At 41.5% G+C, this 144,179-nt stretch overlaps 2 protein-coding genes across 4 annotated transcripts; one reads left to right on the forward strand and one right to left on the reverse strand.

Annotated features, from left to right (window-relative positions):
• Nucleotides 1-7,359: 7,359 nt before the first annotated feature.
• col11a1a (collagen, type XI, alpha 1a) lies at nucleotides 7,360-84,576 on the reverse strand. The gene is made up of 67 exons (XM_070852861.1): nucleotides 84,462-84,576; nucleotides 79,108-79,272; nucleotides 78,561-78,774; nucleotides 75,333-75,495; nucleotides 67,818-67,943; nucleotides 65,844-65,936; nucleotides 64,439-64,528; nucleotides 62,303-62,587; nucleotides 60,675-60,740; nucleotides 60,429-60,470; nucleotides 60,249-60,311; nucleotides 58,633-58,707; nucleotides 58,384-58,467; nucleotides 57,325-57,381; nucleotides 55,994-56,047; nucleotides 55,822-55,875; nucleotides 54,646-54,699; nucleotides 54,459-54,512; nucleotides 53,468-53,521; nucleotides 52,978-53,022; nucleotides 52,703-52,756; nucleotides 52,567-52,611; nucleotides 51,849-51,902; nucleotides 50,880-50,924; nucleotides 50,124-50,177; nucleotides 48,790-48,834; nucleotides 47,992-48,045; nucleotides 47,792-47,836; nucleotides 46,180-46,233; nucleotides 45,943-46,050; nucleotides 45,769-45,822; nucleotides 44,548-44,601; nucleotides 43,411-43,455; nucleotides 43,185-43,238; nucleotides 42,901-42,945; nucleotides 40,382-40,435; nucleotides 39,688-39,741; nucleotides 36,395-36,448; nucleotides 36,008-36,115; nucleotides 33,106-33,195; nucleotides 31,843-31,896; nucleotides 29,429-29,536; nucleotides 29,177-29,284; nucleotides 28,610-28,663; nucleotides 28,455-28,508; nucleotides 28,041-28,148; nucleotides 24,693-24,746; nucleotides 24,561-24,614; nucleotides 24,367-24,420; nucleotides 23,779-23,832; nucleotides 21,613-21,720; nucleotides 21,164-21,217; nucleotides 20,986-21,039; nucleotides 19,948-20,001; nucleotides 17,251-17,304; nucleotides 15,102-15,209; nucleotides 14,731-14,784; nucleotides 14,284-14,337; nucleotides 13,339-13,446; nucleotides 12,037-12,090; nucleotides 11,905-11,940; nucleotides 11,758-11,811; nucleotides 11,416-11,662; nucleotides 10,670-10,782; nucleotides 10,201-10,269; nucleotides 7,906-8,139; nucleotides 7,360-7,506 (listed from the first exon to the last, which is right to left on the reverse strand). The coding sequence occupies exons 1-67, from the start codon at nucleotides 84,574-84,576 to the stop codon at nucleotides 7,360-7,362; spliced, it is 5,427 nt and encodes a 1,808-aa protein (XP_070708962.1).
• Nucleotides 84,577-103,665: 19,089 nt separating this feature from the next.
• rnpc3 (RNA-binding region (RNP1, RRM) containing 3) lies at nucleotides 103,666-118,411 on the forward strand. Of its 3 annotated transcripts, none has more exons than XM_070852934.1 (16): nucleotides 103,666-103,795; nucleotides 104,327-104,483; nucleotides 104,579-104,626; nucleotides 104,731-104,840; nucleotides 105,215-105,304; nucleotides 107,284-107,395; nucleotides 108,093-108,161; nucleotides 108,727-108,869; nucleotides 109,124-109,249; nucleotides 109,649-109,791; nucleotides 111,725-111,913; nucleotides 113,729-113,823; nucleotides 114,073-114,131; nucleotides 115,589-115,721; nucleotides 117,801-117,878; nucleotides 118,043-118,411. In XM_070852934.1, the coding sequence occupies exons 2-15, from the start codon at nucleotides 104,331-104,333 to the stop codon at nucleotides 117,867-117,869; spliced, it is 1,539 nt and encodes a 512-aa protein (XP_070709035.1). In that variant the 5' UTR covers nucleotides 103,666-103,795; nucleotides 104,327-104,330; the 3' UTR covers nucleotides 117,870-117,878; nucleotides 118,043-118,411. The 3 variants fall into 3 exon arrangements, with proteins under 3 accessions (XP_070709035.1, XP_070709036.1, XP_070709037.1); XM_070852935.1 differs by having other exon boundaries at nucleotides 118,349-118,411; XM_070852936.1 differs by having other exon boundaries at nucleotides 111,728-111,913.
• Nucleotides 118,412-144,179: the final 25,768 nt, after the last annotated feature.

Below are 144,179 nucleotides of genomic sequence, written 5' to 3' on the forward strand. Positions count from 1 at the left end.
ATTATACAGCCAACGAACTAAACCCAGCATTTTGACAGAATTAATTATTCACCGAATCAATTATGCAGCCACTCACACAGAGACAGGCAAGGTCTGCTTCAAAGTCCATAACAACCTTCACTCACGATGTTTTGCTTATTCAGTAATACACCCACGCAAAGCAGGTGCCAGTTTAACCAATGCAGTATTGTTAAATTATTAAAGGAATTACTTCAAGGTGTTGTTTTGGTGTGGTGCAGCTATTCTCCATAGTCAGATTTGTCTCACTTAATTCTTGTTCCAACATTGTTAATTAAATATGAACACAAAGACCTATCCTCTCTTCCCGTTGCCTCCACATCCTCTTCCTCTACTTTCATTTTCCTGAGATCTACTCTCACCCTTTCAAGTAAAGAAAAGCCTTTTGAACAGTCTAGCCTACCTGTTAAATGTTTTAGCAGCTGCTGCCAAGATCTATTCTGCGGTGTCTTCCCTCGCCCTGCGAGATTTGCCTCCCTTGTCCTTGGCTGGTAAACACAATCTTCACGCTTGTCCCTTACCTGCTATTTAAGAGCGCGCTGGCTCACTAGCTCCTGGGATATGCACTAGAATTTATTGGTAGAGAGGTCAGAGAGCCTGTTGTCCTGTTCGGGATTCATCGCCATGCACGCTACAACACCTTGTGCAGAGGGTGGGAGGGAGGAGAAGAGGGCAGATCTGAACTTATTCAAATGAGAGCTTGTCTTTGAAGCGTTGCATGGGGCGAGCTTTGTTAGGGGTCCCAGTGGATCTGCTGTTGACAGTCTCTCAGGTTTTCTAACGAGGGGAGCCTTGGCATGTGCCTTAGGGCTGGTTCACAATCACTTGGTGTGCCTCTCTGATCACTCGCTCCGCTTCTTTATCTCCTCTTTTATATATATATGGCCTTGAAGTCCACTTGAGGGTTTTGAAAGACAAACACAGAGCAAGACTGTATTCACTAGGCACTGGTTCAGGGCTACCACAGGAGTGTCATTTTGTCTACTGAATCATTAATAGCAGTCTGAGGTTCTTCTCCAAAAAGGCTCTGAGAGTGAGTGATGCCTGGAGTCCACTCTGCCACAGTGGATTCAAACAACTCTTGCGTGCTTCTTTCCTGACAGTCGCTATATATCACATGATTACCACTGCAGACACTGGGATTGAAGTGTAATGATAAGCAGGCCTTTCTGCAACATTTAGGCAAATATTTCTTTTAGATGAGAACGTCGACACCACTCTCATGTCTTAATGTATAATTTGAAGCGACAGTAAGGAGTCAGTTAGCTTAGTTTAGCATAAAGACCTGACACGGGTATAAAACAACTAGTCTGCCTCCGCAGGTCCACACAGTCCAGCTTTTAGCACATATAAAGCTCACAAATCAACACGTCACATCTTGTTTGCTTAAAGCTGTGGTTTTACTGGAGGTAAATGTTAGCAGACACTCCAAAATGCAGAAGGCAGACAACTTCCACATTTCATAGTTTAATGTTTTTAGAGATGCTAGATGGAGACTGTCAGACTAGTTTTTCTTGATATCCACTGATATAAAGTTAAATTGAATTCATCTTCCTCACTTCCTCGTGGATAACGCTTCATTTGTGTTTAGCTGAACCTTCGTGATGTTTCAAGTTAAAGATGTTTTTTTCCATTCGCAAGCAAAATCTTGCCTTATTACGTATCAGGTGGCTGACTTACTGAGAGGGAAATTGTTACAGGAAACTTATACATCCACTTAAATCCTAGAAAATCCAAAATACCTTTGTGCCTGTCAGACTTTTATCCACCGTTTTGCTGCAGATGCCCCCAGGAGTGCAATGAGAATGTTAAGGTGACAATAACAGTGTTTGACATCTACCTATCTATTTTAGAATTCATATGGGATCATTTGTAAAGTTGTTGTTTTTTTTTTAGAAGGATGTATAAATAAACTACGGGATGTAGTTCTGCCAGAAGATCTGCTTTTCAGTCTCCTGATTAGAGCCTCTGGGCTGAACTGAAAGCCTTGACAGAGCCTGAGCAACCCCACAGCAGACGTGGCACTGACATATACTCATGTAATTGTCAGTTGTTATGAAAGTAATTTCAGCTCTCTGGCTCCCTACTGTAGCTGATCAGCCCCTTCATCTCTTCTGTTGAGAATATAGTAACATCAGGCCACCGGGGTTACCAATTAGCCAAATCAAAAAAAAAGCTTAGAGCGTGTTCGATCCAATAGTTTACTAAGAATGGGTGTGATGGAGAGAGAACGGTTGGAGTGAAGAAGTAAGATCATTCCCTTGGGTGTCCCAGACAGTCAGTGTATTGAGCAGATTTCCCAGGTTCATGTCTGATGCCTGTGTGGAGCTGAGAGCCAGGATCGTGCTTTAAAGTGATTGCCACTCAATCCGTATTTGTGCTGACGGAGCGTTCCGCCTGCATGTTTAATGCCCGGCTTTGGGTTGGTGAGTCATAGAGGGATAGTAAAAATGAGCTGTACATGTGGCGATAACCCATCTGTCATTTAGCGATGCTCCCTACTGTATATCTTCTGCAGTGAAGAGGAATCAATCTTGGAAGTATATACAGTATATGGATAATTTGAAATTTGCTACGTGGAAAAGACACGTTGTGCATCAGTGCGTTTTGGAAGGGGATTGTATCATTTTTATATTTTAATTATTTTGGAGATGGGATCGAGGAATGTTTATATATAAGGGGTCCATTGGAGGGGCTAGAGTTGGATCAATACAATAAAAGTCATTGTTTTGTGTCAAAAATCCGACATATTCAAGGCGTTCTCAGACAAGCCCTCGTCAGCAGCACGCCAGTTTACCATTGGTCCTGATTGCCACTTGTGAACACAGTTTGCTTTACTGCTGGAAAGCGTCCACTCAGCCGCTTTACCTCATTTGAACTAGAGGAGCCACTGCTGCAGCTGGTCGATCTGAGCCCACTATTGAGACTGTAGTACCCCTGACAACGTCTTCAGTATGAATTCAATTAAAGCCCTTTTGACTAAATTGCATTTATTTCTGGAACGTCATGAAGAACATTAGTCTTGTTCTAATTGAAAACAAAATTATGATAATTGTGTAATACAAAACATTTAATTAATTTTCCAATATACTTTCCTGGTGTGACTCAGTAAGCCATCAACCCCCGACATTAAGCACTTCAGGCTGTGTGTATTCGCTGCTGACATTTTCAATCTCTGTTTATCACTAATTACAACTAGCCTAAATTACCTCATGAAAAGGTGACATTAGAATACTGAAATGGTAATAATATCACGGAAAGATACAGTCTGACTCACTCTGTAGTTGGTAGGAAGGTGATTTTTCATCAGATAGTGATCTCATCACTGCCAACATAATACACCACAGTGGCTATAAATATTCGACCTGAAAAACCTTAAAAAGCCAAGAAAAACTTGCTGCAGAATGTGAATTATTAACCTGTTTTTACCATCAAAAGCACCCACACAAGCTCAACAAAGAGATGTGAAATTGTTGTCTCTCTCTGTCTGTCTAACCCAAAAAGCGAGCTGCATGGAGTGAAAGGGCCCAAACCTCATAAAACACTGACACAAACCTAAACATCTGTATTAAATAATACAGGTATTCTACATAGGAGAGCATCTTCTTTGTTTTTCTCAATAGTATTTTTTTTATCCAGCTAATGCCGTGGCTATAGTTTCGGCAGTGTTGATCGGCCCATCATCTTGGTTGAACACATTGAACACAGCTGAAAATTTGTACATTTTGCCAAAACACCTAATTTGCAATGGGGGTTGAATGGTTTTAGGTGCAACCGTATTAGACAGGCTGCCATGAAATATCCCGCAGGATGAATTATGATCACTTTGCACACCTCTATCAGGTCAGAATTATTATTTCAATGTTTTTGCTTTGAGCACATACCTGCAAAACTAATGACATTTCCATCAACAGCAGCTGTACTGTGTGTGTGTGTGTCGCTCTAAGCAAATCTTTGCATACCAAACTGTTACACATTATACTTGATCAGCATGTTAGCATTGCCATTGTGAGCATGTTAGCATGTTGATGTTGCCATTTAGCTCAATGCACTGCTTATAAATAGTCTTAATGAGCTGGCATTTGACTCTACGTCATGTTTCTATGTTTTCTACATAGGAAACTTTATTTCACTGTATTTACTGTACAGACTGCCTTTGTCACATTAAACATGTGAACCTGTGTACGTCTAAGTCACTTAAACATAGTCAAACTGGTCATTGATCACCATCCTCATCTGTGCATCTGGAAAATCACCTTTAATCTCTCTGTAAAACGTCATAGAGATGTGAGGTGACTTCGATTGTTCCTCGGTGGCTCCAAATAGAGGATTACTGCTCTCTTGTCTCAGCCACAATTAAAGCCCACTGCAACCGTCGGTTCCCTGTGTGATCTCTCGGCTGCTCAGTAATCTCTCCACATCCTCAGATCCAGAGGAACTGAGGTGCAATTTGGACAGCCACAAAAAGTTTTTCTTTCATCTATGTGGGGGTAACTGGGAGTGTGTCTTAGGTTCAAATAGTCTAAGGGAATGATGTCCTTAACTATGAACATGCTGTTTGTTTGAATAATTCTGAATAATATCATGAATTACTTTTCTTCTTTATTTATTCCAGAATGGTTAAAAAATAAGTCACTACCTGTGAGCCAGGGGGTTTTATTGTGAAGGTCCAACCACACAGTGTTTACAACAGCAACAAAGTGGATATACTTTGAGTCACTATTGCGTTTTGTCAAACAGTGACCAAGAACAGCAAAAGTGACACTTATTTATGATAATGTAAAAGATTATTACTATGATCTTCCACAACAACTCAAAGACGTTTGATTGCTTCATTTAAATGAACTGAGTGGCTTGAATATGTAAAAAGACCCATTAAGGATGCAAGTAATCTCCTGAGACAAACACAGTATTTGTTAAAGGACTCAAAAGCAAGTTGAAAGTAACATGAGAGAGGAGCTGAATTCTCCTCTGACGCCATGGGGAGCATTTCTTGATTGTTTTCCTTGTCTGTGCGGGTCCACACGAGTATTCTCTTTGGTCGCTTCTCTACAAAAGACCCCCACTCCAAAGAAAGAAAGATAAAAAGAGAATACAAAGTCCATTTCTTTTTGCTGCTCAGCACAGACTTGTCACTTGTTATTATGTGGATTTCTTTTGCACTCCTAGAGTAGAAAATAAAAGGTTTAGTGGTGGTCAATCCTTTGAAGTGACACAGGCCATCGCTAATGTTTGTTTCAAGGAGGCTCAGGAGGACTGAATACTAATTAGGCCTTTTGTTTTCCCTATTTTTCATGGCAAGAAGGGGTGAGGGATTGCAGCGAGAGTCATAATTAGAAATATTTTGACACTTTCAGGATAAATTCAACTGAATATTTAAGATAAAGGGGCAGAGATGAAAACTTGGAATAGTAGTTTGACATTTTGGGTATTCTCTTTCCTGCTGAGAGCGAGATGAGAGGATTGATTGATGTCTTCAATACACAGTTCTACATTTTCCTCACTTTGAAGTCACTCGTGTCTTCTTTATGGAAACAATCAAAACACTTTCAGGTAATTCCAAGATTATAAAGCAGAAAGCCACAAAGCTCTATAGCCTAAACTGAAATCGAAAGGTTTTTGTCGTAGAAAATGATTCACATTTGCCATAACACGAGGCTGTGTAACACATATACTAATATTACTGTGCAAAAATCTCTCTGTACTGTATTTGCCTCTTTTGTGTATTGATGTTTCACTATATCTGAATATCTGCAGGAGTTAATTGGCTGTATGTGCTTCTTGAATAGGCGAACACTTACACAGTGAATGTAGCTTAGGTCCAAAGGTAATCCTTCTCAGAAGCTTATAGAAATAAGCAGCCAACACAGAAGCATTTAAATAAGCAGGTACCTTTTCCATTCTTCCTGGGAGAAACAAAGGGAGACATTTAAATCACGTTTTCATTCATGTACTCAGAATGAAAGGAAAATATTGTAAGATGGTACTTTATTGGTTTCAAGAGAGATGGAATTGCACCAGCCCAGAGTCTTAGTCTAATTAACATATCCTTGATTTAAAGCATTTGAAATGTACAGTAGGTAGATCTACTCCAGAGTCATCTTACACAAACCATAGAGACATTCAGTTCACTGTTGTTTAGAATCCAGTTTTTAATATTTAAATGAACTATAAAAAGCACATTAAAACATATTCTCATTTTAGTTACAAAAATGGGTCACCTAAAGGGCTTCTCATTGCATTCACAGAAGGATTTGAACAGTGGATGTCTAACAGTTAATGTATTTCTCTCTTTAAAAAATCCCCACCCAAAATATATAAACTTAATTGCTTAACCAAGGTATATACAGGGCATAACATCCTTGCATCTTACAGGTTATCAAGAAAGTTTGAGGTATACAACCAAAATAAAAAGCCTGTCAGAAAACAAAACAGAAAAAAAAAAAAACAACAAATAGAATTAAATAAAGGAAAAATGAATGCCATGATTGCTTCCTACTAGCACAGGATCACAACATTAGTGGGAGATGTTGCCGTGTACGTGCTGGTGTGATACTTTCAGGTGTTTCACCTACGGTCACAAGGGCAGAACAGCAAATAACCTCAAGCTTTGGACTGTCAATATATACAAAGGGCATACAGTCTAATTTAGCAATAGAGAATTGTTTGAATGCTCATTTTATTTGCTTCATGACAGGTACACACTAAGTGTTCAACAAAAAAAAAAATACCAGAATTATAAATTTATTTGATTGAATGATGTCTTTAACTTACACTGTATATCTTTAAACCAACATTGAAATTAAAGAGCCGGAAGCAGAATCTGATACACATGCAAGTTTTGAAAGTGGATTCAGAAATAACAGTATTGTACAAAATAATAATTACAGTTTTTTTTTTTTTTATAATTATCAAAATACACCTTCTTTCTTAGCACCTCTTTATACTTTTTGTGTTTTTTGAACAAGCACCATTGTAGTCGTTTTTATACAGCACCTGGAGAATCCAGAGAGGAGGTCTGTGTCCCCTCATGTCGCCTGACCCCCTCTCTTGGTTTCCTCCGATTCACCCTCCTCTGCCACGCGTTCAAATGTCCTTCACCTTTGCTCCATAACGTGGTTAAGTCATGTGGTTCGAGCCCTACAAGGGCAACAAGTATTTTCCTGGGTTACACGTACATACATGGAAAGACATGTTTGCTACACCATCTTTTATTCAAAACTTGCATGTGGCATAGAAAAGGGTGGGGGGCTAGAAATGGGGTTTGGTGGTACCCAAAACGTCTCAACTTGACTTTCTTTGCTGGCCCCATCGAGTCCTTTATTTTCTTTTTGTTTGTATTTAGCCAAGGAAGCAGACGGGCCCGACTTCAAACCCAAACTTCTGGTTAGGGTCCCCAAAGTCAGTCAACATGACATCGATGATTGGAACCTGATCGATTTTCGGAGTATTAATCTCCATCACAGTCTTTCCATAGCCCTTCCTCGTCTGCAACAAGAAAGACGGGAACACAGAGACACAGGACAGCCGGTTAGACAAGCAAATCCCAGAGAAATACACGCTCCTTCTACTGTGTGTTCATGCTGATCATTATTCCATCCATTTCCCTCAGACCTCAGCTACTAGAAAAACTGACTGTCTGAGAAGAGTTGAGAGCTTTCCACTCTTCCTTGTTTCACTCCTAACGTGATTTAAGGAGTAACAGTTCTCTTCAGGAAGCTCCAAATGGATGAGAAACTGATTACAACCATTCAAAGCTTGACAGTTCTTCAACGTCTACTTGAAACCCAACAGGAGTAAATGTGTCAGAAATCAAATTTCATTTTTGCTGGAAAATCACCCCTTGATGAGTGTTTTTGACAAACAGCATCTATGGACAGGGCTTACCGCACATCCGTCTGAGAGGGCCTTGATGTAAGGGTTATTGTCATACGACATCTCCTCATCGTTGGCGCCCAGGAAGCGCAGCGCCTTGTCGTAGCTGTCGCTGGAGGCGTCGTGCCACGCCACAGACTGGTGGCAGCTGTAGGTGAAGTTTTGCCTGGCCGAGGCTGTCAGTAGTCTGAGGAAGGTCATCTGCACCATGTTTATTGAGTTTCCCTCTGCGTCAACATAGGAAAGCTGTTGGTAGGCAAACAGAGAGAGAGAGAGAGAGAGAGAGAGAGAGGTCAAAGGTCAGAGTGTGTATTTTCACATTACAGTACAAAAAACAGGAAATATAAGAAAGAAGATATGACAGAAATATGTAAAAAAAAAAAAACTAGTCATAGAGTATGAAAAAGCAATTAGATGCAATCATCAACATTGCAACTGTGAAATAACCACAGCTTGTTTAACACGTTTTGATAAATAGATAAAGATGATAGACGACACGTGTTGGATCTCCAACAGACAGATCGATAATCAGCTTTGTGTTTACGTGAACATTTGGCCGCATTACTGACACATAAAGCCAAATGGAGACACTTGGCAGAGTACACATGAATAACTGAAGAAGTGTGAACTACATTCTGAAAAGTTTTGGGTGCCAAGGTGAACTAAAATACGATTTTGTAAATAATTCTGCAGTTTATTAATGCTGAAGGCATTTAAAAGATTAAAATTGTACTTCTATGAGAACAGGCAGCTGGTCGGAGACATTTCCTTTGTTCTGTGTACAGTTTAATGAGGTATAAGACTATGACCATATTGGCCAATATAATGCTGAAGTCATTTAGAAACAGAGCACTTAGAATATTACAACCGGCTAAAGTAAAATACCTGTGACAATTAAACGGCTTTTCCAGTTGTTATACAGTTATCACTGCTCTCTTTGGCCAATCTAATCCACAACAGCTTTTTACAGAGCTAGTGGCTCCAGCTGCGTGGCAACATTAACACCAGTTGCTTTGTCGCTATTACTTTTGTTTTAGCATTACTAAATGGAACCACAGTGCATTCATCCAAATCAACCTCTGAGGACTTCAAATATGGGCACCAGGCGACATGTTACATCATCTAAAAGCCTTCTGTTCAACAACATGATAACAGCTGAGCCAGTCAGGCCAGACTGTCTTCTGCTTAGATGGGTTCAAACATCCCAGACCCAGAAGAGCGCCGTTTCACAGCTAGCCAGAGGAGACACTGCTGCACAGTGACTTCTACATTTCAATCAGTTCAATCAATTAGTCTTATGGTGCTTTCATTAATAGCTGACGTTATATAATTATTGATTCTGGACTCTTCATCGTTCGAAATATGGAATCACCTTGCTGCAAAACCAAAGATATTCATTAAAGCTTCTGCTGTGAAGAAGACACAACATGTAGAGTACTTTGTCTTTGTGTAAGACAGTGTAATGGTTTTTGTTTGCTTGTCAACAAATCTAACCATATATTCTGAGAGTCAGTTTAATAAATGTCAAATTTAGGAGGCTTTTGGCTCTCTTACAAAGCTTCTCTCTGGTGGAACAATAGCTCTTCAGAACACACATCACCCTGACGTGAACATTACCTTGGAGTGAACCTTGTCTGATAGTGTGCATTAAAAGAGCCCTCAGTACATTACCAGGAGAGGTACTGTACTTCTGATCCCTCTAACCTGTATTCTGTCACAGTCAGTCTTTTAAAGTCTGCGTCTGTGGAAATACATCAGCATGACACCGGTTTGATGAGGCAGGACAAACTTGTTCCTTTCATTTCAGACTACAAGAAATAGTAGCTGATGTTTACTGAGATGAACTGTTCAAGGGTAGAGCGATGCTGGAATGCTAAATTCTGAGGCATTCTGCTTGAATCCTCTTTAATGTTTTATTGATGCTCTCTTCTTTATATGGAGTGGCCTAAGAATTGTAATGTTCTGACAATAGCAGAAAATGAGGCACTACTTCAAAAGGATGAGATCATTTTAACTAAAAGCAATTGTTCATGATGAAAGTATAATCTTTGCCCTTTGACTTCTCTCGGCTCTCTCTTTCTCTCTCGTGAAATATGGTCACACTCAAACCATTAGGTAGTGTGGGACTTCTTTATGGGAAGCAACTTTGGGTCACTGACTCACAATTTCATGGGTGGTGCTGCTATTTGAGTCTATTAGCAGCTGCTTGCCTTTTTGCAGAATGTCTGCAAAGGTACATATTTTAAGAGAGTGCAGGAACAATAGGGGAGATGGAGCAATCCATTTAGTGAAGCACTGCAGACTTACTATTTTACCACGCTTAAATTCACTGAACCATGACCCAGGGACTTCTTTGGGCCAGGAAGATATTCTGACCTGTGGAAAACAAAACCAGACAGAGCATATTAATAGCAGTTAGGAGTCATGCAGTGAACATGAAGCAAGCTTGTTATAAAAAGCACAGCAGCATCAAAGTTTATCATCTGGTAGCAGAAGACAAGCCTGTTATTTTAATATCTTTGAAATATTGTTTTCACAAACTTCATGGGGTCAAATCATTGTATAGTATTTCCCTTTTGGTAGTTTTTGTGTTGTCTGCACAAAAGCGAATATCAAATCTGCACGAGCTTAGCCCCGAAGCAAATCAGATGTCTTCCTTTGACAGCTTCAGCCAAGTGCTGCTCTGTTTGTGGATGTGTTGGTTTGCCGCGATGAGAAATGACGATTAGAAACAGGCAGTTATGAATCTCGTGGATGTAAATCCAAAATCACTTACTCCATTAGACTTCTTATCTGGATAGATGCAGGTTTCGCCCCCGGCAGTGAAGTTACAGTAGACTTTGAAGGAATCCCCGGAGCAGCCTTGGTTTGGATCAATCCAGTATTCGCCTAAAGAGAACCAAGCACACTCAAACATCCTGTTCTACTCATGTCCAAGAAAATGGCTTAAAGCTTCTTTTTTTTCAAAATTGAGTGCAGTAGATTCCTTGATCCAAAGTGAAACTCATTTTCATGGTTTCTAATCTGCTAGATAAAATGGTATCATTATGCTTTGAGTGAGGTGTAATTTCTGACAACATGTGCTTTTCCACAACTGAAGTAAAATGAGTAAAGATGAATCTAAACCATTCCTCGCTGCTGTTAATGACTATTTTTTATTACTCTTTTGCTCCCCTTTGCATGCTGATAGCCCCCAACGGTGCTGGGAAGACTGAGGCACAGGCATTATGCAAACTTATGTAACTGAACTGCAAACAGTAAACACATACTTACCAACATAGACAGACCAAAAGAAAAGTTTTAACACTGATGAGCCCAGTTTTCTCCAGGCTGTGTTCTTAAACAAACAAATGTTGACCAACAACATTTGAGAAAAATGGGAGAATCTCTTGTGTCTCAATTACAGGGGTTATGAAGCTCTTCTCCACGGCTGCCTGACTTTGTAATTTACACTGATGAGAGGAATCTCATGTAGCACTTCTTTACTTTGACGATGAGCACTACTGGTTTGATTTAGCTTACCATCAGGGAACTCTGGGTGGCAGAGCTGCAGGTCTTTGCATGTTCTGGCAGGGTTGTTTTGTGTGCCCATGGGGTATTTCATGCGTTCAATGTCCTGTTTGAGGTTGTTGAGCGAGCCGAAGATGTCCTCCATGCCCTCGCCGTAGTCCATGATGGTAGAGGCTGCATCTGACTGCATGTCACTGGAGCGCTTAGTCTTCTTGGGTGACTGGATGGGCAGCGGCTGGATGACTTCACCTGGTGGGCCCTGTAGGGTGTGGTGTCAAAAACTGTTTTAGATTTTGTACAAGAAGACTGACCTTTGTACAATGCTACAGTGCTGTGTGCTGTTTTAATACTCACAGGAGGACCAGGAGGACCAATTGAGCCAGTATCTCCTTTTGCACCTGCAGGTCCCTGGAAAAAAACAGGAATAGAAAGAAGTTATCCAAGCGAAATCTAATACTCGCATGGTGACAATATCCCTTTAAAAACACTGAGTGTACTCACAGATGAACCCTTGGCTCCCTTGGGACCTTGAGGACCCTGCATGAGACAGGACGTGAGCACAGCAATTTGGCAAAGTCATTCTATCTTCAGTGTTGAATCGAAATGAATGACAGTAATCAGTAAAAGACTTACAGGCAGACCAGGTGGACCTGGGGGACCGAGAGGACCGGCACCTCCAGTGATACCCTGTAATAAGACGAGATGAAAGCAGAAGTCAGATATATATTAAAGAAACATTGGAGATAAAAGTATTATTGTGAGGCTTGAATAATGAGTGAAATGAAAAAGCTAGAATATAATGGCACAGGGCCAGGCACATGGAATGAATACTTAGTATATGAGCCGAAACAGATACATGACGGTAGGAAGCTTTCACGTGGAATCGTGGAGATTTTTATTAACTGAGATAAAGTTTCATTTCACCAAGAGAAGACCAGAAAACACTGCACTTGTGGGATGCCATCTCTATCAGCCCAGCGAGTCACAATCTTAGAGCTCAATTTTGTCAGGAAATAATGCCAAACAATATGAGGCTTATTTTCAGGACCTAAAATGGAACCGGTAAAATAAGAGCAAACTTTTTTGAAGCCCTTGTGCTCTGACAGAATGGGTCATTACGATTTCATTAGGCTTAATCTCCCGATACTTAATCCAACCCATCACCTTAAATCACTAAACCAGGGCAGGCCGAGGGCCACAGCAGGACAGAATAGCATATTCAGCCATTCTGCAATGTTTATTTAAAAATGGATGAAGGCTGTCATCAGTCCTTTATTGCAGCCGAGCTTCAACCTTCTTTCAGTACTACTTCCTGTTCAAATGGAGGGTGGATGAAGAAAAATATTTTAGCTTTGATGCTGCGGTTCAGAGGGAAGCTATTTGTGTTTTTCTCAATCCAGAATAAGTATATTTTTATTACCAGTAGGCATCAGATACGCAGAAACTGTGGAAGTGGAAACAAGTCTGTAGTGCACAGTTCACAGGGTTCTGGATGCTCAATGCAAAACAGGGAACAATGAAAAACATAAAGCTAATAAATAAAGCTGCTAATATAATGGAAAACTACAAATCATAAATGAATTTCTATCCACTCAGACCACTGCTCTCCACAAACAATGAACGGGAGACCAAAAGGAGAGTTCAAAAAGTTTAAAGAAGATGGCTCAAAGCTATGTTCATACAAGATGAGTAGTCCAACATGTCAAAAGCTAGAACCAACAGAAACTGTGGATAGGGTAAATGAAGAGATCTGCATTGCAGTGCTGGGCTCAGCTACACTGCAACGCCTTTTTCAGTGGGTTTTAGTCAACAGCAACAGTGACTGTGCCAAGACCCGTGGCCACAGTGGAGGGGCAAAGGGGCTGAAAAATGGCAAGAGGAGGAGGACAAATGGCGCAGAGGTCCAGCATGGGAATGGAGTCATCAATTACTTACACCGTCGCCCTTGCCACCGGGAGAACCTTGGGGTCCGGGCAAACCTCGGTCTCCCTTCTCTCCTTGCTCACCAGGTGGTCCAATCAGCCCAATCAAACCCGGGTGACCCTGCGGGACGGAAACAAACGTGCTTACACAAAGAAAAATCAAAGATAAATGGCCCTTTGTGTACTCAAACTTCGAAGCCACTGCATACATGTTTGACAAGGACAAAACTTTAACGGCTTTATTCCTGTGAGGCTCTGCGGAGTGAAGTTTCATTTAAATACAAATCCTCAGGAATTATAATTAAACTGTCTCTCCTGCAACAGATAAAAACCAAAAAAAAAAAACCCAATTCACAACTCGAAGATGACTTTGAAATAGGCGAGCTCTAACTAGGCTCATTGATTTGACAGCATTCAAAGCACACGCCACACGCAACACACACCACACAACACACATCACGGTGCCTCTATTGTGTGCTTTTAAACTGCTCTCTCTCAAGCCATCATGTCAGTGTGTGGGAGGCAAATTAGATAGAGTAATGTGTGCTGTCTGAATATCCTTTGCAGTTATATTTCACCAGCAAATTTGACAGTGGCAGCGAAGAGGGAGATTCGACAGATTAGAGTGATACATCACATTCCGCTGCAGATGCTTCAGTCCTGTATGAGTTTTTGTCTTGCAGCAGCTACGGCAAAAACTAATTTTGTTTCCCGAGTGTTAACATAAGCTTACACTGGTATTAACACTGTTTTGTGATTCTACGAGATGTTTTGGTTTTGATCAATAGCAAAGCGGTGGATCTCTGTGGAAGCGGAGAGCAGCCTTGACTGAAGTCTGAACCAGCATCCCTGTCCTAAGGCTCTCTTCACTATTTTTAGATGCCTCCTTCAGCCTGTTTGGAACACGGGAAATGAAATCAGCTTTCAGTCAGACACCGGGAAAAGGGGCCACACTCACCTTTTCACCTTTAGAACCGGGGTCACCTTTGAGGCCAGGAAGACCGGGAGGACCCTGAATAACAACACAAGTTAAAAATCAATTTCACAGAGAAAATATGGCTAAGAGACATTGTGAAGAAAACTTGTGCTACAGACAAAATGGAAAACATAATGAGGCAATAGGACGGAGCAACATGAAAGAGAACAAAAGAAGCAGCAGGAAAATCAAGCCACATAGAATCCACAGAAACAAATGAGATGTTTAAGAGCAGCCTCATCTGCGTATCTGCACAGGTTTTCATTAAATTAGCTGTAACCTTAACTTATTTGCCATAACCCTAAGCAAGGGGAAGCTTCTTGCCTGGCTGTCAAAAGTGAAAAATACATCTCCCAATAACTCCGTCTGTAGCAGGGTGAATAAACAGTGAGAGAGAGGAAGACAGAGGGAGATAGTTTGCATACTAACCATGGGACCAGGTGGACCATCTTGTCCTGGGGCACCGGGCAGCCCTTGTTCCCCCTGTGAAAAGCCATTCAATTGTAGTGAGCATTATAGTGTGCTGTATTTTCTCTGGCCTGCCATTGATTTTCTGTGCTCAGCACAATGATTAATAGCCCAAACAGGGAAAAAAGTGTGCTGGAATAAACAAGCGAAACTTAAGTATAAGCCAAATGGATGTATTGATTATTCCATGAAGTCTATCATCGTGTCTTAGCAGTACTGTTTTATGTGTGCTTACTGTGGGTGTGTTAAAGCATGCATGTCTGCTTGAGAGTGGAGTTTAATGTAAATGTAATGTATCACAGGGAAAGATCGTCAGTGTAGCTTAGACTTACAACGGGGCCAGGGATTCCACGCAGACCCTCTGGGCCGGGCTTTCCTGGAGGTCCCTGGGGTCCAACTGGTCCTGTTTTACCTGCTGGACCCTCAGAACCTGCTTCACCCTGTATGAGGATACGCATATGTCATGACAGCATAAAAACTATAGCCCATTTTAGGATTATAAGATTACTGTAAGTGGATGGGGAAAATTGAGTAAGTCATTACCACCATCAAATAAAGAACAAAACATAAGTTAGATTAAAATAAAATTAACAAATCTACTTAAGATGCCTGTTTTTTTTTTAAAGAAATTCTATATGAGCAACAACATCTACAATCTGCAGCAACATATGATATCTTGTTAAGTTTTCTTTGGAGTCACTGAGTATTTTCATCAGAATTCACCTGCGGGCTGCTTTTAGCTTTAAATTATGCTGAAACAGTATGCAGCGTGTAGATAAATGGGGACGAGTAAACAACAGCCCGAGTTATCAAATGAGCCAAAGTGTTCCTGTTCGGAACAGGAGCAACAATAGACGGTGCTACATCCTGCTGCGTTTTCATTTTCAAGTTCACGACAAAATTAGCGCGGCGTCCGGATCAAAGTGTGCCACAGCTGGCTAACTGTAATCTGAAATACATCAATATGCACCGAGACTAGACAGAGCTGCGAGGTGTTTACAGGTTACAGGCTTACTGCAACATGGTTAGAACTACTTTACAGAGTCCTGCTGTAGATTCAGCTCTTTTTACAGGCAGACATTCGAGGTCAAGTTCCACTTTTAAGACTATGATGAAACTTACACTACTCACAAAAAGTTAGGGATATTCGACTTTCAGGTGAAATATATGGAAAATGTAAAAAGTGAATGCTACAGTGATATTATATCATGAAAGTAGGGCATTTAAGTAGAAGCATGCAATGGTAATTTTATTCATCTTAAACAATTTATTGAAAGAAAATCTAACAACAGTGGTAGGTAAACCACAACAAAAAATGTTCAGTGTCTCAATAAATTGGGATGTGGCCAAAGGACGTCCACTCCTCTCCTTTCTGTGACTCTTCCAGTCTCTGTATCACTGTTCCAACCTCCTGATGACACTCTGTGACCCTCTAAGCTCAGTGGACACCTCCGTCTGAGGACTTCCTGTTTGAAGCCTCCAGTGTTGAGGTGCTGCTGATCAACTGTTAGGTGTCGTCTTGGTCTCATGATGTCAGAATGTGAACAGCTTGATGAGGAGGACTGTTTAAATACCAATTCTAACTGAAGCAGGAAATGTATTGGTGGATTCATGGATCAAACCTGTTGTGAATGTTGCTGTGAAGCTTCTTGTTAGAGAACAGCAACTGGTGCAAAAAGTACTGAGACACTGAACAGCTGGACATGTGCATTCAAAGGTTTAGAGAAGGTCACATTAAGTTCACCTGGAAAGGTTAGAATGCATTTTAGGTTCATCCTGAAATTTCATCTGAAAGCCGAATATCCCTAACTTTTTGTGAGTAGTGTATGATGTGTGTCTTTAATGGTGATCATCTTTGAATGCTAATATTTAAAAAAAAACGCAGTAGTATATAGACAGTTCATAGTACTAATGATATGAAACACAGTACAGTAGTACAGTGTAACAGAAAGAAGTTATACATCCACTCTGATGTAATCTGTGGATTAGCTGAGAAGAGATGTATCTTTTTGTAGTAAATCTGATTTATATTCAGCGTGCGGCAGCTGATGGTAATTGATTCTGCCTATTCACAAAGGAGCAGATCATATATACACATTTAGATACTGATGAAAGCAGGAGATTGGTGTAAAACAAGTGCCACCTCAGAGGACTTCATTTGGGCCATGATTCACACTAAAAACAGAGAAAAGCATGATAACTCTGAATACCTGTGGGCTAAACATAAACAGGGTTTACTCTGTTTGTCGGCTGTGAAAATAAGCCACAGTACAATGCAAGAAATAAGTGAATCTTAGTTTTACTCACACAGGCTGCTTCAATAAATTTGCATCTAATCTACAGTGGAAATTAAATAATTTGTATGTTTTCTGCTTTTAATTTAAGAGAGGGAACAATGTGGATACAGTGGGGGGGGACAACAACAGCAGAAGGACTTGCTGAGGTGGCTCTATTGTGCGAAGGATGAATTGATTTTGTTACCTTAGCGCCCTTCTCTCCTTGCCTGCCCTCTGCACCAGCAGCCCCCGGAGGCCCCTGAGGAGGATGACAGGACATTGCTTTAGCATTTCAACACGCACTGTTCAACACAACAGCACAAGAGCACGTTCGCCGGTGACTTTTCACATTGTTTCAGAGGCTGACCAACACATCCGTCATCGACAATAACTCAGTTACGTCTCAGTTTGTAGGTTGATTCATTTATTTTTTTTTTAAGTACGTACAACACACATCGCCTCATGTACAGTATGTCGTATTAAATGCTAACGTCTTTAACGAGGAGGGATCATCACCGCGAGAGATTCTGTCAGGTCGTCTCCCCAGCCGCACGGATTAGATTTCATATTGAACAATTGTCTGGGCTAATAAATACTTGGTGGGTTCTGTCTTCCAACAGGGACGATAATCCAATGCCCTTGAACGTGCACTACTTCAGTTATGTCAAGATCTATTTGAGTGACTTGGCCACTTCTTTGCCTTCCCACAAAAACATACGTGTACAAACTACACACAGAGAACACACACAGCTTCTCTTTCAACTGCACCTCCAGTCATCCCTCTTCAAAATGCTCTCAATCCCAAATTCCACTCTCATCTGGCCGACTGAAGCCTGAGTGCTATTGACTGAGAGCCTATTAATGTGAGCTTGCCTCCTGTCTTAGAACTTTCATCTTCTCCTGATGTCTACCTCTTACTGGTGGTAAAGAGGCAGGCTCTTGATCAGCAGAAAGAGCCATTTCAGTCGTAGTACGATATACAGCGGCTAGATTCAAAATGTAAGTGTGGTCTTCTAGTCAAGGTTGCCTTGACGTCTCTTAAACATCAGCGGTATGAGACACTAAACTAAACTGACTTAGTCAGAATAAGAGGTCATGCTTAGAGAGAGATTTAAGAATTGATACAAATTTCCGTAGGCAAAATGCTGAGGAGACACAAAAAGGCCAACAGATCCTAAACAAGTCGTGTTGTGCAATTATGTATTCAAAGGAGCAACCAGCCAGAGAGTAGTAGGGATCATCTCAGGTCCCCCCGCTTTTTTTTTCTAAGTCATTAAAGACCTGTGCGTGATAAAATAGCTCTTTTCCTTACCATAATCCCTGGGCCATTTGGGTGCAGCATATGCTGATACCATGCTAAATACTCAGAATGTAAATTTCATTGGGCACATTAGAAAAGCAATCAAACCTGGTTTAAAAATGCATGACATGTTTTTTTTCCCACCGTTTTTCACATTTCCCTGGGAGTCTTTCTTTGAAATGCAGTCAGTCACTTGAGATTGTGACTTTTCTTTCAAATTCAGAAGAATGGCTCCTCATTTTAATGTGGACTTTGAGCTTCACATCATATTGGAAATATGTTAATGTCCCATCTAGGATGTGTGCATTCAAGAAGCAGCTTTACTGGCTTTGATATTTTAGACTCAGATATCTCAACCTCATACTGTAGGGTGCACGAGGGGGATCTCCTTATTGGACAGAGTGAAAATCATAGAAACATTAACTTTTAATGTGGAAAAATCTTTTTTTTTTTTTTTTTAATTAACTCTGGTTTGTAACCTTGAGAAGTTTCCTTGAAGTAGAGACCCAGTTTGTATGTGACCGACTAAAGGTCGACTTTTATGGTGGGCACTCCGGAAGCCAACCCTTCTTCTCTCATAACCTCTTAACAACATTACCACGTCCATGTTATGCCTTTGTTTTGCTCAAGTTGTCAGTCAAGCAGTCGGGGATCGATAATGTGTCAGACTTGCTATATCTCTCTCACTTTCTTCCCACTGCCACAAGGACAAAAATGAATTTGGAAACAAGTCTCCTTTTTGCCAGCTATATTTTGGAAGGCTTTTCAATTTCTTGTTAAGAAAAAAAAAAAAAAAAGATTTATGATATTCACATTTTGCCACTCATTTCTCAATATGCTTTGAAGCAGATTTCTCAGCAGAGAGCACAACGCCTTGACCCCTTAAATCTCCTACTTTGTTTTCCCCACTCTGTCTTTAATGAAAATGAATCTCTCCTGCTTTACTGCCAAGATTGAGTTGTTGAGGAGGAGTTGTTGTGAAGTGAGGTGGAATACAGATCTGTTGGCTGTGGAGCCAGAGTGAAATGCCGGCAGACAGGGGTGTACTGGGAAAGAAATTCAGATTGATAGATACTTTATTCATCCCTTGGAGGGGAAGTTCAGCCCAGGACTTATGCACTGGGATAAGGGTGACGGTCAGGGAGTGGGTTTCCTGGGTGAAGTCCGCTATATCTCACCCCGCATGGTGGCACACCGAGAGGGCCGGTAAAGAGACAAGCAGAGCCAGCAAAAACTTTAGGGATTTTTTTTTGACGGTTCACCGGCCCACAGATGTGGCAGCCCACTAGGATTTGTCCCGATATGCCAGATGGCTACTACATCACTGCCAGCAGATACACACTCCCTTCATCTATTTCGAAATAGAAATAAAAAAAGACATTTCACACGGGCCCGTTGAGCCATAGTTTTAAACAAAGCCAAAGACAAAGCTTCCGTCAGCAAGATATTTCATATCAAAACAACTCACTCTTGCAATGATGAAATGCCAACAACAGGGACCATCGCACTGGTCTATCTTAGGTTATTGCCGGAAGCTCACCAGTGATGCGCACGCAAATAAAAACAGTGTAATCATTTTAGCTTTAACGGCCACAGACTTACTCTTTTGCCAGGTGGTCCAGGTGGGCCAGCTTCTCCTGATGGACCTGGAGGTCCCTGAAAACAAGCAAGGAAACAGAAGATGTGGGATACTATCAAATGGCAATAAAAACTGTACTAACAAAAGAGTCAGTGCTGATATTTTGATGAGAGCACAGCATGCTTCACTAAGTCTCTCGTTATGTCTGCCAAAAGGACAATAACACAAAGAGTATATTGACATTTAGGGAATATTCAAACCCAGGACAGTCCACAAGAGTTAAGCCAAACACAAAGTTGGATGAGGTGCTGATAGAGAATACCAAGCTCCCCGAGATACTTTCATCCAATTATCTCTGAGTTAATTGCAAGCAATCAAACCATTTTTAAACATTTGCATTAATAAACATTTCAGACTACTGAAGAGTGAAGGCAGAGTTATTCTGCTGTTCAATATGTTGAGTGCACAATTACATGTAAATGAACAGGGACATGTATATGTTCTCCTCTCAAACAATACAAAGTTCACAATATTCTAACAACTTCTGAACACTATTTTCCACTGTAGCATTTCAGCTTGCAGTCAGAGTTCATAAAGAAGAATTCAAGCATGCAACATTCGCGGAGTAAATAAAACACTGTCTGTGTTTTTCGTTGGCAGTGATAAAGGCTCATTTACATTCATTAATATTAATAAGAGTTGTCATTTGTTGCATTTTTACAGAGGGCCAGCACATCAGTGTTTGGCTTTTATATACACTTAATGAATCTGCAAAGCAGATAGGTCCAGCTACCCCTCACCCAAAAGTATGGAATAAATATCATGAATTAAAATGCTGGCATGTAAATTATTTACTAACTATATATTATATTATTATTATAACTAACAGTTTTTACTGAAGGCAAACATGTAGTGGACTTCTATCATATAAATAAACAGAAACAACACATATTCATACTCATTTGTACACAGTGACAAACTAGCTATTTGTTAAGACAATTGGATTATATCATATGCATGCTATGATAATAAGTAACTACTATGAAATGACAACAACTTACCGGCTGACCAGATTCACCATCCTCTCCCTTCTCTCCCGCTTCTCCGTCAGTGCCCTATAACAGACAGATGTGCTGGTTAGATAATGTTTGCCACTGAAAATATCTATCCTATACTACAACTACCATACTGCTTAATTCATTTGCTTATGGAAATATTGCTTAATGATTTCACACTTACGGCAACACCTGGCTCTCCAGGAGGGCCAGGGTCTCCAGGGAATCCAACAGGACCCTTTAAGGGAGAGAAATGAGATGCATCAGTGTAGCAAAAGACACATGAGGCGCTGCTGCCGAGACATAATTTCCCTGGATACAGGTATTAAGGACATGCTTAGTAATTTAGACAGTGATTTCATCCCGATGTACCTGGTTACAGCTATTGAAAGCAATTTGATGGAGTTAATGATGATGTTGCAAATCCATGAAAAAAGGCCTCACTGCATTCCATTAACATGGAGGCATAAAATATAATCTCCCTCAATAAAAAGGCTTTTTAGCTCTTGAATATGATCTAGGATAAAACTGCCTCCCCAAGGCTGGTGGGAGACATTTCCTTTAAAGCAGTACATTTGAGCCTGTTAGTATGATTGCAGGAGACACTCTTTGCAGAGTATTTGGTGAACTTACAGGGTTGCCCTTTGGACCATCATCTCCAGGGGGTCCTTTGGCACCAGCAGGTCCAGCAGCTCCAGGGGGGCCAGCCTCTCCTTTCTCTCCTCTCTCACCTTTAGGTCCCTATAGTGGTATGGGTGGAGGGTGTTCACGACATCAGTACCACAGGGGCAGTATTTTTTTTTAAGGGGTCTACATTGAACTGAATGGGGAGGAAGCTGTGATGTTACTGTTCCTCTGTGTCCTGTGACAAAGCAACCTCTTCCAGATCAAATTAAGATCATGTTTTGGAGAAAAATCATATTCCCTGATAGGAATAAAAACTGGATTTAGGAGGTGATTTTCACATCTTTCATGTGTTCCTTTAATACCCTTTAGTCCCATCATCTGTCACTGAAAGAGACGCTGAAACCTCCAGCGTCTGTAGTTCTGTTTGTGCTGATATAAGGGTGCACTCTTCCTGTTTTGTATGATAAAGCACTTTTGCTTTGCGGCGTGAAGGAATTCAGCAGAGTCTGAATTGTGATTTGGTGGCAAATGTGCTGATGATTTGAATAAGAGATTGTCCTGTTTGCAGCAGTGCATTTGGGCAGTCAGCTCTTTCTGTTCCATTCAGTGGAACGCTTTACAAGATGACAAAAAAAGACCTGTAGTTTCATCTTCTGTGCAGTTTTAAAACCATGCCAAACCTTTGGCTATGAGCAGCATATGAATTGCACTGTTAATGCATTTTATTTGATGTTAGTAAGCTCTTTTTACAGTTTGGTAATATCTTCATCTTCATAGTGTTTTTATCATTTATTGTTATTTACCATGTTTGTGGTTAAATGCTGTGCATGTTTCATGTGTTCCATCTGTTTAATTTGTCATTATTATGTCTAATAATCCAAATGGATGATGGATGAGGATGAGTTTTTAACTATATAAAGAATAGGATAAAAATATGTGATTAATGTAATCATAATGTGATTGTGTTAAATATTGTGCATTGTGCCTTACAAAATAAAGTAAAATAGAAATGGAATTAAAAATTACAATCAACTCGTTACAGTTTATTCCTGTTACTAATAACTTATGTATAATGATGTCTATTTACTAAAGTATTATGAGTTATTATTGTTCCAACGCCATCAGTAATGAATTTAATAATTCGACGACGAAGGCATTGGTTTGGGCTGTGCTTATGATGGGGACTCACTCTGGAAATGTCAATGACACTACTAGTTTGATGAAGAATCCTTTCAAGCTGCTGTTATACCTCAGAACTGATAAATGAGGCAGCAGAGCTAATAGAGCCATCAATGATGGGTGTTTGGCAAAAGTTTAGAAAATAAATAAAGTGAATCAAATTGTCATAAATCTCTTAGCTAATGATAATAACAAAGGCAAGCAGATGATATGGTAAAGCACCATGCAATCTGACATTCAGTGTGACAAGCACTATAATATAACTAGAACAATCAAAATTAATGGTATTGAAGAGAACTTCAAGGCTTCTTAAGTCCTGCACTGTAACTTTCAAAACAGGCTAAATCACAGCTGTACTCAGCAAAACGGGTGTCTGGTGTTTGGACGCCAACAAACGGTGGCTACAATCATTGTTCTTTAGGACAGAGGCACCAGGCGTATCCTCTTGGTAATAACGCTGTAAGATTCTGGGCAGAGACTTGGCAAGCCATGTGGACGTGTGGAGCAGAGCAGAAGATCCATGCTGAGATGAACTACCAGCCTAAATGTGAGGAGCAATTACTTTCAGTCTGATGAACACAGTGTCACGCTGAAGAAAAATGCTTCTTGTTAAATTGGATTTTGCTCTATATTTGCCTGAAGCTATCAATTAAGCAACTGTTTAAGGGATAACCTACAAATATGTGTTTCTCATAATGCTGATACTGTTCCCTACCTTGCTGTAGAGAAAATACGTTTGAGTAGAATTAGAAGTGTGTACATCAAAGTTTATAATGTTTTCAAGTTGAGCCCTACAAATATTCACGCTAATCCTGGATGGTATGTTTAAGACTGTGAATCTAATATATGAAATGTGTGTTGATACGCAAGACATACTGTACATAGAAAACACACACATGGTGGCACATACACACATAGACACGTATAAATGTAAGACATTCCTCTAACACATTTTGTAGCTTGACAAATAAACCAAAAACATAGCTCACTCACCCCAGTTCCAGGCTCTCCAGGTGATCCAGGGTTTCCAGCCTCACCTTGTTCACCCTGTGGTTAGACAAATGTCAGTGTCTGCACAGATAAACCTTCATCCTCACACATGGAGGGCACTCAAATTCAGATGCACATTTCAAAACAAGTCACGCTCTAACACCATAGTTCTTACAAAACCAACCCTTAATGATGTTATTCATGTTTGACTCTAGTAAGTCTATAATTGTAGTTGATATAAGGGTGCCAAAAGTTACTGTATTCCAAGTGCCCTCTTAAAGTGTTGGTAGCCCTTCATGTTTCATATTCCAGAGTCATTTTAACAGCCGTGGTACAGCATTAAGCATTTATAGAGCAGCCCTCTGCCAAATGGCATTAAAATGGACGAATCTTGTTGGACGCGTTGTAAAATAGACATTAATAGTGTCAAAGCCCTAACTCAGACAAAAAAAAGCCTGAGTATATGAAATGAATAGACTGCAGGGGGTAACAAAGAGGGGCAGATGGGTGGGTCAGCAATATTTCAATCCAAGTGGCCAACATCACACTAGGCAGGCAGAACACCCTGAGGTGCCGTGTTCAGACTCTTACCTTCTCACCCACGGATCCCATGGGGCCCACTCCACCTGGAGGGCCTTGTGGACCCTGCAGCAGGAAAGAAAGAGAGAGATGAGTCATCAAGCTTGAAGCCATTGAAGATGTAGTTAACTTTGCGTCACCATCTAACATGGATCCTTTATAATACATGCAGGTTATTTTGTGTTACGTCGATTAGATATACGTACATCAGCTCCACTAGGACCTTGAGGACCTCTGGGACCGGGGGGACCAGGGGGGCCCTGCAGAAAAGAAATACAGTTGTATTGTAGTGTATTACACTAGTATAAGAGTATAAAAGAATCAGATGTGCCTCTTACCATGGGGCCAACATCACCATTCTCTCCCTTTTCACCAGGAGGTCCAGGAAGCCCCTGCGGAAGAAAAAAAATGAATAAGCAATTATATTATGAAAAAAGAAAATAGCCATGGCTCAAACACAAGGTGAAGTTGCACGAATAAAGAATGGTGTTCTTAATGATTTAAGTTGTTTGGGCTGTATTCACAGCAGCTGTTACTGCTGGAGATTTCATTTGATTCAATCTAGTTTCATTCAATTTAATTTGACTGCTGGAATATATTGTAGTGATGCACTAAGATGTTAAATATATCAGTGGGTCAGAGCATGCATGAATTAATCACTTGAATCTATGTTCTAATTGCAGTCCAGCCCTATTATCTATTCAAATAAATATTCAATGAATAGACTGAGCAAGGTGAAGAGCAAGTCTACTATGAGACGAAAGCAGAGACCTTAAAAACACTTAATCTTGTGCAGACAAACTGAATATATCAGAATTAGATTATATTATATATTTTATCAACAGAATTAAAAGGAGCACATTTCAATCTTTAAAACAAATATTTCAACAGCTCTTTCAATGAAGTATGAGACATGGTAGGGAAAAATGGATTAAAGAATTCAAATATTCCATGTATTAACGCACCTAATTTAGCCAAATTGTCTGAAATAGTTGTCGGTTGTGGAGCACTCAGTGAAGGTTGTGAGCATAACAGGGCCTTATGTTTCCTAATAAATACTCAGAAGAAGGTAAGGTGATTTTATTCTAGAGTTCTGTTCCTAGCTCTGCAAACGAGTAAAGCAAAACTCCTCTTCTGGTTGCTTTCTCTTTTTCTAGTCAGTGACTTGTTCTTCTTCGCTCAAAAGGTGCAGACGTAGATCCAGCTCACTCACGCATGTTAAATGAGCTGCGTGGTCAGGACCTCATATGTGCGTTTGATCCCTGACATTTCTACCGGTAATTGCTGTGATTAAATTGCCGTACCCCGTTCTGCCTCCTGCGCGTGTCTGTTCGTGATTCGGAGGCAGTTTGTCATCAGTGTAAGGTTGCAAGGCGGGAGATCAAAGAATTACTTTCTCTACATGTGCTTAGACCAACCTCAAATACTCCCAGCGCCGGGAAAAAAGACAGTTTGCTGACTGTTGTAAGTTGGTGTATGTGTGTTCACATCCCTGTTTGCAAGTATTTTCCGTGGGTGATATAAAAAAAAAAAAAAAAGCGTGTATAGTTGCATGCTGATTCCGGCTGTGCTGAGAAATCTCATCTGTGTAAAGGTCTCCTTTAGTCTGAAATCATTAGCGGTGCTTCTAATTATGCAGCGTGGTAAATGTGCTCGATGAGGAACTGACTACTGAAGCAGGTCAGTCCATGCAATTAATGGAATTGTGATGTGAAGTGAATTACTCCCAATTAAAAGTCCATTGAATTCAATCCTGCAGAGATAGGATAGTACCTTGGAACAATGAGCAATAGTCTATGTAATTTCATCAAGACAATGACCCTGATCTCTGCAGTAAACTCTTTACATGTTTAACTTAACCCTGTGAAGCCTGAACCATCAAATAATTGCCAGAAAATTCAAATTTTTTTAATTTGAAATTTGAGTGTTTATTGAACCTTCTGACAAAATATATATATATATATATATATCAATTTGCATATATATATATTGGATGTCTCAATTAAAGGCCCTCTGGTGCATGGATTACTGATCCCTGGTGGATTATCCGTGCACTGCATGTGTCTGATTGTATACATCAGGTTTTTCGGGGAAAAAAAATGTCACACCGATGATGTAGAGGTCTCAAAAAGTCTTGTATCAAATATGATACACTTGGCGTTACAGGGTTAAGAAGCTGATAACTAATAAAACAGGCCACTACTAACGGAAGGTCCTACCTCGTTAGCTCATTATCACAGAGAGACAAAACATCACCAAGCATGTGCTTGTGCATTTTTTGCATCTAAATGACCCTAATACTTCCAGCCTGGCTTAAACTATATGCTTGGATGGGTAGAGTTTACTTTACCAAACACCCATGAATAACATAAAACGCGTTATATCAAAAAGCAAACTGCAGCGCTGATGGTAATGTGTTTTTCTTAAGCGTTATACACACTGACAAGTCGTGTTCGTCTCTGAGGTGATGGAGGAAGGATGGTGTAATCATTGCAGGTCAGAGCCTGGTCACCACACATTACACCCTGCAGACCCACTTAAAGCACAGGCCTCTGCAAAAGTAAGTGTGAGCTTGTGTGTCTGCCTTTGCATTGCATCATAGTGTGATGTGAATGGTTGTGTAAATGAAAGTGCTCACTTTTAGTCCATAGCAACAAACTACATGAGACTTAAAAGATAGCATACATACAGACGACTGGTTATACACTGTACCTACTCAGTAGGTCTAAAGATAAATACATCAAATGAATTACCAATTATCTTATATTCAGTTCGTTGTAGTCCTCTGTATTAAACTCTTATTATTTCATCTTCCCACCCACTGTGCATGCTACATGAGCCCTTCTTTTCCCAGCGACATGTGACTACTGGAGAGTAGACAGTTCAAAGCCGTTCATTAAATGGTCCTAAAAGCTTCGGACAAGCAAGATTAAACAATGTTACTTACACATATGATACATGTCACGCACAAACCAAATGCACAGCATGTCAACAGGACCACACGGAATATGAACAACAATATAAAGCATAATAGTAAAATGATCATGATGTGATGTCCTGGCGTAAGGATTCTGCTATTTGCTATTTCAGGTATTTTCTCACCCGCCGAGCCAATCTCTGCCGCCATATGTGGTTCAACAGGAAATGCCTTAACATTATCTTTATGAAGCCGAGACGGTGGCTCATTGAAGACTTTGTACCACAATGGAGAGTTTCTCCTAATCCAATGTGACAGCCACAAGACCTCAGTAGAGGAAATTATATCAACTGACCAAATGACACATTAGAAGCAAGTCAGAGTCACCGGGATGGGATGGACAGTTGGTCTGTAATGTGAGTGTGATGTGAGTAGACCACCTGTCATTCATTTTGGGGCACATACATGGTGCTGCCTCACTGTACATACTTCTTGACACAATATGCCTTTAATGCTTATCTGAAAATATTCTAATAGTTTGCTACAGTAAATTAACTATTTACCCAGTGTCCATTGACAAGGGTCACAATACTGCCCATACTATTGAGGAAAATAAGTAACCATGTAGTGCTACTGCAAAAGAAATGCAGGAATGCATGTATACAAGGTGACCTTTAAATGTTAATAATCATGGCTCGTTGTATAGGATTACGTTGTATGTATTTGTAGCATGTGTTTGCACATGTGCACGTGTGCAAATGTTACTAACCTGCAGACCAATGGGACCAGGGGGTCCTGGGAAACCTCTGGCACCCTCATCTCCCTTCTGTCCAAACATACCCTGCTGACCTCGGGGACCAGGCTCTCCATCAGCTCCCTGAGAAAAAACATACATGCTCATACCTCTATACAATGTGTCAATGTGTGTATTGCTTGCTGATATAACTCAGATGAAGGCAGAAAGCCAGGTCAGGACAAATTGAAAATTAAGCAGATTAAGAGAAGATTACAACTCTAAGTAATCTGTATTGTCTACTATTCAGGACATAGGTGTGTCTAGCTGCATGTCGGGTACCCATCATCCTCTCTGTCTTTGTGTTTGGTTTGTGATGTAAAAGAAATAACACATTCACATGTCCATTAGGTACGTTTCATCCGTGCTTTTCAAGACAGTTGTACTTACAGCAGGACCTGGAGCACCAATAGGACCTTGGAGACCAGCTGGGCCAGGAGGACCCTGAACACAAACAGGAAGAAGTTGTTACGAACACATCCCATAAACGCACACATGTATTATAGATATAGAGGAATATATGGGCTTTGATTCCCATAACGCACCTGTTCTCCCTTGTCCGCTTTGCTTCCTTTCTGACCGGGCTCTCCGACCTCTCCCTGAGAAAGAGAAATACACACACAAGCAGTCAATCGTCTCAGCTTAGCTTCCTCTCTAAATGTTAACGGTGTAAGAATCAGTGAAAACCTACAGCCTGACACAAACACCGATTCTCTGCAGCTACAACCTTGACATTAACCTTATGTACGGATGAACATGTGCAGATACATTTTTGAATTCATTCCAACCTCTCCAGTGACATATGCTTGGCAGCTCAGTAGAATGGCTGATAGTAACCTTAACCATAATGAATCCAGGAGATGGAACAAGCAACAGTATTTCACTTGTACATCTCATCTAATTGAGTTTGCTGGCACACTTAGCTGAGAAGATGGATAAGCAACAGTGAGGAAACATATTTTTGATGCAGATGGCTCGAGTGTGAACATGGGAACGAAGACTGATTGGCAATCTGGGTTAGTCCCAAAACGTATGCCAGTTTAGGAGTGGAGGAGGAGCTGTAACCGGGCCAACAGGATGGGGATGGGTGGTGGTGCGTGTTGCTGACTGACCTTGTCACCATCTTCTCCGGGTGGACCTTGAGGTCCAGCAGGCCCGGGCAGACCAACAGGACCCTGGACACCGTCACGACCAGCAGGACCTTGAGGCCCTTTCTCACCCTAGTGGAGCAAAGACATTTGTTTTTCATTCTGTTTTGAAAACTAGAAACGGGAGAACTGAAGGTCGAAGTGAGGAAAAGAAACAAAGAGAGCGAACAGAGTTTTTGAGTCAGCCACTATGGGAAAGAAAAAAACAACACTTACGGGAGCTCCCTTCTCTCCAGCAGGACCTGGGGGACCCTGAGGGCCAGGTCTACCAGACAGGCCAATTGGACCAGCTGCACCAGCAGGACCTCTCTCCCCGGGAGAACCCTGTGAGTGTGAGAGAGGTGAATGAAAGTGAGTGAAAAATAAAAAAAGAGAAGAACATATATTTCATATGTTTTGTCATCCTACCGTGAATATAATGTAAGCATGCCCAACAAAAATCATTTCCGTTAAGACATCTACAAAGGAAGACCCAGCGCAGTTCAACACACACATACACACCTAAATACGCAAACCTATTTCAAGAAGAGAACCGAAAAAACCAGCAGAAGCAGCCCACAGTAAAAGCTGGCCTTTAAGTTCTAATAAAGCAGTGCTGCTCCTTGAAAGCAGCCAGCATTATCTGCTGTCAGGGAGCTAATGTCTTGGTGACTCTCTAAGCTCAGAGCGTCTGCTGCTGCTGAAAATTCATTTCTGAATGAAAGACGCTGCTGCTATGTATCAGTACTCAGATACAGGAACTCAAAGTTCACCTAAATCCATAAAACATGATGGTGACTGACACTCTGCTGCACTGAATTAACTGACTGTGTACCTGCATGCACATAAACTTCACCTACCCAGGAATACATGGCTTTACCACGTTTTTTGTCACCTCTTATATGACAGAGATTGTTCTGTGACCAAACCTATATGAAACATGCAGGTAAATTTTAGTTTATTTAATGAATTATCCTAATAGATTAATTTTCCTCAGGCAAAAGCTGTGTTGTCTATTGTCTGTGATCTAAAAGGACATGATGAATGTATCCCAGGATGAATGTTGGAAACTTTTCGATCTTATTAGGAATGAAAATCCTGGAGGGAAATAAAAACACGTAAGATGTGTTACCATGGTGACAAAGCATTACCACTGCCTGAAAGCGGAGTTTATTCCATCAAGCCATTCAGGTCCTGAACCAGTCAATGTAAAGAACACTTTAGCACATAATGTATAATCCATAATTCATAATTCGTCTATCTGTCATGCTGGTGACATCACTACCCCTTATAATGCAAAGATTATCATGCAGTGGTTATATTACTTTATTTCTCTGGAAATCATTAGTGGCTATTTTGTCTCATTAGCTTTCATTAACTGCTGCATTTAACACTTAAAAATATCCACTGTTTCACCTTTTAATCTTTAATTCATACTGATTTCATGCATTCTTATTGTACTTTATCTCTTTGTATTCATTTTCTATGCTTCTTTTTGGATCTGTTCTACTTTATTCATCTGTTTGTTAGATTTGCTCTGGGGCTAGGGACAAAAGAATTTCACTATATGTTGTTGATATAGATACATAACTGGGTGTAAATTAGCGGCAGCCCATCACATTGTGCTAGCCTTACCACGGAGCTTTACAAAGAAGCTGTAAGAAGAACACAGCAGAGCAGAAAGTGCCGGGATGCGACCTTTGGGACAGACGAGGGATGTGCAGGGAGCAACGCCCAGGATGACTAAACACTGTGACTCACCATATGGATGCTCTCCTGGCTGTGTGGTTTGGTTGTGTGTGTGTGTGTGTGTGTGTGTGTGTGTTTGTTTGGGTCTGTCTCTGTGTGCCAAGAGGCAATGGAGCAAACAGTCTTGATACCCAGCTACCCTAGCGCATGATCACTCCTGTGACAAATCGCTGTGTGCAGTGATACGAGATGAAATTTGATGATGTTTTCATTGGAAAATTAATGAGTATAACACGTATGACGTGACCATAATGGCTTAATGAGTTTATATATATATTACACATGTACTTGATTTTCTAGAGGTCTACCTCTAATGTAACTGTGACTGTCCAATTCATGCAGTTCTTAATTATCTTCATCACTTCCAATTCCTGCTTTGATGAAGCCTAGGATCTCCTCTTTCTCTTGCTATAGTCATGGTGTCCTCCAGCAAAGCACTTAATCTATCTGATCGAGTGGATTTGCACAATGTTCATCCCTAGAATATGTGAGTATGTATGAATTCATGAATGTCTAGCAGTGCTTAGCTGAAAAAAGAGCCAAACCTTACCTGGGGCAATAAAAGTTAAAACAAATAAATAAATGTTAACTTTCGCTCATTGGTTTGAGAGGGTTGCCTAAAACATCCTGCTTCCCTGGTGGGGATGTCAAAAGAAAAGCAAGTATAAAGATGGCCTTGCAGTTAGCCATTTCTAACGCTTTTCCTGTTCGAATGATGTAAACTGCCCTCTGGTGTATGACATATGTAGGCCTCACTAAAACACGAAATATACTGTGCAAGCCTCAGCACTAATCAATAACACAAGTCAAATATAAAATGTCCTAAAAATCCAATACAGAGAGGAAAGAAAGTGAAGTGAACTTCCAAAAGCCACTTTAATCTCAGGTAACAGTATACTTACAACAGGACCAGGCGGACCTTGGGGTCCCTCTCCTCCCTTCAGACCTGCTGGGCCCTGAAGAAAAGAAGAAAAAAAATACATGAAGACTTCCTTGACATAGCTGTTAAATCCTGCAAAGCTTTAAATCAACCTAACTTCAACACCTCCACCATCAGATGCCAATCCAGACAGGACTGTCTGCTCTTGTTTACTGAATTGTGACTTCACCACGAGAAAGGTGCTCTGACTGCATTTAACCTCAATGCACTGCTGCAAGAACTATCATTGCTATTGACATTTTCATCCCGGTACACCGGCAGCGTGAATTGAATGCGGAGCATTCATAATAGTTAACGCAGTAATTTATAGCACATATAAAAAAGATCAACATTCAATTCATAACTGTTCTCTTGCAGACACTGTAGCTAGAGAGCAGCAGGATTATTTTGCAGGTATATGGATAGTGTGCATGGCTCTGTGTGTGCATGTGCGTATATGCAATATTCGTTCTGCATATGCGGGCTTGAGAGTTTTGTTTTGTGAATGCAAGGCGGTGTGTAATATGTTGTATGCAGGTGTGCTTTCTTGTATATGTGTCAATGCCAAAACGTGTGTATGTGTGCAGCTCCCTAGTGGGCTGCAAAAGAGCACACGGCAGTATGGGTAATGAGTCTCTGCTGGCTCTGGCTGTGTGCTGGAGTAAATTACAATGGCAGAAAACAATCAGCGGTGCTGCTGGCCTGCAGAGTCTGACTGACCTTGAAGATGCAGGCAGCAAAACATTTCCTTTCCCCACAGTATATCCATTGCCAGTCACTATAGCCTAATTGCCAACATTTCCCATTTAATAATTTATTGAGTAAATAATGCATACAAAGACAAATAACTTTGCTGCCCCCCAAAAATGCTGCAATGGACCGATGAAAAACAATTCAAGTCCTTGGTTAAACTGGGGGAAGATCTTACAAATGGATCTCTAACCAACAATTCCCCACTTCTATAAGAGAAGCCCATGATGCATTGCGGCAGTTAAAACAGTAGTGTCAGTGCTGGCAGAGTGATGCCGAGGCACGCCTGTTCATTTGTAAGATGTCGCTTTGGATTTCCTCTGCCCTGGATTGATTGCTGGGAGTGAATTCCAGGGTTGGTGTCTCTAATGAAGTGAACGGCTCTTGATAGAGCTATGGTTCATTCGTTACGTGGCAATGTTCTGTCACTTTCCACTAGCAAGCACATGCAAAGGGAAGCTATGATGAATTGGCGCAGGTGGTGTGAAGCCCTTACCGTGGCACCGGGTAGACCTCTTTCTCCAGGGAAGCCTCGGAGGCCTGGGGGACCGTCTTTCCCAGGGGATCCCTGTGGTCCAGGGTCTCCCTACAGACACAATCGCACATTTGTGTTAGAATTAGTGTGGTTCATAATATGTTGCATCAGTACAGCATTATCAGTTCAGTCTGACCAGATATGTTCCGGCTCTTACATTTCCAAACCCGATGAACAGCCATCGTGCTGCATGGTCTATTGCTCACCAAAAATGTATTGATTATGGTTATCAATCAACCTTTATTTATATCGCGCCAGTTCATAACAGCGTTATCTCAAGACGCTTTCCATAAAGAGCAGGTCTAGACCAAACTCTTTAATTAAGAGAGAGACCCAACAATTCAGGAATTCAAAATTAAGGATTCAAGAATCCCCACATGAGCAGCATCAGATATTATATTATACTGATATACTGTACAAGGAATCTGACAGTCTTTCTAGAACAACTGTTGTGTTTTTCCAGTTTGAAAATTAGAAGGAAAGATTAATAACAGCCCAGCAAGTGATGCATTCATCCAATTAGGTGTAAGAACGGTGTCCAGGTGACAGACAACTATCTAATCTGCTGGTCACTCACATCTGCACGTGTTGTTTCAAATATGTCACTGCTAAACTTACATACAATTACTTTACATAGAAAAATAACGTAAATAATTTCAACTGATACTTATAGTTGAATTGAGTTATCCATATACGCAACTTCTGATGTAACTTTAATACTTGAATTGATGTTGGCATGGCGTTCGCATCGGTTTGGAGATGCAAAGCACACGGCAGCTAAATCTTGCATTTGACAGTTGCACTTGCTACCAGGTAGAACCTTGTAAATAAGAGCTTAAGAAATGGCCACCCCACTTTAAGATACTGGAGAAATGTGCGCATGCAATACGTTTCAGCATTTATGTGTTAAAACAAAGTACAACACACTCGCAGCTAAGCAAGAGCAAATTCCTAAAAGAAAAAGAGAATACATATTGAAATGTATATGACAGGCAACTATAGCACATATTAATGGACTGTGCATCTCATCAGCAGCTGTGTACTTCTTTTGCAGCCGACATCCATCTTAATGGTCCATTAGAAGCAATTAGTTTGAAGCTTGTATGTTTTCTGCGGATTCATTAGCACTGTCACCACGCAGTCAATACATAAACCTCAACTCTAATCAAAACCAGCGTGGGATGTTTTCACATTATCAGCCACGATGTACAGCACAAAGATTTCAGTCTACTGAACTCAATGCAATTTAAATGATGTTTGAAAAAGTTATGTAATGCAAATAACAAACGATTGACTGCTTAAAGGCTAAAAGCTAAAGGCTAAAATCAGTTCTACATGAAACCAAAAAGTATGTGGACAGATCTTATTTGACTGAATGAGCAGACAAAGTGTTTGCTACAAGGAAGGACAATAACTGGTGGAAGCAAAACTTCAGCATTTGCAAGTGATTGCGTGCACTCCTCCTTCCGCACTCCTCACCTCAGTTACTGAGCTAAATGGTGAGTTCCTTAGTATTCTGTCTACAGGAAGACAGGAATAGTGCCAGTAATTACAGGTCACCTTCATTTACTTCCTGGTTAATTTTGTGCACCAAAATCAAAAACAAACAAATGTCGAAAAACAGACATTTGACTTCAGAAAAAGTTACACCTGGATTTGTTCTCTTTTCTTTTGCATTGACAGGATGACTTTATCTGCAAACAGGGAGGGACAGAAGAGTGGGTTTGAGAGGTATAAGAGGATTTGGGCTCTGCTGCCAAGACCTCCACAAAGTGTCCCTGGCATACTGATGCACAGGCCTGTGCAGAGTGGGATGAAAAGTGGGGCTGCGAGTGGCGGAGAGCTTGGAGTTAGTTGGCGGACTTGATTAAACTGTCTGCTTGAAAAAGACAGGGAGAAAATGAAAGCAGAAAACACAGGGGTTTGAGGGAGAGGATGGGGATGCTGAGTGGTCCAGGGAGTCAGAGCATTGGTCTGGAGCAGCCCATACTTCTACGAAATGGCTACTGTCTACTTCTAATGGGCACTCAATTGTTGGCCAGGCAGAGTAAGAGAGGGAATGTAGCCACACGCTTCCCAAATCTCAGCCACTGTATCTTCAGCAGTCACTTGCCAGAGTCTTTGTATGGCACAGAGAGTGATGGTTACTGGGGTGTGTTTCTGACTGAATTTATTGCTATAGATTTATTTTGGCTTTCTCGCAGTTTTATTTAAGCAATCCAGTAGTCAATTGAGCTTTGCATGCCCTCCAGAAATATATCTGGTTGAGAATGCAGCTGGCGCAATCTGCAAAATCAAATTATGTACGGTAATTGCGACTGCATAAGTTCAATTTGCAATCCACCTCTATACTGTTGATCTCTATATCAGCATCTCTGGCTTCTTTTCATCAGTGTAACCGGCACAAATCTAGTACAGCCTGAGAGAAAAGCTGAGCCAATTCACTTGAAGAAATTACTGTGTATATTTGTAACCCACCATAGAAGAGAGGGGGGGGGGGGCATGTGGCCGTTTCTAGCATGTTGTGCTCCCATATAAAATTATCATTTAATTGAGAAGAATGATTGTTAGGAGTGCCTGTGGCACAACTGATCCTGATGCTTGAAATTTTCTCATGTTCTTGAATGTACTCTAGTGAGCGACACACAGACAGCTGTACCCAGCATGCTGTTCGGCAGTGTAACAGTTAATCTGGGTCAATGTCAATACTTTATACAGTGTGTACTTCTGGTGGTAGAAATGCAATTTTTTTTTTTACTGTGGCTCACACTTAGCGCTGCACTTCCTTGGGTTGTTGAGAAAAACTACAGACAGACAGAGAATCCTTCCATTTTAGTTAAATACTGAAACACTTGACACATACCTTCGCTCCCTCCTTGCCAGCAGCACCTGGTAGACCCTGCTCTCCGGGTGGGCCAGGGGGTCCAGGGTGACCTCTCTCACCAACAGGACCGGTCTCTCCAGTTGGTCCCTAAGATGCCATCACACAGTTGGATATTATTTGAAGTTAAAATGGTGAACCGCGATGAACACAGTTATAAAAATCCCACTGCGCGCTTTACATCTCCATGCATTAATAATCTTATATTATGATCACAGAAATCTAATCAAATAGTTAACTCACTACTGCTGTATTTGCTTTTTACAAATAATAAGCATTAACTGAGGGAAACTGTGATGGCCTCAAGATATCACATATGGAAATGTGTTCTTTAATAATTAGTGTATTCTTCAATAATGCATTTCTTACCTGGGGCCCGACAACACCTCCTGGGCCTGGTGGACCAGTTTTTCCTTGGAAACCCTGAAAAACAGATTACAAAGCCTTATTTATATGGTTTATAATGACAACAGAAGCACAGGGCTTATCTAACAAACCCAAGTAAAGAAACCAAAGTGATTCCACTTGCATTTGTTTGGGCTGATAGGCAAGGATTTGGGTTTTCTCTAGGTATTTTCTTGATGTAAGAGGGGTTTTCAGGTTCTATTCACAATCAAGGATAGAATCTAAGCAATCACAACACTGGCTAGTAAATGACTGTAGGAAAAATTAAAGTCGTTTCAGTCTTATGTGATGAAATTTTATAATTTCACATTACAGTGAGCAATACAAATCAAGATTAACCAGCACTTGAGCTGAATGAATGAATGAATGAATGAATGAATGAATGAAGGAATGAATGAATGAATGAATGGGCATTTTGCTAATTTTGGAAGGCCCTGACAACATATACCAGCTTTTTATTACTGAGAGTGATGGACTCTTGTACGTAGCGCAGTTGTAGTTGTTGTTGTTTCAAATGAGAGATTCTGTGTTTGTTTCTGTTTTGGTCCTCACCCTCTCAGTGGTCCAAGGTGAAGGAGGGATCAGTTACAAACGGCCATACACCAATCAGAGTTCAGTAATATTTGATTAATAATGTGATAATGGTTGTGGGTTTGTTTGCTTATGATGCTCGCTCACTGTCAAATCTGACCAAACCACATCCCAGTGAAGCAAATGAGCTGTTTCTGAATGATTAACTAACTGAGGAGGGTTGTTTTCCCAAAGTTAACTTGTTGCCTTTTTTGGCATGCATGAATTTTCATTAAGCAAGTATTTTTCATATTAATATTATTATGGGAAAAATGATGTACCAAAACCTCTGCAGCTCTAAGCTAAACTATTCATATTAAATTACAGGCAGTTGTTAACAAGTTATAGCAAGTCCACTGAAAGCACTAAAAGCAAACATGCGGCTGGTTAAGAAATACTGAGCATCTAACAGGAAAGACCTCTTTAATTTTGAGTTGATGCACCGAACCACAGCTAAGAGACCTTTATTTTGGCACAAAGAATCCAGTGGGTCTGTATCACAGACCAATTAGTTGTAGTAAAGTTGTTTCATAGGTTCGTGTTTACAGTGCTCATAGCAGTATTCCCCTGGACTTAAACAACAAGCCAAAGAAGATAGAAGTTCAATATTCAAAGCACACATCAGATACACCTCTGTCTTCCAGAAGAGGACAATCCAATCTGCATTGGACTTGAGTCGTCTTCCAAGCACCCTATATTCCCTAAATATTAAACCCATGTGAAGTTTAAACGTCAGCTATTAAGTTAATCTATACAGCAGGAGTGTGAATATGAAGAAGGACTCGTATACCTAACATGGATTTTCTAGCCCTTTGAAGACATGCTGTATCTGCCACCTTTATCTGAGTTGCTTAATGCTGTGATGTTATAGGACAGACTGTCATGAGTAACAAAGTAAAACTTGATCAGTGCCAGGGAGTGATTAGCATTGAGCAAACATATTAAACTCCAAGAACACAGTGTCATGCTCACTTTCCGTTTTGACTGACTTTTCCTACTGATTTTCATTTGATCTCAGAATCCCTCAGTCACTCCATACGAAACCAAATCCCACTGAGGTAGTGCATTTATTACTCCCATCATTTGTAACTTATCATCATACAACCCAACAAAGTTTTGAATCCAAGCGGTTAGAAAGCTGATCCTGGCTGACATATGACTCCAGGCCTATTGATCACTATGTGTTGTGATTTATGGTGATGTATTATTCAATGGAAACCCTGAGGCCATGCTGTTAGAGCATCGGCCCTGGCTCAGACACACCGATTCAAATCTTTATTTCCACTTCCTCGGATGCAACTTGTGTTGCTGGGGCAGGGCACCTATGAGCATCTTTATTGCTGTGATCTATTCTCGTACTGGATGCTTGTGCAGCCTGTTCATCAGCGCATAAATCTACAGCCATAAACACCTTAATGAAGACTCTATCGTTGTCGCTTGAATAGCAGCAAAGGCAGGGAAGCACTGGTGTATTACGTTATCTATAGGAGAGAGGCAGGCGGAAAAGGGAAGCTTTAATGACAGAGGCGATGATCTGTCAAGCTTTTAGTAGAATTTATTGCCCTCTGAGCCTCGTCAAACCAAGTTGCACTGATGCATACCAAGTATGGACGAATTGAAGTTGAGAGCAAGGGATTGCAACTAGATGTGATCGAATCAAACTTTGCTTTTGTTTTATTTTACTGTCAGATAAATCTCATGTCTCACGGGATACAGCATGTTTGCATCAATCCACCGTCCGTACAGACTTAGTACACCAACCTGGCATTAAGCTCGGTACTGAATTAAAAAAACAAACAAACATGCAAACCATCGTTCCATGCTGCTGCAACACATTTCATTTCAGCTAGTTTAGTTATACATCAGTTGTTATTAACTCAGAGTGGGCAATGCTACACAAGCACATCTTGCTGCAGCTGCACCAACTAAGATCGACATCCTTCTACTGGATATTTGCAAACTTGCCAAAGTAATAACAAGAGAGAAGCTGCAACAGAAAATAGTGGTACCCCCGCTCCCTGGTGTCAGTCTCTTTGAGATAGAAGTCTGAGCCATCTGGATTTACTCAGACAGAATGCAGCGTGTGTGTGTGTGCAGCGTGTGTGTGTGTGTGTCAATGGGGACGAGCAGATAGACAATGGTTTTGTCTTTAGAGTTTTGTTTTAAGAGACATGTCTGCCCCAATGGCATCACGCTGAGATGTTGATTCACTGATTGTAATCCCCTGCATACAAGAGCAATAGAGATAAGATGTGGAGCAGGAAGAATTGAAGTGCAGTTCACTGACCAGATCTGTCCTGCAGTCGAGAGGCAATTTGAAGAATGAGGGCTAAAAAGCTCTCTGTGGCAACTTTAACTTAAATGGCCTAAACTACCAGCCAGAAACGCAACAAAACAATTTTTTGTGGGATTATAGCAAGACCAGACGGAGCACCGGGAGGAGACTTCTGATTAAACGTTTCTAAAACTGAAAAAGTGATGAGGTGGCACACTGGTGTGTGTGTGTGTGTGCTCTTGCAGTGGCAATATGACAAGTCTATCCAAGTATGAAAAATGAAATTATCTTGAGTTTCCTCAATGTGAGGTCTTAAGTTTCTAGACTCATCAGGAAGTTACACGCTGAGACTAAACAGAAGCCACAAATGTGACTGAAAGCTCAAACAGGTTGTTGCATCTTTAGGACTCACCGTCTCTCCGCGCTGACCAGGGTGTCCGGGCAGCCCATCTTTACCAGGTGGTCCCTGTTAGGTAGAAATCAAAAGACACACTCATTAGGTAACTTGAAGTAAATTCATCATCATGACTTTCATGTCTGAGGTGAATGATGGAAATGGACCTCGTCCTGGAAAGTTTATTCATCTAAGCTGCGACATTTTATTTTTGCAGTACTGTGCAAATACTTTGATGGCACAATATTCTGTACAAATCTGATTTTGAGACTGGTAACGGTTACGGAGCTGAAAAAACAAGGTTCTATATTTTTATTGAAAGGAGCACTACTGACTGAGGGCTAAGAGCCAGCTGTGAATCTAACCTGAATCAATAGGTGGAAATTACCGCTTGTCTTTTGCCTCGACTGGATAGTGAGAAAATGGGTTCTGCTTCAATAACAGTTAGACTAATGATCCCTGCACAGAATTAGGGATATTGCTGTGTATTACTGCACCCCATGAACTCCTCAAATTGAATCAATTGTGACTTATAATGTTTGCAAACTAGGCTAATTTGCCATCGAGACAGTGGGAGGAAGAAAGGGAGAGGGTAGTAGTGAGCGCAGGAGTGAAGTAAGACACTGAACATCAAGAACTAGCAGCAAACCGTATAGTCTTGCTTTCCAGAACATCAAGCTGCTTATAGTGCCAGTGAAGGTGAAATACTTACAGGGGGACCTTTTGGCCCGGGGAAGCCCACTGGTCCCTGAGGTCCTTGAGGCCCCTGGAGTAGACAAACAAACAGATTGGTTGATGCAAAATTCATAAAAAAAATTAAGTTATGAGATGGCTTATTGCATTATAAAACATAATAATAACAAATCTACAAAGTGGTAAGATATCATGTGGATATATGACTGTTTCCAGAACAGCTAGAGAAAATACATTTAAGCTGTTCAACACAAATAAATCTAATTGCTCTAAAATTATTGCTATCCGATGAGCCGTTGATCACCAGGTCATTATGGTGAGCACCATGTTCCCCTCCATTATTCAGCCACAGAGAGAAGCAGCGACTGTGGAATTATAAGGTTCTCAGACTTTTTCAGTGATAATTTAGTGTCTTCATCTCAGGTCGTAATGTAATGTAGGAAAAGTGTTTCTCTAAAGGGAGAATTTCTGGTTTCTCTGTTTACCCCAAAGCTGAGCTGCATGTACAATATATTTGATTGGTATGTTTACTGACAGTTTCTGAGCAGCTGAAATATTAACTCAAGGTGAAAATGAGACACACGCACACTTTAGCAAATTTGAGGAAAAAAAACGAAGCAACCGGACGTGGTGAGAAGGTGAAATGTGCAGAAAAAGAGGTCTTTACAGTATAAGAACAAGAGGGCTTGGCTTTCAGGGAGACTAAATTTAACTCGCATAGAAAATATCCGATACAAATTGATTGATTCTTTTGCATTCCAATATAAACGCGCCTCAAAGCTGACTTGATAATTCAAGTCTATCTCTGAATCGTAATGATCCGTCTACTTTCGCCTTCCTTGCCCCAGTTTCGGTGCTGATTATGATATCTCATTTTCGTTTGGCTTTCGAAATATTCAAAACTATTCAAAATCGTGGACTTCGCAGTGCATGACATGACCGTTTGTCCGGCTGAAAGTTGCACTCCACCCACATTGAATCGTCTAGTTCAACTGTAAAGAGCTGCCTGTCAACATGTGCTTCAATATGCGATGGAGCGTTCTGAGAAACTGCAAATGGGAAGTGTGAGGGCAGGAATGTTAACCACATACAAACTCATACAGTGGAGATTACTGACTTCATTTATACTTGATGTCCAAATCCAAAACTAAGAAAACTAAGAATATGATTGAACTTTTGCAGAACAGGGGTGTACAATGAGAGCACATTGTCTGAGTGAACATTTAATGTTCTGTTTTAACTATTTCAAATCGTAGTCTAGATTTAGGGGCACGGATGAATCTTAGTAAAACTAGTGGACAGAACATGACTGTTTTAACGAGGCACAATGACGAATACACTGGCTGTGTAGCGCATGTCGACAACAAGGTTACACTATTACATTCTTGTTTTCACTTTCACCTAACAGGAGGGAGGCTGTTTTCTGATGAACCTCCCTCCATCATGCTTTGTCAGAGTTTGAAATAAACTCAGTTTCTGCCTTTCTAGTGTTTTTTTTTTTTTTTTTTTTTTGTAGGCAAATGCTAATGACAATTAAGCCCTTGCTGTTTCACAGTGAAAGTCTGTCTTGCTTCATGTCTTCTTTGGACTTTCAGTCAGTGTTTCCCATTTTCTTTGTTACACGGCAAAATCAAATAGCATTGAAACACCGCTGGAAATCAAACTAATCTAATCTCTTGAGAGGTATTAAATAACGTGACACTGCTGGAAGGCTTGTATTGTGAAACAGCTGCAGAGATTGTTAATGTCGCCACTGAGTTAAACACCTAGGACTAACCCAGTGCTTGGAAATTCCTATAAATCTAGTTTTTGACATTTTACTTTTCTTTTTTTGGAGCATCACTTTACATGTACTACAAAGGAGAATTTTACTTTATTGCAATGCTGAGAACCAACGTCAAAGAGCTGCTGCTGTCTGTTAGATGGAGGCAGGAACAGGAGCGTAAAGTAGCATTAAAGCAAAGCTCCAAACGACAGCAGCTGCTCTACATACATGCAGGATGTGTACAGTGTGTTGTCTAACTTGCTCCGGAACAATAAAACTGTGAACTTGGTTTGGGGCAAGAGAGACTTCATAGAACAAAGGATCACTGTGATGTTGATTAAAAGGAAAATTTAAACACACATTCGATCAAAAGCACAGCGTCAAAGACTGTGAGGGAATCTATTATTTCTTTATCTTTTCAAATTAGATCCTCTCGTCTCCCTGGAGAAACTGTTTCCGTAATAAAACACAGTTTCTTGAGTGGCCAGTCAGAACTCATAATGAGAACTAAAGCATATCATATGCTGTTCTAGGTTTTTTTTTCCGCTTGTTTCATTGTTTGTTGTTTTATTTCATCAATATGCTTAGGCCGCTGGGGGGTCGGACCAGAGATTAGAAGCTTAACAGTGACTGACTCTCGCATTGATGGCACAGAATGGCCTCAGCACAAATCCAATGCAAAGACGATATTGACAAACTGCTACAAAGACATATCCCTTGTTTGTATCCACATGCATGAGAAGCATCCCAGACGGCGTGCGTTATGGACTTACTCTCTCACCAGGTGGGCCTGGAGGACCGTCATTGCCTGATGTGCCCTGCAACACATAACAACAATCATCCTGGGTTAGTATTAAGGTATGATTTTGCACTATGTATATTTGGCATGGGCCACAGCAGGAGCAGTAATAGGTGGCAGCATTGTTCAGAAATCTACTGTAACATTTTTAGTTTATTTTAAATACAATGCTCCACCGCCTGATAGAAAACTACCAGGTAAAAAGCCTAGAATCAGAATGAGAGCTGTGTTTTGTTGTGATTATAGTAATTGGTGTACCTTGGGGCCTGGTTTTCCTGTTGGACCTCTGGCTCCCCGAGCCCCACGAGGACCCTACAGAAGGAGATAAAAAACTCAAGAGTCAAACAGAAAGCCTAGTAACACCATGTACAGCAGTCAAATTTAATGATGTTAAATCCTATAACTGCTATAACACATATAATTCAGGTGGATACGAGATAAGTTGCCACTATTTAATTAGTTTTATAAAGTTAAAAATTCATACCGTTGGACCTCGTTGCCCTCTTGGACCAGGTTTCCCTGCAATGCCCTGTTAGATAATCAAAGTCAGAACAGTTTAGGAAACACACAACACACACACACTTCCTGTGTGTCATTACTTTACATTAATCCGCTTCTGACTTCGGTCCTACAGAAAAAGGGCAAATGTCACGTCTACACAGCCAAACAGCTACAGTAAACACTTGTGTCTTGGTAAAAAAATGAATCCCAGCAGATTCCATCCCCTTACTTCTGTTAAATGAATCACATTTTCAACATTTTCCTTATCTGAGACACATTTAATTGCACTGGTCTACCGATGAAATCTTAAAGAGAATATGTGAGCTGTGAACCCCTAATACCTTTGTTAAAAAGAGGTTATATCTCAGTGATAACAGAAGTTGTGGAGTTGTGTGTTTACAGGTACATTATGCACTTTTTGGATGGCAGCAAAAAAACATTATTTGCACTGGTTGGCTGTCTGAAGCAGCAGAAACAGGCTGCCAACAAATGCAGTGAACATATTTCTACAATAGCTGGAAACAGCTTCCTGGCTTTGAGTCAACGCTGGACAAAATTTTATGAAAAAATGTACAAAGTGTTTCATTTTGGCAGGTAGCCTTGCATTAGGGAGATAATGTACTTCAAAGTGTCCATTAAATGATCCTGATGTATTTAACAAAGGAAATGGTTCTTTCTATCACTTTATACATTTAGGATAATTGTTCTAATTGTGTAATTATTCTATCATGAATGCTTCAAGTTTTAAGGTGAATCAACATAATGTGGGAACATTCTGGTTATTTTCTAGACAACTGTTGGATGTAAAACTTGTACCTTCAAATCTGTCTCAGCACTGCTCAAAACTGTGCGTGTGCAACTTATTTTTTATTCGGGCCCAGAAATGGGGAGAGGGGCTCGGTGAAAGAACAATTGTTTCCACATCTTTTGTTCTCTTCCCAACATTGATTTAGTTGCTGTTTTTTTTTTTTGTGCCAAGTCGCTACACAGATGCCTTCATAACAGGAATCAATTTTCTTTCCTGCTGGAATATGATGGCGTGGTGATTTTCATACACAAGCAGGCACGGTGTGTGTGTGTGTGTGTGTGTGTGTGTGTGTGTGTGTGTGTGTTTCCTTACCCTGGCTCCTTTTTCGCCGTTGGCTCCAGGGAAGCCGGGGAAACCGCTCGAGCCCTGTCAACAGGAGAGGAAGAGATCATTGGGGGGGTGGATGAGAGAACCAAGGGAGAGGCTGGGAGGGTCAGGACATGCGTGATAATGAGGGCTCATCCTGTATTTATCAGAAGCCAAGCTGACGGCACCTCTCATCAGCTCAGTTCATCAGACACTTAGAGAGATCCACAGGATGATCAGACACATGTAGAGTGGTATATTCTACATCCATTCTGGTGTATTCTGTAGAAAATAAGTACTGCGCATGTAATAGCGTCCATGTCATACAGCTCATTTTATTTTCTAGTAAATTATGCTTATCAATTTCATAGAGTGACTTTTGCCACATTTGAAAAGAAACCAAAAGGGAGCTGATGCATGTCTTTCAAAATCAATAAAGCCTCTAAACCACATCCAACAGCCCTGTTCTTCCAGCACAATCATAAAGTTTATGGAGTTTGAGGGACGGGAAAGGGCAGATAGAGATACTGTTTGGATCTTAATTTTAAGAAACACAAGAAAAAATGGTTGGATTCTATTTGTTTACAACAATTGCGCCATCATTATCGTGTGAACATTTTTTGACAGTGACTGATGTTCAAATAAGATATCCTTAATAAAGGGTTTTTAAGTAATAACTAATGACTTTAACACAGTTCAATGCATGATTTATGATTTAATTAGATTAAAAAGATTTTTGGGTGGCCAGGATGTGAAATTCTCCTTCGGCTGTTGTTTATCCTTTCCATTTTGTAATATGGCTGCATATGGTTGTCTGTAAATGGTGTCTTGTACCAGAATTCTTGGTGCAGCCTTTAAAAATAATATTAGGCATGAGTCATTCCCAGAACTAGCACTCTTTCTGTGTGAATGCAGGGTGTAAAACAAGTAAAAATGCTCGGCACTAGCCCTCCTCTAGCAGGTAACACTTTGCTTTGACTGTCACGCCGTACTGGTTCTGCCAAAATGCTTCAGCTTTCACCAGCTGAGTGTTCTAATCATTCTTATTCATATGGTAAATACATGAAATCATCCCTCCACCGTCCACCGCGGACGTTTTTGTCTCTTGAGTTATGTCAGTGTGCTCAGATGCTCACAACAGTTGTGATAACAGATCAGACAAGTGCAGATTCAGTGACAAAAAAAAAACAAACATCCACAGCTGCAGTGAGAGTGTCGTTCCTTTACCTTGGGACCCTGTCTTCCTGGATAACCTGGCAATCCTGGAACACCGAGTTTACCCTAAGAAACATCAACAGCACGAGTGGTTTAACACACAGCGAGGTCGGAAAAACAGTGACTGAGATGAAAACATGGCTAGATATGATTCTTGTACAAACAAACATCCGTCAGCCCTCGTACCTTTTCTCCTGCAGGACCAATGGGACCCGACTCTCCATTGGGGCCAGCTCGGCCTTTGGGACCCTCAGGACCATCGTCTCCACGGGACCCGAGCATGCCAATCTCTCCCTAAAACACACCCATATATAGACAGATATCACGATGTTGTGCAGTAGTTGCCTCCATGTACATAAAGATCAGACGAGACGTGTAGGAAAGTATTTATATGACAGGTGTTCTTTCAGAAATGCTCCTCACCCGGTCTCCTTTGATTCCCATGTCTCCCTTGAAACCTGGGAAACCATCCTCACCCTAGAATGAGACACAAAATGCTTAAGCTATTGTAATTGCCAGGAATTGTTTAGTTCTTTCATTATATTTATTCCATTATTTTGTTGTTCAAGGCATTTTTCATTTCCGACTGTGAAACTATTTCATCATTTCTCTGGGGTTTCTTTTAAGTCTCCTGACATTTTGCATTTATTGAACATCTGTTAAATATTCGGCTGCTCATGTTCATCAGTCTGCGGCTCACAGGATTGGTGCTGCCATCTGCTGGCTGCACAGCGCAACAGCACATGCGAGGAACTCCAGGCGAGCTGTGCTGCATTTACATAACGCTCCACTTTCACCGACACCAACTGATTTCAGATTTGTAAACTGTTTGAAAACTTTTAGCTCAAGTATAACAATTTTGTTTAGCAGTTTTCAAAATACACCAAAAGCAGATTTGCAATGAAACCAAGATGTGGATTTTCTGAATTTTAAGAACCAAAATTGCTAGCCTCAGATCAACATCATCAAATGGGTGCTGAAGGACACTATTCGCTCTCTTTTCTTTGACACTCTCTCCAGTCTGTCACCTGTCCATGTTTTCAACTTCTATCTGATGCATTATGCAGCACTGAGCATGTCTGTTGCCAACAATTCGCATCACGAAAGACCACACACACGCACGCACGCACACACACACACACACCTGAGGTAAAGCGCATCCTTTATTCATAACAAACCCTTTCTCCTCAAGGTTTGGCTTTTGAATCTCTTGCTATAAATAATTCAATAAAAAAAGTGATATGAATAGCTGTCATTGTAGAGCGAACAACACCTCTCAGTCAGATAATAGATTTCCTACAGCAGCATAACTGTATCGATCTTAAATAAATGTCATGCATATTAAAAAGCAGCTTCGTTTTAAATTCTACATGGCGACACAGACAGTTGAACACTTCAAAAGTGTTTGAGATGGATTGCAGTGCTCTTTGAAACCAAAAGCCTTGAACACGACGGCTTTACATTCAACAACTGATTGAGGGTCACTCAGACAAAGTCCGTCCCCACTGAAGATGGCTATTGACTGACCTCTGCATGGTACTGTCAGACTGCAGCAGCCGTCCACTCAGGCTCAAAAGAGCCAAAACAAAGTTGGGAGGGCAGGTGAGCAGCCTCAGATACAGACAGAATATCTGTGACGTGAATATATTATCAGGCTGATCCCAACTTTGTCGTCTTCACCTTTATCACAAAGTAAAGTTTGGACTGTGACATCATGTCAGTTTGTCTTTGACAGAAAGAAACCCGTAGAATTCAGCCTGATTTTAGTCTGTTAAATCAGTTTAACAGCACTCATAACAAAATATAAATATCTTTTTATAATGAAATATTTTAGGTTGAGAAAAAAACATTTCACAAATCCGAAAAAAAAAAAAAAAATCTGCTGCATTAATAAAGCATTTGAAATAAATTGTCTCCAGTGTCGTCATGGACCAGAATATTTACTTTAATCTTTCTCTAACTTCAGCGGCAAACAACCTGAGTGCTAAACTGAGAAATCATGTGGAAACAATTGAGCTTTTTAAGAAGTTTATACCTTCTCTCCCTTTGACCCCTTGAGACCACGGACACCATCAGCACCCTTTGGACGGGAGAGAGATTACTTAAGTATTGCAAACACAAGAGAATACAAGCCAATACGAGTATACACGCTTGAATAAAAGGGAGGATGATCTTAATAGGTGAGGAATAAATGCGATCAGTCAATCAAATGTTCACAATTAACTGAAATGGTACCTTGACACCACGTGGGCCGGGATAACCGATAGGACCCTGTGGACCTGATGGACCCTGCAGAGAAGGAAATAGTGAATGGTTACTACAGTAAACGCTTTACAGTGATGGATACAGTGGAAGATGAGATGGAAGGTGGAGGTGTTCACAGATGAATGTGCCGCTACACGTCTCCATTAGCTCATGAATGCAGAATGATGTGTTGTTTTTTTCAGTTCAGAAGTCCCTAATTATATTTTCAGAAACATAAACTAATGAAAATACTTTGTCTCAAATCAGCTGCGCTCTCCACTACAAAGCCTTCGATCCCATTTGGTAAATATTTTATCCACACACATAAAGAAAATGCTCAGAAATGTAACAGCACTATTAAATATTACGTGACAGAAGCTTGTTTCTTGATCCCAATGCGTACGAAAATACCAGATAACAGACCCGTAAACATATTTTTTCAGCTGACAAAATTTAAAGTTCCGTTATTCATTGCAACAACTTACCACAGCGTTGTTGTCAAGCTACATAGTCGAGTTTACCCCCCAGTAGGTTAAGTGAAAGTAAGAGAAACATGGTAATGCTTCTGAATAATGAGACTGAATGTGTTATGTAATGTGAGCATTTATAAATAAATGATAAAAGTACTTTGATTCATTAAGGCAGACAGACACCTAAAGTCATCCTGTTGTCCTTTTCTGCCTCCATGCCCAAGGCTAATCTTTGAAGTGCATTTAAACTGAGTTATCATTTATTTATTTCATGTTAACATTTTCCCTCTGGCACTGAGACATTGTTAAATACACCTACCTGGGCTCCTTTCTCTCCAGGTGGACCCTCCTTACCAGGATGACCCTGTAAAATAGGAAGTCACAAAAGTGGCTGTGACAATGTTGTTGATGCAACAGTTTATGATGTTGACATGTTTTTTACAAACAACGAGTGTGTACGAGAACTGGCATTCCCACCACGATCTGTGTGGTGAAAAGGTGTGTGTGTGCGCTGTAAATATTGTACGGCAAAACGGTACATGTTCAAATCTGTGAATATGAGAAAAGGGCTGTTTCACTGTTTGCGTCACTGTCTGCTCTGTAGTGGCTTTTCAGTAAAGCAAAAAAAAGTAAAAAAAAAAAAAAAAGAAGAACTTTCTCAGCAGACTAATAGCCACGGGTGTTGTGGCCACTGGTGGTGATGGGGCAGACATGACCCTACAAACGTCTCAATACACGCCCATACACACACAGTATGGCAGCCTTTAGCTGGGAACACCTGGCCCTTCCAATTTGAGGTGTGAGGCTGAGGCAGAAGGCTGTAAATCACCAGGCTCTGGGGCCTGAGGGCAATTAAGGGCTGCCTGCCTCTTGAACTTACACACTTCTCCTAGCAAGGCCAGAGAGGGAGGAATGACATGGACGACTACAGGGCTACAATAACTAAACTCAAAGGCGTATTATCATATTTGTGCTGATGAAAAATGTCTCAAGAGATTTCTGAGCCACGGATGCGCAGTATTTCACAAAAAGGCTTGGTGTTGTGTCGTACACTCACAAATACACAGTATCCAGCCTGTGCAAACTTTTCTTGCAGAGTGCAATGCATGCTGGTAGTGATGCAAGTCAAGTTCTGGTGATATTTAGTTATATTGTGGCATCGTGGATGATATTAAAGCTCTAAATCATTATAAATTATGTAATTTCTATGTATAAACATGGCTATTCCCTTTATAATGGCTAGTGATAACTTACACGGACTGAAAATGCAGCTATTTAAAATGTCATGTATGACCTGACCTGCATTCCTTGCAGTGTAACAGTTTAATGAGGATATCACAGGTCATCATGTCGTATAAGAGGTTCATAAACAGGTCAGATCCGTGTCAGGAATCATGGATTGCACACACGTGTTCTGAGAAAAGACCTTGTGGCCAGAATGTAAACTGGTTTCATACCATATTCTGTACGGCTGAGGGTCATACAGCATGTGATATGTCATTAATGCATGCTTTAGTGCATATGTCTTCAATGAAAAAATGTTTTCAGAAACACTGGTATCTAAGGTTCAGGGGTAAACTCGTGTCATATTTCTGTTTACGTGTGTTATATTGATATACTGTATGTACGTATGTAGGTGATAAGAGCACGCACAGGAGGCCCGTCAGCTCCAGGTAATCCAGGCAACCCCGACCTTCCTCCAGGTCCCTGTGCGAAGACAAGAAAAAGACAAACACGGTCCAAGGTTAGAGGTTAAAAACTAGTTTCAGAATTCTCTATTACCTCGGCTACAGAGCGCATTCAGAGTATCTGCAGGTTCCAAACCGCTGAACGTGGGACATTTTATGACCTTTACTTTGTTACCTGGGGTTGGATTTAAGAGAGCAGTTTTTCTTTTATTAAACGAGACTATTTCAATTTCTTTCTGCGCAGTTTGAGCTACAAGGCAGGAAACTCAGTGTTGAAAGACACAACGGCCGGCTGTGTTTGGTAGAATAATTCATTAGTGATTTGGGGTTTTTTGAATAAAATTGATTTGACTTACAAACCCTGGTTTGTATCATGGGACATGTAGTGAAGAAATATGTCATTAAATAGTGGGAAAAAAAACTGTTTAGACTTTTTGGGGACCTACAGTACCAAATGAGAAAAGGCAAAAATAAGGTTGATTGAAAAGTTACATTATATCAAACATGTTTCCATCCTAAACCTGATTTTCATACTAGTAGTTAGCTGCTGTATAATTTTGTTACTGATCATCTTTAGCTAATCAGTAATTTTTTCATTTGCAGTTGACCTTGCTTCCTTAAACTGAAAACAATGACTTAGGTTTATATTTTATCTGAACTTAATTGTGCATCTATTTTAAAACACATTTTCACAGAAGAACAACAAAAAAAGGTTACGTACTTTTTCACCAGGTGGACCGATGGGGCCTTGAGGACCAGGAAGACCCTAGGAGACAGAAACACAAAGATAGAAATGAGAGTCTGTTGCTATAGCAACAACAAGCATGCTCAAACACACACACACACACACACACACGCGCACACACACAAGCTTAACATTCCTTCAGTAGCTCAACTATTTACAGCTCCAACAAACTCTTCAGTTTATCCAGCTTGTGTGTGTGTGTGTGTGTGTGTGTGTGTACTGAAGGGGGGGGGCAGTAGGCATATTAGCATCCAGCATGCTTGTGGGACTGCACACACTTAAATATTTGTGCATGTGTTCCCATATATGCGTTTCTATTTGGTTACCTGACATGTGCCAATGTGTTTGTGTATATGTGTGAGCGTGTGTGTGTGTGTGTGTGTGTGTGTGTGTGTTTGTTGCAAGGTAATTTGAGGCAGTGAAACTTGCTCCAACAGGTGTGGCAACTTTGCAGGAATTCCACCAACAAAAATAAGATGCTTTCAAATGGATCAACCCTGAAACATTCCCCTTCCTAAGAGAACCCCCTGAAAAAATTCTGAGAAAAATATGGTGGGCAGAAAAGAGGTGGGGCAAATTCAAAAAGCCTAAATGAAGATGATCATCTGTTTTGACAGATCAACTTCTGGTTTGGTGCCTCAAAATTTAACTGAGCACAACATTGTCTTTTTACACCTGGAAAGACAAACAGCATCACATCATGCTGTCGGATTGAAGCTGCTCAACTGTGTATTTAATTCATCTATTTAATGCATTTCTGAGCTCCCAAGCTGTCAAAAGGGAATCCAAAGTAAATCTGCTCTCCTGAGCGTGTGGACTGTGAGGTGGGAGATGCACACAGCAGCGAAGACTACAGCAAAGTGTCTGTGGCCACTCACACTTGTGAATGTACACTGCACTCTGCTTTTGTCACTGGTGTCATGGGTGTATGATTGATTGGTTCACCTGTGTTCCGGGGATTCCCTGCTGCCCGGGTGGGCCTGGTTCTCCTTGTGGTCCCTGGAAAAAAAAAAAAAAAAAAAAAAAAGAGGCTGTCAAAACTAGACAGGAAACACTCTGCCCTAAACACTGAGGGACACACATCAGTGTCAGTGCCAGCAATCAGGTGGGTTCCGTCCAACCTTCTGCCTATCAACAGCGTACATCCCCTGGGCTATGGTTGTATTTTAGATGGCTCCAGTGCCAACTGGACTCAAAATTTGTAGAAGAAAGATGATTCGATGACTTGGATTAGAAATAATATGTAAGAAGGATTTTTTATACATAATGTAAAAAGGTGCTCGGTGGTGTTTTCTGATACCGAACTGTAATGCAACAGAATATAAAATGAGCATACTGTAATGCAATTTAAAGATTGGGGGTGCTTTTAGGACCTTAAATCAGCTTTTTATTCTGCAGCTGTTCTAAACTTATGCGGTACTTATCTTGAAAAAAGGCAACAGCACCATTTACGCTGCTTGTTAAGAGACTACTCTCCCTCTCAGGTCCTCTGAGGCATAAGGATGACCTTTGTCCTCCCAGCTGTGCATCCCAGAGGGGTTTTTAACAGCCTCACCTAGACAAACTTACGGAAACAGCCACGCACAGCTGAGGACACTCCTGAGACTTAGGAAGTGACACTTCAACATTTAGTCGCTTTACTGAAAGACAGCTGTATTCATACCATGTTTCCTTTGGGACCTGGAGGCCCGTCAACTCCAGCAACACCCTAAGAGAAGTCGGAGAAGATGTAAGTGCACATCGTGTCTATTGCATGAAGCGATATCAGAGGAAAGGATGGTGACAGTGATGGTACGTACAGGAGATCCAGGGGGTCCTGGAGGACCACGAGGTCCCAGCAAACCTCTAGGACCCTAGGAGGAACGAGAAGCAGTGACTTTTATTCTAAGCTCAATACAGTGACTATTTTCATTTGGGCACCAGCAGATCTCTGGTGGATCCTTTCTGTCAAAGAGAGATCACACATCACAGACCACTTGAAAACAAGCTTATAGAGGATCTTGTTGCGACATGTTGGGATCCCATATGTTTGGGGTAGGCTGATGAAACAAAACCAACAGCAGATAAGCCTTACGCTCTCGCCAGCTAATCCTCTGGGCCCGATCTCTCCATCCTCGCCCTGAGGGAAGAGAGAGAGACAAAAGTTTATTGTGCTGGTCTTCAACGTTCACTGTTTCATGCTCTCTAATTTCAACAAATAAAATCTGAAACAAACGCTGCCGTTTTGTATCGAAACATCTAACCCGATCTGTCACCACCTATAAACTTTCAAAAGCCTGTTTCAGCCTGGGCTTACTCTCAACCTAGCCAAAGACTGTTGAATGTAGCAACCGCCTGGGGGTGGAGGTGGGGGAATGGCGTAGGGTAGGTAGTTTAAGGGGGAGGAAAGGTTAAACACAAAACCTCCTCCTCCACAGTTCATAGTCTCCACCCAGCTGCTGCTGCCTGAGGGCACAGCTGGTGGGCCACAGCTGATGGAACTGAATATGTCGGTGCTTCACCTCAATTGAGCGCAATATTCTTAAAAGTTATTAAGGGTGTTACTTGAAAGAGGAAGCACTTACTCTCTGTCCGTCCTCTCCAGGGGAACCTGGGGGTCCCATTGGCCCGAGCTCACCCTGAGACAGAGAGAGAAAGAAAACAAGAGAGAGGGGAGGAGGGGAGAGACAGACAGGTAGACAGACAGACAGACAGATGTGAGGTCATTTATAATTTTCTGAACTAACTAGATCTTAAAGTTTCAACTTTAGGTTTGTTATTTGATACTTAAAGATTTTCTAGAAATCTATTTTCATCCTGGACAGATTCTGTATCATTTTGCCTTATATGTTGCTCTTATTTTGAAAAGTATTATATTTAAAACCTTTTTGACACCTTCTTGAAAAGATATCACAGATTCCCATTCTATATCTGATTTATGAGTCGTGGTTCACTCTACAAACCCTGAATACACCAAATATGGCTACCTGGCCTCATGCAACACTAACAGCACGTTTCCATTTCAGTCATATTAACACAGTTACATCAGTGAAATGAAACAAATTACAACTTCAACCGTTCCCCTCATGGCATTACAGCTATTCACTCATCACACTGAAATTTAAACATGTTACTCAACGTGATCTTACACAGATATTGAAATTCCAAACTTGTCCGGTGACTGCAGCCAAATATATTTCATTAGATTTAAAACTTTTGCCATCTAAAAGACACTAGACCTTTCAGTAAATCATAGTAATCTAAGAAGACAAATCCCCAATAACTAAGGGATTTTGTTTTAATGCCAGTTTTGTGACTTGTCACATGAAGAAAACTGCATTTTGTTCGTAAGCTTCAAAACATCTACAGGAGCCGTTTCTCAGGCAAAACAATGCTCTGTTGTTTCTGAGGATTCCTTCAAAGTCTGATTCGTTATTGCTCTCAACGGACGAAGCTCACAGTAAAATCTGCAACAAAAATGAACTAATGAGCTGTTTTTGAGAACATCAAAAATGATATATTTTGACGCATGATTTTGACAAACTGAACTCGTGCCGGCGGCCGTACTGCACTCACCCTGTGTCCTTTCTCACCAGGCAGTCCAGGGAGTCCATCAAAGCCTCTGTCACCCTGTGCAAACACACAGCAGAGGGTGTCACCAGACCGCATGGGCTACAGTATGCTCACAGAGAAACAATATGCTCATTTCTCATTTGCTAGTTAGACCTATAAACATGGAAGGTCGTGTGGTGGCATGCGATACCTTGGAGCCTGGCTCTCCAGGCATTCCTCGGGCCCCATCGGCTCCAGCGCGGCCCTTAGGAACAACAGCAGAAAAACAATTACACATATAGATAACTTATATATAGTAGTAATCACTAATAATTAGGACTTTTCTCCATGTTTTGTATATTACTGTAAAGCTCTAGAGATCTGCTGCATTCAGTGCCCTTTATTTTGGACTCCGTTGTCAAATAGTGACAGTTTAATGCAGCAGCTGTCTTCCCTGCCTGCAAGTTTATTTGTTTGTTCATGTATTTGCATCTCTATTAGCTGTCACCAGAGCAACAGCTACTCTTCAGGTGTCTTGTCGGATTTTGCAAAGTCTTGCCGGGTAAAAGAAAAACAAAATATCTTTTAACATTTTTTAATCAGCTGATTATGCAGCTTGAAGCAGTCGATACTGAAAGACCAAGAGGGAGAGTAAAAATAATGCTGAAACACAAGTGACTGGTTGACAAAATATCAAACAACGATATACAAAGACAAGACAAAGAAAAACAATTAGGCAATCTAGATGGAACTACGGGGGACTGACGATCGTCTAAAAAGCTGTTTACAACAGTAGAGAAGAGCTACTGGAAAAAATATCACAACACTGTTCTGATGCAGTCATCTTTATACAACACTTTGCCTCCTCCGTTTGGCTCCGTTATTGTTTTTTTTTTCAACTGTCTGAAGTAAAAGAGAGGGGGATCCAAGAGAAGTAAATGAGTAATTTACATATTAACACTCACATAAGCAATTCTTTATCACACTTTCTGATATCAAAATCAGCTAATGGCTCACAATTGACCTGTGAATCAAGCTTGTATTACTAATTTGCCTATGACTGGTTTATGTTTATTAGTAACCAATTAGGTCAAAAGGTTTGGCCCGGCAAAGTAATTGCACCGTGACACTAATTGTGCCCCACATCCACGGCCAGTTCTCATTTTGGCATTTTCAGACAGATTAACTGGCCGACCAATGATCCGAGGATTCCAGGCAGTGCAGGCATTTAAGCACATATGAAGCAATTGTTTGTTGGACTGGGAATAAGCCTCTCAGCATTTGAGAAGAGACCACAAGTACAAACAACCACACAACAACAAATACAAAGGCATGTGAGCACACACACGGCAGAGTGAGACCGGACCAGGTCAATGAGTTCACTCACCCTCTTGCCAGATTTGCCAGATTGTCCTGAAGGCCCTTGGACTCCACGGGGACCCTGTACGGACACATGAGGACCACTTGGTGACCAATAGGACTCATGACCTGTGATGTGGCCTTCAGTCAGCGCTGAGGGACAGTCATACACATTATTCACATCATCACTTCTTACTCACCTGAGGACCATGGGATCCACTTTCACCTTTCAGTCCGGTAGAACCAGGAAGACCCTGAGGAGAGAGAAAACAAATCAAACATGAAGACTTTTCATTCAAACAGTTCGCTACAAGACGGTGGGGTTAGAAAATAGTGTAAAGTAAACAGCAGATGGCGGTGTTTAGCTTAATATGGCCATTCTCTTTGTATGCTCATCTGAAGACAATAGGATCCACACATTCCTTCTACTGCAGATGCTAAACTACCTGGGAACTCAAGTGAAGACAGTCAAAGACAACTCTAACACGACTATTCTTCTGTAATGATGGATTATGCGCATAGGGCAAAAACGTTGCTGTTCATTTGGGTTTGTTTTTAGCATATCAATGATCAGTAGCATCATAAAAAGGTATGTGAAATTATCCTGATCGCTCAAAACATCTGCAGCCTGACATTAAAATACATGCAGGCACATTAACACAATTGGGTACATTTTGGCATATACTTAAGTCTAAAAATGCAACGCTTAATTGTTGGTCTAGGCAGAGATTTGGGGCATAGCGTATACTGTAATCTGTCTGCAGACGAGTATGGATTCAAAGCTGGTGATTTGGGAAGTTACAGAATCACAACTAGACTAATGCCTGTAAAACTGGTTTTCAAACATCAAGAAATGAAACATTTTGGAGATGTGCAACAGACAATATCACAAATTCCTCATCTCACTCACTCTTTTCTTTGTATCTACTTATTGCCGCATCATTTCTGATAATTATCATTGGCTCTTAGCGTGAGAAGAGCAGATTTAACAGCATTTAATGCTTAGTGTTTGTTGTAGGGCCTTTTCCTGCAGATAAATAGTGGATCGTGTACCAACAAGCCCAAGAGAAAGGGTGGGGGTGGTGGTGGGGGCGTGTGAACAACAGAATGAAATATTCTTGGCAGCCGGGAGCACCTAGCAGACAGGCAGTGTGGCGACTGAGCCACCACGCGCTGGTACAACAACATTTGAAAACATGTATGTTGGTTTCTACTGATTCTCTTCCAATACATTTGTCCCATAAACACTTTAACAACATAGTTGTTACAAGAGGATGTTTTCTGATATTCCTGGCATAATAAATCTACCGATACTGAAAAGCAGACACCGTCAAGCTCTGAGTAACTGTAACTTTAAGTGTCAAAATATTGTTGTCGTGTGCATATGGCAACTTGATTTATCACATGTGCACAAGATGGCTTTGAATAACAAACAGGTGTTTGAAACGCCATGTTGCCAGAAAAGTAGAGAGTCAAATTCGTACAAACAGCCAAACACAAAAACAAAGAAAAAAAAAAAAGAGAGACTCACCACTGGCCCCGATCGCCCCGTCAAACCCATTGGCCCTGGAGGTCCCCTCATAGCCAGCTGCAGGGCAGACACACGGACAAGAACAAGGTCAAATTCCATTCAGAATAAAATCCCAAAATGAACTGTGTATCCTTTGTGAGGATATAAATCCACATAGTGGATATAGAACATTATGGATCTGTGTTTTGAACGTTTCTATCGCTTTGTCCGACGTTATGCTTCAGTTGTTCACATTACACCTTGTTTGTACATATTACATGTTATACGCTGAACTGAGTCTGTGATCTTTTTCTTTTCTTTTCATCGTGGATCAGTTTTATGAGTACTGTCTAGTAAGTGCAGGTCTGTTATTAAATGTTGTCATTGTTGTACTGTTATTTGGAGGCGTCCATCATCTTATAAAAGAGGCAGTACATGAATGACCAATCATATTACATATTGTGATTATATATTGTGATTGGTTACATTTACAAGAACAATACTTTTTATGCTTTCACAATTACTTTTATGTTTCATTTTCCCAGTTGTGGCAGGTTAAATTGAGAATACTGAAAAATCCATCCAGTGCGTAGCTGTGATCGCCGTGGGTTTCCATGACATTCTTAATTTGAAATTTCTTCTGACTTGCTCATTCTGCTCCCAAACTACATGACAGGACTCCTAAATACCAGATTTTCTCTTTTCCTCTAACTTGCCACCTCCTCTCCCACATATTCACAAAGACATTTTCTACACCTGTTGGTCGAGCCCACACGCAGGCCGAGAGCCCCTAAAGTATTTTTAACACTCTCTTCTGTCTGTCCATCTGTTCAAAGGAGCCTTTTTATGCTGTTGCTCGGCATGTCTCCTTTTAGCATTGCAAGGCCAACGAAATGCAGTGTTCCTGCCTCCCCTCCCCTCCCCACCCCACCAAAATACTGTCTCCTTCATCCTTCCCCTCCTTTCCCCCTACAGCTGTGTGTAGGGAGTTGGCTGGGTGTGGGGGGTGGGGTGGGGTGGGGGGGTTTGTCTGAGCCTTTTGGCTTCCCAGTGGCTTCTTTAATGTCCTGATCTACTTACTCTGGCCTGTGAGAGGATGGCCTGGGCTTGGGCTTCTTGGGCCGACACCACTGGACCCTTCTCACCATCCCCACCAAAACGGAACTGTTGAAAACAGACACACACACACACACACACACACACACACACACAGGCATTAAAAACGTTGCTCATTCTTTTTGTCATCACTGTTCAATACCCCACAAATTAGCCTGGTTATGACAAAAGGTGGCTGGTATGTACTTCTGCTGTGTTATTCTGAGCACTTACTGGCAGCATCAGCATGGTACCAGGGGGCCCTGCCAAACCATCAGCACCAGGTAGACCAGCACGACCAGGAGGGCCCTAAAATACGAAAGAGAAATCACCAAATTAATAAAACTATCTACTTTACAGGATTACCTGTAACATGGGCAAGAAAAAAAATTTAAAATTAAAAAGGATGATGGAGTGATTTGACCAATAAAAACTGAAATTCACACAGCTGCTTGTTTGTATGTCATGTGTATGTTATCGTGTCTAAATAAGTGAATTAATAATGTCTATTCTACACATGCACATATAGTTGTTTTCAGGTAATAACATTTACATCTCGGTTGACTTTAAAAATGACCCAACCCTGAGTTGTTTTGATTGGGACTCTTTCACATTAAAACACACACACCACAAACGAGCCGACACACAGATGGAGCAGTAAAAGCTGGAGGTGTGCTGTTTGTTACTTTGATTAACATGTGCTCCTCCTCCTCCAGCACACATAGACTGGGCCTGTCCATCTGTAAACCACGCTGCTGTCTACAGTCCAAAACCAACATCCTTTTCCATGAATTCTGGTGCGCCTATTTGTGTGTGTGTGAATGTGTTGCATGTCTGTGTGACACAAAGACTCTACAGAGCAAAGTGTTGAATATGGATCCCTCTTACTAAGGGAAACCTGGGGCAAATAGCATTCCTCATTTTCTAATCTTCGAGAGTTTGACCATAATAACTGGCCTGTTAAACTCACTCACATGTCGCACCTGTTAGGTTCTGACTCTATTTGGACAGTGCTAAAAAGTAGGCCATAATGCATGAGCAGCAAGAATAGTCAATAGTGAAAATAATGGGCTCAAGCATGTCACAACACAAAACAAATGAAGGTTTCCTCCACTGACTCCAAACCCTGAAGTGCATTATTGTACTCAAGAGGGTTTATAAAAGCTTGGCTTTGTAAAAACTGGCATCTACTCCATGGTTAGTTCAATTTCACTACATCCCATGAGGCATAAATGTTGTTGTTAAGGTTACTGCTGTGTACTACTTTACACCCTGATTTATTCCTGCCAGTCAAAGACACATTTTATCTGGTCATGGTGAAAAAAAACACTAAAATGGTTCTATACAGCAGGGAAATATAACTATATAACCAAACTGACTTCAGAAGTAAAAATACATTTATGTCTGCATTTTTTCAGATTGTCTTATAGTTAAGCACTAGAGTTATAATCAATTTAGGCAAGGTGGTGCCAAGGCAATGCTCTTCCAGATGCTCGTTGGCTTGATTCTTGGTGTAACAGGTCAGCTGACCAATGGGTTGGTGTATGCTTTTCGCTGGTCTCTTACTTCCTGTCCAACTTCCATGGCATGGCATGGCTATGAAGTAACCTTTGGAAAAGTTCATATGTGGTCATACTGTGAACATAGAGAACTACTATATGTATAATTCTATTCCTCTTCTTCCATGCTTCTTTTACCTGATTTCATAAAATGGCCAAAATGTGGTCAGAGCTCTGAGACATCCCTGCGCCATCATACGGAATAAAGCCCTCCAATCCGTCATAAGCACTGTAACCTACATTATATTTACAGAGAATGTGGGTGGTTTGGGGACATAAATGAGAACTCACCCTGTCACCGGGATCTCCAGCAGTGCCTGGGGGTCCTTGTAGGCCTGAGGGACCTGGAAGGCCCTAAAGAGACAAAGCTATGTCAGCAGACCACCAGCAGCCAAGCTCATTAAACAGTTGTGTATAATCATGCTCAGGTGCAAGCCACTGACTCATTTCTTTTTTTAACAATATACTCACAGCTGGCCCAGGGGGTCCTGGGGGTCCTTCAATCAGCATGCCCTTCAAAATACAAACAGTGTTTAACCAGTTGCTTTATAAACAAGGAAAACAGTAAAATTGCAACTCAGGAGCTGACTTAATTTCACATGGTTTTAGATAATTTGCAATTGATGTTACAAGTGAGAGAAAACAACGGAATAATTTGAACTAAATTCACATAATCTTTTCACTTGAGTACATCAGCATTGACTTTTTAGACCTTACAGGTTCAATGACAGCTGGCTCGCCTTTTTCTCCCTTCTGGCCGAAGGCTCCTGCAGCTCCGGCAATCTGCAAGTTACAAAGCAAGCACAGAGGTGACATTCTTCACACAGCAGCTATAGTCCGCAGGTGAATGAATAGCAATGATGACTGAGGAGGCAGCTGAGCTAAAAGAAAAGAATGTGTGTTAGTGCTTGAACAAATTTTACTCAATCAATTAATATATACTCAGTTGCAACTACTGTAGCTATGTCAGAGGCAGGGAGCGAATCGAGAATAACGCACAAGTGAGATGACATTAGGGAACAAAACAGGCAAAATGTTAGTCATAATGAGCAAGAGTGGACCTCTATGTGCTTGAAATGGAGCAATGCTGACATTGCATTGCCATTGTGCAGTGTGGCTAACGGCGGAAATATGAAGACAAAATAAAACATAACTTAATACCAACAGGTTATTGTCGTCCTGCAAACCTCATAATATAACATAACATACAAATATAGAGAGACAATAACAGTTTAACTATATCTAAATAAACAGCTGAACACAACTATGATTTCATTAGTGGTCGTGATTTAGTTCAGCTGCATCGTGTGTTTTTACGTGTTCTGGGAATGAGATGGGAAGGATTAGGGGTCTGTCAGGGTAGTGGGTGGGCGGTGTGTGTAGAGAGGTACTAAAAAGGCGTAGCAGACCAATAAAATCCTTGCCCTTGCATGGTAACAATACCCAAAGGCACAAAGACACAAAACTGTGTTTGATGATGTCCTGACGGTGGGTAAATTTAAACAGCATCGAGCCAAAATAGCCAAACGTAAAGACAAAGTGGAGAAAAGGACGTGTGTTAAATATTTAGATTTCCCTCCGGGATAAATAAAGTATTTCTGCTTCTGATTCTGATGATATTCATACTAACTAGATGGCAAGTTGTGACTGTTGGTTGGTGGAAGCCTTCAAAAGTTTGTACTAAAGTCAAATGAATCCAATATCTAACATCTTGATTGCAGTTGTGTGTGTGTGTGTGTGTGTGTGTGTGTGTGTGTGTGTGTGCCCAGTGCAGACAGCTGCCTATGAGGTGGGTTAATTGCTGTGCATACAGGGAGGGACATGTCACAGACAGGCAGCTTGTTAAAGCGTTAAAGGAGGAGAGGGAAGGATGGGGTGAGACTGCTGAGAGATGAGTGTGTGGGGAGGGGGGGCGGTGTGGCTTGTTGGGTATGTATGGGTGTAGAGCAGGTTGGGTCAGCGCACACCGATTGAAGGTTGTGTGTGGAGGGACGTGAAAATGGGAGAAAGAAGAAAAGACCGTGTCAGAGTGAACGACTGCCGTGCCTGTGCACACACGGCACACTATGTCGGAATGAGATCTACTAAATGAAGGAGTAATCGGTTTCACCCTTTTAAGAAAACACAGATGCATGCATTGTCCCCGTCATAGCTGTCAATCAATAAATCACCAATCACACACCGGTGAGAGAGCAGCAAGACGCCACACTCAACATGACACATCGCCAAGCAACCAACTAGAAAAGCGTGCAGTGGAAGTGAGTGAGTCCATGACACACAGAGTCCCTGTCACGTGCCCTTCATGCTCACACCCCACAGTCACCAGGTCAGGGTGTGGTACTTACGGCGCTCTCAGAAACGTCGGTTTCCGCAGCAACCCCGGGCCCCACCTCATCATCGTAGTTTGCCGTGGGTTTGGACGGAGCCGTGCCATACTCATCATATGCCCCAAAATCATACAACCTGTTGTCAACCTCGCCCAAGTCATACTCCTTTAGGTCATACTCCTTAAAGTCATATGCTTCTGCACCAGTGTCCAGGTTGTCCACTGTTTCTGGGACATTGGTGGGCTCCGGAGCAATGGGAGTGGCTTCGGTGACATACGCACCGGCAACATCGTCCTCCACAGCCTTTCGGGTGTTACCCAAGCCGAGAAGGGGGAAGTAATGGTGAGCAATCAGAGAAATAAGGATGTTAGTTAAGCAATTGAGGCAAATAGCCTACTTTTATATGTTATTAAAGCCGACTGAAAATGAATTAAGCATGATATGCAGAATCCACAATTAAAACAGCAACAGTAACACCTTATTTATTCTAGGGATAACAATTTTAAGCTATTCATCAGCTATTAAGCTGAGGACATGTCCTGACCAATGAGCTAAAATCTACAGTACACTGTTGAGTACTGAATCATGTCACTAATTACATTAAACATCTGAGAAAAATGCTAAATTCTTACATTACAAATACTCTATGCTCTGTTACACTGCACATTTATGAAACACAGCAGTGCAGCGATCACATCATAGTACGAAGGAATAAATAAAGTGTTACTATGCTGACTGAATAAAATCATTATCAACTGTGACGATCAAAAGTTCGTTAACCATACACGTCAAGCCAGACTTGATGCTATCTCAGCCTTCTTTTCTTCCTCATCGTACAACCGTAATATAATATACTGATACAGGCAGTAAAGAAAGGCTGGAATAGATGTCTGAAATGACACTAGAAGCAATTTGCATAAACACCTAATCGATCATCAGATTGAAGTGGCTGTGCAGATATACAGAGTGCATCGAAATCCAAAGCTGACATTTGCTTGTCAACAACTCCATTATGATAGAATATTCTGAACCACCTGTGGGTTTAGCCTGGTACACTCTGTATCTGGCACAAGCACTACAACCACAACCACTTGGCACACTTTTTCCTCTTCAAAACTGTGATCACCGGATTTAGCTTTGGGGAGCAACAAAATGGATGCAATTACACAGTTGTTATTGGCGGTTCTCCATCTTTTCCAAATTATACATTCAAAAGAACGCCTGTAGAATCACATCCATTTCTGAACACATCCGAACACTGCGGGAGACGATGCACATTCATAGCTGGCCGTGAGGAGATTTTAGTCGCGTTGATCATAGTTCTTTTTGAGGTAATTAGCAGAACTAGTGATCAAAAGCTGATGGTGTGATGGACAGGGCATACATTGTTAAACAGATAATCTCTAGTATCATTTACTGTAAGTAGCATAGGCTGAGAGAAGCTCTGCCAAAATCAGCTTCTTTTAATCCCGGATAAGGCTGCAAGTCTTGTCAACTCTCCGCTCTTTGGGTGGGTTATAACAGCAGGCGTGCCAGAGTGGCCGAGGTAACAAACAGCGCTCTCTCTAAATATCAAAAAAATCTAGATTTTTGTCTCTTGGTAAAACAACACGTTACTACACTAAAAGTATTTGGAAGGCCACATATCAAATATCATTTTCTAATCATGATATTAATATACAGTTCAGTAAGTATGGCACATAGTTCTCATTTCTATTACCCAAACTGCGTCGTACTTACTTCCATGTGCCACATATTTAAAAAAAAAAAAAAAGCGTAACTTTTGGTGTCTCAACTAAATATGTCTAATGTGCTCACTGGCTGAGAACTAACAAAAACTGCAACCTTAGCCAAAAACGTACGAGATGAAATAAAACTACAAAAAAACCTCCACGACGTCCACCGCATTATTTTCTAAGCATGCAACGAGCCCTGAAATCCACACGGTGCATGCAGTGGAACGAGAGGGTTTGTAGCTTTAAAAATGTAACCTCCCCTGTCCATCAGTTCTCCCACACACCAAAATCTTAATAAGTCAAAAAGATACGTCAGTTCATACCAGGTACTTCCTCGGGTCAAGTCTTCCTGGCTCACATTTCCCAAACCACCCCAAACTGGTTTTTAAAAGTAAATCAGAATGAAGATGAAAATTACCTCGTTGGGTCCGCTTGTGGCAAAAGGAGACTGAGAATCTACAGTTCCGTAGTCAATGTCTGTATTGTAATCTCCTTCTACAATGTTTGGCTGAGTCATGTTGAAAAAAGGAAAGAAATATAAAGCGAGGGTTAACACAAAGGCCCAAACCAGAGGTTATTTGCTAGGGGTCTTTTGAAGCTGGCTACAGACTCTGCTACTTCTACACAGGAGAGGTTAGGGAGCTCTAAGTCTGCCATCACAGATTTTCCTTTCAAGGCAGGAAGATCTTGATGGGATTTGGTCTTTTCTTTACGTGAACGTTTACCCTAAAATTGCCTCGGGGTCGTGCTGGCGCTGTGGCCTGGTAGCCAGGCATCTGTCGCTTCTTCTTAGCGGCAAACTTTTTAACTGGTGATTTTTTGGCAGCCAAGAAGTTTAAGGGCTTGGCCTTAGTTTTACTGAGGGACTTTCTGCTCCTCTTCTTTTTCATGGAGACACTACGTTTCTTTCTCTGGAAGAGGTGGCGGCGACAAAGAACACCAAGACAAACATGGAACATTCAAAAGTGGAAATGATTTAAAAGGCACAATCCACGAGTGTTGTACTGTTGAGTCTTTTCCGACCCAACTAACCCCATGTGCTAGACTTTGCGGTAGTGGCCCATGTACAGTAGTTGACGTGCATGGTGGTTAAAATAGTGACCACATATGCCAACTACAAGGGCTGCAGTTAGAATGCCGAGCATGATAATGTTACCTTTAGCTTATGTGACTGTTAGGCAGAAAGGGTGCAGTACAACAATCGAGGACTGGGCCTTTCATGTAGACACACAAGAGAATTGTGGGGCATATGGTGCATAAGTATCTATCTGGGACAGATTCAAAAACAAAACAAGAAGGATTTTTTTTGCCTTTCAGCAACTCTTCAGAGCTACTGCAGTGATAACATACCCACAGTGAAATAATTGTCTTTGCTGCAGTTTCCAAAATGTAACATGAAATGTTGCTGATATTGTATGCAGGGGAAAAAAGAAAGTGGCATTTTCCCAGTCAGACAAGGCAGCAGCCTCACAAAACAGACACAAGGAGGACTGACACAATGGGTATGTTTACATGCACAACCCAAATCTACCTCTGCTGCCTTATAGTGAAGTCATGATCAGAGTAGGCAAAACCAGGTCAGGACACCTAAATCATTATTACTTATTATTACCAATACTTTTGGTCAATGCTTCTGGAGAAAAATTCTAATCAGAATATTATCATAAAGCTGACTGTTCCCAGTTATTGGTGTGCACATACACATAACACCGAGACACACAGACAACACACAGGACGAACTGAGGGATGGGATGGATGACTGACAAAAAGAGACAATATAGGAAACATATTTTTTTCTTTTTTCTTTTCCTTTTTTCATTTACCTGTGGTTCAGAATACTCATCGGTTGGAATGATGTCTGTGGCTCCCTCAGAGTAATCATAGAACTGAGGGTAATATAAATCATCAGTAGTGTACTAGAAAGGTACAGAGAGAGAGAGGAGAGAGAGTGGGACGAAGAGAGGTCGTAGTGTTAGCATTAGCATCAAGGAGGCAGAGTGCTCGTTCAGCAATGGGATGATACACGTGGCATATATCATCCTGAGCATGCTATTTGTTCAAACAGCCAAATAATTGTATATAATTATTTATAACATATTAGAATATAGAATTGTGGTGATGATGAAATAAAAAAAATAATTAGTACTCCATCTGCTGGAATGCTTTTACAGTAATCATTGCAACTGCACAGACAAACGGTTAAAGGTTGAACAACACGAGTGCATTATTTATATTACACACCTAGCACCAACGTATTATTTAGAATATATAAATACATTATGTTTCATGTCCGCTGATAATTAAAAAAATCCTCATTACCTTGAAATAATTGAAACCAAGCGATACTGAATTGGATAACGGTCTTAATGTGGTAAACAAATGTGTAAATAAAAACCATGTGGGTCTTGGCCCACAAACATGTAAGCAGATGGGATGTTTAAAAGCTCATAAAACAAAGGAAAACAACAGAGAACCCTCCGAGACAAAAATACCAGCTGCGTTTCAAAGATATATCGTAATGGAACCTTCTCACTGCGAGCATGTAAATTATACGCTTCAGGACTTCTAAGTTCAGCTGGATTAAAGAGGTTTGATTTGAAGAAAGTGACGCCTCTTTTACTTATCTAGCAGTTCTTTATCAAGAAGGCAAAAAATGAAATTATATAAATATAATAACGCTCTCATAAAGTGCAGGGGAAGACCCAGACTTCTAAAAGTCTAAAAGTTCATCACTTTGTGCTGCCACTTAGGAGTGAGGTCTGACTGTGATGCCATGATCAGTTGATTAAAATGTATGGTATGTTGGCAGTATGGCAGAATGTATGTATTTCCAATTCTCAAATTAACCAAACACAGATGGTTCTCTTGGGTTAAGTTTGCACTTGGTTCAGGCTTCGAATTCCAGTTCTATAGCTGGTCTGTGTCCATGATTGTTTCGCTGTGCCCCTCATAACCACCTTAATGATTAATGAGCAAATGTAAGAGGAGTGTTACAATGTTCCACTTAAGTCTGATGCAGATTTAAGTGAGCGAGTGGTTAAAATGGTTACATATATATATATATATATATATATATATATTCCACTCTTGGCTGCTGCTTGGACTTGTTTTCTCTAACTCACAGGAATCAGAATTAAGAAAACAGTTGGGGTTAATAGGCTTTTATATATTGCATATATTTCCAAGCGGCTTTGTGTGATTACAGTGTGGGTAGTAGAAGTAAATGAACAATGTCTAACTTGAATTAACGTGAATTTATTCACATATATGTGCTTGCCTCTGTAATTGTCTTGGCGGTACTGGCATAGGCAGCCTGAATGATCACTACTCATTTAAGTCTGCGCTTGCAATACTTGATCCACTGCTTGATAACTCTCCTCTTGTACATTCTATTTTATACATATTTCAACTGTGCAGTTGTATCTTTAGTCATGTCAAGTCTCTAGAGAGCTGTTTAAACATGTACCAGTGCACCAGGACCATATGTCTTTCCCAAAGTGGAAATCCTGCTTAGCCAAACACTGAAGTCTGCTGTGAAACACGTTAACAAAACAAGGTCAAATGCTCGCCAAAATGGACACATGACACTACAGAAGAACTAAAAAATCTAATAAATAACCATATAATAGAGCTATAACATGAAATCCCTTTTGAAAAGATTAGGTCACTAAAATAAAACTTGCAAACTGCAGTTGCTTTATTTTGTAAAAGTGAAGCACTTCACTTCCTCCTCTTGCAAAACTAATTGGTCTGATTGGTTCATTATGAATCTCCCCCACCCTCCCTGTCTTGCTCACCTCTTCCTCTGGCTCCTGGGCCTGCAGGGATTCGCTGTGGGGAGTGTCACAGTCTGGGCTGTAATGTTCACAGTAGTCAAATGCTGCTTTGGGATCAGCCACAATCAGAAGTTGCTGGATGTCACCCTGCAGAAAACAGAAGACCAAACTGGAGTTAGACCACTATCTTCATACAGAAAGAAATCAAATAAAAAAACATTCACACATACTGGGTAAAGTGACATAAAAGTGCATTTTAAATGGCATGTGATCTCTTAGGTCCCACACACTTACAGAGTCTGGCAGAGTAAATCCCCCACACCACCCCTGTATGATTAAACAGCTTGGCACACACCCCACACTCAGAATCCACACTCACGTGGTCCAGGGAGGAAACAAAGTTCAGACACTAGGAAAATTATTATCATCAGCGCCGAGGTTTACCTCAGGAAATCAAATAACCGTGTATCAGTAAGACACAAGCAACACCTGGCATGGCCATGTGCGACTTCATTCTTACTATTAAGAGCAACAGCAAGAGCTAGTGCACAATATGAGGATATAATTTCCAGTGAGTTTTTTGTCTTCAGCATTTACTGTTATATCTCCTGTTGCAGTACTTTACTTAACATACATTTTTTTTTTTAATGCCACAGCAAACAACCCTTTTTGTAATCCTTCCCAAAAATATTATCCAAAAAAACAAGTTTTTTTCTTTCACACTCAAATAGCAATATCGTTACTGTCCACAAAATCAGTCAAGCTCTGAATCAAACCCAATTGTCAACAGCTTTTATTTTGAAGAAGTAGCCCACAAGACCACATGGTTACTGATGGTGTCTGGTGTAATGAGCGTCAAAAGGGATTGTGCTAAAATTAAGCCAGCTCTAAAAATGTCACTTGGAAACAAAAACTACTGAGCCTACAATATGCAATGGCTTTCTTGCAAAACCATTAAAATTGCACACAGGAAAGAATAAAACCTTGGAAATCTGAGACAGGGTTTGGGAAAGTCACTCACACCATTATGCTCTCTCTATGGTTAGGAAGGGACACCACAATGCTTGACACCATTCCAGCTCTGTCTCGCCTTGTTATCAGTCCTAGAGCCAAAGCACACAGCTCACTGCAAGACAGTGAACACATTGGCGAAAGCATCTGGATTCTTCTTTTGAGTCTGTAATTGCTTGAACCGAGTTCCTGAACCCTGCTTTTTGAGCCTTTATACACATTGCAAAGACAGCTGAGGGGGGTTCTTGAGAGGTGGTTGAAGGAGCACGCCTTTGGTTAGGATGTTTGGCAGGCGAGCACACAGAAATGCCTAAACCCAGAGGTAAAATCCTGATGCATTTATGTCAGGGGGGGGGACACTATACGTTGAAGAGCTGAATAGACGATTGGCAGAGAAACACGAGAGAAACGAAGCAGGCTGCAACTTGCCAAGAGAATGTGTGTGTGAGTGTGTGTGTGTGTGTGTGTCTGTCCGTCTCACTGTGTTAAAAGTAGATCTATGGATACTTAACATGCACCATAGTATAAACATCCATGTGCTAAGGCTTGTCCCATGGGAAAACGAGCAGTGCTCCTTGAACCATCCATCAACATCTCGTTGCACAGCTTCAATTTGACAGTCCAGATATTTCTCCCTGGGTGCCTCTGAGTGGATGGAATGCTACCTTGATTTATCTCACTGGTTGAGCGCAAGTCTAAATAAAAGCATATATTGTCGGTCAATTACAAGTTGGACGCGATGCACCTGCAAACCGAACTTGAAAACGGGACGCAAGCACCCACTCTGCTTTGCTTAGTCAGCTACTACTTCAAGGCGTTATGGCTCAGATTGACAAATACCTGATCTTATCTTACTGTTATGCCTATTTCCAACCTTCTGGTTTAGTGTCACACCACTTCTGTCCATATCCAGTCATTATACTGCAGGTGTTACATTCAGCATGGCTATAATCCTTAATAGTTCAGTGTAACTAGGGCATCACCTCACTTCTACTGTGTGAAACATCAGGTTGAGATCCATTTTCTGTTGAAATGCACAAGCTGAAAAATGTCTGTAAAGTAACTGCCATGGCCATTAAAGAAGTTACAGCAAAGTGCTTATTCACTTTCTGGCTGAGATACGATCAACGCTGCTCTGTGTCTGTACGGTAAACATGAAACAACATTAACAGCCAGGAGCTGCTTAGCTTAGCTTAGCATAAATGCTGGAAACAGGGGGAAACGGCTCTGTCTAAAGGTAACAAAATGCACCCACTAGCGCCCCCCCCCAAAAGCTTGTTAATTAACACGTTACATCTTTAAAGCGGTATCTTAAAATTTTGGCGACTACAACAAAAATAAAATTTCAGGCAATATGAGTAAACATGCAATTTAAATTCTCGGTGTCCTCGTTGGAAGAATTAATGCGGCGCTCTTGAAAGATATCCCATCAATTAACCTTTTTATTGGCCACTGAAAAGGTGTACAATACTGACCATGAAAAAACAAAACTGACCAGCCAAGTGGGCATGGGACAGGAGTAAAACCTGGGTGCCAAGTCAAAAAAGGCTTCAGTTGAGGTGTGTGTGTCTGTGTGTATGTGTGTTTTGGAAGGCTTGACAGAGAAAGAGAGATCAAGCATTGCCCTGAGTCAAGCTGACATGTATTACCTCATGTGTCACCCTAAGACCAACAGTGAATGCTTGAACCCTGCCTAGAGTCAGCTCTAATTAGTCCGTGTCTGAGAGCCACCCGTCTGCACACAAATAGGCTGTGGAGACATGGTGTTCAACCCCCAGACCAGATCAGCACAGCTATTGTAGGAAACTTTTGACTGTTTCATGGGAGGACATGAGCAACATGACAGGCACACTCAATAATAAATGAATCAGATAATCATCTTTACACCTGCCATAAGTATTTATAATCCTTTTCTATAATTTAGAATCCTTTTCTGGTAGAAATAACAGTCCTATGGACACGTTTCTTCCTTTACCAGTGCATTTAACTGTCTTTCTAGTGGAGAATAAGATCGCAGCCAAAAATCAGCACCAACCGAACAAGAGTCATCCAACAAAACTAAGACAAGGCAAGTGAGAAGCTGATGTCAACTCAGGAGGGGAACACCATGCGGGACCCAGAGACAGACTGGCAGGGATTTAGGAGAGCAGCTGGGATGGTAAAAGATGTTTTCTGCTGAGAAACACCTGGGGAGAGTTATGCCGAGGCTCTGGGCCTGTCTTCCATTGTGCACCGCTGAGATAAAAGCCCCTGGCAACTTGGAGCAAAGCCAGAGCTCCAGAATATGCCCCTCCTGGCTACAGCACAGCACAGCACAGCACAGTGCGGCACAGAAACAGGCCCATGCAGCTTGAGGCTGTGTGTTAATAACTGCAGTGTCAAAGGCCAAAGAGAAAAGAGAGAGGCTAAAAGAGAGAAGCAGGGTCAAGAGCAACAGCTGAGACTTATGAAACTTTGCAGAGCGCCCTTTACCTGTTATACCTGCTGTTATATTAATATATTCTTGGTGGTGTTCACTTTAAGTGGAGCTTATGAGGCATTCAGATGCGTCATTGCTAAAATATAAGTGTGTGACAATTCTAGCGATCGGAGGATGATGACAGTGACAATGTGAAAAAAAAAACACAAGTCAAATAAAAGGAAGACACTTCGGGGTGTGTATGATGGAACTATTTTAAACTACGATTTTAAACTATGATCGAAGTTAGATATTTCTAAAGTTTTTGACTGGAGAGCTGGCTGACCACCCAAAGAGCTGCTTCGACTCTGTGGTGTCCGATCACGAGTATCAGAGTTAAACGATCACCAATAAATCTGAAATGTGCGAACTGAATTCTTCCTTCATTTAATTAGCGCTGAATTTCTTCTTTACACTGTGTTGGCCACAGCTGAGACACACCTCATAGTACAGGAAAATAATGGTGTTTGATGGCAGTACAGAGCTCATGACGCCATGCATCATCGTCTCTAAGCACTACCTACCTTGACCTCATCCTGACCACAAGGCGCCATGGGATATAAATACACATGGAAGGGGTCAAAGGTTACAGCAGTGCACGGTAAAAGGGTTTGATTTCCACAGAGGAGCTGCATGGGGACAACCTCTATGTTTTGAATGCTCGGTATACAGTAGTGTTTAGTTTTGCTGTGACAGAGGCTCCTTTGTGTTTCCTCTACTAAAATCCAACTGCATGTTTTAATTACAGGGTTCGCGCAGGGCATCACCGGCCAAATCAAAACACAAGTAGTCATCACCATTGGTCCTTTGACATACCTTTGCTCAGGGCAACGGTCCAACTATAACTAACTGTAATTAGACAGCCCCATACAACAATTAGTCACTTCCCCACAGTCAAAACAGTACAGCTTCCCTGAGAGGAGGAAACTAAGCAGGAAGAAGTTTCCACACCAGAGAGTTGGAGGTCTGCTTGACAAAACATGACATTAAAAGATAGAGACAGGTAAAGCTAATTTAGTTTGGTGTGATAACATAGCACGGATCCTGAACCATCTTACTTGGAGTTTAGTTTCTATGTAACAGCTACGAGAGTTATAACAGCGGTTGTTACAAGCTGTTTGGACACAGTCAGAGGGACGCTCTCTAAAAAGGATCCAAAACAAACCAGTATGTTATTTTTAGACGAGATGCATCCTCTAGCAGTACTGATGGTGTGGCATAGAAATGTGTCTAGTCCTTTAGGGAAGACACACACACACACACACACACACACACACACACACACTCAGAAACAGAGGGAACAGGCAGGCTGGTATGTATATGCTCGATTAAGACAGGTAATGTCAGCCAGGCATGAATAGACAGTCTCATAGCTTTGGCACGGCAGGGAGGCCTCGAGGTGGGTAGGGTGGAGAGGGAGGAGGAGGTGGTGAGCAGGGGAGAATATGCAGGGAGGGGAGGAGATGAGGAAATGAGGAAGGCCCGACGGGGCAATGAAAGACTCCCATTCATCTAAACCAGATCCCTTTGCGACAGCGGTCGCCTCCAACCTGGGGCAGGTATGGCATGAATGGACGTTTATGAAAAATACGGGTCAGCTTGAGAAAACAAATGTTTTAATAAGTTTGAATAAGGGAGAAAATGTTTTATTATTATTGATTTTACTATCAAATCTGCTCCTGGAAACCAAAAACTCACACCCAGTGGTTTTAACAGGGAGCAAAAACTATAAATAAATAAATAAATAGTCAGAGCTAAGATAGTTAAGCTTGTCCATGGGTTTCTTACACATAAATTACTGCATATTGTAATCAAATCAAATATTGTTACTAATTAAAATAAGTCTTTGACATAGACTACGTTAGGGTGAAGCATTTCCTCGCCAAACCTTTTAGCAAAACCGATTTTACCATTGAATTTATTTTCTCATTATGATCAGCGACTTGCATACAGAATGCCAAGGTATTTTCTATCCCCTGTACATCCCAGCATGCATCAGGCCCCGTGGATCTCTGAGCAGAGAGGGGACAGAGAACAGACAGGAGACCTGTTCCAAAAACCACACAGAGAAGACCCTGTTAACTGACTTATGGCTCCTATTTTCAGCCCCTTCCACTGGCCAACCTCTGACTGGACACACTGTTTCATACAAATGCTGGTTTTGGTGCCCTCTCATAAATCTAATCAGAACTGACAGGAGATATGAAAGCAAATCTGCTTAGACAACTTGCACCTAAAAAACGTCTCTTCTTTGTTGAGTGATACGAGTGCGGTAATCTCAGTCTGTCTACAATCAGATATCAACAGCAGACTGATTTTATATTTTGCCTAATGAAGGTCAATTAGAAGTGCATTATCATTAAGAGATCATTTTCTTTCAGCCTCCTACTGGCAGAGGCTAAAATAACCTTAAATAATATTTCTTTGATTAATATCTTAACATCATATCATCAAACCGATATAACTCATGTGTACAGTACTATGGCAGGATCTTTTTCAAACAATGCAAAATCAATGCTTTTCTATTAAATATCATTCATATTCCGTTCATCTCTTTCATCTGACTTGTGATGATACAACAACTCTTTTTTTTTAGCAACAGAGAGCAAAAAAAAGAATCATTGTTCACGCAGTAAATGGCTTCAAATATGCAGGGCCCTCTGTTTCCGTGGTGATGACAAGGCATGCCAAAGAATATGTCTCTTAAAACCAGAGTGGCAGCATCAATCATCCAAACATGGCATCAGAATAATGACAAGTCATTCCCGCTGACCATAAACAAACCAGCACACTCTCACCAGCAAACATAGCCCCCGTACAGCTTTAGAGTGACCTTTGCTTCCCACCAGAAAAGACCACAAGTGTCACGACAATTCAGTCATTATTTACATCTGCCTGACCCCACTGCCTCCACCTCTGGATGAACTGTGCCCATACTGTGTTCATGCTAATGGCACAGTTCTACTTAATTCTTAAACAATCTTGCGTCCAAAATGTAAAACTTTCTGCACATCGGAAGACCTACCAGACATTTAAGTTTCCAGACGTTGGCGGTTAGATTTTTGTATTTAACAGGAAACGTCTTTGGCACCTCAAGGCTTACAACTGTTGCAAAAGAAGCAGCCTTTCTTCTCTAGAGCCATGTGCTTACATGATGGGATAACCTTTTTTTTTTCTTCCAACTAATATGTTTAATTCATTTCAAAAAACAATCAAGATAAACAGGGATTCAGAAACTCTAATGTCTCTCTAACTCTAATTAATATCTCCCAATCAATGCAATACTATCGTCAATCTAATCAAGTCAGAAATCTATTCAAGTCGATCCAAGAGAACTCTTCAACAAGGCCAGTTATTTTTTGGTAAACCTATTGCATGTGAAGATCCCATAGCACTATGTGTCCCTAATTAGAACCTATAGAGAAGCTTTAACAAATGATGTCCATGCTCTTTGACATAACTATGGCCAGAATCTCACAGCATATCTGAATGCTGTCACCAGGTAAGGAGGAATAACATCCCAGTTAGCCTAAAAGACACTGTATCAACATTCATTTACAGCTAATGTCTGCTTGGACTTTTTGGAGCGATGTAAAGCTGATGATCCTCAATTGTTGTGATGTTATCAAGTAGTAAATCAAAAACAATACAAGCCTAACACCTGTCATCAAACTACATTACAGCAGCCGCTGCCTGGATGAAAGGTCTCAGATATCTCAGATATATGTATGATATCTATCTGATCGTCCTCATAAAATCAAAAGAAAAGAAGATCTCCAGAACTTCTCTAGCTTCTATCATCTCCACATTCCTCTCCGGTGACATCGAAGGAGTCCTGGATTTCCTCAACGGGACTTAAAATAAAACTCCTTGAAGCAAAGCACTTCAAGCTGTGTTTGAAATCTTGTCACACAGCGAAGACCACTACTTTTGGGGGCACGCTTTTGTCATAGATGGTTTGTTCATGCTGTCTGATCAGTAGGTCAATACTGACCTGGCTGTGGCGCCAATATGCTGCTTAAGCAACTCAGCCACGATTGATATGTTCACCTCACTGAAAACTTTACCTGGAAAATCTCCTCATCCAGGATCCTGGTGCCGAACACGGTAATGCCATTGGTGCTGATGGAGGCGTGGTCACTCCTGGGGAGAGGCTTGATGATCTTCTTCTTACAGTCTACAATGATGGTGACTGTCTTCTTCTCCACGCTGATGGCCACACGGTGCCACCTGGTCAATGACACAACAAGGATAGATGAGAAACATAAAAAGCTAAGATCAATCAGAATAACAGAAAATACTACGGTATGCATATAGTAGGGAAATAACATAATGTCTGATTGTGGGCAGTTTTTGAAGAGTTTGATCAATTCTAAGGAAACCTCATGAGGACTAGAATTAATAGTATTAAAATCCATCTTTTAAGCATCACAACAGACCTCGAGGAGAAAGAAACCCAGAATGCTCTGCTGTATGATGTGACTCACTCCAGAGGCAAATACTCTAAGAAACATGAACTTCAGAGTTATGTATATTTCGATCGACAACACCCATAGATGCAAAGGGTTAACTGGGGTCACACGTGAGTCTGACACCTCCCTGGACCATTTGCCACTGCACTTTAGGACTATTGCATACCAGGCAGCAGTGGACCACATTCTTGCCCCCACACTCTGGCCCTGTTTAACACGGGATTACACTCATTAAACTCCAAACTTAATCCTCCTTCTGGGTTACTCGGCATGACAGACATGGTGAACATTGTGGAAAGTGTGTGTCAGGATCCAGGAAGGCCTGCCTTGCCAGAGCAGGAGACACACAGTCAAAACATTGTTCTGAGGTGGAAGATGAGACCTGGCACCACTGTAGCTCAAGATGGCAATATAAGGAGTGTTTATTACATGTACAGAAATGAATCAGATATAGCATATCTGTATGGTAAATCTTAGCAGAAGAAGAAAAATGTTCAATTATGGAGCAAATCTAGATTGTACAGACTCATTGCAGGGCAGGAAATGGAGCTGATGCAACGCTCTCTAAGCTTAGCAGTAGGGGAGGAAGGATTGCTTGTCACTTTATGTGGCAGCAGAAGCAAATGTTGATATGAATAGGTTTAAGCATTTAAATGAAAGCTCTTATTTCAGCAGAAGCTCGAATAAAATAAAACCGACAGCGTTCAGTGTAAGAGCTCTCTAGAAACCCTCCCATTCACCTCCCCTTCCCTTTAGGAAAGGGATAATGCTCTTTTTCACCTCATCAATATCGTCATTGTGCCTGTCTTTTCAAGCTTGGCTTAATAACAATGACAAAACATCCACAGGGACTGCAGAATGTACGCAGCCTAAGCTGTACTCACTGAACATTTTAGACAATGGCCTGGAGCTGGAATGTATCTAGACCAAGAAGAGTTCAAAATCCTCTACAGAAAATGTTGTTCTTGAGACAGTGGGTCACAAAATTACATAGTGGATAGAAACCCTACAAGACTAGCACAAAGCTGGCTTTGTTGCAGCATGCACATAAAGCAGTTATTGCTGACATGAGACTCTTGAGGGATTTACCAAGCTTCCCTCTATCATGATAACTCTGTCCACACTTGATCTCTTTTTAAGCCAATCTGGGTCACGAAAATATTTTGACCGGGTTATGACTTCCTTTCAAAGCTCACAAAACAAACTACCCCCAAATAGCATGTTCAGCAAGTGAAAAAAAGTTAATAACACTGGAGGACAATATGAAATACTATTCCAAATGATGCATTTTCCCTGCAGCCTGTCTGTTTATTTATTCCCCCCTTGCCCCTGCACATGGACTCATATTGGCTAAGCTGAAGCTCTGAGTGAGAATTCTGGGATTTCTGAACCTGGGAGCAGATAATCAGGTTTATGCTAAAAGGTTAGGAGTGCAGTTTCTGGTTGGGTGAGGTAATCCAGGGGGGTAAAAAGGAAGTTTAGGACAGCCTCTTTCCTCTCCTCTCCCCCCTCCTCTCTCTAAAATAACAGCGGCAGTGAGTTCATGGATGAGGTCAGGTTGCCCATAGCAGTCCCTGCTGTGCCCCAATAATCCAGTGTCTCCCTGTCTCTGACCTGTCTCTGTGCCCATGGACCCCTGATGAGATGGATAATCCGGTCATGAGCACCTGTGGTGCAACAACAGGAAGATCTGGGTTGTTTTCTTGCTTTTATCAAGAAGAACAAGTCAGTGGAAAGCAGAAAACGTTTGAATGTTTGAGTTGATTTGGAAATTAAAGCGGCATTAAGATGATTAAAATGCCACTGAAATCATCCCACCTCTAATAAGCATGCATGTATATTCATGAGAAATGTGGTCAAAATATAGAAAAATACATTCTGCTTTTCCATAGACAACCAGTAGTATAGTCTATGTGATATGCAAGTCTATGCTGTATACCCACTAAGGAACCTACAGGACTTCCATGTACCCACCTAAAAAGGCTGCATAACAATACAGTTTTGCGAAAGACTGAACAGATGTTGCCGAACATGCAGAGTGACTCTTGTCGTCTTTCCTCAGCCCCAGAGACAGTGAGGGGCCTGGGCTGCACGTCACACTACTTATTGGGAACAGTTATCCAACTTCAAACATGGTCGTGGGTCACATGCATCGTTCCACACCAGTCACTTCAGACTGTTCATCTGCAGTCGCAGTCACTATCACACAACATACAGTTTCTCAAAGTAAAACACATATTAGATGTCAAGTTGCAGCAATTTTTTGCATATCTTGTATCATATTATGATTAACAGTTTGCTGTACAATGATTTATCTATTTAGAGCAACACAGCAGGAAAAATAATTTGTGTAAATTCTTGCATACCTTTGACGAATTTACGATATCTCAGCCTCAAGACACAGCTGATATGAGTGTCATTACAAGAAGTGATCTATCTGAGCATAGGAAACACATGGTCATATTGTTTTTATACATGACATGAGCAAGATTTTACTTACTTACTTTATGATTTTACTCAATCATAACTTCATAAAGAGCAGAAAAAAACTGCAAATCCCTCAATAATGAGTGAATGCATGTACTGTATGCAGTAGCAAGTGTGGTGGTGCTTATGGGCTGTCAGTGGTGGGAGGATGGGGGGGGGGTATATCTAATCCAGTATAGTATATCAGAACAGTATATCTACTACCACTACAATAAACTAGACCCCACCACTGTAGACAACAACGACAACAATGCTTTGATTAAGCACATGATCAAATAAGACGAGCCAGTTGTAGAGTATCTGTCCAGCAGTGTGTGTGTTTGAGATTTAACATACTTTCCGTCAGCAAGGTTGAGAGTGCGGAACAGAGGGTAGTCCTCCGGGGCCGGCTTCCCTGTCTGATCCTCGTACAGGAAGACAGGCGAGCGTCCCACCTCCACGCCCAGCTGCTGGACTCTCTGCTCGTTGTAAATGGACAGCAAGAAGGACTGGAGGCCAGACTTGGGGCGCACTGTGGTCAGGATGGAGAAGTCCTCAGGAAAAACGCCTCCTGCCCGGCCAAAAAGGGGGGGTTGGGAAAGACAGGTGAATGGGTTAGAGTTAATGTATGAATATAGTGTAACACTATTATCATGTGACCAACGGCCTCTTCATAGAAATGGAGGTGATTTGTGCCTCACAGTATCTAAATCATGAGACTTCTCTAGAGCTACAGAAATCAGTTATTTGAACAGAATTGCAAATGTTTTAGATCTTGCATGTTAACAATGATAACAACATGATAACAATCAGAGCAGTCACAGAACTGAGACACAACCGGTTTACACATGACATGAGGAGGTTTCAAAGTTAAGTCAGTTAAAAGTTAGAAAGTTTATCTTACCAGGGAACAACTGTGTGGTGGGGGCACTGATCTGGACCTGCTTGGACACTCTGTAAGCTGAGTCCGGCTTTGATGCTCTTCGGTGTGTGCAAAATCCTGATGTTTTCGTCACTCCTTCGGGGTAATTTTGAAATTCTAATACTTTTAGCACGTCCACTGGCTCTGCTGATCAGGGGAGCAGAAAAAAAACATGGGTTAGGTCAGATTATAGGTTTCTGTAGGCAACGTTTGGTTAAAGACCCTCGGCACATGGATGATGGATGATAAAAATACTGAACGTCACTGTTTGCATAATGTCAAACTTTTTAGCATCAGTTTGTTATATAGTAGGTTTTTCAAATTTAAGGAACGTGCGTGTGGTAAATAAACACAGGAATGATTCAGGCAAAAAACAACAGGCCCTAATTATCATCATCCCATACAAACACCGTTTCCAAATGCCATCAACATGGCACAATGACACATCTGTCACAGTATCAATGACACAACATACTCTAATATATAAACTCCCCACTAAACACCACGTCTGAATAGTTCCGTTAGAAAATGTTGCCTTCCTGTGGCTCTACGGGCTCTTCTGACAGGAAATGTCTCCGTCAAGTCCAACCAAAGAGCATAATGAACAATGTGCCAATAGAGATCTAGTTCTGTAACACCTGGATAGGTTTACCTTGATAAGGGTCACCAGAGGCTCTCTGGGTTTTTCATTCTCTTCAATCCGATGCACTTCATATAAAAGGAGCTTGGGTGGCCCGATGGTGCCCACAGAGACCCATGGGAAAGCATTATAATTATGCCTCTTCATCAAAACACCCTCTCAGTGTAAGACATCAGCTTGGTGAACATGATAGGCCAGAGACCACAGTGCCACAGTATATTGAGTCTCTCTTACATGAGCCATTCGTACCTAGGAGATGTTTTGCTGAGTGAGGTCCATAAAAGGGAGAATTCATGCAAAATGATATCATGAACGTTATCTACATGCCTTACTCTCCAGCAATACAATCCGTATGTGACAATTCAATTCAGTTCTATTGTTATAAACCAGACTTTGCTTTAAGAGGTCGCTGGACGTAAAGTAAGTGGGTGCTCTGAATGAAGCCCCATACAAAAGCTTAAAATCCATGAATTGAAATAAAAGTGGGTGCTCGCTTCACTACAAAGAGCATAACAGTATCAAACTAAAACAGGCAATATAATGGCAGACTGTTAAATGTAATAACATTCATCTCTTTTGTGGGGTAAATAAGCATGCCAAGGTGCTAGAAAGCATCAGCAAGCCTTTCCTGACAGCTCTAAAGCCACTGTTTTGGTTGGCATGTAGAGGTCAGATCACTCTGAAATTTCTTCAACTTCTTGATACCAGGGGATCTTAAAAAAAAAAAAAAGACACTCTCAACCCTCTCTGGTCAACGTTCCAGCTAGAGAGCTGTACTCTGCTCAGAGAAACACACAGTCTGGGTACAAGTCCCCGCTGCAACATGAATCTATTACTACTAAATCTGAAGGTGCGGCGAGCACTGCTGATACAGATAGTTTAGTATAATATCACGTGCTGATAGTCGGTGCTGATAACACTGTTATTTGAGCACACTATTCAGGCCTAGACAACAAATCTCTCATTGCTGTGGGCCTGTCTCACTCAAGGATTGGATTTTTTCTGGAAGGCAAGCAACAGAAATGTAGAATATCAAAGGTTTCAAATGGCCTTATGTTCGAGGACCATATACAACACCTGCAATCGACCAGATGCATATCATGCATCATGCAACCATGCATATCCATAGTACAAAAATCTGCAGAGCTCCAACAAGCCATTTCACAAAAAGCATCCTGACTGTGATGGCAGAAATCACATGTTCCTCTAAGGATCATTGGTGTGGGATGATTGAGCTCAGTTAGAATAAATGAGGATCTTCAATGTCAACCCACCAGGGTCCAACTCACTCTGATTCCAACAGAGGACATAGAGCAAACACAGATAAGCAAAATTTATAAAACATCACAAAAAGAAAAAAGTGAGGTTGAGGTCAAAATCAGCAAACGTTTTCTCTGTAGGAATGCCATTACTAAGGACAACTTGGCCTTTCTTGTAGCTTGTGAGGATGAACCAGCTACTTACTTTGGAGAGTGAACTGAGGAGCTCATTGTTACATCCTGCAGAGCTGCTTTCAGTTCAAACCCCGGGACTCATATGTTCCAGATGTGACAATTTGGCCAGGCTACGACCCTCGCACAGAGGTGCTGAGAAAATGTCAATACTGACCAATCCGTTAAGGTGGCCAAATGAGTGTGCACAGGTTTTAAAATAGAGCATCTGATGAGCTGGTGTGAGTTTGCCCTCGGGGCTGAGCAAACAGCCCGTGTAGCTACCAGCAGATCTCAGGTGGCATGGAGGGATGGACCTTCCTTAGTTTGCACAAGAGAGAAACTTCTAGCCAACCCCTCTGATCAGGCGAGACAGCCTCTATTTCTGTTATTGGTTTGTCTGAATGTCATTATGCAGATTGCAGCAGTGTGCGGAGGAAGGGAGGACAAGCATGACACATTACCATAAGACACAGATCGACTGATCTGATATTACTTCCATCATGTTCACAGGTACACGGATTTAAACGGTGTGTTTCAGGAGATCACATGACACCATTCTTCGGACAGAGGCCAAAAAAAATCTCAGTCTCAGCTCATCCTTCATCACTTAGTATGTACGACTGGAGCAAACTGATAGCATAAATAAATAAATCCTCTTGCTGCCATTTTCCACACTTACATCTTTACAGAAATGTGAAATTAGCTGGTAAACGGAGGAGGACCTTTTCACCTGCAGCTCCCTGAGACTCTAATAATATCTTCAGCCAGAATGTCTCTCTCTATATATCCCCCACCTCCCCCCCCCACACACACACACACACCACCCCACTCTCCCTCTCTCTTTCCCTCAGCTTCCACCATGCTGCCGGCTAAAACAAGACAGCTTTATGCTGGTGTCATACCAAAGAAACTTCACTGAGACCTACCCAGTTTTTCAAAGCATTTTTTTTTTCTCTCCACCCCGCCCCCCACCGCCCCCGCCCCCCCTTGCCTTTCCTCTCATTAGCTCCTTTGACTGTATGCCTCCATATGAACAACATAGCAAGTTATCATGTAGTGTTAAACCTTTTTTCAAAAATCCACACATGTAATAGAAGCAGAGATCTCCTGAAAGCTACTCTGATCATCCCCATTTGAGAATTGACAGTTTTGAGTTGTAGCTTTGTGTGGAGGAAGAAAAGCTCGTCCCCAAATGATCCGGAGCTGACTATTAATGTGTGATAGCTACGCAGGACAAAGGTCCAGTCCAGCAAGAAGCTGATAAGCTGATGTTCCCAGTTGAGCACATTGGGCAGAGGACTCTGAAAATGCTAGCTTTGTCTGCTGGAATGCACATCTGAGCCTGCGCCCCGGGGGCTGAGAAAACGTGTCTGTACACTGCTAGATGGTGAGGGCACCCTGCAGAAACAGCTTCAGCTGACTGAGACCCCGGAACACAGAGCCTGCAGCAGAATACTTGAGATTTGAAAAAAAAAAGAGGCAGCAGCAGTGAGATTTTCAATCTGAACTACCACTCTGGTCCAGTGTCTTCTGAACTACCGGGTTGTAATCCTGACAGGAAACAAATGACAGTAAAAGGAGGAAATGTTAAGTGAGAAAATGACCAAAATGTGACAAAAATTGATTTGTACAGTATAAAATAAAACTGTGATAACACTCTTTTTTCTTGCTTTAAGTCAAAGTGTTGTGATATTTCCTTAGTGTAAACTACATTTTCACCTTATTTTGAACAAAGCTGAATTTCCATCTTGGAAAATTAGCATTATGGAGATCACTACCTGTATCTGTATGCAACAATAAATCTTTACAGTGCCGTCTATGGGCCTAGGTGTGAGGCCTATGTAATCCTGAACCTTGTGACTTGTGGTCATTATGGCTGCAGGCTAGGCCCATACGCAGGCCTGCTCTTTGAAGGCTCTGAAATCATAGGGAAGTGCAACAAGGACCATCATCAAATAACTGCTCAGTACTTAGAGGGGAAGCATTCCCACCGCTTACACAACACAGCCTTGTCCTGCAGACGACCAAACATCTAAGTGCAAAGTTGAGGGGAAGCGCTGGGCACTGGGAGGGGGGTTGCACAGGCCAGCTTTTGGGCTTCAGTGTGGACCAGGCCAGTGTGGAGATAGGGTGAACCTGCCTGACCACTTGGCCCCCCTGCAGACCCAGAGGGGCTTTGCACTCTGCACTGACAGGTCTGAGATCAACTGAGGCCTTTTCCGCTACAACATATTTATCACCGGACAAATGTTGCACACGAAAAAAACCCATCCTTACATCTGCAAAACTGTACGTACTGTAAGCCTCATAACCGTGGTATCATCAACCATCTATCCTGAATAGCCTATCCTCCTCTTTACATGGTGGGATTACACCCTCTGAATTCTTTTAATGAAGAGTAGCCTTCTCATTAGGGTGCTGACAATCAGGTCAACAAAAAAAAAAAAAACTAATTACAGCATTCCACAACATTCCCTTGACAAGAAATGACAAGAAGTATAAGACGTCAAGTCAATGAGTGGCATCGATGCTTTTCAGTACAGTTCAACATATTTATCAGCTGACCACGTTTCCCAAAGTCCAGCCTGACAAATGTCCAGTGTCATCTGGCTGAGGAAATCCACCCTGCTAACCGTGTCCACATCCACCCAGCGGACCACAGCTCAAACAAAGAGCTTTCTTTCAGCCCAAGTGAATCTTAAAACGCAGGGAACGCTGCTCTGTTTTTCCTGATCTCTATAAGCACATACCAGCGGCTTCGGATGAATTTAATTAGGCGAGGTGTTTCATCTTCGCAGCGGACGCTTTCCATTCATGCGTAAAAGTAGCCTGGGGCAAACTGCGTGTTAAGAAATATATTGTTTTGGCCAACAGAAATGTGCACCTAGGCAGTCATCCCCTGATAGCACGTAGTGTCTAAGTTGCTTCTAGGACAAAGTTTCACCGTCAACTTCACCACAGTAGGTCGTCTTGTGAGCAGGGTACAGTTTTACTCACACTGAGAGTTTAGTTTGGTGGGTTACAGCGCTCAATCGTACAGGTATATGGGTTAATCTCGCCTGGATGTAACTACTTTGGTTGAAGAACGGGGGTGAATCAATTAAATTTGACCACGAAGCAAACTTGACGCCGCTGAGTCCAGGTAAATCTGTTTATCCCCCAATCTCCATCATCAGCCACCGAGTTTTCCCAGCCGGTCGCCGTTCCGCTGCCTTTCAGCCAGATAAAGTTCATTAAAGATGTTAAGTCCCTGACAATCTTACCTGCCCTGACACTGGTAGCCTGTAGAGCCAGGATTAAAGTGATGAATGCGGTTACAGTGGAATCCATAAGCCACCTTTTCGTTTTCCACCTTGTGGACCACCTTTGCATCTCCATGGTCGGACGCCCACAAGTGAATAAAACTTTTGGGCGACTTCAGGTGATTTTTAATGACGTCCCTTCCACAGTCCCAAGTGATGATGAAAAGTGTCCTACAAAAAAGCCATAAGTGAGGAGTTTTAGCCTCCTCTCTCAGCCACACCGAGGCCCCCAATCCTCCTTCCCAGTGCCCAGCCTTCACAGTGAAGGTAGTCGGGCTTTAACCAAAACGCACAGAGTGCAGTCGGTACACTTGGTGCGTCCACGGACGGGAGGGCTGGGCAAGCTCCACAAACCGGAGCCACGATTACAGGGAAATGACAAGGGAACCAGCCCCCGATTAGCAAATCACGGGGCTGGAAATTCTCCTCCGGGTCCACCCATTAGCTTTGTAATGCGCCCCCAAGTCTCTTCCGAGTGCGTCTGAGGAAAAAAGGAGAAAAACTCAAACAGTGACAAAGTAGATAACGACTCGGGAATGATGAAATGACAGAATGGTGCGTGCATGTTCTCTCTAAAATACTTATAATATCCCCAGACCACTAATCTTACACTACCTGAGATAACTGTTGTTATCTGCTGCATAAATAGAGTCTTTATGGAGCAAAAGGAGTTCAGGAACTGTTAAAGCCAAACTTTCTCTCCTACGAGCCCTCCTTAACAACACGCTTTAGTTCAGAAAAAAAAAAACATTTTAACCTCAACAACAGGTTTAAATATGGGCAATAACACAAATACAGAACTACACATTAAATACGTGAAGTGGTCACATTAAATGAATATAACGATTCGGTTTGTAGGAGGAAATTAGTGCGCATATACCTGTGCTGACACTGGATCAGATATAATCCAGGTGGATGTAAGTGTTGGATATAAAAATGCACAGAGATAAGAAGGAACAAGGAAATGAGAATTTTGATCAGTGTCATGGGTGACAAATTAAAGGAATATATCTGTATAACTCATAAGGAACGCAGATGCGCCTATTCATGGCATGAGAGATCCACTAGAATATGTACATGATGCCAATATGGCTTCCTCTTGTACCAGATCTCTACCTGGATTAACACCTGTGGAAGACTTTGGATCATCATGCCATCAAAACATCAAATATAAAGAATTGTTTTCATCCCCCTAGTTGAGTTTCACAGATTTCATGGTGTTTCTCATGCACTATGAACTGGAGAGACATAAATAATATGTATGTACCTTATATTTTGAACTTCTAACAGTCAGTCACGTATAAAACTTTTCTCTTTGAACACTAACTAATTATTCCTTTGTTACTTATATCGAGTTGTGAATTTCTTTCTCATTTAAATGGAAAATAAATATGTCAGAGTATGGAATAATGGGTCACTGTGCCTTTAAGAATTGTAAAAAAAAAAAAAAAAATTAAATGTGATCATCTGCTAACAGTGTGAGATAACTCCATTTGTTCCCAGTGGTTTTCCTGTTCAAAGAGTTTTCTGCAAATGACTGTGTGAATAGGCGGAAACAAGACAAAATAAGGTCGGCTGACCGAAGCACCATTTTGGACGACCCTCAAGAGTGATTGCAGGGGGATGAAGGATTCCAGGGTACCTCATCTAATGGCCTTCTTAGAAGCAGGGGTCAGTCCAGAGCACTGTCAGCTCCTTGTATCGCATCGCTCACCCCAGTGAAGGCATGGATCCTGACCAGGTTCTGTCTGTCAGCCAGCTCTTCCTTCCCAGTCAGCCAGACTCAGCCTGCTTCCAGCCAAACAGTATCAGATGCTCCTCCTGGGTGCCCAGTGGCAGAAAGCAAAGACATTTCTCTGGGACGAATTGGTGTCTGGGCAAAGAAGGTTTCATGCTACATCTCGTCCTCTCGTGGTTCAGTGAGCAGGGGCAGTCATCTCTAAAGTGAGCTCTAGTGTTATCCGTGGGTTCTCGTCCAAGTCGTCCCACATAAACGGTTCACAGAAGAATACTCCAATTAAAGAACGAAGAAATGCTCGGCATTGCTTTTGACTTTTCTAGTTTCGAGGAGGTCTCGCTCTATTGTTATCTCTTTCCTACCAGTTCATAAAACAGGTGTGTATCATCAGGTGTGCTCTCCAATGGAGAGATTAGCGATGGCGAGGCAGTAAGTGATTCGAATGAAAGATGCTGGGGTGGCAGCAGCAGATGGTAGCCTCGGGGATAGTGAGGCGTGCATATGATTTGAAGTTTGCTGGTTTGATTTCCTGTCGAATGGGGAAAATCTGGACGATGAGCAACTCACATTCCCTCTTCATTTGAGCAGCGCTGCCTGTAAACTTGTCACCATATAAATCACAATTCCTCTATTAGGAGCGCATAGTGACCGACAGTAGACAATAATATACACTGTTGGAAGCTTTTGCATGGAGGACTGCAGAGTTAGCTGAGTGTATAAAGTAAGTGCAGTACTTTTAGTAGGAGCAGCAGCAGCAGCAGTGATTACTTGAAACTGTAGAACAGTTGGTGCCTAAATAGTAGCGCTCAAAATGATAGTTATATGTATATTAATTTATATGTATAGATACATTTGATAAGAAATTGCTGTGTGAGTCACAGTTATAATTCAAAGACACAAGACATTTTGGCTCATCACACAAACTTATTCATTTCATTTCAGATTTTAAGTGTCAGAACTTCAACTTTGTGACAATCAGACAGGTCTGAACATTTGATTGGTAATAATTTCCAAGCATTAAAGAATTACAATTATTAAAAAGATATAAAATCTTGTATCATATATAGTCTGTCTCAAACATTCTCCCATGATTACTGCCAGCATGTGGATGTAATTGTTATCAGCTGTGACTATAATGACAGTCAGCCTTTGTCCAAAATTGTTATTGTCTCCACTAATGAGGTGGCCCAAAAACCAACAGATAACCAAGCCAACTAACTGCTACCAGACAAGTGATGAATAATCTCTCTGGCTATGCAGTCTACGCACTTACTACTGTGGCATTTACAATTAGTCATTCTGTACAGTTACTTGTGTGCTTTAAATCCTGCAGTAGGAGTTTTGAACTGCACCAGCGTTTTGGTATTGTGCTGCTGCCATTATTTTGAGCGGGGGGAAGCAGTGTCTCTCAAAATTTGGACGGGTGGAGCATGTCATTATGATTGGCAAACTCTTGTTGTGCATCTACATGAAAAAAACAAGAATATGTGCAAATACAAGCTATTTGCTATTGACTATTGACAATGCGACACTTTTCCATACCTCCACATTAAATGACAAAATATGTCATAGGTCCATACCCCACAAAAACAGCACACACCTAGAAGCTGTTTCTCTGATATGATACCAGGATAGATGGGACAATATTGCTATTTCAAACATGAAACCATTTTCTGATCTCGCACTGCTACGGTTAAGGTTTGGCTAGGTTTAGGCACAACCGTTGAGATATGGCTGATAGACAGAACCTGGTCAGGGTCCATGCCTTCACTGGGGTGAGTCATGCGATACAAGGAGCTGACAGTCCTCTTGACTGACCCCTGATTCTAAGAAAGTCATTACATGAGGTACCCTGGAATCCTTTACCCCCCCACCCCCTGCAAACACTCGTGCGACCGCTCCATCCTCCTCCCTCTGCTCTGTGTAGCTCTCTAACAACATCACCATCATCAGGCTGCATGTAGTTTTCTTTATGAATGAAAACCAAGGAAAAGCAGCTTTTACTGTGGAATGCAAAACCTCACACAGATTAACGGGGGCTTAATGCCTCAATACTTTGACAATTACGAGTGCACTGGTCCGTGTTGTCTATATATACATTTGGCCATGTCAGGAATTAAACCAGGTGCCTAGAAGCAGCCACACAATATGCGCCACTGTTCAATTTTTTAGAACGAATGCTATATTTAGATCTCCAAGATGTTCCTAATAAGAGGTTGAGTAGATGAATCTGTCAGATGAACCAAATATTCATCGAACATCTGGAGAAGTACAATCATGATATCAAGACAGTATGCTGTGTTGTTGATGCGCAGGAGATGGAATGAATATCTTTAACATCTCACAACAACTACTCAAAACCAATGAAACAACCATGGGAACCTGGGAGAATGATAATCAGAGGTCAGGAAGTAATAATTGACAGTTGAACTAGTTGAGCCAATGACATTTTTATTAAAAAACACAAGATCTTTGTGAGACCTGGATTCAAAATGTGATATTTATATGTAATGGATACCGTATAATTATTCAAATGAGAATAGTTTTTTTTTATACTTATTATGAGTTCTACCTAACATGGTATCGAAACACAAGCACTTTTCACAGGCACACTCAAGCCAACCACCCGCCACTGTCTGTGACTGTTTACACACCGAGCAGAGGAGAGTATAAAGAGCTCTTTCTCCACACTCACTCCAGTCCTCTGTCTAACACAAGCAAGAAAAAGTTCCCTCACCTCACTAACATTATTTTTGGCTACTACAGCATTTCATAAGAATAAATACACTTTATAATCTTGCATCAATTGGTAAGTTAAGTCATCATGTGACTGAAACTCCTAAACTGGAGCCCTAACCCGATTTTGGGTAATTTGAGGTAATCTGCGGAAAGCCAGGACTTTAGTTTTGGAAGGTTTCCATTCCAAGGTTTTTGGTGTTATGGGGATATATTTTTGCCACTAAAATGACTCTTCCTTGTCATACACAGAACCACCTCAGTGACAACCATGTATTTTCAATGTGGTCTACCATGTAGCACACCACAATTAACATCTGGTTAAATGCTACCTACATTTTGAGAAGTCACATTGCAGGCAGAAGACATCCAAGTATATGGAGATGGTAACGACTCAGTGCCTATTTTATTTAAACCTCATTCTGTTCGAAACGTTTAGCTACGCTCTTATATATTCTTTAGTATTTGACAAAATTCTCAAGGTTGAATGTGTGAATGTGCCCTTTATCACTAGAATTGAGCACATTTGGGGGCAGACTCATCTTTCAAATGGAACTCACTGTAGGAATGTGATGGCTGTAAATGCTAAATGGGCTGTACTTGTATAGCACCTTGCTAGTTTTTTTTAACCACTCAAGTGCTTTAACACTACAATTCCCATTCACACATCATTCATACATTTATGAAAGGTTGCAATCTTCCATCAGGAAACTAATCATTCACACACAATCATCCCCAGAAGGACATCTTCAGGAGCAGTTTGGGTTCAGTGTCTTGTCCGCTTCATCATGTAGACCGGAGGGCCTCCACAGCCGTCCTGTGCTCTAAATATTTGATTTAACCATTGAGCTATAAGATTACAGCGATTTGCATCAGAAAATCTTCTACAAGTTGTTGCTCACACTGATTTAAACCCATGGGTCTATCTCAACCGTGCAGAGAAAAAAAAAAGGTCTACGTAGTGAAATGAAGTCAGCCCGGCCTGGGCTACAGGTGTTCCTAATCGGAAGCAGCCTGATGCCCCTGCACGAGAGAAAGGAAGCAGGAATCTTACCGCCAGACATGCAACAAGGCGTTTATATGTCTCAGAAAGTCAGGAATGCCCTTCTGTCTGAGCACTTTGGAGCTGAGATGCACCTCAAGCGATTGCTTCAGCTGATAAAAGTCTTATTTCATGGCTGCAATGATGTTCCTCTCTGAGATTAATTGATAGACGCTGTTTTATTCATTCTCTGTCAGGCACGGTAAACCACATTTGTTTTTGGCCCTTCAGTCTCGTTTAAAGAACTTCTCTCCACTTTGTGATCATAAACCTCACACAACCACACCAAAGAATTTCTTACATGGCAATTTTCAGCCATAACATAAAAGCTTAGTTTATGTGGAGTCGATAGGGTTTTTGAAGGTTTGCTAAACTGCTGTGGAGCACAGCACGATAACTCTACGTGATGGCTTCATGGACAGTTTGAGTGCTACACCAATTTCCCTCCCTTAATAGAACAATTTATCACCCACTGCTCAGCAATGCTTTCAGCCAATCATGAAGAGCTGAAGGTAGAGCTGTGTGTGTGTGTGTGTGCACACCACCTGGTCGAGGCGGATCTCCATTAAGCCCTCAGGACGAAAATGTAGAGTTAGGAGAGTTGCATGACCTTGGTATGTGAGGCTGCCGCTCTTCAAAGCAGACATATTCTTCTGTAAATATGCTGCGCACCCTCTGTTGCACCGTCCTTATCACAGGTGGTATGGCGAAGGTTAGACGTCCTCACTCACACACACACAATATCTGAGCCATTTAAACTACTTAAACCGCGTTACATTACATCCTCATTCATCCATTCACGCAGGAGGAATCTAAGTTGGAGAAGACTCACACACACACACTGACTTAGTGGAATTGGGAATCAAACCGCCGACCGTCCTATTGATGGATGACGCACTCAACCTCTGAGCCACAGCCGCCCCAATTATATTAGTATAGCTGGACACAGAAGCAAAGTTTAGGAAAGGTCACGACTAAATGACCTTATGCAGTCAGATGGTGGGCTGTTGAGTGCACCAAGGGTGAAGAGAGCAGGGGCTCATCCCGGCTGTATGGAAAGACAGAGGGACTACTGTGAAGTAAGGGTGGGTGGCCTCAACTAGCTGTAGGTTGGTGTCTGTGCGTGTGTGTGTGTGTGTGTGTGTGCACATGTGTGTTTGTGTGTGTATTGGTGGTTTAGAACATTTGTAAGCGAGGACCACAGTGAGGAGCTGTCTACAATGACTCCTGCACAGGCGGATTTATGATTCAACCAGAAACCAGAAACTGGGCTTGGGCTTTCACACCAGCAGCACAGAATATGAATGGAAGTCAATACACTGACATTTGAGGAGGAAAAAGCAGGAAACTTTATTTGATTTAATAATGGCTGCAACACAAACAATGAGACAATGAGTCTGAAACCTCAGACACACACACACACAAATTGAGTACTAAACAGCCTTGGCAATACATCATTAATAGACTGCGTTCATAGAACGTGGGTAGATTATCTTTATCTGTAATGTGTCAATAAATGTGACAATTAGTGGCATGTAACATATTATGTGTTATATTTTTATACATTGATTTGTGTTTTAATGCAGTCATGAGACACTCATAAAGTCCCTTAGCAGCAAATGTTACTAATATAGAGCAGAGGTTTGCTCTTCTTAGCCAACACTGACTAAAAATCTTCTTTCTCCCATTTCCTGGTTTGCTCTGTGGGCAGTGGAAGTCAAGCCTCATTCACAGAGCTCCTTTTCATATGTCTGTGTCTCCTTCCCACCCTGTAACTGAGTTGTTGAAAACTGCCCTGTAACCGTATGCAGTTCTCATCCACAGGGGCGGCACTAAAATACTGTGGCGTCTAAATGGAAGCCCGTAAGGCTGGGTTCACAGACTGGCTGAGTGATGCATTGTGGGAGGGCACTGTATGTCACTATTCATATTACAAAATGACAGGGTGTGTGTGCTCCTGAGGGCATTTGATGTGGTGGAGTTTGGATGCAAGTCTGACTGACATCTAGCTCTTGATTGTAAAGGAAATTATGAATCAAGCTTGTTTTCATTATCTCCTTAAGGTCCTGGTTCCTGTACCCTTACATGACCCCTCCAGTCATGTTAGCTGTTCCAGCCCATACATTGTATCCTACATGCTGATCCATGGAGTCATTTTCACCACATTGCTCCATATGGCTCTAAAGCTGCTATTTTTAAAGATTCTGCCCACATTAAGAAGAGCACAAAAGCACTACTTTATACAACTGACTTTATACAAGTGGTCAGATATATAATGCTGGGTTGTGCTGAGCTGATTCTATTAGCAGAAGTGTGTACATGCAAAACATGGGCATTATACCACTGTAAAACAGAATTATAGCATATAGTATAAGTATACAGTCCTTGTTGCAGAATGCAATAAATGTGCAATGTTAGAAAAGTGGGAAGAACAGAGTTTTCTAACAATGTGTTTAAAAGACATACCTTTAAACTGGTGGTAGCTCTGGCTTACATTAAAGAAGTAGATGCATTAACCTTCAGCTCTGATGATCCTATTATTTGTTTAAATGTGCTGGATATGTGCTCGAAGACAGAACTTAAAATAAAGACGTAACTTTCTTCTATTGTTCTATGTGTTATTAGAGGAAAAAAGACCACTTTAAATGTGAAATGAGTACCTCACTTTACCTCCTCTGTTAAAACACAGTGACAGTGACGATACTCACAGTGATGGATTACCTACTGTATGTCAGGCAGGCTACACATTTCTGCAAGTTGGTGCTCATACCTCACAGCCATGACTTGTAACCAGTGGCCTGGAGGATAGGGAAAATTCACCGGTTCAACAGTTTTTTTTAGATTCATCAGTGCAGACACCTACAGCATACTTTGGAGAAAAAAAAAGGGGGAGCAGTGTGTGTGCAACATACAGGAACAATGGCTTCAGGAAATCTTTGACTAACATGTCCAAGAGGACAAACTGGCAAAACTTTATTGTCGACATCATATTCTTGAATGATGCTTGAATGTATTCATCACTTAACTTAGTGAACCTCTGCTTAGCTGATAGTGCTTAATTATATAAGAACTCGTGAGCTAATTTGGTTCCCTTCATTCCTGATTGTATAATCAGTTCTATTTTTATTCATTTCTCACTGTCAGGGGGCTGATTGCGAAAGGATATGCCGTCATGCTGCTGTGGCGTGCAGCTGCCCTGTTTGACCTTTGACCGCTAAGGGAGTTTGGGGAAGAGGTCGCAACACAGCTCAAGACGAGTCATGTAGCACTCACCTCCAGCCAGAGCTGCCTGTTCTGTGCTGCTTGTGCCTCCTTTTACCCTGTCAGGCTCCAGCAAGTTATCCAACACAGCCCCCCAAGGCGAGCTTCCAGTACAGACCCTTGGTGTTCAGGTATGCTGTGGAAAAGCATGTCAGAGGGAAGGAGGGGGGCGGGGGAGCAGACAGACAGAGTGTTTCAGCTGTGCTTCTTATTCCACCCCTTATTATCACATGTACAAATGAAGCATTTAATTATGAAATTATGAATCCAAAAAAGTTGATAACATTTTTAAAGTCATAACCTAGTTGTCTCCTCATAACATTAGTGGTTTAAAAGCTCCATTGAGCAAAGACCTGCTTGCACATTCAAACCAAATAAGACTGTATATATAAAAAAAAATAATAAAGCATAAAGGGAAATCATTTTAACAACTCTAATAATGACTTCATTCCATTTTGGCATGCCTGTTTTTACGACTCTGGTACAGACTATTGTATTTGCAACATGTGCAGATGCAGCAAATGCTTTTAATAATGGACGTGTTCAACTTAGATGTGCCAGTAACCCGTATCTGAGCCAGCATGCACAATAGAAATACATCATCAATGTTGCTTACAGCTTCACATGTCAAAACTGTCCACTATGCATGCTAGCTTACCTGCAGAGCTAACTAACTCGCATAAATGTAATGGAGCCGCTGTTATTTTTATTAGTTACACCTGAGCTTTTCCTGTTGTGACAAGTCCGAATGTCCTGATCGTAGCACCCCACGTGGCGCCATGATGTTTTCAGTGGCGCCCCTCCGCTGTTGTTCTCTGTGCCTTTTAGCCACTCCCCTGCTTATATTTGATTGTAAGTGTGGTTAGTTTTTATGTATGTGCTGACAGCAGTGTCTAACCGGTGTAATAAATGTGTAAGCAATATGTAAGATAACTCGCCATGACAACGCGATACAAACATTACCATGAGGGTTAGCTTTAACATTAGCTGTTAGCAGCGAGGTAATGTCACACAAGCAAGTTTAGCCAAAAGATAATGAGTTATTATTACACTGCAGGAAAACAGTTAAGTACAAATAAAGGTAGTTTACTCAGTATTTAACTTTCCTCTTGTACCTGTGGTTTCTTTTGGTTTATCGTTGATGTACTGTGTGTTGTCTTTTAGAAACTGATCACATGTTCTGTGTGTGAAATCCTATTCTGTAAACTAACTAGTTAAATAAACATGAATCTTGTAAATTGCACAATAGAGCAGGATGGAGGAGACTGGATGTACTTTTCCTTTTGTTCTCAATAAGGTACAGTTGTTGAGTAAATGCACTTTACACACCAGCTGCTTTACAGTATCATCAACAACTAACAAGCTCACAAATGTTATTGATTTGATGACAGATATTAGAGTTTGATTTTGAACACGCTGTGCCACCCCCCTTTGGAAGCAGGTCTTCTATAATTAAGGAATTGCATCCGGCCAAGTAGAGGCGGTGGAGACTAGCAGTCGAGACTTGGGAAGTAGTGGGAATCATAATGTCAGATTCATCCTCCCCACACTACAATGATGAGATTGTGCTTAAATGGCCCTTTGACTCGAACGTGGCAGCACTGCGACCCTCTCCATATTACTAAAGCACGCTGTAGATTGTGGAATCCACTATAGGGCACAGGTGGCTGCAGTAATAAAGCTATATGAAAGGAATAGCAGAGGTGTAAGACTATTTGAGACTTAACAATGAGGCTAGAAGCCTAAAGCATGAAATGTTCACATCAGGAGAGAAGATGATCACTGAAGCACCCCTGAAAGTACATTTATGCATGATGTAGTGGGTTTCGAGCAAGGCTGCGACTGGAATCACTTAGAGATGTGAATGGTCTCCACATGTACAGCCTTTTGTTACCAATGCCCTTGCTCTCTCCATGGGTATATTATGTGGCAGATGTCAGAGCACTGTGGGATTTTTCTTTAATTTCATTTTATCATAGAGAGATCTTTCTTGTTTGATACAAGATTAACATGAAAGCAGTCAATGTCCCCTATAGATCCAACTGCATAAATTACTTGAAGGGGTTGGGAATGAAAAGCTATAACTTTGGCTGGTTGTCGGTGCTGACAACTCTGAAGCATGTTAAAGAGAGGTGTTTTGTCATAGTGTCAGAAGGCGCTGGAGAAATACGAGATTATACCAAACCGTTATCTTACATGGGTAGTCCTCACCAAGAGCCCTACAGCTGTTGAGCAATCTGTCCCCAAAAACATGATTTCTCCGAAAGAAAAAAGTGGAAAACGCTTTAGTCTCGCTGTGTGCCTCCATTCACCATGTGGTCCAGTCAGGCACGGGGAGGTGCCCGTGCATTAGAGGCATAATTAACAGTTTGGAGAGGGCAGTCTGGCAGAACCGGTGGATTAGGGTGACGCAGAGAGAGCGAACATCAAACAGGATGGCAACCTAGAACACAGGGTGCAAGGCTCTTGTGTAAGATTGTGATTAAGGGATCTTTGAGCCGAAATAGAAGCGCCGCGTCCCAGCATACATTTTGGTTTCTGTGAAGCAGGGATCTTGCTAAATTTATAAGCCGACAGCTGTTGCAGTTTCAAGGATGGGCATGTTTGGTGCCAGTGACCGAAAGCAAAAGCATACTGGATACCAGCTGACTGTATATCCACGAAAACACATTTATGTTGTATACCTACGCTTCTCTGCTTCTTCTGGAAGTGACGTTCTACTGCACATATGATTTTAGCTACATGTACATATTCATGATGTGGAATAATTACTTGCTGAATGGTAGTCTGGGTTTGCTTTTGTTTCATTTGTGGGATTGCAAATCGATAAACTGCAGAACCTCTGCAAAGCTGTCCGAGTGGCGCTCCTTCAAACGACTTCATGCATTTGGTGTGAATTTACTTTTGGCCCCGGATTCTCGCTAATATCACTCATCCTGTAACTTTGACCCTCAGCCATTACTCTGCAAATCTTTAGACGGCATCTCTCTCTGGTCGCTGGTTTTTCGGTGTTCGGGTCTGCAGGCAACATTCTTCACATTCTGCCTTAACCTTGGATCCCTGACCTCCGTTCACCCTTGGAAGTCTCCCTCCGCAGTGGGTGACACCGCGTTTGATCCCTGCGCACTTCTTAGCTTTCTCCACCAAGCCCTCTCTGACGTGGCCAGGAGGAGAGCAGATAAGTAAACATGGGAACTGGTCCTAGCCTGTCCAAGGAGAGTGCAAGTTACACCGAGGGCTCTCATTATCATTAATCATAGAGAGCAGTTAAGGGCTAGAAGTGTGTGCACCAGCCAGACGTACCTCTCCCGTTGGAAGCCTGGTTACATGGATCCTAAAATGGAAGAAGTTGGGGTTCAGTTTCAGCTGTAGAATTACAGAAGATTGCTATCCTCTCAACAGTGATCAAAAACAGGATACAAGACTGATCTGAGTGCTGCATCTTTACTGTATGATTCAGCCCAACCATGGTCAGACTTGCACCAGTTACCCTCAAGCAACAAAATGAAGGTTGAGGCGATGTCTGCTGTGATGACAGACGATTTCAGAGGCTGCTTTGATATAAGTTTACTACATCAGATTGCCGTGTTTATTTTGGGCATGTTTGGGTTGATGCTGAAACTACATATCGTGTAAACCTAACTGGCACCACCATCCATCAAATGCTTGCCGGGAGGCACTGTGTAAATAGAGAATACACACAACTCGTATTATTTCAGAAATAAAGAATGATCAGCTGTAGGGACTGCTAAAAATTAGAGGTTCAGTGCCTGAGCTCCACTATGTGCCATGATTATCAACCTCTGTGCTATCCAGAATATGCACACAGCACAGCACAGCACAGCACAGCTCCCTTCTCTAAGCATTGTTTGGGTGTAAGGGCAAAAAAGAAATGATTATTTGTTGTTGTTTCATTTGACATAGAACGGCAGTGCTAATGTGTAAAACTGTGCAAAAGAGGACACGAAGAACATGAAGAGTAATCATTTCCTTTCCTTTCAGACAATAACAACTCTGTTATGTTGTCATTATATGACAATGAATTACAATTAACACCTGAAGCATGGCACATCTGTCGGCCACATGAGCCTTCAGTACTCAGATGGCTTCATACATTGCATCTGACGGGGATTACTACAACACATTCTTGTGCAAACAGCATGTTTTTGTGTCTGTTTTGACAGGTTGAAATATAACTCATGTGTACGGTCAGCTTTGGGATGTCCTTGGGATGCATGTGGGGCATTTGTGTCTTTGAAGGCAAAGTTGTAATGAGACATGAGAGCTTGAATTAAGCACAACCAGACGCCGGCACTAGTAGTTATTTAAGACTGACAGGTTCATACAGACTGCGACCATTACACACAATGACAAGAGTAAGTAAAAGTGAAAAACAACTGTCCAACCGTAAAAAAACAATCGTTCTGCCCGATGGCTAATTTTTCAGGAATGCCTCTTACTTTGTGGAAATCCCTGTTAACAACAGCTTACTTTGAGCAAATTCAAACAATTAGCTTGGCTTTCATGCTTCCTCAATCGTGAATGCCTGGACAGAGAGATCACTGAGTCTAAAAGGGATGGAAGTGCAAGCTTGAAACCAGTCACTATACGTTCTGGCATTCCACACCAATCCGAGAGATGGCCTTTGTCAAACACACACACATGCAGTGTTGAACCGGCAGACGTGAAGAGGAAGGGATGTGGCTGCTCCTTCCTCACACCATTGACAATATTAGAGCTAGCTGGGGTGGACTGTTAAAGGAAATGTTGAAAATTTGGGGAAATGTGCTGCTTTCTTTTTTTGCCAAATGTAAGAGGAGAAGATTGATACACCCGCCCGTTCAGAATGACACTGAAGCCGGCAGCCGGTTAGTTTAGCTTAGCGTAAAGACTGGAAATAGCCCGACTGTCCGTATGTAGCAAAATTTATCTCCCAGCACCTCTGAGGCTCACATTAAGTCATGTTATGTCACATTTCTTGGCCAGTTTAAGATGCTTTTGTTCAAGGATAACCTTGTTTTGCAAGTTTGGTAGGTATTAAAACTTTTGGAATTGGTCCAGTAGATCGCCTGAGCCGTCATGCAGGAATAGTCTGTGGGGTTATAATGGCTGCAATGTAATCCTTTGGGGGAACCGCACCAGTACATCCACTAAAAGTGCTTGTTTTTGCCACTGACAGACTCAGATTGTTATTCAAAGTGTCTAATGGGACTATGGAAAGGATCCCTACAGAGACAGAGCTGTAAGATCCTTTTTGTTTAAGCAGGAACTGCCATTATATGGCTTAGTTTAAAGCCACCAGACTCCATTGACAAAAACAGTCACTTTACCTCTCAGAACAAGGGAGTTGTTGGTCTACTGCCTTGATCAGTTGGTTTGTTTATGATATTGTGTGGCTTTGGTGTTTTAAAGCATTAGTTAGGGTCCAAATTAACATGTTACAACACCAAAGTTCACAGCAACCAGACTAGCAGCTCCTGTGTCCAGTGAGGTGACATTACTTTTTGGTCAATGGAGTCTGAACCAAACAATATATTGGCTGTTTCTGGTTAAATAAAAACGATATTACATGTCTCTGTTGGGATCCTTTCTATAATCTCGTCAGACAAAAACACACACTTTTAGTGACAATCTACCTCAACAATATGAAAACTTTTTGCACCTACCAGTCACTTCCAACCTGAAATATGTCAAAGTTGGGCACAGGTTTAAAAATAGCAGAATCATCCAAAATTGGATACTTGAGGTGAAAATACGAAAACTAAAAGATGTAAAGCCCAGTAAGCCCAGGCCTGTTTTCCACTGAAATAAACCCAGTCTTGTCTGTGACATATTTGTACAGGCACAATGGAGGCATGATATGCTCAGGAACCTACGGTTTTCAATGCAGTTTCCATGCAGGCTGCTGGAAATACACACTATCCCACCACAGAGGCCCACGTTGCTCCATTCATTGCCCCAACCATGAAAGAGTCCATTTAAAGCCTCAGAGGCTGGACATGACCTGAGTTTACTGTCTAGAGTGTACTAGCCTTCCCTCTGTGCCCAGTCAGGGAATACACAGGCCATGGGGACTTGAGGAGGACTGTAGGACCCTGTTGAAGGTGCAGAGCTCGAAGAGATTCTCTAAACCTCTGAAAGACTTCATATTTTGTTCCTTGAAGGTCTGGTATTATTCCGTGTATATTATTTCATTTCCAAATAAATCTATGGCTCAGGACAATAATGATCTTCACAAAGTATTTATATTGTTTTTTTTTTTAATTAAAAGTTTATTTGAACTTGCTTCATTCTGTGCCATTCAAATGTTCCAAACCTCGGAAGGACTTAGGCAGTTTTTTTATTAGTAAATCCCTCAAACTCACAAACAGGACTGGATGTGTGTAGCTGCCAAATCTTTTCATCTGAGGGTAGAACCTAACTGAAAAGTATTTCTGTGGACAACCTCAAAGAGGAGATGAAATACTGGAGAGACACGAGTAGAATTCTGAGTGTTGACCTTATTTCGAAAGGCAGCCATTTTGAACAAGCAGGTAGGAAACTGTGTGGAGGCTTTTTATAACAAGTATTTGGGAGTTTTCCTTTATTTTTCTTCCAGTTTACTGGACATTGTGAAGGGAATGGCCAATTCCCTTCGCAATGTCAGGAATGTGTAACACAAGCAGGGTTCATATAATTTCTCCATGATCCCCCTCCTGCCCATGTTCCCCCACCAATCAGCAGAAGACAGGAGTACTGTGACGTGGGACGATCCTCGCCTCACCTTGCTGCCATGACACTTGTTTGGGAGGTTTACTTACATATAAGTTTTATATGACTGACTTTTTCATATTGCTAATTGTATTTATTCTGGGAATATTTCATGAACGTTTGAAGCTGTTCTAATCAATGCTTTATTAACATAGGATCAAAGGACCATGTGGAATGAGAGAGATGCCACTTGTACTGTCACATTTAGCAGATAAAGAGACAGATATTACCCTCAGGAGCTGGTGGAGACCAAAACAAAGCTAAAAGGAGAGATTTATATTCACTCCAGATTAAATCTGATGTTGCTCATTGTCTGTTGGATTTGTAAATACGTAACTGTAGCAAACTTTTTTTTACTTCAGTGTTGTGATTAGACCTACAGCTTGCAACTTACTGCCCCCAAGTGGCCAAAAAATTAACTAAATCGAGTTTAAGCATTGAAGTTTTGGAAAAGAAAATTTAAGGGATTTTCTTTTGTATTCTTTTAGCCAATCGGCTGGCACTGCTGTCTGCAACAAGGCCTCCTGAATCTAGTGCTGCCTAAAGCTTGGTCTAAAGCTTGATTTTCTCATCTAACTAAGAAAGGTAAAAAAAAAAAATGAACAAAATGTATCCCTTGAGGGTGAAGTACCACTGATTGCCAATAAATGCATGCTCCAAAGCCAGCCTCCACCCTCACCTTCTGGGTTTCCTGGCTTTAGTAAGAATCCTTGTTTCACATGATGTGTTAACTTTTCACTAATGAACTTAACTCTGGTGAAACATCATCTGAGCTGTAGTAAGAGCCCAATGACTGGAGTAGGACACTGACTCTGTCGCTATTCGATGTGCAGTTTTCTGGATGAGAGCATCAGCTAAATGACTAAAATTATAATCAATAAGCATCCTGGTGACTGGTTTGTGCTTTATAATGTCTTGCTGACAGAATCAGAGGCCTTTTTCGGACTCTATCATTACCTGAGCTCGCCTAAAGAGGCAGTAACAGCCGTTCATCAGTCTGTTTTACCACCTGAAACTCTGCATTTCTTCAGATTATACTTTGCCCTCCACAGATCCAACCCATCAGACTCACATGTAGGCTGGAACTGGCATTTTTACTTCGAATGAGATCTAGTGAAGCCATTGTCCGCCACCTTAGGGACAGCACACGTCGTGTTTGTCATGAAAGTTGAAAGAACTTTTATCTACAGCGTTCAGCCCGATCGATAGAAACTGAGTCATTCCTCCATCAGACTCAGCTCATTTTTCTCCCTCTTTCCCCAGCCACCACATTCCCGATCAGCATCTCTCTCTCTCTCTTTTCCTCACCCTCAGTCTGATGCGTTACGTCGGAGGGAGGAAGGAGGATCGAGTGTCCACCGTTCCTCCCATCACCTGTGAAATTTCAGAGCCAGGCCACGGTGAAAGGGGGTATTGTGTCCCCCTGATGAGGAATGCCCAATGTCGCTCCTCAAAGAAAAGGCTTCATTTGGCCAGGAATTTGGAGGCATCTCGAGAAGTGTAGGGGAGATTTTCTCGGGGGTGGGGCTGAGAAGCTGAAGGCCTTCATAAGGCTGGACAGGAGGAAGACAGGCCTTTTCAAAACCGATACTCAATCTCTGTGATGCTGATAGATTAGCATTCACCCAACAGAGGATCAACTCAGGGTTGCACGTGATAAATGTTTCATGTTGTGATCCCTTTAAATCTCTATCTATGATTAATGAACAATCTGCCCATTTTCATTTCTAGGAAAGGTCAGTTACTGGGAGCCTTTTTTTTAAATTAGGCTCAAAACATAATACTCTTAGTTTTGACTTATGACTGCTTCTTTAATAATATGTTGTGGCTACAGAGGGAAACTGAAAGTTTTTTTTAAGTCCACATACAGCAGTTTGAAATGTCAGATCCATCACAGCTGCAGCAGCTGTTGTTTCATATGACAAGGCTGACACCTGCTGGTGAAAACAACTATGGGGGCGTTTTGCATTGCTTGATAAAGCAAAGTGTGCCTTTACACATGCTGTCAACATCATGAGCATGACAATTACTACATATTTACTGACACCTTGAAAGGACAATAATAGCAAGTATGAATTATAATGTGTATTAATGTCTCTTTTATTCCCACTGAGTGTGGAGTTATAGATCACTACAGAGAAATTAACGACATTAATGGTAATTTCAGTTCCTTTCTGGTTGCCTCGGTTAGCTTACTTTATTTTGAAAGTCTTATTATCATTTCTGCATTGACGCCTGTTTGATGAATGTAATGTGTTACAGTTTCTCAGTGTGACCTCTAGAGGTCAGTGAAAAGAAAACCTGAATTTAAATACACTCAGTCACCTCCAAATAGCTTCGAGGCAGACAGAGACTCCTGAGAGACAGGTGCTTGGAAAGGTAGGCTGAGAGTCATTAGACAGGTGGGTCATTTCTCAGTAGCTTTGTCCCTCCAGAGCGTCCTAACTTTCAGCAGGGCTGTTTATTGTAATACACATGATGATACATGGATTTATACTGTTGGACATCAATACATTAATAATACAGATACAGGCAACATAACATAACACAACATAACTATGAATGTCTTTATTGATATCTCTGAATACTACCAATAATAAGTACATGTCCACATTCTTTTTCTTTTATGGTAACACTTACACTAGGGGAACTGTGATTGGTTAGGTTTAGGTGCAGGGAGTCACATGGTTACGATTAGGGTAAGAATACCTGGATCAGGCCAATCAGAGGCAGACTACAACACATCTACACACATCTCCACCGGCAAGAATGCGAGAAAAACAAAAATTCCCTCACTTTATATTAAGCTATCCTAAAATACAAAAACAATTTAAGAAAACTGAAGTAGTGAAACTGAGCCCAAGATATGAATGTAATAATACACAATACATACTACATACTACTACTTTAATACTACAAAAAGAAACTAAAAACAACACATTTTTAAAGGTCAGTGTGCTGTTTTTAAAAAGGCTATCAAAAAGTTAGGTGTCACGTCAGTGTTTCTGTCCTACAGTGGTCGCAGTCAGTAACAACAACTGTAGGCCACCAACATCGAGCACAGACAGTCCGTGGTATCGAGCAAGACACAGTAACATAGGAATACTATGTCTGACTGCTTCTAAATAAGTCTTTCTGTAACAGTGTGGAGCCTGGATGTACAAAGAGAACATCTGTGGTGTAGGAGTCAGATAGTCTGTGGTGTAAAGGCCTCACATCAACACCACTGATGCAGATCATGTCACCACTAAGCACGAAATACAACTATTAGGTATATGTGTGCACTTAATAATATATATATATATATATATATATATATATATATATATATATATATATATATATATATATATATATATATATATATATATATATATATATATATATTAATAATATCAAGGCTGATGGCAGAGAGTTTCCATATATTTAATTCTTCGGTGCAAATGCAGGATGGAAACTATCAGCATTCCACGCACAGTTACTTCTATGTGCCTGGTGTACAGGTCATTACTGAGTGCGGCCACTCTCCGGCCCACAAGGTGACGCTGCAGCTCTTTACTATCGGTGATCCGCCCGCAGTGACCGTCAGAGGAACTGGAGGCGGGCGGAAGTGGGCATGTTTACCGGCTGCTGCTCCGTGCAGACGCCCAATAAAAGATATCACATGAGTTTAAATTATTTGCTTAAGCGTGTAATTGTTTACTAGCGGCTTCATGCTTTGCCTTGGGGCTAGAAGATAATTCAAGCTGGCAGCAGGAAAGTAAGAAGGTAAAGACAACCTGGAAATTAGCTGCATGTTAGCTTGATTCAGCTAACGTGTTAGCTGTTAGCTAAGGTGGGAGCTAGCCCAGTGTGTTTGTTGTTGCCACTCTTAATTTACAGAAATGGCAATTTAACTCGGCTCTGTTGACTTAAGGTATATGTAGCATTGGTTCTTTAATCCGGCGGTGTTCGGTTTTTGTTTTGTTTTTTTTTTACAAATGACTGACGTGCTAAAATTTCACATTAGCAATTGTTACACTTAACGTTATATTGAATATATACCTCATAGTTTGTCCACCCTATTCAAATGCCAGACCAAACAGCACTGTGTTAACAACAGATATAATGTTAGTACTTACTGCTGGGCTGTTGTATCTGATCACTGACACAGAGGCTTCTACTATATAACACTCTGGATAAAGGTGGTGGCCCTGTAGAGGATCTTCCACCCAGTGAAGGCTGCCGGCTGCTTCTGGTCCTGGTCTTAGTCTCTGAGCTGTGTCACAGTGGTTTCTCTGAACGTCTGCTGTCCCACAGGAGAATGGAGAAGAATGAGGACCCTGTCCAAACAAACGGCAGCAAAACGCTGCTTATCCGCCACTTCCCAGCTGAGCTCAGCCAGGATGAGAAAGAGGACCTGTTGAAGTATTTCGGAGCAGAGGCGGTCCGGATCTTCTCCAGCACGGGTCGTTTGGTATGTTGGGCCTCGCCCGTGCCTACAGAGCCTTTATGACTTCAGATTCACTTTAGTTGCTGTCCCTTCTGAACAGGCTTTTTTTTCCTCCACAGAAACATGCTGCCTTTGCAACCTTTAGAAGTGAGAAGTCTGCAGCAAAAGTGAGTTATTTATAGTGTTTGTGGTAATATGGCATTTTGGAAAAATCAAATTTTATATAAATCAGTCATATACGACATTTAATCCAAATCCACATCTCTTTCAGGCTCTCACCAGGCTCCATCAGTTAGAGGTTCTTGATCGTAAACTCGTTGCAGAGTTTGCGAAATGCCAAGATCATGTGACTGTGTTAAAGGACCCGCCAGTGTCGCACAGGTATGCTGCGTGAATCGCGCGAATGAAGAAATGCTGCTAAAAAGTAACTCTCGCATGCAAATGCATTGGCTGTGTGAGAAAGAGCAAGATGTTGGTCTCTGTTGTGTGGTCTAAAGATCATGTGGGAAGCCCCACAGACGTAAAATGACTTTCAGCACACAGGGGTTTTATTTATAAGTCATTTGCAGTTGGACATGAGTCGGACTGACCAAACTCACAATTAGAAAAAATAGCAAATAACACGTATTGAACATATTCTCACACAACATAGTCACACTCCTATATTCTCAGTACCCAGAAATGATCCAGTATATGATCAAGGGTGAAAGCTGCTGCTCAATCCTTTTTGTAACAAGTGTTTTTTCCTTCTACAGTGGTAAACATGTTGGGAAAGATGTGAAGAAACAGGAGACCAAACAGCCAAACATTCCCCTCATTGAAACCGGCATTGCACCTAGCCTTGGGTGAGTGGTGTCACCAGACACACTGTCTGTTGATTTCTTTGTCGCCGGATAGGATGAAGCATTCTGTTTTTTACGATTTTGTTTTTTGGCTGATGAATCTGTAAGGTTACTCTCAAAAGTGACCGGAGTATTTGCGAAGTCTTTAAACAAAACAAGCACACAGTGTGCAGGTTATGACACCTTATACAATAAAATATGCATTTGTGACACATGCCCTCCAAACCTGGTCAAAGTGTTGTCAGTTTCAGTGTCCAGAGGCTGACAGAGCTGACAATAAACCTCCGAATCTGAGAGCAGTAGTCAGGAGCTGTCAGTGGCCTTGTGTCCAATTAGATGGTCCGACTGCCACCGAGTGCCTGACGGGCTGTCTGTCCTGCCAGTTGGTGGGACCAGGTGGTCTGTGATACCTCTCTCACCCCAATACTGACAGTCTGTCCTGCCGTGCTCTAGAATCTGGTTCAGCCAGTAGTTTCCGCCGCCTCCTGATATGGTGGAATTTGCTTGAGTGTGTATTCACAGCACAGATCAATACTACACTGATTGTTTATCGGAAGCCCTTAAAGTGAATTAATTTGGTTTCATACAAGTGTAAAGAAATAAATCTTAATCTTGTTCTAGCATATAATCTATATGTTGTGTGTAACAGTAGAGAGTTCTGGTGTCCTACGTCTGAAATACGGCAGAGAGACGATCAGCTTTTCAGCTTGAATCAACATAATATTACTGTTGGACTGGAGTTTATAGAAAAGTATGGTAGACAAAGTAAATCTTAAGTATCTTAGCTTCCAAAAGAAAAGGCACTTCTTCATAAACCAGTGTTTACTGTACAAACTGCACTGAAGCACTGCAGGAACAATGCTAATGTACGTAACCTGTTGAGGCCACTCATTTCTAACAAAAAGCAGACAGCAGTGGCAGCTGTAGCCAGTGCTGCTAATGCTAGTGTTAGTGTTGTTGACTTATTTGGAGGTGGGTGACATGGGAAAAAAAAATCTTCTATCAGGGTTCATGTAATTGTATATCTCAAAATTTAAAATGGTTATATCAATGGAAAACTAATTGAGAATGTGTTCATTAATACCAGAAGAGGACAGGAATGTCATTAATGGAGTGATTTGAAATAAGTGACAAAAATCCAATATTATAAATTATTATGAATCCTGTTCGTTGATTTGGAACGTTTCTCAGTTCTCAACAAGCCAACTGCTAAACCGTTGAAAATCAGGTGAATGAAAATGGACGTGCTGCTTGACAGACAGGGTCATCATTACTGCACATTTGATCTAAAAGCAAAAAAGTCATTTTTTTCGAGCAGGCTGTCGAATCAGAGACACACTCTTGTAAAATAGGCTTTAAACTTGACTGTTTTTACAGCTGAGATTAAAATACACCTTGTACAAAATACAATGAAATTGATTGACATTTTAATATTTCTATTTATTTTTTTGGTTTGTTGTGACATGTTATTTTTCACCTTGTTGAAAAATGCATTGAGCCTCTAACTGGCATCTGACTAATAGTTTTTACTCGTCAGTCTCAGCAGAACTGACTGCTAACATGTTTCTTCCTCACCCAGCCAACTGGCAGATTAAATGATGCACACTCTGCACCCACCTCAAGCCTCTTGTTTATCAGGCCTGAGTAGATTTAGTTTTGTTCTCTCGCGCCACGCAGAGTCCTGGTTTAGAAAAACTTCCCATGACACGAGGACAAGCCTTGGTGCTGACATGGCATGCTGGTCCCAGCGTCCCTTAATGGCTGGATTTCACATTATGTCGGCTGAGTGCTTCTCTTTTGAAGAATAAGCTACCAAGCTAAGGCTCGCCAGCTGGGCCGCACATATCTGCGTCGCCATTATTTCGACATACTTTGTGAGTCATTAAGTGAGGGAGGTGCTGTGTTTAAGGCAGCGAGTTGCAGCTGCAGAGTTTCCTTTTAAGTAATTTTTGTCTTTTCCTCTCACCCTCTCTCTCCCACAGGTTGAAATTTCAATCGAATCCCACTTTGAAATATTTATACCCACCACCTTCTAATGGCATTCTGACAAATATAACTCATGCCCTCATGAGTGTGCCAAAATTTTATGTTCAAGTGAGTACATAGTGCTTCTTTTATATCACTATATTGTTGATCCAGTACCTACACGTCTTTTGATATGCAGATCATCTCCGTGTGTATATTTGTATTTTGGTATCTTTTCATACTCTCCCCGTATTCATGTTTTCTGTTTTTGGGAAGTGGGAATTTGTACAAAAATGCAAATGTGACAGCATTTCTAGCCTTCAGATTCATATTGTAAAATGGAAATATGAGTCCCAATATGTGTCCCAGAGGTTTTTGAACTGCATCCAACCTCTTAAAGATCAAACAGCAAACATTTGCCTTTTAAATTTCAATTTGGGGAGCAAGTATTAATAATAAACCGTAAGTGGGAGGCATGAGTTATGGGTTTAACATTTCCCTGGGAGCTGTGCTGCCTGGATTTTCATTGCTGCTACTTCCAGCGTTGGTGTCTTGGTGGTGCTAGCGCGTTGCGGAGAAGCCGCCTTCATGCTTCAGCCTCACCGCTGGTATCTCGCTTCCGCCTCAATCTCACCTTGATCCTTGTATTTTAAATGAAAATGCAAAAGCCTCGCAATCTGTTTTACATACGGAGCCCGAGTCACAGGCTGCCTGTTTGAGAGCAGCAGTATATTTGTGTTTATATTACCAGCTCCCACCCTGCTCTTGGTTTACATCTTTAGATACGACTATCACAGCTCTAATACTCATATCTCTAATTATACAGGTACTACATCTGATGAATAAAATGAATTTGCCATGTCCATTCGGCCCAATCACTGCCAGACCCCCCATGGTAAGCTTGTATGCATCACTGCGGGATGGAGAAGAACACACTAATGACTAGAGTGTACATGGTTTGGATGTAGGTTATTTGATGCTAAGCAAAAGGGACAGTATTCAAGTGTGTGTGTGTGTGTGTGTGTGTGTGTGTGTGTGTGTGTGTGTGTGTGTGTGTGTGTCTGTGTGTCTGTGTGTCTGTGTGTCTGTGTGTCTGTGTGTCTGTGTGTCTCTGTGTCTCTGTGTCTCTGTGTCTGTGTCTGTGTCTGTGTCTGTGTCTGTGTGTGCTGGGTACCCAAATATTGAGGATAACCAACTCCCAGTTTTAGAGGACCCACAATAATGACTGGCTTATTGATTTATTAGCACTTTATAAGGGTTGTTGGTGACTCTAGCACCAATTCATTACCTCATAAACTATAAACACCACCTTCACTGAAATCAATTAAAAAGAACAGATGTTTTGCTGAAGATTAAATGTAAAAATATGAATTAAATGTTCTTCAGTACATACGTGGCAGCATGTGAAAGTATTTGTAAGCCAGACTAATATTGTTTTTTTGTTTTTTTTCCCCCTGCAGTTTGAGTTCCTGCCTCCTGCGCCACCCATCCCCTTGCCTCCTCCCTTTCCTCCTGACTACCCTCCTCTGCCGGAGGAGGAGATGGAGCTGTCCAGTGGAGAAGAATCGGAGTATGAGAGTGGGGATGACGAAGACAAGGAGCGGTGAGGAGCAGATGACCTCAGAGAGGACCCATCTCTGCATTAACATTTTCTTGAGACAAAGGAATTGACTTTCATTTTGTTGTGCATCGTATTGCCTCCGCCAGTCGAGCCAGTATGTCAATTTATCAGTCAGAAGTAATAACGTTTAGGAACGGTGGCTCGGAGGGAGATGCTTTTAAATTCCAATAGGTGGGCTAATGTTTTGTCCAAGGTAGACATTTCTTCCCTTATTCCCTATGCTTGCTTTATTTCAGGATTGTTCGTCTGATGGGCCTGGTCAACCAAGCATGCAAGAGACCCCTGAGACCAAAAACGGCTTCAAAGAGAAAGAAGCCCAAGATCAAGGATCTACTCTATGCTCCCAAACCAGACTCTCAGAGGTACACCACAGGCACTCATGCATGTCACAGTCCTCGCGCATAGCTCAACTCGAGACAGTATTCATAGGCAGCTAAAAAAAGGAGGCCAAAAACCTCCAGACAATAAGTCTTCCTCATAAAGACAGCCTTGTGTGGCTCCGAGACTTATTGTTTCAGTACCACACACACACACACACACACACACACACACACACAGGCTCCCTTAATGACAGACCACAAACTCTTTTTCTAAACTATAAATACATACACACCTCAGTGTCTCCTGGCTGCATGTGTGCGGTCTGGGAAATATCCGCGGTTGACCAGAACAAAACAAGCCGCCCAGGAGCCACGTTTATTGCGGGTACTTCTCAGAGTACTGCTGTTGAGGGCAGTGGTGATTGTCTCTGCTGTCCTCAGCGCTCCAGTGCTACAGCCCTCCGATGTGTTTGAGCAGCCCCACCCCGCCGGGCAGAGGAAAATTGAATTCCACATTTCGGTACCAGAGGTGTCAGCCATACTGGAAGGAAATGGGCCAGGCCAGCCTGATGATGAAGCCAGAGGTAAGCTTCCTACTTTGACCTTAGGTGTTACCTTCCTGCAACTCCTCAGTATTTCTCTTTCTAAGTAGCCTGTTGGTCTAGTTTTCCTCTGTTATGTGATGCCACTTTGCTAGGAGTAAACCACAGCAAATGCCAAATCAGGTCTGCACTTGCCAATGAAATCTAGGATCCCAATGGTCTGTAGTCTTTGTAATAAGTCTGTAAGACATATTATTTGATTGGGATTATTATCTCAGTTCATTGATAATTATTAAGTCTATTAAATGTCAGCGCTCCATTAACCCCATGGCTTTTTAATTTACAGTGACATAAAACGCAACAAACAAGAAATCTGCACATTTTAGAGGCTCGAAACTGCAAATAGTAGAAATTTCTGCTTGAAAAGCATAATGTAAATATTCAATTTCTGTCAATTCACTAATTGTAATCAACCCATTAATCATTGCAGCTTTTATTTAAATGGATTTCCCCAGTTTTATCTGTTATGTATTATAAACATCTTGGGAAATAACTTGGTGTCCATTAGGTTAAGTTGTATTAAGCAACATAAAATGCTTCTATTTACAAGATGTTAGTAAAAACAAACCACACCAATACTATAGTCTGCACCATATCCACTACATTGGGGGGATCTGTGTAAAACTTGCACTGCCTACTCTCTTTTGAGCAAGAAAGGCACTGTAAAGATTTGATTATTACTACACCATGTTTATTATCACATTGCAGCAGGAGGTGGTTTGATACTCCTATTGACATAAGTTAAAGCCCTTACCATGAGTGAAGTCGGAGCCAAGTGTCACACAGCAGTATATCACAGCAGAAAGTCGCACCTAAAGGTTTTCCCATTATCTGTATGAGGAAATGTCATTGGGGGCACAGTCTGTGTTACTTGTCAGGTGTGCAGTTCCCTGTTTGCCTTATCTCCCTTCTCTCTAGCTACAACTTCACTCCCTGGCAAGCCCCTGAGAAGTAAAATAGATCTCAAAGTCAAACACAAAAGATTTCCTAAAGGCAGGGGAAAGATAAACTATGACAGGTGGCTTTTTGGATTAGTCTTGTTTTGGGGAAGGGAGGGTGTTGGATCCGATAAACAAGCTATTTAAATGAAAAGGGGAGGTGGGGGGGAGATAAGAAGGAGGATAATTTTGAAAGCACTGATCTAGTTCTCTGCCTAGAGTGTATCAGAAAAGCTCCCCAACACTTCTTGCTCCAGCGCACACACACATACACCTTATGTGGATGAAAGGCTTTTTTTTTTTTTTTTTTTCCCTTTCTCGGATTTGTACAGGCTCACTGCTTTTAGTAATTCCATCGACAACGTTGTGTGCGCATGCATGTGCTCCTCAAAGTCTTAGGCTTATCCTTCCCAGTGCCTTTCAGTCTCATGTTTGCAAAACAGGAATGGATTCTGATTTGATTACATTTCTTTATTTGACATAGACTAACTGAGCCTGTGACTCACTCTTGAGACCGTCCTCCTTCAATTATCGTGCAACCTATCTTCACTTGCACATTATTTCTGCCAAACAATAGCATTCATCGCATTAAAACCTGACAGAGACACCATTATTGTCCACTTGATCAGTTTATAATGATTCCACGGTTAGAATTTTTAAACACCAATACATGAAACTAATTGTGACCAAGTGGATTTGCTTCCATTCCCCCATTCTGAGCTTGTTTGGTTTACTGAAGAGGATAAACACTGTGGAAGTGATTATTTCACCATCTGCTATTGTTAGACACTTTGAAAACTTCCATCTGTATTTGCACTAGAGGGGGAGTGGTCGTCTTCCTGTTTTGTATCATAAAGCAGTCGAGAAGATCCAACGCTACTGCCAAAATAAAAGAAAAAAAACAACCTGGTAAATTGATTGTACAGTTTTACGATCGCTACATATTAGTTCCTTTAACCTACTGTGTGTCCCTTCAGAAGTGGATGAGAGGGAGCCACCCACCACCACGAGCAGTCAGGAGGCGGCAGAGGCGGAGGGTTTCGGGAAGCTTTACCCCAGCACCCAGGTGTCTCAGCAGCAAGAGGAGCACGACGAGGACGAGCAGGATCTCTCCTCGGGCGTCATCTCCAGGAAGGAGCTGGAGAAAGGGAGACTGTCAAGAGATGGTAAACCTGAGCTTTTTAAACAGCATGGTGGTTAGCCAAGTCATTCGCCTTAAAGACATGAAAGCTACATCAGGAAAGGGTTAATACTTCCCTTAAATAGTGAACTTACCAACAGAACTGGTCTTCAACTGATTTTCAAGAAAAAAAGAATTAAAAGTTTCAGTCTAGGGAAGTTCATACCGAACATCAGTGATCACATCAATTTCTTAAAAGCGTTTGTATTTTCTGTTTTAAACGGCTAAAACAGTCCTCTTCCATCTCACGGATCCAATTCTGTGTAGAAGTGAAAGCAGGAAAAAACGGGAGCAGCAGCAGTGGTTTGTTTGAAATGCATATTAGAAAAAGTTGGCAGTTCGTGTGAGCGGTGAGAGCCATCAGGACTGAATGGAACAAGCCAAGTGCAGGAAATCAAATGTGACAAAAGAAGCAGACAGATCCCGGAGAGGAAGAGGAGCTGCTGCTGAAAAAGTTTAACATCAGCATTGCCTCTCTTAGAATAAAGTCACTGCAGGATGATAAGGACCGAAGGAGGATGTAGAATAGTTGTTTTTCTTTTGGAATGATAATGACGCTGTTGGCAATTTGCCTGTCTTTAGTGTCTCATTTTATCAGAACGGTGCCCAATACTGAGTGCAAAATGTCCAAGCAATGACCACTTGTCACCAGTGGCGTCACCAAACCCAAATACTATTGTGGATTAATATTTCGAGCATTCAGACAGGATTGGAGCTGTTTTCAGCAAAAACGCTTGAATAAATTTAGTGAGATACATGTTTGACTACACAGCTCCACATGAATAGAAATGTTCCTTTTCTGTTGAAGGTGTCAGAAGCTAACCGTTTTGCTAACAATCTCGCAATACCAGCTTAAATGGTTAAAATGTCAGTGCTGTGTTCACGGCTTAAATCTGCTGCCCTGAAATGGCCAAAAAAAATAAATTGGGTAATGCAGGATTAAGCATGTTAAAGTAATTGGCTGAAGTTATATGAGAAACATAGTTAACATCGTTATGCTGACAATGGGGAAAAATGAAGATATTCCATCTCTTTAATGCAGACACTGAAAATACCACTTAATATTTATACAACCATTAACATTAATATTAACCGCATGTCAGTAAAGTATTAATAGGTAATTGCAGTTACAACTGCAGCTGCATTTTTGTGAAAACAAATCTGGTTTGAACAGTGCATTGGTTCTTAAATTGGACCACTGGTACCCCACACAGTCCGAAGCCACATTCAAGGATAGTCGTTCTTATTTCTATGATGTAAATGGGAGAACAAAATTAAAAAGAAACACTGAGTTTGAAGTGTGTATATGGGGGAAAAAATACAAATTTAGGAACACCTAAGTAACCTTCACAGGACCGGCAGCGTTTCATTTCTCCTTATCATGTCAGTTCATATGACACAAATGAATCCCCAGTGTTTACTTCATAATGTACTCAGTGAACAAGAGCGCTGGTAAGTATCATTCTTAGTTCTCCCTTCCACTCACACGAAATGTTCTGGCATATCTTTCATTCAAATGCGGTACACAGCAGCTGAGATATGATAGTCCATGTCTTGTCTAAAATGAGCTGGCTGGAAAATGTTGGGATCAAACATATAATCATTGCTTTAATGTCTCAACACATTTCTTCAGTCCACTCCGTCTTAAATAAAACATTGAGTGGATGGTATTGAGCTACACTGACTTTGAATTTGCCTTTATGTGTGTATAGGAAGATCTGTGATGCTTTGTACCTGTTTTTGAAATGCACCTTGCGTCAAGTTTTTTTTTTTTTTTTTTTTCTCCCTTCTCTCCTCTCAGAGATAAAAAGGATGTCTGTGTTTAAAAATTATGAACCGGGTGAGCCAACCTGCAGACTGTACGTGAAGAATATCGCAAAGCAAGTGGAAGAGAAAGTAGGTGCATTTATAGCACTTGACCCACTTAGGTGTGTTTGTTTGGTTTACTGGATATGATGCTTATTCTGGAGTTTTCATTTACCACTTAAGACTATTATACAGTATGTCATCAGAATTTTCCGTTGTTGAATGTCAGAGTTTTTGCAGTGAGATGTGAATCCCCAAATTGCACATTACTTCTGCATAAACAATAGAATCAACCATACATATTCATATATTCCCTATTTTTCATCATTTCTCCTCCAGGACCTGAAGTACATCTATGGGCGATACATCAACCCTTCATCAGAAGACGAGAGAAACATGTATGTAAACTGCACTGATCAGTTTGATATTTACTTCACTTCTTATTGACTTTTCTTGCGTGCCACCCCCCCCCCCCCCCCCCCCCCCCCCCCTCCCCTCCATCTCCACAAGCTATTTTTGACTCTGGCAATTTGTCGCTTTCCCTCGAGAGTTTTTAGTAATTCATGCTGACTGTGTAGTACAGTAAGTAAGTATCTAACCTGACATACAGATCATGAGGGACATTTTATGTTTGTGCATCAGCAGTACTTCAAATGAATATTCCACCTGAGTCATCAACCTGAGCTTATGTTGAGTACGGGGCCAGATTCTGATAAACAGATGTAGGTGATAAACAGGGAGATGCAACTCTGCCAGAGATACAGTTTGTCCTTTGGTAACCTTTTCTAGACTGTGCCATTTTTTTTCCTCTTTAGAGGGTTACTACAGTTTATGTTTGTAAACTACTTATGATTAAACATGCTATGCAAATAATTCCCAACATTTTATGTTGCCAGATCTTAGGTGTCCTTTTTGGGCCCAAAGGTCTGCAGGTTGAGGTGGCGTGATATGCAAAATTCATAGTTTGATAGGTCAAAGTTGTGGCCACAAAGGAGCTTTTCCAAAGCGGTCCGTATGAATCTTAAACACTGTCTTGGTGTGTGCACAGAGAAAAGTGAGCTTTTGCAAAACTATGACACAAGCTGCCCAGTGACTGCGGCAGTTTAGCCAAATGCACAACACAGCTACTGTCATTAATCTGTATTTGTGTTGATTTTCTCAGACGACCTCGCAGTTTTGAAAAATAGTTTAAAATATAGGCCGGCGCTTCAGCTGGAGAATGACTGCGGGTCAACATGTAGTATTTATTAGCCCACTTGAATTACTGTTTCATACTTGTTCGGTCGTCTGACAACAGAAACAGAAAAATGGGAAAATGAGAGCAACTTGATTGTGAATTGGGCTGCACTGGGAGAGCAGGAGGGGGCTGTGCGGCAGCAAAATTGAGGAAAAAAACGCCCCCTCGGCTATAACTTTCTCTCATTAACCTGCTTTTATGTTGATTTTGTCAGACGATTTCCGAACTGTTTGATAATGATTGCGTCCGCCATGTTGTCTGTCACACTCCTTAGCAAACGTTGGATATGATGCAGGTTTGTTGTTTGCCAAGTGAAGAATGGATGAAGAAGGGGATATTTTCTCATCAGTCCGCTGTTTCACTGTGCTGAAAGATACATGCACTGTTACGCTCCTAGTTGCTTCTCTTTGCCACTTGCAAATCAGTAAAATTAAGTGGCTGGAATAAAAACCTTCAGATTCTTGGGTCTCACTATTGACAACCGCTGATTTATGTGGGTACAGCAGCAGAAATCATTTCCCTCTCGTAACACTGAATAGCTACATTATAATGTCATCTTGTAATAGCCACAAGCCCCCAGTGATAATAATGTGTCCCTACTTTGGTTTTTTTCCTCAGGTTTGACATTATGTTAATGAAGGAGGGGCGGATGAAGGGGCAGGCCTTCATCGGACTCCCCAGTGAGCAGAGTGCAGAGAAAGCCCTGCGGGAAACCAATGGCTACGTCCTCTTTGACAAACCCCTGGTTGTTGTATCCTTTTATCCCCCTTTTTTACACGATGAAACAAGGACAGATTTTATACAAGGAGTGGAAATCTAGGTTGTATGAGTACAACACGAGTTAATACATGGACCTACGTACAGCAGCTCCATTTACAGTTACTCCAAAAAAGTAATTTAAATTAGTCGAATGTTCATTTGCAAATTTAGCAGAGACCCTTTTCATTGCGGAAAAAAATAAGTTGTTGGTTCTACTTGGAGCAAGCAGTTGCCCAAGAACACGAACCAAATAGATTGGTGATGCAGTCAGCGAGTCTGGGTTAATTTTCTAGTTTAACATGCACGTTCTGCTCTATATCACTGGGCCATTTTACATTGACAATTTAGCTTTCCCACCAAGTTTTAGGCAATATGTTATAGTATATGGAAAATGTATCCCGAGAGACCAATTAAGAAAAGAAAACATTTTAACCTGGTATTTGCCAGTGCACAGGATCAAATGTCACTGAACATGCATAAAAGGGCAGTTAAGAGGTGGTGTGCAGTGATTATTAAGTGGGCACCTCCTCTCACAGATGTGTTGTTGGCTTCGTCCTCCGTGCCTTCAGGAGGATGACGACTAATTTCTGGCAGCCCTGAATCACCACCTGCTCTTCCTCAGTTCAACACTGATAATTGCGCATCAACTTTTGAACTTGTCTAATGGAACAAGGCTATTGATTTTGATGGTGTTTTAATGGGCGCCCTCTAACCAATTAGCTTGGAGACAGCATATTAGTCTTTGAGTTCAAAGAATGAACAGCGAAGTCTGCTGTGTGATTTACTTGATGCTGTTGACCTGCTTGTAGGTGTATTCCATTGGCAGAGCTTAGACTGCAGTCTAACCACCAACAGCTCCTGTGTTGGATTATATCAAAACCCCTTACAAGTCTGTCATTTAGTCACTATTCAGCCATATAAGAGGCACCGTTTTGCTAACTGGAGTATGGTGGGTTTTAGATTTTTAGGTTTTGTATGTTTGAGGCACAAGTTGCTCCGGCTTGCAAAGATAAAAACTTGATATTAGGTCCCTAAAATGGTCCATCAATTAGATAAAATTGTGCTGGGTTGCATGCTTAAGCTGTTTCCTGTTAATCATTTGTTCTTTGAATCCAGGAATGGCGGACCCCGCCACTACAAAGTAGTAAAAACTTCCATATAGAGTGGTAATTACTGAAACCAAATGCGTTACATTTGTTTTTAGGGTTTTAATTCTATGTGGAGGATCAAAAAGTGGAGTAAGGTTCATTGTAGTACAGATGTCTTTTTAAGCAGTTATAGGCAGAGGACAGCTGGTCCTACTTTTTTTTTTCAGGGCTATCCTGAGACTGCAGTATGGCACTTGTCACAGAATCCTCAAGCAGCCTGCTACTGAAATTTGTGAGCTGGAAGAAAAACCTGCGTGCAATGGTAGTAGTCTAAGGTTTATTAACAGACAGCACTAAAGTGAAAGCCTTTCCCACATCTGACCCCACCCTCCTTTTTTTAAACTGTCACATCCACAAACAATTTATCAATCTATGTGAATGACTTTAGCTGTCACTGAGGAAGTGAGTCAACCTCAGAAAAGCAAGAGGCGCGGGCTCTTCTAAAGTCAATTTTTGGCCAGTAGTCTTCTGGCATTTATGAGCAAACAGCTGCGACCTTTTCTCAAATTAAATTCATAAGTGTCACAGGGAAGAGGGCCCCTGTGGCATAAAGCTGCTGCATACAACTGGGAGTAAAACATGACAATATGTGAGTATGGTAGAAATTATCAGTCTGTGATTATCCGTCTGTGAACATGAGCCTAAAGCCGAAATTGGCTTTTCAGTGAGGTTGGTTTTGGTTTATATTTTCTGTGGTACTATTCATGTGTTACATTTGGGGGGGGGGGGGTATGTTGATGTCAAAATCATAATTAGTCCTGTAGTAGTAGGACCAGATGAAAGAGCAGACTGTTTGACTGTGTAGGATTAGATTTTTGATTAACTTCTGGTCGGAAGAAGAAAATACTTAATGAAGACAAGTGAGCCTTTACCTGTTTAATGGAAATGTTTGCTGCCTACAGACCTTAACTATAGATTCACAGCAATTTGCCAGATCTGCACGACCAAAACCAGACAGCACAGACGCCAAGAGAGGACCCAAACAACGCTGAACTCGACAGGTGAGTGAGACACTAAAGCATTAGGCGATCTACAGAAGGAGAATATTGAAATGAATACTGCTGTCCCATTATGTTATAGTTTACTGTATGTGTAGAATAAGCCTTGTTGTCCTTGTAATGGTGATTTTCTTTTTACATATGTGTTTACACTTTATTTATTCAAGATGCCAAGGCTTGATATTGTGGCCCAGCAGAACCACTTGTATCCTTATTCTGGCATATCCTTTGGAATAAACAAAAGAAAACAGGCGCAGTTTTTTTTTGCAATCATTGTGGTGGACTCGGTACTTGAAACACCACAACCCGTATTATAGTCTAAATTTAAAAGGACTGACCTTCATGTTTTGTTTCTATTGCTTATTGTATCTTATGTTCCCTGAAAAGCTTTTAGTGTTCACACTGTAAACCTGTGCTGGAGTCTCTTAAACGTTTCTTTACAATGTTCTCTACCTTGTTTGACTGAATTTCAGGTGATGGTCATCAGATGTCATCTTCTTCTTTTATTACCAAATAAAATATTTTTATTAAAATAACTTTTGTCATGTTGTCTTCCAACCACAGCTTCAAACATACAGTATGTCATCACTTTGCAGGTACACTTCAGTCAAACCATCATAACTGATTATCTTTAGTCCCAAACTTCAAGTCCTGACAGGCGAGTAAATACAGGCTGGGGAAGGTATATGAGATCTAGATTGGCTCTGCAGCAGATGGTAGGCTGTCAACACAGAGGAAAAACCACAGTCCTGAAGAGACAGCAAACAAACCAAACAGACTGCAGTCTGTGAGAAATTGCTGGGACTGGGTTAGCTTACCTTTACAATCCCTGGCTGGCCCCATCTGTGTGATTATAGGAGAGTAAACCTTGGAGGGTGAACTTCTCCCCTCAGCAGCCATCATAACTGAAGATTTGGAAATCAAATTGAGTTTTTGTCCTCTTACGGTGTAAGCAATACTGGGAGCGTACAGGGTGCATGCCAATCACCGCTAAGTTAAAGTTTGCATTGTCTGATCTTTAAAACTTCTAAAGAGGGGAAAACACAAAATTGCGGTGGTGAGCGGCTCGCTCAGAAGTTTCCTGGTCAGCTGCTGTTTGTCAGTCAAGTCGTGTGGTGGAAGGTGCAAGGCTTTTTTCCATTAGCTGAATAGCCAGAAGGCATGTAATGCTATGTGGTAAATACGGACCATCATCACAACTGTTGTCATGTAGCCTTGGTTGTTACATGTTTCTGTTCAGATTTGACTTGAAGGGGGAAAGATTTTTTTTTTAAAAGGCTTATTGCACTGTAAAAAGCTCTCAGTAACTGATTTAATTGAACCACCAGCTGTTTACTTACTTAAATTGTCCTGAATATTCCCCCTCTCTCAATAATGCAGATCTTTCACAGCAAAGCCCACTTGCTGCCCCCAAACCGCTGTTACTGAGCAGTTGTGAAATAAGAATATGTAATCTGTGATGACGAATACATGTTAAATTTATTTGTTAATTTTTGTGAAATCATATTTAAACAATTATCTGTGCCTTTTAATTTCATAATAAAGAGCTAAAAGCACATCATGTATCTTCAAATAGAAAGCAAACTTTTTTTTTTTAGATGCAACTTTGATCCGCTGGTTTGTTGGAATAGTTTCCAGAAACGGGCTCATCTGTTTTAGATTTGGGAAAGATTTCAGGTCCTGGCGTGTGAATTGTCAAATCCATCGCATAACTTTTCTGTCAAATCTGTTGTACTTGATTATGCCCCGCTCATGAGTTCAGCCTCTCTCTGGTTAGGATCCAGGCGCATGGTGTTATCAATCACACGTGCTCATCTGGTTCGACCTGCAGCTCATACGTCAACGCCAGTGTGAGGGAGGAGTTCCCATCTGTGCCCTACTCTGCCCGCCATCTCAACGATGACAAATGTGCCACCCGCAGTGGAAATATTGAGAGTTACCAGGACATTTATCAGGTAACATTTGAGCAATATGAAAGATAACCTTTTGTAAGTGGACGTAGATAAAGATGTATGCTCTATGCCTTTCCTGTGCACAGGCTCCGTCTCTGCTTAATACTGCACCTACCCAGAAGTAATATCATCATAATGTGATTTTTATGTTTGGTTCGACCAGGTGAGCAGTCAGTTTGCCCCGTGAAGGCCTTGGATTGCTGGGTGCATGTGCACAGTGTTGGGTGTTAAGCGTTGCGGGCTGTAGGTTGGACGTCGGTCAGCATATTTTTCTGGTCACGCTGTATGAATCAACCTTGACACCTGCCCTCTGCTGCCTCCTCTCACTTGCACAAATTGAGTGCAGTGTTTCCTCATAATCTTTTTTTTAAACGGTTGGAGAAAATACCAGAAGCACTCAAGGCAACAGCAACACGCCCCAGGCCATAAAGTATCTCCAGACACAACCATTGACACCGACGTCTGAATTTACCTGTGGGCTTCTGTGCGGCGTTGTCAAGGTTTTGTCGGGCCTGGTGCAATGCAAGCCTCTGTTTTTACTGAAAGTGAATTTTAATGCGCCCACAAGCAAGTATAAATCACTGTCACCCCTTTCCCCATGACACAGTCACTGTGAGGCCCGTTTGCTGCGTTGCTGTGGGGTTAGCTATGGTGGCAGAGCATAGGTTTGTCACATCGGGCACCCAAGGCTCAGTCGGAGACACTTCACATCAGGGAACGGATCATTTATAGCAGTTGATCATACAGTTAGATTTGGTGAGAGTAGTGAGTAGTGAGTAGTACTGAGTAGCGTTTGGATTCTGTTGTTGATTTTTTTTTTTTCCCTGATTGCAACGAGGAAGCTTTTTAAATTTGCCACGGCTTGGATTTGAGCCTCTGGCAGGCCTCTCTCCATAAAAACAGCAGCCAAGGTCAAGGGTATCATAGTATTTAGAGCCTTCCGCCGAAGCAAAATGATGAGCAAAACACGATTTCTCATAAACAGAATTGAAATACTAACATAACGGTGATTAAATTATTATAAGTACGATTTTTAAAGGAATTTTTTTTAAGATAGGAATGCAGAGTGTGGAAATAAGGTTTTGGCAACAGACAGCTCCTCCCATAGCATGAATATGACTGAAGGTTACTAGTCAGCTGTGAATGAGCCAGTGTTTGTGAGGCATGAATGAAACAGCTGTGCCTCCGTTTAATGTCAGACGGGTCAGACGTTGACATAAATGAAGTATCTTTCTCAGTATGGTGATGATGATGATTAGGATTAGCATCCAGGGGTGTTTTCATGAATGGCCAGAAACCAAAATGGCCTCGTCATAACCGGCCTCGTGTTTGGAAAGAAGGAGAAAAGCACGTTTTGTATCGCTCATGCTGTTTGCAAGAGCGTTTCACGAAATGTAGTTTTACCATGTGTCCCACGAAGCCTTAAAGTTAATGTGCTGCTTGCAGTGATGTTGAGAATTCTGCTCGCTGAATGGAGGAATGTGAAGTAGGCTGCATTTGTGAAGGTGATGGAAAAAGAAAAAAAAGTCAATTTCATCAAGATTTCTGCTTGTTTATGCTTTTTATTAGATGACGTGGGAAGCCAGTGTTTTTCTAAAGACTGATTGAGCTTTAATTTACCTCAGAAATATTTATGTTGTTTATCAAATGCGCAAATCTGTTCAAATTTGTTAGTAATTTGGCTCATGAATTTGGCCCAGCCCGAGGATTTTAAGCAAAGGAATGATTTCTGTCGCTAGATGTTTGTGCCAACGACACGCACAAGCAACTAATGGATGTGATTCTTTTAACATTCAGCTTAATGGGCTTTATTTGTCAGATGTAAATCAATTTCACTTTGAAAGGTCCCATTAAAACGGGCATCGCAGGTGTTCCATTGTAGAAGGCTCGAATCATCCGTCATCATTTTATCGCCGCTGACACATCAAGCACACACCAAACTATTATGTAGCAGATGATGATTATTTCTCGGTGAGGCTGTGAGTCAAAACATTACTATCATTATTACAAGGACTGAAACATTATGAATGGAAAAAAAGCCTGTTTTTCCACCCAGCACAGTGTGCGCAGTAGATATTTAAAGGAGGCACCCCCCCCCCCTCCCCCCTCCTGTGGCCTAAAATGGATCAAAATACCCAGTCAGTCGAGGTGATAAGCAAAGCGAGGCGTAACACAAAGGCTCCTTACTTTTGACCCTGAATTAAAGATTGAAAACTGAAATAATCTGTGCTGACACTTTAATGGAGACAACTTTGAAAGCGTTTGGTATAAAAAATAATGCGCGCATTCTTCGGGAATGTCAGCATATCGTTAGTGGAGTCCTAGCTGTTGGGTGACATTAGATGTGACACCGATCCTACGTTATCGGCGGGAGGGTCGCCTGCCCTGACTGAATTAATGCTGGTGATTAATTCAGTGACTAGAGTTCACTTGCAGGAGTGATCGGCTGGAGCTGTTGGGGAGCGCAGGCCACAGCTTGATTTGCATACATATCTATTTGGGCTTTGCTCTTTTTTTTTTTTTTTTTTCGGTGAGGAGGGTGTAATGAAGCTGTAGATTATCTTGTTCAAATTTGGCACCTTTTTCCTCAACACACATCACCACGAGCATAGCGCTCTCCTTTCTACACATCTGCTCCTCTGATCCTGGATCACCTCGTTCATATTTAGATCACTTTCCGTTTTAGTCAGAGTATCACTGTATTTAGTTTATGGCTCCAAAATATTTGCGCACCCTCACTCGGTTGCTTCAGCCTACTTTGTTTCCATCTCTGCTCTACCTTGTTTTAAAATCTGCTACGGCGACGTAAAAGAACAGCAGGGATGCACATGATGAGCAGCTGATGAAGGCGTTCCTTGGAGCTGATGGCAAGGCACAGACACAACACCCACGGCGTGTAGTTACAAATTCAAGATTCAAAGTTTCCTGTAGCTTTAAGCTTCCCATCATGTCTCCATGTTTGATGGTTGTGTGCGTGTGTGTTTTTGCATCTTCCTTTTTTAAAGCACAGGATGTAATAACCCTCGATATGCCATCTGCCTCTACCCCCTCAGCCATCACTGCTCTCTTCATGTACCCCCACCGGTGTGTACAGTAAATAAATGAACACACCTAGCCCGCAGTGAGCGTTCACACGGTGCTGAAGGATTTGATTTAGATGAGTCATTTATCTTCCCCTTCTGATGCTGCTCATCCGGACAATATGTGACCTCCCAAAACACAGTTTAGCAGAAGTAGCAAGTTTTTAAATGTAACAGATTGACTGAAAAATGAATTAATATAACATATATTCATAATGCAATGTGCAAGTCCCAGTTCAGATTGACCAAGAGCATTGTTAATATATCTGTAAAGTGCTTCTATACAATAACGTGTACATTAGTGAGATTTATTAGTGATAAATCTTCTCATCTGACTCTCAATGAGGAGGAAAACAGGCACATTTCCAAACTATTCTTTTATAATGGCTTTTGTTATTTGCACCCTTCCTAGTTCAAGACCAGCTCCTTGATGATTTGAACTCAAATGATTACTTAGAATCAGACTTAATTACCGAGGTCTCAGTGTTTAATGGCTGTAAAGATACGGCCCTGGGTAGATTATTATGTCATTTTCTCAACACTGTTCGCTAAGAAGTAATCAAAGCATATTTTCTTGAAGTTCTTTAAATCCCCTTCACCCTGTGGGCCTTCCAGCCACATGCAGGCATCCATAAATAGAGAGCCACTTTGAAAACACCTTTACATGATGAATACTTATACTGAAAGGGGTGGTTTCCTATAGATTGACAACGGACACGGCAATGGAGGCCGCTGAGAGTTATAATTGTATTCACTGCATGCCATCAGTGTGTCAGTCACCAGGATTTAACCAAACTGTACATTCGAGGCTGACCGGAGAGTCTCACTAATACAGTCCATTTAACATGAGCGACACAGAATCAATGGTAGATTTCATTAGAAATATTCCTCAAGTGGAATATAGAGGATAAATGGCTCACTGCGCTTTGCAGCTGCTTTGGTAGCCAGTTGAGATATACATTAGAGTTTTCTTTATGTGGTTATTTGTGCAATTTGTCAAGTTTTGACTAAATGAAATCAACTGTCAATCAAGACAAAGTAGATCTGGGCACATACACGAGCTCTCTCCGAAACAATCTAGTTGACCTCTCGCTGAACTGAGACCAGTATAAACAATTGATGTCTCTCATTGAATTTTCTTCCTGCTCGGACCAACTTGTGAGCTTTTGCTGACTTCGAAGGAGCAAATGGTGGGCAGGCACACGATGCTTAGTCAACTCCAGAGCGTGTGTTTGGTCACCAGTCCTGCAAGTCTTTCCAAGAGCAAATGTGTCAATTCTAAGGTATGCTTATTCATTATGAAGAGAGTGATGGCTTGCCCATGCATTTTTTATGCTTTTAAACCTTGCAAGTTTCATGAAGTTGTCCAAATGAGTAGCATTTAAAACTGAAGTGAAGTAATGTGCTTGAATAATTAATCTATAATGCCTTTGATAAGAATTATGACCAAGGTCATCAGTTTTATTTAAGCCAGGAGGTTTATTTATTATTCTTAATTACATATTTATCTTGTTTATGTCGGAAGCCTTATGGATTGAATGCATTTGATACATACAGAGCGACAGAAAAAGTATCTTAGTTGTCCCACTTGAGGTCTTAATGGTTCAGCTTTTTCAGAAGAGGAGACAACTGTCTTCACAAATTATGCAGGAAACAGTGAGAGCGCAAGATGTTTGCCAGTTATTCCACGGGCTTGTAAAGTCTGCACCTGTACGTAAAAGTACATCCTGCTTCGCTATGAAGTGCTCATCCGCAATGCAAGGCGCTCCCTCCCTTTTCTGACATTACGCCTCCTTTCTCATTGCTCTGCCCCGTGCTGTCCGAGTTGCCAACTAAATCTCAGCCTCATCTTGTCCGCCGTAACCTTGTTTATTCCCAACAGTGGCATTAGCAAAGCTGTAAAAGTATTTATGGGGGTACAAATGCAGGACAGCCAATCTAAGGTAAATCTATAAATCCTGGCTGTTGATTTCTCAGGGCCAGGAGGTGCAGGCCGGTGATCAGTAGAGGTAGAAAGTATTCCCCGGGTGACTCTATGTGACTAACGCGCAGAGGCCGAGCAGCATGCCAAGCAGTGCTATGGCGACACTGTTGTGCTTGTAATATGGCCGAGCTGGCCTTCGCCTCTGAAGTGAGACACGGCCTAGCTATCCATCTAACATGAGCTGGTATCATTAGCTAGCGCCCAACCGGGACCTGACTCAGCAATTGTGTGTGTGTGTGAGTGTGTATCACATTTTGCACCCCCGTCCTTGGCTTGTTTTGGGCATCGTAGTTACAGTACAAGCTCGGGCTCACCATTATGAAAACAGTGGAAAGAGCACAAACACATCCCGTATGTAGACGTGCAATTACTTCACTGGAAGTGGGGCTTGTTCTTACAGCTGCATCAGTCGACTTTTGACCACGAGGGGGCAGACGCGCATCAGAACTATCTGATCACCATATATCAGTTGCGTGTTACGCTGATGATGCATAGTAGTTACCTACTTCCACATGGAGCAGGCACGGCTATATTAGCTTTCATTAGGAGTCACGTTTCTGACCACCAGATAAATCCTCTCTTCACTCCGCTTTGAGCTCTAATTCCAGCTCTGGATCTTGAGCTGTGGGATACTCCACTGTGTTCACCATGTAGTCTCTGTGCTTCTTTGTCACTTTGGTGCTGGACAAGAAGCATACAGTATGTTTATCAGGTATTTTTCTGGAGACAGCTGCCTTTAGTAGCTCAGAGTTAATACAACCAAAACGAGGAGCTCAAAGAGCCTAAACCGCTCTCTAGAGGGGAAAAGTCGGTTGATAAATCTCCCTTTTTTCATCATTGCGAGTGACATTTGCTGTAGGACATTCACAAGTTGAACACAAAATGCAGAAATGCTTCTTCAATATTAAATATGAATGAATATTCTTTTGCTTACATAGCTTGCAGACAGACAGCTAAACCAGATGTTGGCTAAGCTGGAGTGCATAGCTACATGAATATGAAGTAGTGAATATTTTTTTGCAAGGCGGTAATGTTTGGCATTGATGCCTCAAGGTGCTCTATTTGTGACTGGAACGTTTGGGGGGCCTTTGTCTGTGTTGTTTCCACATTATAAGGGTGATCATTCTAAATTGCCAGTAGTTTTGTGTGTGTGACTGCCCATGTATGAGCCCTGTGATGGACCAGCAATTTGTCCAAGGTTTTTACCCAGCCTCCACCAAGCGCATCCTGATTGGCCCCCTGTGACCCCGAGTGGGTACAGATTGAGATTTGAGTATTATGTAGTAAATAGAACTGCAGATACAATATGGAGCCAGTGTTGTCAGTCTCATTTTGTTTTTAGGTAACTGTTTCTTTTTTTTAATTTAATTTCTTTATAAATAGGTGTTGATGGTAATATTTTCTGATCATGGGATTATTGTAGACTTTACTAGATGTATTTGGATAATGTACACTGATATACGCTGAGCACAACCAAATGCCAATGAACAATTTATACTTAAAATTGCCATGATCTCCTTTATTGTTGGTGGAAACCCTCTGTTCTATCACCTGAAAAAGATCATCATACTTATTCACTGTTCTGTGTGTACAGGCACTTCTCCCTCTTACCGGCAGAAGGAAGTTGAAGACTGCATCCGAACTTGTCTCTTCTTTTAACCTTGTTCTCTTCTCAGTATCGTGCAGGGAGGGAGCTTCCATCAGCCTCCATCTCTAATAAGATTTACAGAGTGTATAGCTGAGAGAGCAGGGTCATATGTCTTGGGAGCTCTACCTTCAATATTGGCAAGGAAATCAATGTGGTGAGTAAACCTACCAGCACAGTTTGCAATCAGCTGTTAGGCCAAAAGTAATCACTGAATTGAAATAATCCTGAAAGGTTTCCCCACTGTAGCAAAGTTAATAACAAAAGAGTCACCCAGGCTTACACCTTGAATTAGATATTAATCCTTGTATCAAGAATAATTACTGGGAAGGTTCAGAAAGAGTGACCTTGCAGTGCGAGCCTCTCTGGTTGTCCACCTTGACTTATTTTAACATTCAACAGGCGCCTCGGCTCCTGAATGCTTACTCTGTGACACACTGCAAGTGTTACAATGTTAGTTTCTCACTGCTTAATTCTTTGCACCACGCTGTCCGGGAATGGTCCCTCGGCAGCTGGGGAACCTCATCATCAACAATTCCTCACTTGTTTGCATTAGTCCTATCTAGATATCTGTGCATTCCCTCAGCAGCTCTTTGTAATTCTGCTCTATTGTCATGCTTTTGATAGACACTAGGCTAACAGTCGCTAATTAGCTGTAAATATTAGCTGTGGGCGGCTTTGGAAATTCTCTTCTAATGCTCCTTAATGGGAGTCAGGGCGTTTGTTAATACTAGTAGGGCAGATTGAAAGGCCTTATGTGTATGCACTCCCATCGAGCTCTCACATAAATCCTGGTTCTTTGCTGTTTTATTAATTAGGAGCTATAGCCAGCAAAGCGAGACACTCTGTGGGGAGGACCGGTTGCTCATTACTTTAGGGATGCAATGAGCCGCTTTTGTTGAGCCTGTCTTGGTTTGGCGAGATGGAGCACAGTCTCCAGCAAAGTCTGGCTGCCAGTTAACTGTCAGACAGCCGGGTCAGGTCTTTGTCAAAGCCCCAATCATTTTAGTTTATTAGAGGTCAAGTGGAGTTAGCTGAATCGCAGGCCCCTCTTGTCTGCCTCTCCAAGTGTAAATGCGATTCATTTTGCAGTGCTGAGAAGTAAACAAGGCCATTTCTTTGGCATCATTCCACGAAAACCTCAAGCTCCTGTGCGTCTGGATCAGATAGCATCATCCCCAAAAATATTGATGTTTTTGGGGACTAAATGGATCGCGTATCCATAACCAATCAGACATCATTATCATATCATTAATCATATTATTGTTATTTTGCCGAGATATTATGTTCTCAGAATTAATTTCCTATGCGGATGCTTTTCTAATGTGATTTATTTATCTGGTGATTATTATATTCTAGATAATACTTCTAAATACATTTTTGGAGGAATTTTGCTTGACCTTTGATTTCTATTATAGTGATTAATTGGGGGATAATCCTCTGACAACAACACTGCAGAGGCTGTTAACACACTCGGCTGAGAATATCATCCTGTTCACACTGCTCCTCATATTAATATATACATTTTCCACCTTTTCCCCCCCCCCATGCTTTTTTTCATGGCCATTGTAGAAAAGTAATGAAAAGTCCCATCAGTTTGTATTGGCTGTACTTAAGTATTATGTAAGTATTAAATATAGTTGCGTGCATAGCAAATCTGTTATTATTGGTTGTTGTATATGATCTGTGGCTTTTGTTGGTGATCTTTAAAAACCTGAAGATTGCTGTAATCCTGTAGTGTGAACCCACAGCCTCAGTCTGCAATCCACCGTATCATTACACATGGCACACGGCGGGCAGCGAACCGTTGCCTCTATGTGCCATAATGTTGTCTTTGCTGACTCCACAGCATCATCCTTAGTGATCGCCACTCGTGGGAGCAAGCCTGTGGTAGCACGTGGACACAGAGTCTTTAAAAGGAGATTTTTTTTTTGATAAACATGTCAAAAACATGTGATTTTTTTTTTTGCACTGACTGACAGAACAACAAAAAAACACTGTGTATTCCTGATGTTAAGGTAAAACTAGTTAGGAGTATGTAACCCCTTATTTTTCACAGACTCCAGGTGCTGACAGTGTGTGTGTGTGTGTGTGTGTATATGTGTGAAAGACAGAGATGTCAACCTCCCCCACCTCCTTCCTCCTTTGATATTGACAGAGGGTTCCTATTAGTTAAACGCAGGCTTCGGGTCAATCTATCAAGCATTCTGCTCATTGCTCGCAGCAGGAACATGCGAGTGTGAGTCCTTGGCCCTGCGTCTGTAAAGCAGCAGTAATGATCATGGAGAGCAGGGGCAGGGGCCCTATCAGGTCCACGACTGAACTACCGACACATCAGACGAGCGGGCATTTCTTACCCCCTGTTCGGCGTGTTTGATGGCGTGTGTACACAGACGGTGCTGCGCGGGGCCGTGGATGGATGGTGGGGCTCGCTACATGGTGCTCTCCGCAGTAGGTCCCAGTGTGGTGCACAATAATGACCTGTCAGAAATGCAGGCCTGTGAAAACAGGGATAATCCACAGAGGCTATGTGACTAAATGAATTCTAACAGGAGCCGAGCCCAACCCCCTGAGATCCCTGAAAAGCATAATCTATTCCACTGGTCTCTTATCAAAACTGACAAGAAAAAAAAAAAAAAGAAGCAGACAAAAAAAGCACACGCTTGGCTCGAGGAGAATCATTTCTGCTGTAGATGGCACCGTCTTTTGGTACAAGATAATTATTCTTCTATATATATTATAGAAAACTCTTTTCTGTGGTGCTTTACCACTTAACAGAAGTAACTCAGGACTTATGTGTTGTGGGAACAGTAGGAGTTTCATATGTATGTGGTATTACCTTGCACGCACCGTCACAGTTAGCTCTCGCTTTTCGTAGTTAGCTTGTTGGTAATAAATTGAATTAGGGGATTCTGTGACCAGTGGCCAGTTTTATGGTTCAAAAGCAGAAGTGTACCTGTGGCACGAGGCTTGTTTGAGAGTAGGCTTTAACATTTTATATGGACTCCAAAAAAAAACAAAAAAACCCAGCGCTCTCGTTGCTGTCAGGGGAGCATCTTTAAAGAGGCTGTTTGTGATAACAAATAATTGATCAAAAATGAAGCAGCAAAAGGCAAACAGTCAGAATGCAGCATCGTACATCACACCCTGACTAAGTAAGATATAAATGACTATCATTTAACCTAAGATAATTACAGCTCGCAGTTTGGTCCAAAACTGAAGAAAAAGTAAGTTAGCTTGTTTCAAACTGACACATCTAAGCAGTTCAGGTGTTATTTTACTTACTTGCTTTTGCCATTGTGATAATTGCTTTCTAAATTAAATCACCTGCCTCACTGCAGGGCTTTCTCTCAACTTCAGTTGGCTGCCACAGATGCAACACGCACGCTCAAGGGCCGGCCAGTTGAACCCAAATGTGATTAAGAGACGTTCTTTCATCATAATGGCATCAAACTGTAATGGAAGCTGCATCCAAATCCTGACTTTGCACCTCCCAAACTTATTGTATTGGCTCGACTGCTGGTGCGATGTTGGATTCAGTCATATTGTTCTGTAAACATAAAACCGCCGAATGGGAAAACCTGTTGACATCAGCCTTGTACTAGTAATTACAAGTCGGATATAGTGGGATTTTGCTGGCGGGAGATATTGTGTTGCATAAGTATACAAACCCAAAGCAGTAAACATAGTGGCGCCTCCAACATCGTTGGCAAACACGGGCAGCTCTGAAGTCAGAGTGATCAGTTATGTCCACACAAACTTTACTTCCACAAAACAAAAACTATCTGCGGCTGATCGCTTGTCGTTTTTAAATTCAGATAGATTTCAACGGTTGCTGAAAAGAGAGGGTCAAATCTATCAACCCCCCCCCCCACACACACACACACACACACACACACACACACACACACCCCAAAGATGTTTAGGTGCATGAGGCAGGAGGAGCGCTAATCTCCTGTGAGGTGGGTATTGCCTTTAAGACATAACTGTCAGCTGTGTCAAAGGTGCTCTTCTGTCAGATACGTGACGCTCAATCTGCCAAAATTACTTTTTGATGGCATCCTCACCCCATAATAATCCTATTCAGTCAGATAATCAGTCTCCATATAGCTTAGAGTGTGAGTGGACCTAAACTGTCAGTATTCAATTAGGCAAAGATTTTGATCTCCCCCTGGCACAGCTTGTCAAGCTGAATAATATAGCCGTCACCCCTCAAGGTGAAAACCGTCCACAGCGCGGATGGAGACCTATTGTCTGGAGGACTGACAAGGGTTGATGCAACAGGCTAAAGTGAGTTAAGGCCTTCACACACACACAAACACACACACACATCAACACACTCCCTCTCTCCTCACCGCTCGTCCTCCCTCAGTCCCCAGAGAGGGTATTTTTCATGCTTCCAAACCACCCAGCAGTGACAAGCCTCTGACAACCCCTGCTTACTGTGACACCTTTGTGGGTCCAGAGGAGGTTTCCACCACAATGCCTCCTTTGACGGGCATTCTTGAGAGGAAACACACATTATTCTGCCATAACGCCCTATTTGATTGATTGGCACAGTCAAACTTTTTGGAGTGAGAGATGGCACAGAAGACTCTGACGTGGATTTATTTATTTCGTTTTCTAAGATGTCCCACTGAAACTTTATGGTTGCTGTATAGGTCATGCTTGACATTAACTCCAAAACTTTTATTTGCCATCACAGATTGTTTACGATCGTTGATACACACAATATTTACAGAACTAATTATGTGCATTAATTAATTTACTTATCAAATGCTCCATTATATAGTTTGAAAATCAAATAGACTGACCACTGGATCGTGTGTCATCCTGCAACTTCCAATAAGTTGATAATGATAATACTCATGAACTAGTTGATTTTTAGCAACATCATGTTTCATTTTGAGAGGCTGTCATTCCAGAATATACTACATTATTATATTCAAAATGTCAGCTGAAAGAGATTCATACATTGTGGTTTATTTGGAGACAAATAAGAGATAAAACTCACTAGAACTGAATGCATTTTCTCTTTTTCCTTATATTCTGTGTATTGTGCTTCTATACCTTGCAAACTTTTTCAGTACTTTTTTGATCCTGGCTTAAGCAAAATTCTTTTTCCTAAACCCTTCATATTTGAGCCTTTTACCTAATGTCCTGTCCACAGAGGCACCTGTAGCTGTACACCGGAGTGTTGTTGTTTGTGTCAGAGGGCAGCGCCTTGCCTTCACACAGAGGCCACGTCGGTTTCAGCTGACTGCAGCCGTGGCACTCGCCATGTGTGGCTGGGAGACTGGATACCTGCTACACAGCATCTCGCTTACTGAACCCATCCCTTCCTCTGCTTAAACCCTGCACAGGGACAGTCTCCCAAGGTCAGTCAACATGCCACACACACACACACACACACACACACACCTATTCTCCCTCTCTTCCCACTGCTGACAACCTTTCCCGTGAAATCAGGAATTGGTATGGCCATCGTCGCTCACATGGGGTAAGACAAGGGTGATATGTCAGCATGACATCCCAATTTGTTGCCACGGCAACCTGGAGTCTTCATGACGAACCTGGGAGCAGAAATACAAACACAAAAGCAGGATAAATAAAAGCATAATAACAAATCATGTGGGTTTTTTATGGCATGAAGAGACTGTGTGCTGGAGAATCTGAGAAATGAAAGAAAGAAAGAAAGAAAGAGCAGCTGCTGACAGCTGGTGCCTTTGGGGGGAATCAAGTGGAAGGGGGCATGTTTCTGGACCACAAAATGTGCGGCAAGTACTTTGACATTTTCCCCAAACCAACATTTGATGACTTTTACCCCAAGCAGAGGACACTGCAGACATTTTGGGCGAGCCCTCCTCCTCCTCCTCTTCCCCCTCACCCACGACCGAACCTCCCCCACCCTGCCTCAACATATTGCACCTGTTCAATTATTTAGCTGCTGCTCTGTGGTTGGGTCCTGAGCTGCAGTGAAAGCTGTACCTGCCGATTAGAGCAAGCCTTGTCACCGGAGCTGGCCAGATATCTCCGTCTTGTCGTTGTCTGAAAGAGAGAGAGATGCCTTTGGCCACATTACGCAGGAGGAAATGTCATTACCTCATTGCAGGCTTGTCATTTCCAGCCTTTGGTCTCCTAGGGGCAGCGAGGATTTGTATGCGTGTGAAGGTGTGTGTGTGTGTGTGTGGCTCAGTCACCCTACACAGATGCATAAGGTCCACACAGTAGTGGGGAGAGTTACTCTTGGGGTTATTGATAGCAAAACGAATATGTTTAAATCTCAAAAGTTGCCAGTTTTTATGACAAATCCCCAAAAAGTCCAAGAGCTGAGTCCCTGCTGAGGTGGATCCATTCTGTTAGAAGTTGGAAAACTAGAAATCGATCTGTTTTTTTTTGTTAGTTTTTTTTAATTGGCAGGCTTCATACCATTTGATGTGAGGATACAATTTTGCAATATGCCTCGTTAGCTTTTTTTAAGTAAGTCAAAATGAAGAATATCTGGTTGAAAGCCAATGCATCCTAGGAAAAAAAATCCATTTCCACAAGTACTTGTGTACAGTTTTGTGATCTTAATGGACGTCTAACTTGTTGATATCATCTGCAGAGTGCAGTGATCTGATGGTAAATCCAGTAGGAATCAAGAAGAGCCCCTCTGTTCTCCCACTGGGGGGCACTGTTGAAGCAAACACAAGCCCCCTTACTCCTAATCAGCCTTCACTTTTCAAGGAGCACTTTAACAAGAGCTCTGCCTTGGCCATTTTTTTTTTTTTTTTTTTGGGGTGGGGGGGGTGTTGTGTCTTCTTAAACTACTGTTTGTACCAGGAACAGCTGGAGTAGTAAGGTCACCATTTTCCCAGCCCTTCTGTGTTTGGCTGGGGCCAAGAGCTTAAGAAAAGGATTGGAGATGGAGAGTTAGAAAGTACCGTGTAAGCGTTGTGTGTGTGTGAGTGTGTGTGTGTGTGTGTGCGTGTGTGTGTGCGTGTGTGCGTGCGTGCATGGTCGCTTGTGTGTGATTTAGGAATATTCCACGTTCATCCCTCTCCCCAGAGATCCCTCGACCCACCAATACCACATTCGACAGTTTGTTTCTTGCCGGACTGTATATACTGTGTGGATGTCTGTCCTCAATTTCAGGCATAGATATGCAAATCACACTGGAGTTATTAATCGGAGTGTCACAGGGATTATGCAAATGGCTAAGAAAGAGTGGCGAGGAAAGAGAAGAGTCTGGATGTCAGCAAACTTGTGTTGGCATTCACCAGAGGGAGATAGTCTTGTTTGAAAGGGTCGGATGGTGGCTGTGATCATCGTCCCCTTGTTCTGACCTGATTCAGACAGTCCTGGTGAAAAGGTCGTCTTCGCGTCGGGAGATGTTCAGCGCGGAGGCAATGGAGGCCTTGTCCGAGCCATGATGAGCCCGTTGTTTCAAAGGGGAAAGCCGGAGTACACGTTAAAATTGATTTCCCCTTTGAATAGCTCAGCCAACACTTCTGACGCGCAGCAGATGTCGATACGACAGCTTGCACCAACATTAGGAACTGGTGTAAACATAAATACACAGATAGAAAAACTAATACGAGTAGAACATGAAGTCTCCATGAGAAGAGTTTGACATTAAACTTTCTTGAGATTTTTCATGTGATTTTTTTTACAGTGCCATCACACTTCAGCTTCTAACTCCCCATGTCGGTCTGATCACCTCCTTTGTGTTACTTTGCTTTGTCTTAGATCACAAATAACATGTTCATACTATGTCCCACAGTTTCCCAGCATGATGGATAGAAAATATTATTAAACAGCTCTGAAAACTTGTAAATGATGACACTATGCTTTTCACAGGTTTTCAACACAGGTGCAGGCTCCCCTATTAACACCTATTCAATGCCCCAATGTTTGCTGGGATTTGAGTCTATTAACTAGTATTAATTTTATGATGTCATCCATATTTTTCCATCTTCAATTTTGCAGAAAGGGTCATCTGCAGCAATCAAGCCAAAGAGAATTATCACATGACTACCGTTACCCTCAGCGCCACTGAGCATTTTAGCATCTTTCAGCTCAGTGTTTTGGTGTACTGGCCCACAGCAGCACTGCTTTGGGTTCATGCCGGCTGCTCATAGTGTTGTTTTCAGAAAAAAAAAACACACACTACCTGCCCAGCACTAAGCAGCAGACAGACAGACTGCAATGTTTGCAATTAGCGGGTGAACATAGGGGAGCGTTCGGCAGCTAAAGAGCTGGATATTTCCCTCAGGAGTCAAAGGGGACCAAAAAATATTGCCTTGGCGTTCCTCAGTGGCCGGCTGTTAAAGCTAAACCAAGAAATGATCTACTTTCCTCAAATGTAAAAAAAAAAAAAAAGTAATGTAATGATTAATGTATGTGTGATTGCCACAAGGGTCACATGATCCCTGCTGTTGGAGACCGCGACTACTCCTTAAAGCCTGTTCCCACTTGTCCCTAATCTACCTGTGGGACTTTACAGATTGGAAATAGATCACATGAGGAAAGCTCAGGACCCGCAGTGATTCTTTCCTGCCCCGGTGGACGATTATTGGCAGGTTTTGGGGCCCTGCCGCAAAGGGTGAACGAATGCATTTCTGCAGATGACTGCGAGGCAAGGAAAGATTGAATTCTCACTCCCTTCCATCTGTGTGTGTGGTGGGGGTAACGGGTGAGTCTCCTAGAAATAGGCAGTGATAGATGAGGTACATGGAGGAAGACAGCTACCCCTGCTATCCAGCCTGGCTGAATCAGGAAACTGTCTGCCAACTAAATGCTTCTCCCTCCCTCCCTCCCTCCCTCTCTCATGCTCTCATTATAATTTTCTCCCTTTGCTCTTGGCCTCCTCTCTTCCTCTGCTTACGAATCAATCGTTTTGTTAGTGCTTACCAGACAACAGATCTTTAGTCATTATGAGATTGTGCTTTATATCACCGCTTAATGAGCACTACACCCACTGCAAGCATTCCAGGAAGCAGCTAATGGTCAAAAAAAAAAGCTACAGCTTTCTTTCGCTTGCTTTTTCTCCCTGTGTTTGCACGAGTATAAATCTGAGTTAATTAATATGTTTACATACTGTAAATGATGCAACTTGATGTATTTGTTTCTCTTTCAAAACTATTCAACCGGGTTCAAATGCTAATAGAAAGAAGCATTCAAGTGGCTCGTATTCAGAGCTGACTGCTTTCAGTCCGTGGATCTGTGAATTGAATAGGTGTCATGCCACCTTAAGGAGCTGCTGACCCTAAAAGAATTTAATTAGAGTGAATTTCAGTGGAGCCTGAGTGTCCTGTGGTCTGAATGCTGTTGCAGAGGTTTTTCTGGTTGAAATATTCCTGCTCACACTTTAAGGGTGGTTTTATAAAACACTTGGTGTTACTGAAGGCACCCCAACAAACATGCTCTCATTGAAACACCTCTGTGAGTCACTAGTTATGGTCTCCTGGGTCGATGGCCAAGAGTCCAAGGTCCTTTGAGCCGTGCCAAAAGTCAGCTCATGACAAGTGGCAGGCCATATTTGACCTCTGACCTTTAAAAAGGTTCCTCGTTGAAACTCGCTTCTCCAAAGTAAATGTTGTTTTTTCGCCCTTTCAGCCGCGGCTCTGCGCAGGCCTCTCATTCCAGCCTGTGGGTGCTTCTTTATTCATTGCTTGGATAAATGCACATGACCCCTTAAAATAACAGGAGCCGCCCCAGAGGGCACACTTGAGTGATGTGACATTCCGGCTAACCTGAGATGACTTTTAAAGAATGGATAAGTGAAGGACAGTAGGAGGATGGAGGGGGAAAAAAATGGAGGGGCAGACTGGACAAAATCAAATCAGTGTAAGCAGATAGGTTAAGCAGAAAAGGTTAGAGACAAAATATGAGACTAAGAAAATAACATGACGTTCCCTTTTTGGCACAGTTTTTGACTTGACAGCCTGTTGTTTGGTCTGGAAGAAGCGCTTGCTTTTGCCTGTTTGCACACACGCAGTTCTCCAAAATATGAAGATGTTATTTTCCAGTGATTGAGACGTACTCACTTGACTGCTCATCATCCCGTATAACACCTAAATGCAGTATTTGAATCTGCCTGACAAGGCCTTCTGTCAAACACACAGGCAAGCACTCATCAAGGATTCCGTATTTAATCAGTGGAAGTTAATGCTTTACAAACAGACTCTGTAAAATGTTAAGCAGAGCTCCTAATTAGCCTATCGTGCAGTCATAATCACTTCAGAAATAAATTAAGCTGAAGCTGTTTCACAGGGCTAATGACCTGCATTGGTCCTCACAGCCACCCTCTTCTGCGAAGCTGTCATGTTCAAAGAGGTGCAATGAACAGCACTTACTTAGTTCCTATCTCTTTCTCTGTGAGTAAATAAAATATACCCTACCTGTGCACACACACACCAAAGAGCAACACGCGTGCTCACGGTGACGCCTGCTATTTTGCTTCAGAGAGCCGCCCAGTTCATTGGCAGTAATATTGCTTTCATTTAAACCCTCTTCTGGGATATCTTCAGTTTTACTCGTTTGATTTATACATTTTTTTTTAGATTTCTGAATTTGCCGTCGATCATTTCGTTTCCGTCCCAGTGCATTAATTGTATATTAAGGCATTCAGTCAGTGAGCAGCTAATGATAACAGCCAGTAGTAACATTATGATTACTGCTAAACTCTCACTGAATAAACATTTTTTAATTCAAGCACTGTTTTTTTTTTCCAATTTATTTTTTTTCCTTTCCCAGACCGAATAAATAAAAAAAAATATGCTCATACTTATTACTTAATTGCTCTGTTGCTGCTGGTCTCATTATTTTTACCCTGCAGACCTTTTCACACCAGACATTTGACATTTTCATGACACCAAAAGCACAGGTGTCATTAATAATATTGCATATTCTATTAATAATATTATATATTGTCTGTCCCAGAGTCCTGTGCAACACTTCTACTCACACACACTTTTTACATAAGTAGAAATACTAATGCTGCAAGGACTCCATTCAAAATTTAAATTCAGAACGGCCCCTTTCAGAGAATTACTTGATGTATATTACTCTGGTGAATCACTATTGATGCGTGAACATATAACCAGCATTTTAATGCTGCAGCTGTTCGAGGGGGAGTTAAACCCACTACTTTTTTAAAGGCCTACTGGTTGTTTAATCCATAACACTGCATTATAAGGGATGGTATAAACTGATTAGTTTTACTTCAGCTTAAGATCTGAATCTGTGAAGTCACCAGTATGCCGAGCTATAGCAGGCAGATAAATGCAGTGGAGTGAAAGGTAGGCTACAAAACTTCTCCCTGAAATGAAATACAGTTCAAATAAATGTAGTTAGCTACTTCATAATAACACAATATAATAATAATTATAATAATACATTTAATGACTTCCACCTGCTGCCTGCTGTTCTAAAAGTGATGACGCCATCACTGTCTGACTACGTTAACGAGGCTGAGCTGAGAGGAAAGTCGTCCCTACTGTCCATTAACATTAAGTATTTAAGAAGCAGTTTCGGTAGGGTTGTTTTTATGACTGACGCAAAGTTATGACCATGACATTCATTTGCGCTTATTAATCGTGAAACATGGCGGCAGCTCTTTGGTTTTGTGCTCAGGGTGTTTTACAGTGTGTTGGTCTTGAGACCAAACAATGTGCAACTGAAGGAAAATTCTTTTGAGGAGTTGAATTTGATATATTGTGTATAAATGTGTATTTATGTAGGAGGCTAACTGTTGACATCAGTTAGCTCAGGTTATTAATGAAGCTTTGCTCTGTGTGTTGTTCACAGACCGTCTCCAAAGGTGTCAGAGCAGGAATCACCTGAGGCTCAACGAAGAACTTCCAGCTGGTTTGAAGACACCAGCTTGCTACCAGGTAAAACATTACTGTGTGATTGAATTAGCTTCTAAGATGTTTTATCCATATGAAATAGTTTAAGTTGGAAGTAAGAATATTTTATGAAATGTTAAAGAAATGTTTAGTTTGATATTTCTTATGTGATTTTGTAAAATAGTTTTATTTTCAGCGCAACAGTGTGACTGTGAGAGTATATGTGCTGTCCACACAGTAGGAACAATGTTAGATATTTCAAACAAACACATTCAGTTTTTCATTCAGTTATATTAAAGCAAAATATGTGAGGGTGTGTGTTTGTCCGTGAGTAAGAGAATGAGAGAACATTTCGGGGAGTCATATAAAGTCTAACATTTCTGGTTTGAATCAATTTTGAGGGAATATTTGTGGAATGATGGCAAACACATCAAAGTGGTGTAAATGCAAAAAACCTGGTACCAAATAAGTAAACTTCATTAAAGGAAAAGATGAAATTCTCGATAAAACACCCTCTCAACTAGTTTGGCATAATCTTACATTTGTAAATAAATAATACAAATAAATAAAAGTAATGGAACAACACTGATCTGAATATTGTAATTAGTTTGGTGGAATTATATGAGTCAAGTCAAATCATATACCAGGACCCCTGATGGTCCTGACTGCTGTGTGCCAAGGTTAGCGACTCTCTTCAAAATATGAGATCATTTGACATTTTTAGGGTATGGTCAAGATTACACGGCAAATGGTATGACCCCATGAAAACATTGATTACTCCTATAAAGTATTTGTTTCAAAAATTACGTTGGAAATGTTCGCTCCAAGGCCATACGCTTACATAGATGTCCGTGATGATGCCTGTCAAATTAGATTTTAAATTGAAATGTCAAATGGTGTAAGTGGTTACAGAGAGGTGCAATATGAACCGACATAATAGGTCGAGCTATTTTCAAGTGTTCAGTGTTACATCTTTAGAAACAGTGATCATTTGTCCACAACTTTATTATCAAAGCTCTGTGGCTAGAATGTAATCTTTATTCTGCATCACAATTGAAATGTTAAGCTTTAATGCATAATAATAATAATAATGCTTTTTATTTATAGGCGCCTTTCAAGGCACTCAAGGACGCCTTACAGTAAAAACAATAAAATACATTAAAATGGCAGAAAATATGTCAGTATTCCATTCACTTACACTTTTAAGTAATCTTTAACTTTTTTCTTATAACTCTATAACCCTTTCATGCATGAATTATGATAACCTCAGTCGGTCAAGTGTTTTTATTCATCTTTAGGCTGAAAAACAAGGTTTGAACTTTACATGTCCAGAAGTTGAAATATAGCTAGTGATGCATAATGTACAATTCAGTTGACATGTGATTAATCATAATTTCCTCCCAATATAAAATCAATACTTAGAAAATTTAGCAATTGCATCACTCCTTAGATGTTACTTGATGTCACCATATTTTTCTTACCTGCAAGGGTCTCTTTTTATAGAAGGTTTGAACAGAATTGGTGTTTCTGGCTGTCTGTCGACCAACTTGGTTTCACTCTTTTTTTTTCACTTGCAATGGCTTCCCACTAGGTAGCAGTGTGTGAGATGATGCAATAGTGTAGTGGCTGATGTGCAACTATGCCATCAAAAGTCATGCATATACAAGAAAACAGTTTTTGAATAGCTGCACACTGTAGTGACCTCTATGCATGAAAGGGTTAATGTATGTGCATAGTTTCATAATGTCGAGTGAGCAGTGAGCGAGTGTACTGTGGAACACGAACAGCAGCTTTGAAAGCCCTAAAAAAAAAAATTCAGTTATGGGAGCAATGTTATTCAAAGATTAAAATGTACACCTGCAATCCCATAGTAATAGATCCTCTTTTCCTTCAGTAGATGCCGTTTTCAAGCGAGGAAAAAGTGGCTTGTCATAGAGCATGAGTGAAGGCTGATCCTGTTGCTGGGGCCAATAACATTGCCAAAAGACGTGAAAGGGTTGTTTTCTGACACAAAAACAAACACTCGTGAAAAGATGTCCGGTCAGAGTGAGTCTTCCACCATGTCCTAAAGTAAGCAAAGCAATCGTCAGCGACAAAATCAGTTTGATTACTCTGATTGGTGAAGTTGGAATGAGGAATTATCTGTGTGGTAGCACCTCATTCACTACAAAAACCAAATAAATAGAGCAGCTGGCTGGAGGGAGGTCACAGAGAGCTGATATCCATAATAACGTCCTGCCGCTGTTGGCTGGATTGGCTCATTTCCCGCTAAGAAACATCTAAATAACACAATATAAAACACGTGATTTCAGTTTAAAAAGGATAAACGAGAGCAGAGAATCAGTACTCGCCACCTTTTACGTTTAGCAGTTACATCTCCAGTCTGATCGGCAGGAAGCCGCGGGGTTTGTTTCCGTTTGTATTTATTATCTATTCGCTCTGTAGAAATAGTCTGATAAATAGAAATAACAAAAAGTAAGAAAAATAGTGTCCATCACAAGATTAACGATAAACTTCTCACATTCAGAAGCTGAAAGCAGAGAATGATTGGCGTTTTGTATGCTGAATGAACTTGTTGCCAATTAATTCTGGCTACCGACTAATCCATTAATCGGCTAACCAGGAGATGTTTAAAAAGAAGTTTCGAAAATGTGTATCTGTCAAATTTTGGATGAAGGGAAAAGGGTTGTAATATTTGGATTTGTTTCTTTAAACGGGCCTGTGTGTTCAGTTTACCCCTGTGCCACAAAAGAAATGACTGTCCAAGGGTGTACCTGTTAGAATCGCTTGTGCAATGATGGACCGTCAACTCTTTCATTCTACACTTGCGTCCACAGAGTTTCATAAAGGACTTGGGAAGAGAAACCACGAATGTCAGCAGTCACGATGTCCAGAAAGATCTCAGAGGGAACATCAGAGACGCATCTAAAGCTTTGGCCAGAACTGAGTGAGTCTGACGTCTTTCCCTTGCTGTTCGATCACACATAATACTCACACATGCAGTAGAGGAAGCTTTGATTAGTCAGAAGTGTTACTGGCATCAACTACAGAGTCTTTTTGGCTTAAAAGGAGAGCGCTCTACCACAGCCCTCACAAGTGAACAAGTGAGAGGATTCAGCTTTGACAGTGCGCTTCTCTAAAAGGATGTGATACAGTCCATTCATTTGAATTTGGTTGATGGTGGGATCACTCCACGCTAATGATGCGGGCAGAAAAATGCTGATATGTTTATCAGTCGTACAGCAGACAGTGGGGCATCCCAGCTTCAGTATCCATGTCAACTCCCTCTGTGTTTTCTGAGGCTGCGTTTAATTCAAGAAGGCACTTATTGATCAATTCAATAGTTTTAAACTATTTATTCCTTTTAATGGGTTTCACAGCAATGTTTAATTGTACTGTTTAATGTCTTAGTGGACAAAGTTTTGTTTCATCGTAGTAACGGTCTAAAGCGGAGATTTATTTCCAAATCTAGTAGTAAGCTGTCTCGTCTTAACGGACCCACTCCACTGATTTTACACGTCAAAGTCAATTTACTAGTCACGGGGATTAACACACAGCCTGTGAAAACAGTTGTACGATGTCTTCTGTGGCGCTGGAGGGACCTTTGTCAAGTCTGAGAGAATCACTCAAGTGACATCACTTAATTAATTTAATCATTTTAGGCCTAGACTACATTTTATTACAACAGAGAGCATGTGATACAATCTGCAGTACATGGAGTTTGAAAACGTTTAGTCAGGCAGAAAGGCTCTTGTAAAAATGCTCTTGCTTTGTGAAGTGAAGGGCATAGAGTCTTTGAGTGGCCCAGTCCCAAACACCACCCTAAGGCCTTGAACCTGAACAGGTGACTCCTGGGAAGTGCTTCAGTATTTATATATGTATTTTTAACTTCACTGAAACAAGTTACCAAAACAATAAGTTTCAAACACCTTGTGCATACAGGTGAGTCTGTAGTTCTAAGTATGCCACAGGGGCTAAGCTGTAAGAATTTAGCAAGTTAAATATCTTCTAAAGTTTATGGTGTTCATACATTTTAACAGCTTTTTTGTTTGTATATTCAGATATAGAAGGAATATATTGTTTGTTGTGGACAGTCAGCTCTGAAGTACTGCTTTGTGCTAACTTTGGATATGAATTTGGATATGTGAAGATAAAATTTGGTCAAAGTAGTGAGCAAATGAATCAAAAAGAGCTGCAGGGCAGGAATTATATCATGGCCAAACAGTCAGTGTCGTGGATGCCCTGGAATGTGGTTGTATTGCCCCTCTTAAATTAACTAACCACACGGTCAGTTTGGCATGCCCTGTGTTCAGCTGTGGCCTTAAAAGAAAGTTGTGGATTTCCACATTCAAAACTACATGTGACGCAGCAAACAAACAAACTGGTGCTTCCCAGTGTCCCCGTTATCAAGCTGGACATGAACAGTAGCGGGACGTTTCTCCTTCTACTCCAAATAGGGTTGTATGTGTAACGTTTAGGTTAACATAATTAAGATCTTAACAGCTAAACTGCGAGTGAAAGACAATTAATGTTATGTGTTTCGCACAAGCAGCCAGTGACAGAAATGCTGGCAGTCAGGAATGAGACAGTATTATTGATACATCAATACATGAGGTCACAACCTCATTGGAGCAGACTGCTTCATTTTAGAGAATTATTTCATGTAGCCCCTCATTAAGATATATTAAATTTATTATTTTTAGACATTAATTGTTATGTATCATTGCTTTTGGCTTTGGTGCCATGATGCCCCAATAAATCCGTATTTAACCAAATGGCCTTTCCCTAAAAATGACTTCATTTCAGGCCTGGAACTGCAAAAAGATTCCTGCCGTGTTCAGCCAATCCAAACTACGTTACCCCGACGACTCCAAACATGTTGAGCGCAATTGTGGATTTCTTCGCGGCCAAGATCAAGGCTGTTACCTTACAGGGCCTTACAGCCATCTCCAAACTCAAACAAGGCAAGGCGCCTGGCCACGATAACATCCACCCAGAGTTTGTGACCCACCAGAGTGAAACAACATCTGCTTGGCTGTGCGCTTTCTTCTCTGCGTGCTTCCGGAGGTCAAAGCTCCCGAGGACATGGCGTCGGGCTGCTGTCATAGCCCTGTTGAAGCCCAATAAACCTGCAGAAGACCCCAAGGCCTACAGACCCATCTCCCTGCTCTGCGTCCCTTTTTTAGATCGTTGAGAGGATGATTCACAGCCGCATCGAGCCAGTGGTGGACCCACAGCTTCCTAAGGAACAGGGGCAGGTCAACAGTGGACCAAGTAACACTGCTCACACAAGACCTTGAGGACAGCTTCCATGCCAGAGAGAAGGCTGGGGTAGTCCTACTGGACCTGACAGCCGCCTATGACACCGTCTGGCACCGTGGACTCCGGCTGAAGCTGCTGAGGACCATCCCAGATCAGCATATGGTGAACTTCATCACGGAGATGCTGTCAAATCGCAGCTTCACCCCATGGACCAGTGATGGCTAGTGAAGCAGGCTTAGAAGGCTGAGAAACGGGGTCCCGCAAAGGTCTGTCCTCTCACCAATGCTGTTTAACATCTACACCTTTGACCTACCAGAGACAACATCCAGAAGATACAACTTGGCCATTATGCTGCGACAACCAACGTGGAAGGCGATGGAAGAGGGCCTTAACTCTTCAGAGTCTCGGACCGCCCGTCGGCGTCAAAGACACAAACACAAAGAAAGCAAGCTAAACAGTTTTAATGGGAAACACAAAGGTAAAATGAAAAGTAGTGAAAAACGGCCATTTTACCCCAAGACTCTGGAGGGTTAACCAGGACATGGTC

Source organism: Pempheris klunzingeri, chromosome 21 (assembly GCF_042242105.1).
Source record: "Pempheris klunzingeri isolate RE-2024b chromosome 21, fPemKlu1.hap1, whole genome shotgun sequence".
Taxonomy (NCBI): Eukaryota; Metazoa; Chordata; class Actinopteri; order Acropomatiformes; family Pempheridae; genus Pempheris; species Pempheris klunzingeri.

Bases quoted from the DNA above. Each gene is read 5' to 3' on its own strand.
- rnpc3 (XM_070852934.1), top strand. From the start codon at position 104,331: ATGGAGAAGAATGAGGACCCTGTCCAAACAAACGGCAGCAAAACGCTG. The intron at 104,484-104,578 runs GTATGTTGGGCC...TTTCCTCCACAG, and splicing joins TCTCCAGCACGGGTCGTTTG to AAACATGCTGCCTTTGCAAC. The intron at 108,870-109,123 runs GTGAGGAGCAGA...GCTTTATTTCAG, and splicing joins GATGACGAAGACAAGGAGCG to GATTGTTCGTCTGATGGGCC.
- col11a1a (XM_070852861.1), bottom strand. From the start codon at position 84,576: ATGGAGATGCAAAGGTGGTCCACAAGGTGGAAAACGAAAAGGTGGCTT. The intron at 52,612-52,702 runs GTACGTACCATC...GACTTCTCTTAG, and splicing joins CAGGACCCCCTGGATCTCCT to GGTGTTGCTGGAGTTGACGG. The intron at 51,903-52,566 runs GTATGAATACAG...TTTTTTTTCCAG, and splicing joins CAGGTCCCAAAGGAAACATG to GGACCACAAGGAGAACCAGG.